Source organism: Oncorhynchus tshawytscha, linkage group LG18 (assembly GCF_018296145.1).
Source record: "Oncorhynchus tshawytscha isolate Ot180627B linkage group LG18, Otsh_v2.0, whole genome shotgun sequence".
Lineage (NCBI taxonomy): Eukaryota > Metazoa > Chordata > Actinopteri > Salmoniformes > Salmonidae > Oncorhynchus > Oncorhynchus tshawytscha.
The window spans coordinates 10,856,153-10,958,619 of record NC_056446.1 but is presented as its reverse complement, the minus strand read 5'-3'; the positions used below and the strand labels follow the sequence as shown (position 1 = coordinate 10,958,619).

Here is a 102,467-nt window from a genome sequence, read left to right as displayed (position 1 = left end):
TATAAACAGCATCAAAGAGAACAATTATGCCCCAATTTCAGGGTGTTAACTGCCTTGTTCAGGGAGAGAGCAATCGATTTTTACCTTGTCAGCTCAGGATTTCGGTTGCTGGTCCAACGCTCTAACCACTAGGCTACCTGACTACACTTTCCCCACTGCACAGTTTGGCTGGTTTAAAGCCAGTCTAAGATTACTAGGCTACATTTGGCCAAGAGCAGTCTTAAATGTATTCATCATGATACATTGTAAAGAAATTAGTATATCTACAGTCAGTAAATGATGCTCCTTTTTCTTAAATGTCCCTTGAGCTCTAGCCTGTAGAAATCAAGACTATATCATGGTTAAATGTCAAGAGATGCAATATGCTGTATATTTAAAAAATGGTGATGGGCTATGCGTGCACGTTACGAAGTTGAGTAGCAGAAAGTGTTTTTATCAGACCTTTAACTCATGAAATGTAATGTTTTTTTAATGAACTTATTTGCCCAAGGAACCAGTACTGCAGGAATTTTCTTTTGCATGAGCATTTTGCCTCTTGAGTCACTAGAGGGCTATGTCTTCAAGGGAATGGATTGGGTCTCACATTATGATCGGTCTATGGTCAGGTAACTGAATTCTGTCATTATAAAATAGTTTAAACGTGACTATCTCTTTTCATTCCATTAACATGTCAATTATCAACAATGTTCATTTGGAAAAGTTACTCTTCCAAATGATCTGTAGGGCTATAATCTGTATTTCATAAATGAGGGTTTATTAGACTACTCCAATAGCCTATTTTTGATAGGCAGGACAAAGGGTTTGTTTTATCTTGGCCTAGGCCTTAATTCAGTTAGGCCTATCAATTCACTTTTTTCACAGAGAAGGAACCAGGACAGAAAGCATCACCCTTTCCCCGTGCCTTGCCTGTATAATTCTGATTGGACTGTTAAGAATTTATTGACATTTTCTGAGTTGAATCCAAAGACCTATTAAATACTTCAATAACATAATACGTTTATAAATATTTATCTACTGACATAAAGCACATTAAATTAAAAGGACATGGTTACTGACTCTTAAACTTGGTCACTTAATAAATGCTATTGGGCTGTTGAGGATTTTTCCATTGTTCCATTGTCAAACAAAAATAACGGCTTAACGGCTGCCAGTAAAACATCTCCCGGTTTCCAAACGCAGATGCGTATCCCTTTAATTTGCAGTGGACTTGTGGATACAGCACATAGAGGGGCATCATTGCAAAGGAATGCAGAAAACTATGCAAAGTTTCCAAAAGTAATCCCCACACTTTGAGAGGCTGCACATGTCAATCCATGGCAGGGTTCCATGCTTGCTGGCTGTCGTAAGAGCCTACGATGTAAAAGGGAGAGTTGGGAACAGCCCCCTATTAAGTAGCAGATTGTGTAGAGTCTTCCCACTTGGAAAAAGGCTTCTTATCTGGGACCTCCGCAAGAGGAGCACTGAGTTTTCGTCTGTGCTTAGGCTACTTGATTCTCCTCAAGTTAAGCTTTTATCCATCATTAGGCAGAAGAGGCATATCCAAAGAGGCTTTACTTTTTCATATTCTGAGACGAGAGACAACACAATTTCCACAGGTCAGTATTGAATTAATTGAGTATGGAATGGACTATTGCTTAGGCTCTCTGAGAGGAAGATGGGGAGCGTGAGGTGAGTTGTGGTCATCCGGAGACCAGGGAAGTAGGCTAGGCTATCCCAAGATTGGCCTCTGGGCAAGTATTTTAGCATTTGCATATTGTTCATTTGCCTTATCATCACGGTGTCATGTTGGTTTGAAATTAAATATAGCCCATAATTATAGCCCAACAACCATGACGTAAATGCCGTGCGTGTTGGAATATTTGACTGCTTCTTCGTGTAATAGTGTATGTGATGTAAAGTAGAATTTAACTTGAGAAGAAACAACATATTGATTACTTGTTAGCGTATTCAGTGTTCGCTATAACACTTAACATCAACATGCAATGCAATGCTGGATAAAGATAGTCAAGTTTTTTTTAATCGTTTGCATCTGGCGCACCTGCATTCTGGCGCCTTTGAACCTTCTATTTGGATTTTGTGTTGGGAGACCACGGAATGCTATGCATTGTGTTTTCATAGGGTTTGTACAAGTTTGTGAAAGTTATGGTTTTTGTGTCTTGCTAGTGAGGCACAGCATTTCCATCTCCATCAATTATAATGTATTCCTCAAGGCACGTTTTGATTTAGTAGGGACAGCCTTTTTGATCAGATACTACAGCAGGCTCACTTATCCCATAAAAAAGTGTAGACCTACCAGGGACTATTTTCCATTGGTAGCTGTGAATTTAAACCGCATTGAAAGTTAATTGTGTGTTTTTGAGGATAATTTTAATGCTATTTAAGATGGAACAGTATGTTAATTTATAAAGCCAATGCAGTTGGACGTTCAATGGTCTTGCCATTTGTCTTTTATATTAACTACCCACTCTCAAAGAGTGTCATATCCTAAGTATCCCCTCCCTTGGACTTTTTTTTACATTCTGTTGCTGTACAAAGTGGCATTGAAATGTATTTATTGAGATTTTTTTTCCATTGATCTACACAAAATACTCCATAATGTCAAAGTGAAAATAAAAATTCAATACTAAAAAAAGGAATTAAAAATGAAACACCTGGATAGTGCAATATATGCCCAGTGTTCTTTTCAAAATTCTTCAAGCTCTGTCAAAGTGTTTAGGGATCATAGATTTTCAAGCAGATTGAAACATTATTTCACCAGAGTGAGTCCATGTAATTTATGTGATTTGCTAAGCCAAATTTGACTCCTGAACTAATTTAGGCTCGCCTAAAAAAAGGGTGAATACATTTGCAAAATTTTAGTTATTAAATCTTTATTAATTTGTTAACATTTGTATAATTTTCCTTTCACTTTGACATTATGGGGTATTTTGTTTAGATCAATGACAAAAAAATCACAACTAAATTTTTGTCAAACCCACTTTGTCACACAACAAAAAATCCAAGGGGGGTGAAAACTCATGATATAATACCCACTGTATGTATAAGAGTAGGCTAATGGATGATAGGACATCTGCGAAAAGGTACGAAAATGTATACACTCACTACCGTAAGTCGCTCTGGATAAGAGCGTCTGCTAAATGTCTAAAATGTCAAATTTTGCTTGTGGTCATTAAAGGTAGACTGTGTGTTGAAGGATGGCGCATTGCTGAGATCCGTGTGTAATTGCCCGTGCCTTTTGTAGCCTCATTCATGTTCTGCTGAGCCAGAGAGAAAGAGCGAGTCGAAATGAAGATAAGGCTGTCTCTGGCAGCGGCTGCCTTCCTTGCAGTGCTACTATCCTCCGTCGAGGCTCAAGGTAAAGTTACCCCTCACCCGCTGTCCTGTCCTCCCTCCCCCTCCAATGTTCCTACTATTAATTAAACACATCTGATCCGAATGAAAATTGTGCAGCCCCCCCCATCTCTGTAGCTAGTTGTATCCGTTTTTTAACTCCTTAAGGTGAAATTACAATACTTTCACCAATGCATTTTTATTTTATGAATAAATGTTTGCTGAAATAAAATGTCTACAGTATTTGTATCTCATGTAGGACTTTGCCTATGGGCCTATTTCATCGGTATGGATTCTTGTATTTTTGTTGTTTGAATAGGTTGGCTATTTCATTTGTCTTTTGATCCAATTTTCTCTGCCTATTCATTGTGACAGGTTGAATCAACTCAAACAAGTAGCCTAGGGTAGGTAGGCTAACCTTTTACTTAGTTGTCACTAGTTACCACAAACACAAAGTCTTACTTCTCACTAAAACCTTGCCTATTTCTAAAATGTATATTCTTAAAATCTAGTTTGAAACCTAACCATAACCACACTGATAACCGTATGCCTAACTCTAACCTTAAATTAAGACCAAAAAGCAAATATTTGTTGTCATGAATTTTTACAATAGCCCATTCAGACTTTGTGGCTGTGGTAACTAGTGACAACCCCTACACTTCCAAACATCACACTTTAAACTTTTGAGTACAGTTTATGGAATGCACAATTATATTTTTTAATCTAAAACTGGTTCAAATTGATTTTAAAATCTAAAAGTTCAAAGTGGAATACACTTTTAGAAAAAAGGGTTCCTAAAGGGTTTTGCGACTGTCCCCATAGGATAACCCTTTTTTGGTTCCAGGTAGGACTTTTTGGGGTTCCATGTAGAACCCTCTGTAGAGGGTTCTACATTGAACCTAAAAGGGTTCTAGCTGGAACCAAAAGTGGTTCTTCAATCGGTTCTCCTATGGGGACAGCCGAATAACCCTTTTTGGTTCGAGATAGCACCTTTTCTTCTAATGGTGTAGTAGGCTAGTCTGGAAATTAGTGAAGGGGCAACTCCCTAAGCATGATAGTTGCAGTGAAGTCTTTCTTGCGCTAGGAGGGGCACTTGCTTGACATTTTCTTTTATAGGACTTTGTCATCAGTACCTAGTTCCTCGAGCAGGCCCAACTCTCTGGTGGAGGGAAGAAATCTGTTTTTAAAAAAGTTAAGTAATGATAAGGAGCCAGATAATGATAAGGAGCCAGATAATGATAAGGAGCCAGATAATGATAAGGAGCCAGATAATGATAAGGAGCCAGATAATGATAAAGGAGCTAGGTAATGATGAAGGAACAATTTAATGATAAAGTAACAAGTTAATGATAAAGGAGCTAGGTAATGATAAAGGCGCTAGGTACTGATAAAGGCGCTAGGTACTGATAAGGGAGTTAGGTAATGATGAAGGAACTAGGTAATGATAAAGGAACTAGGTAATGATGAAGGAACTAGGTAATGATAATGGAACTAGGTAATGATGAAGGAACTAGGTAATGATGGAGGAACTAGGAAATGATGAAGGAACTAGGTAATGATGAAGGAACTAGGTAATGATGAAGGAACTAGATAATGATAAAAGAGCTAGGTAATGATAAAGGAGCTAGGTAATGATAAAGGAGCTAGGTCAGCATGTTAAATGTGCAACCAGAAGGAAAACAATTCTAGACCACCTTTACTCCACACACAGAGACGCGTACAAAGCTCTCCCTTGCCCTCCATTTGGCAAATCTGACCATAACTCTATCATGATAAAGGAGCTAGGTAATGATAAAGAGGCTACAGTAGGTAATGATAAAGGAACTATGTAATGATAATGGAAGGTACAGTAGATAATGATAAAGCAGCTAGGTAATGATAAAGCAGCTAGGTAATGATAAAGGAGCTAGGTAATGATGAAGGAACCATTTAATGATAAAGTAACAAGTTAATGATAAAGGAGCTAGGTAATGATAAAGGCACTAGGTACTGATAAGGGAGTTAGGTAATGATGAAGGAACTAGGTAATGATAAAGCAGCTAGGTAATGATAAAGTAACTAGGTAATGATAAAGTAACTAGGTAATGATAAAGGAACTAGGTAATGATAAAGGAACTAGGTAATGATAAAGGAACTAGGTAATGATAAAGGAACTAGGTAATGATAAATGAGATGGGTAATGATAAAGGAGCTACAGTAGGTAATGATAAAGGAGCTACAGTAGGTAATGATAAAGGAGCTACAGTAGGCAATGATAGAGGAACTAGGTAATGATAAAGGAGCTAGGTAATGATGAAGGAACTAGGAAATTATGAAGGAACTAGCTAATGATGAAGGAACTAGCTCATGATGAAGGAACTAGGTAATGATGAACTAGATAATGATAAAGGAGCTAGGTAATGATAAAGGAGCTAGTTAATGATAAAGGTGCCACGTAATGATAAAGAGGCTTGGTAATGATAAAGAAGCTTTGTAATGATAAAGGAACTAGATAATGGTAAAGTAACTAGGTAATGATAAAGGAGCTAGGTAATCAAATCAAATTTTATTTGTAAGAAAACGCTCAGCGCCTGAGGCGGCCTCCTAGTGGCCGGGGATTTTAATGTAAGGAAACTTAAATCAGTTTTACCTCATTTCTATCAGCATGTTAAATGTGCAACCAGAGGGAAAAAAACTCTAGACCACCTTTACTCCACACACAGAGACGTGTACAAAGCTCTCCCTCGCCCTCCATTTGGCAAATCTGACCATAACTCTATCATGATGAAGGAGCTAGGTAATGATAAAGAAGCTACAGTAGGTAATGATAAAGGAACTAGGTAATGATAATGGAAGGTACAGTAGATAATGATAAAGGAGCTAGATAATGATAAAGGAGATAGGTAATAATAATGGAGCTAGGTAATGATAAAGGAACTAGGTAATGATAAAGGAACGAGGTAATGATAATGGAAGGTACAGTAGGTAATGATAAAGGAGCTAGGTAATGATAAAGGAGCGAGGTAATGATAAAGGAGCGAGGTAATGATAAAGGAGCGAGGTAATGATAAAGGAGCTAGGTAATGATAAAGGAGCTAGGTAATGATAAAGGAGCTAGGTAATGATAAAGCAGCTAGGTAATGATAAAGGAGCTAGGTAATGATGAAGGAACCATTTAATGATAAAGTAACAAGTTAATGATAAAGGAGCTAGGTAATGATAAAGGCACTAGGTACTGATAAGGGAGTTAGGTAATGATGAAGGAACTAGGTAATGATAAAGGAACTAGGTAATGATGAAGGAACTAGGTAATGATGAAGGAACTAGGTAATGATAATGGAACTAGGTAATGATGAAGGAACTAGGTAATGATGGAGGAACTAGGAAATGATGAAGGAACTAGGTAATGATGAAGGAACTAGCTAATGATGAAGGAACTAGATAATGATAAAAGAGCTAGGTAATGATAAAGGAGCTAGGTAATGATAAAGGAGCTAGGTCAGCATGTTAAATGTGCAACCAGAAGGAAAACAATTCTAGACCACCTTTACTCCACACACAGAGACGCGTACAAAGCTCTCCCTCGCCCTCCATTTGGCAAATCTGACCATAATTCTATCATGATAAAGGATCTAGGTAATGATAAAGAGGCTACAGTAGGTAATGATAAAGGAACTATGTAATGATAATGGAAGGTACAGTAGATAATGATAAAGCAGCTAGGTAATGATAAAGCAGCTAGGTAATGATAAAGTAACTAGGTAATGATAAAGTAACTAGGTAATGATAAAGGAACTAGGTAATGATAAAGGAACTAGGTAATGATAAAGGAACTAGGTAATGATAAATGAGATGGGTAATGATAAAGGAGCTACAGTAGGTAATGATAAAGGAGCTACAGTAGGTAATGATAAAGGAGCTACAGTAGGCAATGATAGAGGAACTAGGTAATGATAAAGGAGCTAGGTAATGATGAAGGAACTAGGAAATTATGAAGGAACTAGCTAATGATGAAGGAACTAGCTCATGATGAAGGAACTAGGTAATGATGAACTAGATAATGATAAAGGAGCTAGGTAATGATAAAGGAGCTAGTTAATGATAAAGGTGCCACGTAATGATAAAGAGGCTTGGTAATGATAAAGAAGCTTTGTAATGATAAAGGAACTAGATAATGGTAAAGTAACTAGGTAATGATAAAGGAGCTAGGTAATCAAATCAAATTTTATTTGTAAGAAAACGCTCAGCGCCTGAGGCGGCCTCCTAGTGGCCGGGGATTTTAATGTAAGGAAACTTAAATCAGTTTTACCTCATTTCTATCAGCATGTTAAATGTGCAACCAGAGGGAAAAAAACTCTAGACCACCTTTATTCCACACACAGAGACGTGTACAAAGCTCTCCCTCGCCCTCCATTTGGCAAATCTGACCATAACTCTATCATGATGAAGGAGCTAGGTAATGATAAAGAAGCTACAGTAGGTAATGATAAAGGAACTAGGTAATGATAATGGAATGTACAGTAGATAATGATAAAGGAGCTAGATAATGATAAAGGAGATAGGTAATAATAATGGAGCTAGGTAATGATAAAGGAACTAGGTAATGATAAAGGAACGAGGTAATGATAATGGAAGGTACAGTAGGTAATGATAAAGGAGCTAGGTAATGATAAAGGAGCGAGGTAATGATAAAGGAGCGAGGTAATGATAAAGGAGCGAGGTAATGATAAAGGAGCGAGGTAATGATAAAGGAGCTAGGTAATGATAAAGGAGCTAGGTAATGATAAAGGAGCTAGGTAATGATAAAGGAGCTAGGTAATGATAAAGGAGCTAGGTAATGATAAAGGAGCTAGGTAATGATAAAGGAGCTAGGTAATGATAAAGGAGCTAGGTAATGATAAAGGAGCTAGGTAATGATAAAGGAGCTAGGTAATGATACAGGAGCTAGGTAATGATACAGGAGCTAGGTAATGATGGTAATGATAGGAGCTAGGTAATGATACAGGAGCTAGGTAATGATACAGGAGCTAGGTAATGATACAGGAGCTAGGTAATGATACAGGAGCTAGGTAATGATACAGGAGCTAGGTAATGATACAGGAGCTAGGTAATGGTACAGGCGCTAGGTAATGGTACAGGAGCTAGGTAATGATACAGGAGCTAGGTAATGATACAGGAGCTAGGTAATGATACAGGAGCTAGGTAATGATACAGGAGCTAGGTAATGATACAGGAGCTAGGTAATGATACAGGAGCTAGGTAATGATAAAGAGGCTTGGTAATGATAAATAACTAGGTAATGATAAAGGAACTAGGTAATGATAAAGAAGCTGGGTAATCAAATCAAATTTTATTTGTAAGGAAAACGCTAATCCTGAGGCGGCCCTCCTCGTGGCCAGGGACTTGAATGTAGGGAAACTTAAATCAGTTTTACCTGATTTCTATCAGCAGTGCAACCAGAGGGAAAACGATTCTAGACCACCTTTACTCCACACACAGAGACGATTACACAGCTCTCCTCTCCCCCTCCATTTGGCAAATCTGAGCATAACTTTATCATGATATAGGAGCTAGGTCATGATAAAGCAGCTAGGTCATGATAAAGGAGCTAGGTCATGATAAAGGAGCTAGGTCATGATAAAGGAGCTAGGTCATGATAAAGGAGCTAGGTAATGATAAAGGAACTACGGTAGGTAATGATAAAGGAGCTAGGTAATTATAAAGGAGTTAGGTAATGATAAAGGAGTTAGGTAATGATAAAGGAGTTAGGTAATTATAAAGGAGTTAGGCAATGATAAAGGAGCTAGGTACTGATAAAGGAACTGCGGTAGGTAATGCTAAAGGAGCTAGGTAATGATAATGGAAGGTACAGTAGATAATGATAAAGGAACTAGATAATGATAAAGGAGCTAAGTGAGGCAGCACAAAGTACCGGCTGCCACAAAGCACGGGTACAAAACAAAACCCGGCGTACACCAGCTGGAAGCGTACCAACCTGACAATAAACAATTTCACACAACAGAGGGTTATATACACGATAAGTAATGAGGAAATGTAAACAAGACAAAACAAATGGAAAATGAAAGGTGGATCGGCGATGACCGGTGACAACGACCGCCGAACGCCGCCCGAACAAGGAGAGGAACCGACTTCGGCGGAAGTCGTGACAGTGTAGTAGATAATGATAAAGGAACTAGATAATGATAAAGGAACTAGGAAATCATACAAGAACTAGGTAATGATAAAGGAGCTAGGTAAAACAATTAAGTGAAGGAAGTAACACATGTTTTGCCTGTAAGGGATGTAATAGAGTAAAAATGCTAATACAGTACTAAGTAAAAATGAACCGAGAACTCAATTGTCTCCTCTATCATTTGGAGAAAAAGGGGACTTGATTTTCCTTCTTGTCTGATGGAACAGAAAGACAAAATATGAGTGTCCCTAAAATTATTTACCAAAAACTGAGAAAAACATTCTTCAGAAGCTTCCATGACCATTCATATAAATTACAGATTACAGCACTGCCTTCTCATTAAATCAGGCTATAATCAGGCTATAATATTCTGTTAGCATATCATATAGACCCCGTATTTTTTAAGAGAAGGCCTCTCTTTTTAGGAGACTGTAGCCTACACACTCCGACCTTGATGACCAGAACTAGAGGTCAAAAACAGAATTCATAGTAGCACCCACCCCCCACATTGGTAGGTTCCTTGTTGAATGGCTTGACATGTTGAGACCAGGATGCTCACTGACCAAATCTTGAACTACTTGAAAAAACCAGAAACAAAGAGAAAGAGTCATAACTCCAACAAAACTTTTTGGCCCATCATTGAGGTTTGTGTGTTTGTGTGTTTGCGTGTGTTTGCGTGTGCATGCCTTTGTGGACTGTGTGTACATGCGCGTATGCCTGTGCTTGCTTGTGGTGTGTGTGCTTTAATTAAGAGCTTCGTAACAAAGAAAATGTGGGTAGTACTGTATGGTTTTGATGGGTCCATTTGGAAACAGAGAAGGAGCAGACCATGGCCCTTGAGTTGATCTGCCAGGTTGGTGGTTCTCATTTTTGATATCCTGTACTGGACAAGCTTCGCTCAGGTCATTTGCTGTGCAAATTTGCATTCAATTTGTCCTGAGTCATGGCTTTTCAACAATATTTTAGAATGATATTCTTGATCTCCACAAGCTTCCCTTTATTTAGAAAACCCTTATTTAGACTAGAACCCCATACGTACACTGCTATGCACCACTGCACTATCCACTGACACATTATCTTGTTATAGTTAATCAACAAGCAGATTAATCTTAAACCACTACTCATACTTATCATTTACTGTATTTGTCATTTTAGACATCTTTAGACATTCTGTCATTCCTATATAGGCTATTTAAAAGGATACTCATGGATACCATTTTTATGTCTCTGCATCCAGTATGAAGGAAGTTAGAGGTAGTTTCTCAAGCCAATGCTAACTAGCGTTAGCGCAATGACTGGCTACTAGCATGCTAGCAGTTACCATAGACTTACAGTCATTGCGCTAATGCTAGTTAGCAATTGCACTGATGCTAGTTAGCAACTTCCTTCAAACTGCCCGTGGAGACATACAAATGGTATCCATGGGTTCATCTGACTCTGGGGAAGTAGATAACGGCCTTCACTGCCAAAGGCATCCCTTTAATACTTTACTCTTGTTAATGCTGTTTTCTCTTAATAGCCTAACTTACTTAAACCCATCCCCCAACAGACGAATATCATTTTAAAATATTTCTAAAATATGTTCTCTGGTCCGTCTTGTACATGGAAACTTTTGTCCGGTTCCTTAAGTTGTTATAAACAACTTTTCATGTACATGTGCATGATCTTCAGACAGTCCATTCACTGTGACCAATCACATTTATGGTTTGTTTTGCTTTTCTATTTGATTTGTGTTTTCCTAATATATTTTTTTCATTGTGGATTCTCACTACTTAGCGCTAGAGGGGTTGGAAAAGATGTACCCAATGGTCTTAAATGGCGTTGTGTATTCTTTTAAGAGGTTTGCAATGGATGGGAGTCATACACATGGGTCAATCAAAGCAACAATGTACTGAAGGCTATGTATGACTGCATGTCGGCCTTTACACAACCATGGTATATGAGGTATGAGAAGACTCCATTGTAAAATCCATTTCCACAAGTTTTATGAAAGGCATATGTTTTTGTCAGGTGACTCAGTTTAGGCATGACCTTATCAGCATGCAAAATGTTAGTTAGTCAATGTAAACAAAAGTCATTGTGCCCGTGGATATTTTTTTGCCACCCTTTGTTATTCTCCTCACTATATTGTATGTGCTTGAGTTGTTGACTGTGGTCGGACAGCTCAAACGAATGTCATTTTTCTCCAAAATGGCTGCTCGCATCTCAAATGTTATGTTGCCTTGTCACCTCTTGCTGTTTGCCCCAACAATGAATCGGATAACTTCAACCTTGAAGTGTTGATTGTTGGGATATGTGTTACCTACACCTTATGTTTAATCATAAATACATTTATTTTTGCAAAAGCTGGAGTTAACATTTGCAACTTTTTTTTCACAGTTGAACCACCTTCAGACTTGAGATTTAAGATTTTAAATGAGAACACAGTACAAATGACATGGAATGTTCCACTAACACGGATAGAGGGATTCAAGATACAAGTGGCCTCAGACACAGGTGGGTGGTCTGTTTTTCTGCAGGCCATCTCTCTCAACTTCACTGCAACATTACCTGTGTAGCAAGCAATCACTGCCATTGACATGACAAAACACCTAGATTTCCTGTTTTCACCAATTCATTATGGGATCCACATATTAAACATTTCATGCACTGAACTCCTAAGATTGTTAAGGCATAAATTGCTTGATTTTGAGATTCAGAATTGTTAATTTCCTTAACCCTTAACTTTGAACTTTGAACTGTATTATTTCCATAGACGAACCAACAAAACATGTATCCCTCCCTGCCACTGCCACTAAGACCTCCATCACAGATCTGACACCAGACAAGGACTATGTAGTAACAATCATTGCATACTCTGGGTCAGAGGAAAGTTTGCCCATCTCAGGACAGCTCACAAGTGAGTCGTTTACTTTCACATCTTATGTAGACTATACTGATGAATGAAGTGAGTCACTTACGGTCACAGACATTTGTTTAGTCTACTGGTGATTGATTCAGACTAGAGAGAGGAATGACACTGAATTACTGCATGGCCTTTATCACAGAGACTGCATCCCAAATGACACCCTATTCCGTATGCAGTGCACAATTTTTTTGGGACCAGAGCCCTATGGGCCCTGATCAAAAGTAGTGCATTTTATATGAAATATGGTGCCTTTTGGGACACATCCCGCCCCCCGCCTCTTATTTCAAATCAAATTGTATTTGTCCCATACCGTGATATGTTTACTTAAGAGCCCCTTCCCAACAATGCAGTTTAAAAGTAAGAAGATTATCAAATAGATAAAAAGAAAAGAGTAACATAATAATATAACAATAACGAGGATATATACAGCCTATATACTAGGAGTACCAGTACCATGATAGTGTACTGGGATACAAGGTAGTTGGGGTGATTGATTGACATGTAAGTAAGGGGTAAAAAGCAGAAAGTCCAGGTAGATATTTAATGAACTGTTCAGCAATTTTATGGCTTTGAGGTAGAAGCTGTTCAGGAGCCTTTTGGTCCCAGACGTGGCACTCTGCTGCCACTTGCCGTGTGTTCGCAGAGGGAACAGACCATGACTTGGTTGGCTGGAGTCTTTGACAATTTTTAGGGCCTTCTTCTGACACCGCCTGGTATAGAAGTCCTGGATGGCAGGGAGCTCGGCACCAGTGATGTACTGGGCCATACACGCTACCGCCTGTAGTGCCTTGCGGTCGGATGCCAAGCACTTGCCGTATCAAGCGGTGATGCAGCCAGTCAAGATGCTCTCAATGGTGCAATTGTATAACTTTTTTGAGGATTTAGTCTACTGGTGAATGATTCCAAATGTATAGAAAGAGGAAGGACAATCCATGGCCCTAACACAGAGGCAACCCCTCTCCCAAGTCTAACAGTGATTAAAGTATGCTGTAATGTAATATGAACTGCTTGGTGGGGAAGCCTCTTTGGCACCGGTCCTTAGTTCTGATGCTAGAGTCCTAAGCAGCCCAGTCCGGGTCTTTAGAGATTACTGAGAAAACTGCCGTAACTAATTGCATCAGTCCATTATAATTTGGGAGCTGGCTTCGCCTGCCTGCTCGTTGTGACCCCTAATGGATTTTATTTTATTAGAGACAACCTCATCAAATGTATACACAAAGTATATCTTTATGTATAAATTTGAGAAAACATCCCCCCCCCCCATGCTACTAGTTGACTCTTTCACATTAAGGTGTTGTGGGTAAGGTTAAATATATTTATTTGTTGTTTTTTTTACTCACATTGTTCTTTGTCTCATTGCTTGTGTTTCAGTCCAATCAAGTGGCACAGCACAAGGAGGTCCCAGGAAACCACAGGTCACAGACTCAGTCAGTAAGTCCATTGCGTCATTGTCCTTTTCTTTTTCTGACACTTCACAGTTAACAACATTTTCCAGTTTGTTCATAGGCTTTTTAAAATTGATCTTATTGTGCCTGTTCTCTTTCCGTTGGTGTGTGGTCGACAGCACAGTAGAGGGAGTTTCCACACATTATTCTATTCAATGCCCCATTGTATAGCCAAATCTGTTTTTTTACGATATAAATCTCGAAAATATAGATCATGACGTTGCTGCCTATCATAGTCAGGCTGTCAATCATGCTAAGTGAAGGAGTTTGCACATGCTCAGTGTGGGGGTCAGTGGTGTGGAGCTAACACCTGTGTCAGGGGGCAGGACCTGGAAGAGAACACAGCCAGGTTGAGAAAAGTGGAAACCGTTATGGATACAGCTCTTTACAAGAGCTCTGTGGCCTCCCCCAGCATGCTTACTGCTACTTGGAGAAAACCTCTCTCTCAGACGTTATTTCTATCCTGAAGGCATACCTTGAAAATACCCTCCAGGTAACCCCCTATTCACCCACTGTACCTTCACTGCACCTTTCGTAGTGTTCCCAAAGACTGTACCCGCTATGAGGGCTTACATCTCAAAGTATCACCCTAATAGTTTATATAACCATTTGAGCTGGATGGTGGCTGCTGGGCTTCTATCAATCAGATTATTCTTGACTGCACTGTTGATGCCACTATCCCTAACCCAGTATCTGGTCTCGTGAGGATGGTGAATGACCACCGGCCCGTCAAATAAAAGTCTGATGAAGAGCCTGATGAATACAGTGCTGGTTTTGGTAGTGGCAATGGTATTCTGTCAAAAGGGATGGCTATAACATCAACATTTTTATTGCATTCTTTCTTTGTCACCTTAGGGTCCTATCTGAGCATTTGCATTTGCCAATAAGAAATATTAATTGATTTTCCATAGTTCCTGTCTAGTATATGAGTGTTAAGAGGGTAGTTGTCCTTGTTTTCTTCATACAATAATGTTAAAACGCCTGGACCAAAGTTTGCACCTGGAGGCTACTTTCATTGTTCACTGTATATATTTGCCCAGCAGCACTCTTCACATTGTTTTCTTTGGTCAATGATACAGCTATCGGGGACTTGTAAAGCTACGGAAACAGGACATGCTTCTCCTCAGCTCAAATAATTTGCCTCTCCCATTTTTTCCAGTCTATGCTACTTTTTTTCATTTTCCTTCTTCTCTCCTTCTCTCTACCACTCCTTCTCTCCCAGAGTGCTCATTCAGTGCTGTCACAGATTTGGTGTTCCTCGTTGATGGTTCATGGAGCGCTGGAAGAGACTTTAAATACATCCGTAACTTCATCTCCGCCATGGCGGGTGCCTTTGAGATTGGGGAGGACAAGACCAGGGTGGGCGTGGTCCAGTACAGCACTGATACCAAGACAGAGTTTAACCTCAACCAGCATGTGAAATGGGGCGAACTCCTCAGAGCCATCAACACACTGCCTTACAAGGGTGGCAACACCATGACAGGTACTTACCCATCCCATGTACAGTACCTGGTTATACAATACACAATCATAACATAATACTAACTGACAAAGCCGTTCGTCATTAACAACTCTCTGAGGTTGGTAGAGTGAATCAAATGAACAATGTTATAACCAAAAGGGACGTCATGCCACTTTGTTACAGGTGAGGCCATGGACTATTTGCTGAAAAACGCATTTACTGAGGCAAACGGTGCCAGGAAAGGCTTACCGAAGGTGGCCATGATTATCACAGATGGGAAGTCTCAAGACCCTGTGGAGAACATCGCCAAGAAACTTAAGAACATGGGGGTGGAGATCTTCACCTTGGGTATGTGACTACAGGCTACCTTTCTGTCATCTAACCCTGTTTATGTCTTACTGATACTGCTAATCCTGTCTATATATATTCTACAGTCATGAGAGTAAATTGACGTATTCATATCACAACGTAAAGGATCCTGAAACCTACAAGTTAGAATGGTATGAAATGTGTTTCACACATTTTGACCATGTTGTCATTCTTTCCAACTGAAGTTATGACATGGCCTGTTGAAAAATGTATATATTCCATAGTGAATCCAGCTGGTTGTTCTTAAAAGTGGAAAAGAAGGAAAGACCTCTTGCTTCATTTCATATCTTTATAGATCACTTGTTTTATTCAGTATAATAAGAACCTGAGAAACTATGCCTCAATTAATTCCTACATTCGGAATCATTTTCATGTGCCGCCATTGACTTTAACAAGGAGTGTTTGGACTTTATTGGTTTTAACTATGAATGAGTAAACCTTCTGAAACTGTCGGGAGATCAGAATTACAATGGTGATATGGAACATTTTCCCCAGTTTTTATAAGAGACCATATACATTTTACACCACTTTTTTGTTCTTTGTCCAATTTAGGGATCAAAGGAGCAGATGAGGACGAGCTAAAACAAATGGCTTCAACCCCCTACAGGACCCATGTCTATAATATTCTCAACTTTGACCTTATCAAAAATGTGCAGAAAGAGCTCATTACCCATGTGTGCTCGGGGGTGGACGATCAACTCAACTCGCTCGTCAGCGGAGAGGAAGGTAAAATGCAGTTTGACGACTCAAATGTTGGAAGTGGTTTTGGCGTGGATAAACTTTGAAGAAATTATTAGAGATGAAGGAATTAATGGGGGTGGATCAAAACTTTTCCAGCTAGGGAGAGGAAGATCACTTCCTAACAAATTCCCCTCGTGATTTCTTTGTTGTGATTGTTCATTTACAGTTATTGAACCAGCATCAAACCTCAGAGTCATGGAGATGGCCTCCAAGTCTATGAGGGTGACATGGGACATTTCCTTTGGAGATGTCTCGGGTTACAAGCTCCAGCTGATCCCCATGATGGCCGGCAGCAAGCGCCAGGAGCTGTACGTAGGCGCCAGCCAGACCTCAGTGATGGTTACGGGCCTGTCTCCAGACACAGAGTACCAGATCAGCCTGTTTGCCCTCAAGGGCCTGACCCCCAGTGAGCCCATCATAACCATGGAGAAGACTGAGCCAGTCAAAGTGTCCCTTGGTGAGTATACTCTACAACAATATCTTAAACGCATGCTGTATGTCAGTCATTGTTGTAGTTATTCAGTGTCTGATTTTGTCATGACATGACAGATATGTTTGTGTCCTCTTCTAGAATGTTCTCTTGGAGTAGACGTGCAAGCTGACGTTGTCATTCTGGTCGACGGCTCGTACAGTATCGGACTGTCCAACTTCGCTAAAGTCAGAGCTTTCCTGGAGGTGCTGGTGAACTCCTTTGACATCGGACAGGACAAGATTCAGATCAGCTTGGTTCAGTACAGCAGGGACGCTCACACTGAGTTCTACCTGAACACCCACCACGACATGAGCGCTGTGGTCAACGCCGTCCGGACGTTCCCCTACCGTGGCGGTTCCACCAACACCGGAAGGGCCATGACCTATGTCAGGGAGAAGATCTTCTTGACCAACCGAGGATCGCGGCCAAACGTCCCCCGCGTCACTATCCTCATCACAGACGGGAAGTCGTCCGACTCCTTCAAGGACCCGGCCACCAAGCTGAAGAAAGCAGACGTGGAGATCTTTGCCGTGGGCGTGAAGGACGCTGTGAGGTCTGAACTGGAAGCCATTGCTACCGAGCCTGTGGAGACCCATGTGTACACCGTGGAGGACTTTGACGCCTTCCAGAGGATCTCCAAAGAGCTCACCCAGGCCATCTGCCTGAGGATTGAGCAGGAGCTCCTCAATATCAAGAAGAAAAGTGAGTAGGACCCTCTCTATATCTGCATGATGTAGTTATTTCTGTTAGTCAGTAAACCCATGCCAACTGTACTCAAGTGAAGATAATGGTTAACAATAATAGTAATTAGGTGGGTTTTTGGCATATCCCACTCCCCCTGAGACCCCCTCGGAGAGTGGGGTCAAAGCCAGCGATCAGCCATTATTGATAGCGATCCTGGAGCAGTTAGGATTAAGTGCCTTGCTCAAGTGCACATCGACATATTTTTCACCTCGTTGGCTCTGGGATTTGACCCAGTGACCTTTTGCTTACTGGCCCAACTCTCCAAACCGCTAGGCTACAGTAAGTAAAGGAATTTCTGAGCTAAATAGAATTTCTTGCAAACAAGAAATATGGGGGACATTTGTGTATGCCATATATTCTCAATGGAGATAACGGCCCAGCACCCAGTATTTCTAAAGTCTAAGATGTTAATGGAAGTGTCTTAGATACAGTATGTTTGCAATACAAAAATAAATGCTAGCATTCTTTGAATTACATAGTAAAAGTAAATCCGGGGCACTTCAATTAATATGATATGTTACTTTTCGTATGGTATGTATTCATTTGTGGAAGGCCATCATCCATGTGACAAATTACAATTCGTATGATATGTTATGAATTGCAGTTCATACAATATTTTACGAATTGCAATTCATACAATAAGTTATGAATCAAAACGTATGATATGTTACGAATTCCAATTTTTTTGCTTGGCTAGGTATTAGGGTAAAGGGTTAAGGGTAGTGTTAAGGTTAGGTTAGCTAGCATGCTAAGTAGTTGCAAAGTAGCTCAAATGCTAAAGTTGTTTGTGATGAGATTCGAACAGTGTGTAAAGTGTGAAGATAGCATCTGGCACAGACAGTATCATACACAGCGCCATATGGCAGCAAGCAAGTAGCACAGATTTCCGATGTATAACTTACATCCGAAACATTAGTCGCTTTTTACGTTTTTGATTTCTTGATTTTGAGCAAATAACCATGTTTTGAAATACTATACATGAGTAATTTGATGAATTGGATGAATTGTGGCAAAAATGTTCACCTTTTTAAATCTTTTTTTTTTACACTTTACTAATCAATGTAGTTTTGATCAACTGCTTCTATTTGGACAATTCGGAAAGAATAACTCTTGAAAATGACTCCACTCTACCTTGGTCTTGTTGGTCCATGACCTGAGAAGTAGAAGAGAAAATTGTATACAACATATGCTTGCAATTACATCTGTCACAATACTCTTTTCCAAAGTTATCATCTTCTGTTTAGCAATGTGTTACACACATGTAAAAACTCTTGCCCTCTCAGGGCAGTAAAGATGACTTGCATGTGGAAATATAATACCAAATATTAGTCGCTCTGCATTACATGGCCAGTGTATTGCGTAACTCACACAAGGTTTGGTTACCCATGATATATTCCTTACATAATAATCTATTATGACAACATAAATAACTGTACACATAGAAAACAATACACTAATGGAATAGAGATGTTTGAGTGTTATTGAGGCTCCATCCCAAATGGCACTTGAGTCCCTATACAGTGCACTACTTTTGACCAGAGCCCTATGGGAGGCTGGGAATAAGGTGCCTTTTGGGACGCATCCTGAGTGTTGTGACCTAACGTGTAGTCATCTACCATCTCCTCCAGGCTTACTCCCACCGAGGTTGTTAACTTTCTCTGAGGTTGCCGCCAGGAGCTTCAGAGCCACTTGGGAGACCGATGCCCTCAATGTCCTGTCCTACCTGATCCAGTTCAGACCTGCTGCTGACGTCAACGGGGACTTTGTGTCCATGTCCTTGCCCGGGGACATGCTCACCACTCTGCTGCCTCACCTCACGCCCCTCACCCACTACGAGGTCAACGTCTTTGCCCAGTACACCGAAGGAGACAGCTTCCCTCTGAATGGATTCGAGACCACACTAGATGGTCAGCACCGTCAGACCAACAGATAAAGAATTTGATGCCAATGCCTTAACTTCTGTTCTAATATTTGTATAACCTCTAAATTCCTTATAACCTCTAATCCCACCGTCTTTGTTGCAGAACAAGGACCAGTGCGTAACCTGAGGGTTTCAGAGGAAACGACAGACAGTTTCCGGGTGTCGTGGGCAGCAGCGCCAGGGGCGGTGGTACGGTACCGTCTAACCTACGTACCAGTCAGGGGTGACAGCACAAGACTAGAGACAGCCACCGTCGGCGATGAGACCACCATCGTGCTGCCAGAGCTCTTCCCATTGACAACATACCGCGTGATGGTGGCTGCAGAGTACCAGTCGGGCACTGGTGCTGAGATGAAGATCGATGGCACCACCAAAGAAGGTGACTAGATCTCTGCTTATGTAACAGGCATCTCTGTGCTTGCTTAATAGTATAGCTTTACATCGCAGTCCCTCACTGTGCTCAGACTAGGGCTCCTCTGCCTTGCAACGTCTTAGCCAATTATGTTATAGAAAAGCTATTTGAGACCTTTCATGCTGGGGACTGAGGCTAGGAATCCTACTCCCTTATACCATCCCTCCTGGGGTGTGAACTGAACATGCCTGCCTTTTGTTTCCGACAAAGTGTTCATTTTTTTCAACTTCGTGTTCTACTGAGCTAATTTTCCACCCCAAATTACTGTGTCATTAGATTTTTGGCAGAAAGGCATCACAAAGTTGTTGCAATCTAAGGGGGGATTTTTTTCGATGCACGGAGGTGTGTTTGTGTGTGTGTGTCCAGTAATGCTGTGGTTTACAGCGTTGGAGCCAAAGGAGCAAGGGGAAATAAACAAAAATGTACTCTTATTCACCACGGCAGCCACATTCTTCTGAGTGATTATCAGCTCTCAGAACAGTTAGTGCCCATGGATGTTCCAGCTCCTTTAAATAAGGCAGCTGTTTACTTCCAGAGCCTTTGAAAGGGTAGAATGTATCCCAGCCTGTGCCTCTTTGGCATTCACCACCCAGCTGTTTCAGAGATGGATTTGTGTTTTTACCTCAATCTTCTTCACAATGTTGCCCTTATTGTGCTATCCACTGCGTACCTTTCCAAAAATCTAAAGGTTTCTGTAATTATATGACTTAAGATTTGCATTAATGAAGACTTGTGGTCTTTACAATCTGTCTTGTCTCACAACAGACTATAATCAGGCTATACTGGACACCTCAGCTAATTGGTCATATGCCATAGCCTACACACAACAACTTCAACTTTGATTGGCTCCTCATTGACAGTGTGGCTTTTCCCGCCTCTTCTCTCCCAGCGCTGGGATCTCCTCGTGACCTACAGGTCTTTGACCAGACCGTGTCCACCATGAGGCTTTCGTGGGCGGCGGCACCGGGCCGCGTCCTCCAGTACCGTATCATTTTCAGTCCGTCGGCGGGTGGCGAGAAGAAGGAGGTGTCGGTGAAGGGAGGGAACACCAACACCCTTCTGAAGGACCTGCTGCCTGGCACGGAGTACGATCTGGCGGTCAGCGCACGCTACTCCTCTGGCCTAGGAGACCCTCTGGAGGGGAAAGGAACCACACTGGAAGGTAAAGCAGAGAGTTGTTTCATTGGAGTGCAGCTAGAGTGGTGTTTGTGAGACAAGGGCGGATCCCGAAAAACAGTTATTCTCACAAAAACGTGTGTATAGTCTGAACGGTTTGAACTACAAGCTATTATGACCCCACTATGATGAGCTGTGACTTTCACGAACACGCTCTGCTTTGCTATATAATGTTCACAAGCCACACAAAAATCGTTAGAAGGTAAGGGGTTAGTCTACATAGAAGATCATAGGAAATCTGAGGACATAATGTCTATAATACTGTAATAAGCTCACATACACTACCAGTCAAAAGTTTTAGAACACCTACTCATTCAAGGGTTTTTCTTTATTTTTTCCTGTTTTCTACATTGTAGAATAATAGTGAAGACATCAAAACTATGAAATAGCACATATGGAATCATGAAGTAACCAAAAATGTCTTAAGCAAATCAAAATATATTTTATATTTGAGATTCTTCAAATTGCCACCCTTTGCCTTGATGACAGCTTTGCATACTCTTGGCACTCTCTCAACCAGCTTCACCTGGAATGCTTTGCCAACAGTCTTGAAGAAGTTCCCAAATATGCTGAGCACTTGTTGGCTGCTTTTCCTTCACTCTGCGGTCCGACTCATCTCAAACCATCTCAATTTGGTTGAGGTCGGGGGGGTTGTGGAGGCCAGGTCATCTGATGCAGCACTCCATCACTTTCCTTCTTGGTAAAATAGCGCTTACACAGCCTAGAGGTATGTTGGGTTATTGTCCTGTTGAAAAACAAATCATAATCCCACTAAGCCCAAACCAGATGGGATGGCGTATCACTACAGAATGCTGTGGTAGCCATGCTGGTTGAGTGTGTGTTGAATTCTAAATACATCACAGACGGTGTCACCAGCAAAGCACCATCACACCACCTCCTTCATGCTTTACCGTGGAAAATACACAGGCGGAGATCATCCGTTCAACCACACCACGTCTCACAAAGACACGGCGGTTGGAACCAAAAATCTCCAATTTGGAATCCAGACCAAAGGACAAATTTCCACCTGTCTAATGTCCATTGCAACTTTTTTTGTTACTTTATGATTGCATATGTGTTATTTCATAGTTTTGATGTCTTCACTATCATTCTACATTGTAGAAAATAGTACAAATCAGGAAAAACCCTTGAATGAGTGGGTGTTCTAAAACTTTTGACCGGTAGTGTAGCTGATGTCACAAACGCCACATAGTTGTTACTGACTAGCTGGATATTTAATTCCAACTGAGATTTTTTTCCCTCTACTTTTAGTATTCGTATAAATTTGTATCATGTTTTTGCTTGGCAGACCTTATTGTTCATTGACATTTGTCAATAAAACTCATGAATGCAACTGTTTATGCCAAATGTTGTGTTCTACTTGTAGCCCTGGTTGTCCTGAAAATAACATGGTATACAACTTCAATGTGAGGCTAAATCTAAGGGCAGAGCAAGCAGATGAATGAAGTAGCGAATTTCAGCTTTTTCACTGTGCGAATGCCTGGGACCAATTGGGTTGGAGAGGGAGAGGGAGAGAGAGAGTCAGCGAGTCAGCCATCTGGTTTTCCTATAGCTGTTTTAGTCAGCTCAGCTCCATCCCTCTGGAGGCTGGAGATCATGTTGTGTGCTTGTGTTTTGGCTGGCGGTCAAGCTGGTTGCCCCAGATCGCTGCCACAATAACACAGCTACTGTATCACACCCAGTGGTGCTCACCTAGTTCTTTACCTGCCACTGTGGCCCATTTTCAATGGAATGGACTTTGAAGTAGCATCAGAGCTGACATAAAGCAGAACCACTAGGCGATATTAGACTGTTTTGGCAACAGTCACACTTGCAATGCAGTAGGAAGGAGCAAAAGAGGAGTCTTAAACGGAGAACATCTCATCCCTTTTGCCTTTTCCACTGAATCCTTCCCTTTTACATTCATCAAAAAAATGCCAAGAGCTTGACGTTAGCCAGCCTTCCGTCTCCAGGCTTTGCACAATGGTGCATATTTGACTGGACCTTGACTTGGTGTGACTGGGAATGGGCCATGGTCCTTGAACGTGTCTGAGCTTGTCATGGATGCCGGGGCGACTGGGGGAGGCCCCGGGCCCCCTGCTGGCAGAGTTTCTTCTCTCCTGAGTGACGTGGAGGAGTCGCAGAGTCTCTGAGTTAGTTAGTTTTCTGACACAGCATCTAGGACTCTCTCTGCTTTCGCTCACGCCGCCAAGCCGACACACACTGATCACTTTGTGCTAGGCTCCACTTGAAGGCTAGGGACTCAACCACTGGGAAGAACCTATGGTATGTTTCCATTCCCAACTGAAAACAGTGGAATTACTGGATTTGGTGTGTTGCAATTTCTCCCACTGTAACAATGTTGCGTGAATTCCTAAAACAAAACTGAACCGTAGTGATATATTGTAGAAGGCATGTACTTTAATGATGAATATGTACAGTATCTAGCTGCAAGTCCTTATAAACAGAGCAAAATCCAATAATGTTGGCCCCAGTGAGGTAGTGGGGATTTGGAGTAAATTTGACCAGGAGAGTCCATGTTGTGATTATTTGTCAGGCCCTATGCCTGGACACACTTAAGGGGTAGTGGACCCTCGCCCTGCGGCCTGCGTCCCAAATGGCACCCTTGTGCACTGTATAGGAAGTAGGGTGTAATTTTGGCCGTACCCTAGGCCTGCCTATGGGGGTGACCGTTTCTGTGGAGCGTCCAGTTTGACCCGCAACACACTGCAGCACAGCTCCAGTCCCTATTGGGGGAAAAGGATGACTTCTGACTTGGAGTTCACATTCCTTTTTAAATCGACGGAGCACACTGTATATTTTCCCCCTACTAATTTAATATTTCGATGTGGTAGGAGGAGGACAGAATAATTGTAAGAAAACAAATGAAAAAGGAAAAGTGGTGAGATAATGAATGTTAAAGACAGAGGCGGCGTATGGAAAGTGTTACCTGGGAAAATAATTCAAAGCTGTGCAAACGCTGGCCGCCTCCATACTGAGCACTCACCATCCACTTTCATCAGGGAGTGGTGATGACGAGGAGCCCAGACTGCCGGGAATCAAAAAGAACCAAAGCGAGGCATGGAAATTGAATCAACAACGAGCATAAAGGAGGTTGCAGGCCTAGTCAAGAGGTGGTTTACTCTTACTGGGACTCTGGTTCTGTAGCTATATACTGTAGTTGTCTTCCTTTAGGATAGATAGCACCTTAGAATCCACCCTCGCAGTGAGCTGAACGTTTCCTCCCTCCCCTATCTGGCATTTGTCAGAGTTTATAAAGGATTCAAGCTGCTGTTGACTGATCCTCAGGGATGCCGTGAAGACAAACATGTAGTGGGCAGACTGCACTTCAGGACAAGCACTCTCCCTTCTATTGGACCAGGGTCTAAAGAATATGAAAGCAAGGTTCAAACCTCAAACATTAAAGCTCCAGCTTGTTTTGACTGTGGTACTGAACTTTTAGGCTCTTTTGGCGTAATATCAGTGGTGGATACAAATGCACAGCAGATTTCTCCGACGGTTAGAGTTTTGTCTTGAGTCTTGAGGAGATTGCAACGTGCTTGATATGTCAATTCTATTTAGAATGTCAAAGGCCTGAACAAAATCAATGCCGCCTGGTGTTGGAAGGCTACAGTGAGTGCAGATAAAATAGAACAGAACAATAGTGTATATATTTTGTTACATTTCAACAATTGACTCATTTGATTGGCTTAACATTGTTATTCAATGTTATGCAGGCAGCCGTAAAATCACATGGTTGTTTATTCAGAAAATATTCCAAGCCAAAATAGTGGATTGTTTTTTTTGAGAGAAATGGTAAGTGTAGTGTTTAAAAGAAAGTGAGTTGAATTTACTGTGGTTTTGTTCAGTTTTGCCTTATAATAGGGTTGAGTGGGTTTCAGGCCGGGCCGCCGAGCGCCAGATTCCCTGCGAGAGCAGCCTGTGGCTTGATATTTAGAAAACCTCCAGACTCCCTCCCAGACATTGAAAGTGAGAGCCAATGGCAGTGGCTGCTGCTGTGCCTCTGTGGTGGAGACGGAGAGCCTGCCCATGTGGACTGAGGCAGTACATGTCCAGTAAAATGAAGGAAATTAGATTTCAGCCGGGACTGGAATGGGTTGCTTCAGATTATATTATGTTTGATAGATTCTTTTTGGCGTGGCAGTTGGAAAGACTTTTCCTGAAATCAGACGCAGCTTACTTGTTGATCTATAAAATTAAACACATGCTTAAAGTTAACATCTCTCCCTGTACAATTCTTTGTCAGGAAAAAAAACAAATCTTTCTTTCCCCCCTGAGGTATAACAGTACTTCCATATGTTTGTTTTTCAATATGAAAGAGGACACATGTTCACATGTTGATTTGATGGGGCACCGGACGTTTGCGTTTATCAGTTAGCTTGTTTGGCTTCAGTGGTAAGATGAGAAAACGACAAAGGGTAATGGTTTAAGTCAGAATCTGCTCGATGTGCTCGTGGTGGCATGGTTAGATTGGTCACGTGTCTTACCAGTAAATATCCACCAGTAGTCCTGCTCTGGGCTATCCTAAAACGATTAAGAGATTCTGTCTCGGATCCACCACACTATGAACCGAACACAGGTTTTGATGATTCATGAAAATGTAATCTTGTATCCGGAGAGTAATACTGGCTGTGGTCCACTATAATCGGTTGACTGTGCAGTGCACTATCCATTACAATCCCAATATGTCCATTGGCAGAAAGTGAAGTGTTGTATGTCTAATGGCTACTCTCTGTTACATTGTAGTTACATTGTTTAGTTAGATCACTCGACCAGACATGTTTCATTATTATCAAAAACAGACAGAGTTTGGACTACTATGCAATGTTTTACCTCTATTCAACTCATGACCAATGTGGTGAGTTTGTTTTGCATCGCTCGGTTCCCAGGGTCGGTGAGCTATCGCCCTTTAGGAGCAAACTCCGCCCGGCAGTGGCACAGAGTGATGCAAAACGAATGCGCCCAATGTAGCATATACAATGGCGATGCAGATAGTCACCGCCATTCACAAACCCCAGTCATGTCTTTAGTCCCTATAGACTGCTGGCTCTGTGCAGCATAAGCTCCACGTGTCTCTTTGCAGTAACATGAGCCATATGTTAATGAAACACATCTATATGTGAAGGCAAACAGGCTTCCCTTGTCTGCTTTATCAGTTAGGAACAGTGGTGAGAACCCACAACATGACCACGCTCTCGCATAGACACATAGCTCCTGTCAGTGTCCTCCCTCCCTCCATCCATCTCTCCATCCATCCAGTATATGAAGCAGATGTGCACTGTTGACCTTTAGTTTATTGGGAGTCTCCTATAAGTCAGCCCATATGTCACAGGTCCAGTCGGAGTGCGAGGCATGTTTGTCATCCGAGGTAGATATGTGGTATCTCTGCTGCCCTTTTGCCTTTATAGATGTGACTAGCTGTTTAACTATGCTGTCCTCTGGACACGGGTTTCAATGCTTTCCATTTTGAGTAGTGCCATTGGCCAGATGCAGTCAGTCAAAATGGATGCTTAGATACAGCTGGGCTGTGGGGATTTGTCAAAGGCACTGAATTTCTATGTTGTTTGCAAAAGTGCATATTGTTTACGGTTCTAAGCACCCTTTTTACTTGTTTATGCAAGATGATTTAGAGTTGAGCATTTTCTCTTCCTTTACTAAGAAGTGCATAAGGGCCTCTCCGGATAGTGTGGTGGAACGTTCATTGACTCTCATTAACCAACCATTGTATCCCGTATCCTCTCCCAAATCCTCACCCAGAAATCTGATCTTTTTTTCCCCTTTGTGTTTGTTTCAGAACTGGGCTCCCCCAAGGACCTTGTCACCAGCGACGTAACGGACACCAGCTTTGCTGCGTCTTGGACGGCTGCCCCTGGAAACGTGAAGATGTACAGGATCCGCTGGAAGTCTTTGTACAGTGACGAGTCAGGGGAGAAGACGGTCCCTGGAGATGTCACCAACACTGTCCTGGATGGTCTGACACCTGAGACCCTCTACCAGGTGTCTGTCGTGGCATCCTACGGCAGAGGAGACGGGGACCCACTGACTGGACAGGAGACCACCGATGGTAAGACTTATTACACATCATCCTCCGTTCATTCTGTCTGTGGCCAGGGAAGGCTCTCAGTGTTGGACGTCAGAGGTGGACACAGTGGCAGCATCCCAAACTGCAACCTATTCCCCATATAGTGGAACACTTTTGACCAAGGCCCATATGGTCCTGGTCCAAAGTAGTGCACTAAGTAAGGAATAGGGTGTCATTTGGGACACAATCAATGTCTCATCACTGCTAGGGATTACCAAAGTAATGAGTCACTGAAGTGGTGCTAGTTGTGGCGGTTTGGATGTATCCATGAAGCATTTTGTAGATCTGTCGAACGGTTTGAAACTCTCCTTGGGCCATCACATATATTTTCATACAATAGCACTATGCCAGTGCCAAGATTGAGATTTTTTTTAAAACAAATTGATAAAATATGAAAATATTCCATTCCAGTGCTCATCATCCTCACTCTCTGGAACTATTTTGTCTTGGTGTCGGGTATTTTGGAAAAAGGTCATTTCTAAGACTCCCTTTTAAGCTGTGGTTTGCAGTGGAAAGCCGAGGTGGTGACAGTTATTATGCATTATGTGTTCTAGAATCTAAGATAACCTTACTTTTGTGGAGGGGATTTTAAACATTTTAATTATGCATTTGTTGGCACATGGTGTAATGTGTCCTGTATACTGCTGTTAGGGTGCGTGGTAGCAGTATTTAGACACACTATCAAAACCAACACACATCACTCTATCCTACACATGGGAAATCACATTGATGGAAATGTCCTCAAACACTTGAGGAACCAGTGAGATGGTTTGATTAGACATTTGTAGATATGGAACGTAATTTAGTTTATTGACTCTGGCAAGCCAAGTCAAGCATATTTTGAACAGTAAATAACCTTGAGACATTCTCAGGAGACCTCACCTTTCATATCTGTGCTTACCTCATTACGTTCGCACAGCGGAACCAATGGATCTCCGGTAACAGGGTTTACAGGTTCATTCAGGTCAATCAACACATTGAGAAGTTGGAGGTCATGTTTTTTTCCGCCAATAACAATCCTCCTACTGAACGAATGAAGACTAGTGGTCTGACTTTTTTTCCTGGGATGATTAACTGTTTGGAAGGATTGCCTTTGGTTTGACTATTCTAATGGTGGAACAAATGCACCTTATTACATGGTCTATGGAGCTTAGCTTCATTCACAATAGGGAAAAGGCAAAGTTAAAGGTCCAATGCAGCTGTTTTTAAAAAATTAAAATATCAATCCATTTCTGGTTAACACTTAAGTACTTTACTGTGATTGTTTTAAATTAAAATGGCAAAAAAAGAAACAAAAATAGCTTCTTAGCGAAGAGCAATTTCTCAAGACAGAATTTTGCTAGGACTGTCTGGTCGCGGTCTGAGTGAAGGGTCCTAATTGGATTAGCCTAATGGGAGGGATATGTTACCTGAAAACTAGCTGTTATTGGCAGCTATTATTGGTCTATTGACTTATACCGCCTGGTGATGTCACCAAGCTGGCCAAAACTCCATACCACCAAAATAGGCTGAAATTTCTGGCGGCCTTTTCAAACAGCTCTTACACTAAAAGGGCATTATCATAATTTTAAAAATGTTATATTATTATTCCAACCTCATAGTGTGCAAATATACAGTTGAAGTCGGAAGTTTACATACACCTTAGCCAAATACATTTAAACTCAGTTTTTCACAATTCCTGACATTTAATCCTAGTAAAAATTCCCTGTCTTAGGTCAGTTAGGATCACCGCTTTATTTTAAGAATGTGAAATGTCAGAATAATAGTAGAGAGAATGATTTATTTCTGCTTTTATTTATTTCATCACATTCCTAGTGGGTCAGAAGTTTACATACAATCAATTAGTATTTGGTAGCATTGCCTTTTAATTGTTTCATTTGGGTCAAACATTTCGGGTAGCCTTCCACAAGCTTCCCACAATAAGTTGGGTGAATTTTGGCCCATTCCTCCTGACAGATCTGGTGTAACTGAATCAGTTTGTAGGCCTCCTTGCTCGCACATGCTTTTTCAGTTCTGCCCACAAATTATCTATAGGATTGAGGTCAGGGCTATGTGATGGCCACTTCAGTACCTTGACTTTGTTGTCCTTAAGCCATTTTGCCACAACTTTGGAAGTATGCTTGGGGTTATTGTCTATTTGGAAGACCCATTTGCGACCAAGCTTTCGCTTCCTGACTGGTGTCTTGAGATGTTGCTTCAAAATATCCACATCATTTCCTCCCTCATGATGCCATCTATTTTGTGAAGTGCACCAGTTCCTCCTGCAGCAAAGCACCCCCCACAACATGATGCTGCCACCCTCGTACTTCACGGTTGGGATGGTGTTCTTCTGCTTGCAAACCTCCCCCTCTTTCCTCCAAACATAATTATGGTCATTATGGCCAAACAGTTCTATTTTTGTTTCATCAGACCAGAGGACATTTCTCGAAAAAGTATGATCTTTGTCCCCATGTGCAGCTGCAAACCATAGTCTGGATTTTTTTATGGCAGTTTTGGAGCAGTGGCTTCTTCCTTGCTGAGTGGCCTTTCAGGTTATGTCGATATAGGACTCGTTTTACTGTGGATATAGATACTTTTGTACCTGGTTCCTCCAGCATCTTCACAAGGGCTTTTGCTGCTGTTCTGGGATTGATTTGCACTTTTCACACCAAAGTACGTTCATCTCTAGGAGACAGAATGCGTCTCCTTCCTGAGCGGTATGACGGCTGCGTGGTCCCATGGTGTTTATACTTGCGTACTATTGTTTGTACAGATGAACGTGGTACCTTCAGGCATTTGGTACCTTCATTGCTCCCAAGGATGAGCCAGACTTGTGGAGGTCTATAATTTTTTTTCTGAGGTCTTGGCTGATTTCTTTTGATTTTCCCATGATGTCAAGCAAAGAGGCACTGAGTTTGAAGGTGGGCCTTGAAATACATCCACAGGTACACCTCCAATTGACTCAAATTATGTAAATTAGCCTATCAGAAGCTTCTAAAGCCATGACATCATTTTCTGCCATTTTCAAAGCTGTTTAAAGGCACAGTCAACTTAGTATATGTAAACTTCTGATCCACGGGAATTGTGATACTGTGAATTATAAATGAAATAATCTGTATGTAAACCATTGTTGTGAAAATGACTTGGTTCATGCAGAAAGTAGATGTCCTGACCGACTTGCCAAAACTATAGTTTGTTAAACTTCTTAGGGCTGCAATCCCGTTAACGGGATGATATGACAACAGCCAGTGAAAGTGCAGGGCGCCAAATTCAAAACAAAAGAAATCTCATAATTAAAATTCCTCAAACATACATTTATATTATACCGTTTTAAAGGTAATCTTGTTGTTAATCCCACCACAGTGTCCGATTTCAAATATGCCTTACAGCGAAAGCACCACAAACGAGTGTTAGGTCACCACCAAGCCACAGAAAAACACAGCCATTTTTCCAGCCAAAGAGAGGAGTCACAAAAATTACAAATAGAGATACAAATTAATCACTAACCTTTGATGATCTTCATCAGATGACACTCATAGGACTTCATGTTACACAATACATGTATGTTTTGTTTGATAAAGTTCATATTTAATTTAAAAAAATCTGAGTTTACATTGGCGCGTTACGTTCACTAGTTCCAAAAACATCTTGTGATTTTGCATAGCCACATCGATTCAACAGAAATACTCATCATAAATGTAGATGATAATACAAGTTATACACATGGAATTATAGATATACCTCTCCTTAAATCTGTGTCAGATTTCAAAAAAACTTTACGGAAAAAGCAAACCATGCAATAATCTGAGACGGCGCTCAGAAAATTAATCAAATTAGCTGCCATGTTGGAGTCAACAGAAACCCGTAAATTACATGATAAATATTCCCTTACCTTTGATGATCTTCATCAGAATGCACTCCCAGGAATCGCAGTTCCAAAATAAATGCTTGATTTGTTCGATAATGTCCGTTATTTATGCCCAAGTAGCTACTTTTGTTAGCATTAGGTACACAAAAACTTCGGACAAAAACTTTAAAAAGTTATATTACAGGTCGGAGAAACATTTCAAACTAAGTATAGAATCAATCATTAGGATTTTTAAAATCATAAATCTTCAATGAAGTTCCAACCGGAGTATTCCTTTGTGTCTACAGGAGCAACGGAACGCAGGGCGATATCATGCGGAATGAGCTTGACCAGGAAATGGCTCTCTGCCAGTAAACTGACTCATTCAGCTTTTATTCAGTCCCACAACACAGTAGAATCCTCATTCAAGTTTCTAAAGATGGTTGACATCTAGTGGAAGCCCTAGGAAGTGCTACTTCATTCATATCCCAATGTGAATTCAATAGGGCCTGAGTAGAAAATCGACCAACCTCAGATTTCTCACTTCCTGTTTGGATTTCTTCTCAGGTTTTTGCCTGAGATATGAGTTCTGTTATACTCACAGACATCATTCAAACAGTTTTAGAAACTTCAGAGTGTTTCTATACTAATAATAATATGCATATATTAGCAACTGAGACTGAGGAGACTGAGGAGCAGGCCATTTACTCTGGGCACCTTTCATCCAAGCTACTCAATACTGCTCCTGCAGCCATAAGAAATTAACAAGACATTTGTGGAATGGTTGAAAAATGAGTTTTAATGACTCCAACCTAATTGCATGTAAACTTCCGACTTCAACTGTATCTAAAACACAGAAAAATCTAGTTTTTGACTTCACTGGGCCTTTAAGATAAACAGATTTGGGGATATGAGTCAAACTCTCGTTTTGATAATTTTTCTCAACATCCTCGCTACGAATCGAACATTCTCCTCCTCTCTGTCCTCAGTGTCTGCTGCTGCGAAGGCTCTGACTGTGTCCGATGAGACTGAGCGAAGCATGAAGATAACGTGGATGGCGGCACCGGGGAAAGTCATCAACTACCGAGTGACATACGTACCCACCGATGGCGGCAAAGAGATGTTCGCCAAGGTTCCTGGCACCTCCACCTCCACTGTGCTGAAGCGACTGACGCCCATGACCACTTATGACATCACGGTGCACCCCATCTACAAGCGGGGAGAAGGAAAAGCAAGGCAAGGAGTAGGAACGACACGTACGTTGGTCCATAATTCAACCCCAATGAGATGAGAGACAGTAGGGTGCAGTGGGAAACACTGTGGGAGTGGGACAGGTATCTTTCACTAAGGACACCTCAGAGACTTGGTTAATACACACATATATTTAACACAAAATTAAATAAAGGTATAAAATAATATACATATATATGAGAGAGAGAGAGAGAGAGAGAGAGAGAGAGAGAGAGAGAGAGAGAGAGAGAGAGAGAGAGAGAGAGAGAGAGAGAGAGAGAGAGAGAGAGAGAGAGAGAGAGAGAGAGAGAGAGAGAGAGAGAGAGAGAGAGAGAGAGAGAGAGAGAGAGAGAGAGAGAGAGAGAGAGAGAGAGATCTTACCACTTACTAATACATGGAATGACATTGGGTTCTTAGACGCCGGAATGGCACCATATTCCCTTTGTAGTGCACTACTGTTGATGTGCATATGGTTCTGGTTAAAAGTAGTACGCTCTATAGGGCATAGGATGCCATTTGGGACCCATGCTGGGACTCAAGACTTGTATTATGGACTAATGAGAAACTGACTGGAATGTGGGTTGGCTGATCTCTTTGAAAAATGGCTAGCTTTGCCAAAGATGAAGTTACGATCTTTCTTCATGAGTTTGAACTGATATGTTTGCTCTGTTTGTCCCCTTGTAGTGTCACCTTACAAAGCTCCCAGAAACCTGAAGACCTCGGACCCTGGCAAGACCAGCTTCAGAGTCTCCTGGGACGCAGCCCCTGGAGATGTGCGTGGCTACAAGGTCACATTCCACCCCAGTGGCAATGATATCGACCTGGGAGAGCTGCTGGTTGGGCCCTATGACAACACTGTGGTATTAGAGGAGCTCAGGTGAGAGACAGGAAGTTATAACCCCAGACAGGAAGTCTTCTGCCTTGTGACATTTTCTGCATCCCAAATAGCACCCTATTCCATATAGTGCACTACTATTGACTATAGTCATTTGAATCTCATCTCTCCATCTCATCAGGGCCGGAACCAAGTACTCTGTAGCAGTGTTTGGAATGTTTGATGGAGGCCATTCTGCTGCACTGGCTGGAGAGGAGAAGACTACCCTCTCCGATGCACCCGAAGTCCCATTGGAACCTTGGAACGGTAAAACCTTACAATACCATAACGTAACCGACTACAGATAAACAGACATTTGTTGCATCCTAAAGGGCACCTCATTTCCTAGCTTTGACCAGAGCAGTGCACTATATAGGGAATAGGGCGCCGTATTGGAGGCAGCCACAGAACAACCACTCAGATAGACACACAGACCAAACCACAGACACACAGTGTCCCAGCCACAGCCCATCTCTGTTCCCATCCGTTAGTAGAGCAGAGGACTGGCTTTTCCACTGCGAGTTAGAGTATGACGCTAATCATCCCATTACAGGGAATTATGTGTCTGTCTAAACTAATCCACATCACAAACTCATTGGAATAAAGCACCACATCACACTGCCATCAATTCTAATCACTTATAGCTGTTTGGCTTCAATGGCCTTTTTTCTGCCTCATATCATGTTAAAAGCACTTTCAAAAATCCCTGGAGCATTTGGTACCCTGATCACGCTTTAAAGCATGTGTGAAATGCAATCGAACACTGGCTGAAACTAATTCTGGACCTGCGTGAGTAGCGGGTCCAAGATCCAGGACCAGAGTACCAGGTACTGTGACGTGACAGCGCGAGTCGGGTGAAACTTTTTGGCCTGTTATAAACAAGCTAGCTCGCTAACGTCATGGAGAATGTGCGTCTTGCTAATCGCACGAGAAACAATTATTTTTCTGGTCTTGTGAAAGCAAAACTTATTCTGTAGAATTCTCACAAACGCTCCAGGAAACTGAACCAGGGTACCAAATTTCATATGGTGCATATGATACTTATCACAGCATGGTGATAAGCAAGACATTATGCTATTTGTAGGATGAATTAATTATGGGTGATATGTCTTGACCTCCTTTTTCTTGCAGTGCCACTGTGTGATGACTTACACTCCCCCACAACTCTAAACGTTCAGCGTGCCAAACATGTTTGTGTATCTTTTGCCACAAACAAATATTTCTCATCACTGTGCCCATTTGACCCAGCAGCCATATTGTTTCTTCCTTAATCCTTCCTGACATGCAAAAGTTAATATTTCTCATTTTTACTTCGCAAAAAAAAAGTTAGTTATGGGGGGAAAAAAACGTTTCTCTGCTTTTAATTAGAGATGTTTTACAACCAGGAGAGTATGCAGTGCACCCGAGCTGCCGCGGAGCAGAGCTCTATGCGGCTAGGAAAATGTTTCTCATAAAAGACCCTAAGAGAGCTGCTGACCTTGGCCCGGAATTCCTCTCAGTAACGGGGAGCAGACACACAGTGACACACTGCCCACCGCACCGATCAGAGCAGAGCTAGGGACGTTCCAGTCCATCATGACCAGACTTAAGTCGTTAAGACTCCTCTACAGTGTCTTACTGTCTCAGTTGATGACAGGTGGTTTTGTTGGGGAATGTCTCATAGACTTACATTGAGCTTACAAGCGTTTTGTTTACCCCGCGTTGTGTAACTCAAACAAACTGCTTCCATATATAACCAGATACACATTTTACGAGGGGCTATCCCCCACACATCGTCAAGCTCCTGTTTCTCCATGCTGCAGTAAAGAAAGTGGGTAAATGTTTGTTTTCTCCTCTAACCTGTTTTCAATTGCAGATAGTGTGGGCAGATTGCATAGCTCCGTGTCTGAACGACTCTGGGTCCTATGGCTCGGCTGCAGGACGAGCGAGCAACCACACTTTCACCCCCACAGGTGTTGAGGAGCGAGCACAGCAGGAATGTGCAATAACTCGGGGAGAGGAGTCGCTCGTATATCGTCTGTGAGCTGGTTGCTTTTGTTGTTCAGAGGCAGGGGGCAAACCCAACGACAGAAACCCCACAAGCATCCCGAAGAGCCGCAGGCCACAAAAAGCTTTTTGGATATACACAGAAAAAAAAGAAGATGGACCCCCAGGGGAAAGAAAATAGTTGACCCCCCCCCGCAAGATAAAAATACTGCTGCAAAACATGTTGAAGCAAAAGATAGTTTATTGTAGAAACATTATTGTATAGTACGTATAGTTTTTTTAGTATAGTTATTGTGATATTTGTAATGCCTTTCTGCCTCCTGCTTGTTGATGTCTGTATTTGGTGTGTGTATTTTGCCTGTGCATGTCTGTCTGAAACTGTTTTTTTTTATTATTCTATTGTTCTTTGGCACCCCTCTCCTCGTCCCTTCCTACACACATCCTCTCTACTGTCACATTACATGGACTGTACTAAGTGGTCACATCCGAAGGGTGTCCATGGTATCAGGCCTCCCTTTCACGGCCCTCTCCTCCACCCCTTACAGAAGCCAAGTGTAAGAGCCAGGCCAAGGCTGACATCATCCTGCTGGTCGATGGCTCATGGAGTATTGGCCGTCTGAACTTCAAAACCATCCGCGCCTTCATCGCTCGCATCGTTGGTGTCTTTGACATCCACCCTGATAGAGTCATGATCGGTAATCTTTCTTTTGATCAAATCCCATTAGCAATGTGTACGATGGCATAGGTTCATCACCCAACTCAATTGAGTTTGATCTGGAGTTGATGCCATAATTGAAAATCAATGTTATATTCTGAACAATCACTTTGATTGGAGGTAGGTATAGTCTCATGCTGTGTTGTGTGTGTCTCCAGGTATGGTTCAGTACAGTGGAGACCCCAAGACTGAGTGGCATCTGAATGCCCACCCAACCCGTGACGGGCTTCTCAAAGCTGTGGCTGACCTGCCCTACAAAGGGGGAAACACCATGACAGGTGACGTATCATCAAATGAAGGGATAACTCCGAGCTGTCATCTGTTTTTAAAAAACCTAAGCTAACTTAACTTACTTTAACTTAAAATAACTTCACTTAACTTAATCAGGATAAAAGTCCAAGCAGATGTTTTTTTTTTATCTCAATATCAAATAATTTCAGGCTAACAATTAAGTACCCAGTGTGATTGTTTTAAATGAAAATGGTAAAAAAATATTTAAAAATTGCTTCTTAGCAAAGAGCAATTTCTCAACCAAGAATTTTTCTAGGACTGTCTGGGAGTGGTCTGAGTGGGGAGGGGAAAACTGAAAAATAACTGTAATTGGCAGAGAGGTTTGGAACTCTCTTTCCTATTGGTCTATTAACTAATTTACCGCCTGATGATGTCACCAGGAAGGCCAAAACTCCATCCCACCAAAACAGTCTTTTCAAACAGCTCTTACACTGAAATGGCATGATCATAATTTTCATAATTTCACAGTATTATTCCAACTTGTGGAAATGATATAAAATAATATACTGCACTGGGCCTCTAAACAATCTCTCGAATGTCTCTCTGTAGGTATGGCCTTGAACTATATCCTCACAAACAACTTCAAGACCAACGTGGGACTGCGTAAGGACTCGCGCAAGATCGGTGTGCTCATTACTGACGGCAAGTCGCAGGACGAGATCATCACCAACTCCCAGGTGCTGAGGGATGAGAACATCGAGCTCTACGCCATCGGTGAGTGACCCTCCTAGTGTATAACTCAAAATCTGTCATGGTTCAGCTAATCATCAGGTCGTGACCATGTCAAGTGAAAACAGACATTTTACAATGAGAAGGTTTTCAACGCTTGGACTGTATGAAAAAGACGGATGAAAAGACAATATTTTTGTCCAGACCCCACATAAGTAAATATTGTGCTGTTGTGTGACTTTTAGGTGTGAAGAACGCTGATGAGAATGAGTTGAGAGCCATTGCCTCAGACCCAGATGAGATTCACATGTACAATGTGAATGATTTCTCCTTCCTGCTAGACATAGTGGATGAGCTCACCATCAACCTCTGTAACAGTGTGAAGGGTCCAGGTACTGTAAGGCCATCTCTCTCTCTCTCTTTCTCTCTCTCTCCCTCTCTAATTCTCTCTCTAATTCTCTCTCTTTCTCGCTCTCGCTCTCTCATTATCTAACTCCTTCCCAATCACTGAGAGAAACATGGATTTGTGAAGCAATGCTCAACTTGAAGTTTTGCTATTGTAAAATGATTCTCCTGAGTCAAGCTGTGTATTATACTTGGTACAGCGGTTAGGGGTCTTTCTAATCTAAGATGCCAAAAGCAGCACAGATGGCAGAGAGCAGGCATTAGAAAGTAATTTAATCTGTCACCCAGAACAAGCTGTACTGATCTCTCCCATCAGTTGCATAAATGGATTAGCATAGAAGGCAGAGAATAGCAATAAGAGCAGCGTGATTGATGAGACGAGCCAATGAAAAGACAGATTGAACGCCAAACACTTGGATTTTGTCTCGAAGGTTGCCTCACACACTTGATAAATTGAGTTTCTTCACTTATGTTACATAAGGTCCACCCATTTGATGGAAACTTTTGATTTTTGGACACACTCCTGTCCTTAAATCAAATTTAGGAGGAAACACAATGATGATTTACTACACGGGGAGGGAAACTATTTCCTCAAGAAGACTTTGGTCTGATATATAGAAACAGCTCCAACAGCCCTGTGTCAACGAGGCTAAGGTGTTCGGGACAGATTTGTGAGAGTGTTCAGGTCATGAAATATTTGACGTGTTTGCTCACATTCTCGCCGCTTCTCGTGCAGGGGGTCTAGACCCGCCCACTAACCTGGTAACCTCCGAGGTAACCCACCACTCATTCCGTGCTACCTGGACCGGTCCTGAAGGTCCTGTGGAAAAGTTCCGCGTCGACTACATGCCCGTGGTGGGAGGAATCACCGAACAGGTAAGCCTATAGCCTACGGTACTGTACCTCACTTAGCTGACCTCTCCAAGCTCAGCACATCTCTCCACGTTTACTGCATTTGAACTGAAGAGCGTCAGCTCTCACACCAGGTTTAGATACAGTACACCCAAAATCGAATCAAATCCAAGTTTATTGGTCGCATACACAGGTTAGCAGATGTAGCGGGTGCAGCGAAATGCATATGTTACTAGTGCTAACAATGCAGTAAAATGTCAAACAGTACACAATAATAATAATAATAATACAAATTGAATGAATAAATCAAGAAATGTTGGAACGAATCCAATTAATATCCAAATAGCACTGTAACAGTAATCCAAATGCAATCTATGTGTAAATACACCGGATGAATTTACACTATATACTAAGACTGTTATGTACAGCGTTAGATACTGTATATTAGAGTGATCTATGTAAAGAATCCAGTGTATAAACAATTGAACTAAAATGCAATGTACAGTAGTAGAAATAATAGAATGAGCTATGTGGAGAATGCAGTGTATGTAAGAGGGTACTGGCGGCAGAGAGGTCAGACGCAGGAGAGAGAACTGTGTTTCCAACGGCGCAGTTTATTAAACAAAAACTCACCGGGAAACATAACAAATATAACAAATGGGTACAATGCCCTACGCACCCCAGGACAAACGTGCACAAACACTTAGAAATAACAAAGACAATAAGGGGAAACAGAGGGTTAAATACACAACATGTAATTGATGGGATTGGAACCAGGGGCGATTCAAGACAAGACTAAAGCAAAGGAAAATGAAAAGAGGATCAGCGATGGCTAGAAGGTCGGTGACTTCGACCGCCGAACGCCGCCCCGAACAAGTACAAAACCCCACGTCAAGGGTAGCAGGTAGCCTAGTGGTTAGAGCGTTGGACTAGTAACCGGTTGCAAGTTCAAATCCCCGAGCTGACAAGGTACAAATCTGTCGTTCTGCCCCTGAACAAGGCAGTTAACCCACTGTTCCTAGGCCGTCATTGAAAATAAGAATTTGTTCTTAACTGACTTGCCTAGTTAAATAAAGGTAAAATTAAAAAAATTAAAAAATGGATAGAATTGCAGGAAATTAGCTTCAAATGTTGTACTGCCTGAGCTCCTGCTGCTCCTATAAAATATTAGCTCAAAAGTATTGTTGCACTCCTCCACCTAAATATAAACAGTACCAAACATGAGTACCGGCACCTATTTCAGAATACAGTATATACATATGAAGTCTATCAGTGAAGTGAGAATGTTATAGAGGAGTAAATATCATACCCCCCCCCCCAAATATATTCTAACCTCCCCTTTTATTGGTAATGGTGAGAAGTTAGCATGTCTTGGTTGGTATGAGTCTTTGTGCCTCTGTAACGTACCATTATTCACGATTCATTCATCATTATCCATGATCATGGTAGCATCCACATTAATGTAGAAGTATTCAGAAACATATTATATTGTTATTTACAATACAAGTTTCTCCAAAATGACACAATTCATTGTTTACCATACATTTTTATTTGGGCACAACATAATGTGGAACATAACCAAAACAAACTGCAAATGCATCCAACAAATTTGTAGAGTCACAAGCTGGATGTAGTCATTGCGCGCTAGGAATATGGGAACAAATGCTAAACCTTTGACTATTTGAATACACATGTAAGTAAATTTGTCCAAATACTTATTACCCCATGAAATAGAGGGACTAGATACATAAAGTGCTTTAATTACTAAACATTAAAACAGACATGTTTGAAAATACCCTCAAATTAAAGGTGACTATCTGTACTGTCGCCTAATATGAAACATTTGATTGAAATCCAAAATGCTGGAGTGTAGAGCCAAATTAAATGTGTTGCTTCACTGTCCAAATAAATATGCAGACGAGTGTGTAACAGAGAATTGGCTCTATTATTCCTTTTGTTCTGAATTCCTCTCTCAGACCTCTATGGTTCATCTTGCCAGAGGTGATCAGGGTCACTTTGGCAACGGCCTCATTTCACTCTGTTTATCCAGGAGTTTCTGAAGGAGGAACTGCCTTCTATGCTGCCTAACGGGAGATGTCATGGTTATCAAGTGTTATCCACAGTGAATTGTTTGCTTAAATCCACCTAGTTGTCATCATCGATCCGTTTCATCAAGTTGATCAGATTCATTTGGCTCTCTTCTCACCCTTGAGAAGTGGACAACAGTGGCTGAGACAGACCTGCATTCAGTTTCACATTTATGTCCTTAGGAATACAGGAATGGATCTATTCCATGCTTTGCTTTCATTGGCCCTCGTCAGGGTTTGGGTGGTTCTAGTGAGCCCTGTCTGAAAGCGAGACTAAATAGTTTCCACTAGGCCTCAACCTAAGACCAGACCCAGTCAGTTTAATAATACATAGTATTTTAAGCACTTTTCTCGACTCCCAAAGACACTTTTCATACACAATAAAATCAGCAGGATAAAAAGCAAGAAGTATATAAAATTACACTAAACGTGAGGACAGACTAACCATGGAGTACACTAAACATGATAACAGATTAACCAGGCAAGTGAACTAGACAGAGGATAAAAGCTAAGACAACAGAGAATGCGGGTAAGCCTGTGTGAAGAGGTGTGTCTTTAGTGTGGAATTGAATGTGTATGGGTTGGAGGTTCTGACATGGAGAGGGAGGGGGTTCCAGTTTTGGGGGGCTGAACTGCTTAAGCCCGGTCTCACATGGAGCAGAGCCTGGTGCGAGGGATGGTGAGGATGGTCATCCAAGTTTTCAATTCACGGAGACAGTCTACAACAGAGGGGGGTGACATCGTGGAGTTGGGGTTTGTGTGGATGTGGATTCGTGTGTCATCTGCATAACAGTGAAATATGAGTACAAATTGAGAGGATTTGGCCAAGGGATAGCATGTAAATACTAAACAGCAATGGACGTAACACTGGGCCTTGTGGGACACCTTGTGATGCTGGGGCAGACCTGCAGTTGCCAATGTAGACAAACTGTTGTCTATCAGAAATATAGGAGTGGAACTAGGCAAGGAGTGTTCCGGAAACTCCAAGAAGCCTCTCCATACGGTCAGTTAAAATATAATGGCAGACAGTATCAAATACTGCAGACAGGCCTAGGAGGATAGGGATGAAAATGTTGACAGCATCAGCAGCACAGAGGAGGTTGTTCACTACCTTTACCAAGGCAGTTTCAGTGCAATGCATAGCCCGGAAGCCTGACTGAAAGGGTTCGGAAAGTTCATGAGAGGCCATGTTTTGAAGGGGAGGTTTGAGATAGGCCTGTAGTTTAGACTTGTTACAAAACTTCTCCTGCTAGAAACGGATTCTTGGCTTATCCACCCATACTCACCTCATTTCAAATGCTTGCGTTGGACCCCAAAAAGCTTCTTCACACAAGTAAATCAGATTTGACATTGAATTTGATATATGTGCTCTGTTATTTTGGATAGCCCTCTGACATTTTGAAGAGAGAGTAGTATGTGTGCGAGAAGATTAGTTTTGTTAGTTTTGTTTTGGGGTTTCCTAAATGTGTGCCGTATTAGTTGGGACATTTGCCTTTGACCTGCTGTAATTCCAATATAATCCCATGACGAATCTGCGGTTGCTGTTTATTTTCTGCTCAGCTTTTTGGACCATCCTCCTGTTGTACTTGGATTTTGAGGCAGGGTTTCCTGCATAACGACCGTGTTCCTTTGCACTCCTCAGATGATTGTCGATGGGGCGGTCACCACTGTGGTCCTGACCAAGCTGACCCCTCTGACGGAGTATGTGATCAACGTCTTCTCTGTGACCGGAGGGGAGACCAGCGAAGAGCCACTGAAGGGCACTGAAACCACCTGTAAGTGTTGCAGCCGTGCTGCTCCCTCTCCTCTCTGTCTTGTATTCCTCTTCCGCCGTTTCCTCACACAACCTCGTCCCAATTACCCAGAGTAAACCTTGTAATCACTTCCTAGAAAGGTGGCCCGGTTCAGCCAATCCAATAGCCTTATTTGGAAGTTGAATGACTCAGCAGAGCTGCAGATGAGATGAGTTTCGCAAAGACGTCTGTCGGTTGCCCTCAGGGATGATTAAAAGTGAACTTTAATGTAGGGATAGCAACACCGCTCCAATGAGTTCCACTGGTGTAGGAGCTCATTTGTTTCATTACGGTATACGATGCTGAAATTAACTACATCCCCATGCCCTCCATGCTTATTAGGCTGTTTTTAAATGGGTTGAACATGGGATGGAACTTTATGTTGCTCTTGGAGGCGTATTAAACAGGGTTGTTTACACCACCAGGGTTATATTGGGTGTATATCTGATTGGTGGCAGTAAAGTGTTAAACAACAAGTTCCCTTAAGGTTTCCCTTCTCATGAGGAGAATAACCATTGTTCTCTCATTTCTGGGCCTCATTAAAAGTGTCTTAAGAAAACGGACATCATTTCACATGATGGTTAAATACACTGACCACTTTCATTGTTCCATTTGTACTTAATAGTGGACGTTGTTACTTTTTGAAATGTGTCCCTTTGATTTACATGGTGGATGTGCTAAGATATTTCTCACTCCCATAAAGCATGGTTATTGTTTTGTCGCCCGCCACTTGGACAGCGTAATAGTAGGGTGAGATCACCGTAGTTTCCTTTATTTGTCGGTTTAAGCTAAGACGTTGATCAGTGGTGGAAAAACGATTCAATTGTCATACTTGAGTAAAAGTACAGATACCTTAATAGAAAATGAATCAAAATTCTACTTGAGTAAAAGTTTTAAAGTATTTTGTTTTAAATATACTTAAGTGTCAAAAGTAAATGGAATTGCCAAAATATACTTAGGTATCAAAAGTCAAAGTATAAATCATTTCAAATTTCTAATATTCATTTATTACATTTTTATTTACAGATAGCCAGGGGCACATTCCAACGCAATTTACAAACAAAGCATTTGTGTTTAGTGAGTCCGCCAGATCAGAGGCAGTAGGGATGACCATGGATGTTTGTTACGGTTTTCTTGCGGTGAAGGAGAGTCGGACCAAAATGCGGCGTGGTTATTTAGATACATCTTTAATGAAGATGAAACATGATCCATACAAAAACAATAAACGTAAAGTGAAAACCGAAACAGCCTAAACTGGTGCAAACTAACACAGAGACAGGAACAATCACCCACCAAAACACTCAAAGAATATGGCTGCCTAAATATGGTTCCCAATCAGAGACAACGATAAACACCTGCCTCTGATTGAGAACCACTCCAGACAGCCATAGACTATACTAGATAAACCCACTAAGCCACAATCCCAATACCTACAAAAACCCCAAGACAAAACACACCACATAATAAACCCATGTCACACCCTGGCCTGACCAAAATAATAAAGAAAACACAAAATACTTAGACCAGGGCGTGACAATGTTCTTTTAATAAGTGTGTGAATTGGACCATTTTCCTGTCAAAATGTAACGAGTACTTTTCAGTTCCAGGGAAAATGTATGGAATAAAAAGTACGTTATTTCTTCAGGAATGTGGAATGAAGTAGAAGTTGGCAAAAGTATTAGTAAAGTACAGATACTCCAAAAAAAACTACTTAAACTACTCGTACTTCAAAGTATTTTTACTTAAGTACTTTTCACCACTGACGTTTGCAACCCAAGTGGCACACTATTCCCTATAATAGTGCACTATTCTTGACCAGGGCCCTCCTGTGTAATCTGTTAGTGTGGCTCAGCCGTAAACACAGAGATGTGGGTGGCTGGGTTGTGTTGTGGATGTCAATAGACTAGAGTTAGGTGGGTAGCTGTGGTTGTAGGTTTTCCAACATTTCCAGAAGATGGGCAGGGAATCTGCTCTCCTGATGTTAGGGTGGAGCTTGTTCCACTATTGGGGTGCCAGGATAGAGGAGAGCTTCGACTGGTGGTGACTAACTGTGGGTTTCCTACCTGCTCTCTCCGCAGTGCCACTACCCGGGGTGATCAAGTTGACTGTGTACGACGAGACCATGACCACCTTTAAGGTGAGGTGGGAGAAGGCTGAAGGGGCGACAGGATATATGCTGCTCTACCGTGCCATCAATGCCACTGTGCCCACTGTGGAGAAAGAGGTGAGTAGGAGAACAAACACACATGCACACACACACACACACACACACACACACACACACACATATCCTGGTGGAGGACGCGTTGGATAGGAGCTCCATGTGCATGATCAGCATATCCCCATCCAGTTTATAACTCCTTGAAGCCAAGGCCTCTGCTAGCGGGGCCTTACTCATTCCAGATGGCAATATGATGATCTCTGCACAGAGCAGGAAGTGGACGTTTACAGTGGTGTTCAGGCAAGGCCTACAAAAAAACAGACCCTTTGGACCCATAGGGTAATGGGAAGGACTAGCTCATGCTGACCCTGTGCAGATGATTTTTTCACCAGTGAAGTCATTGAGATGATATTAACCAAAGAAAATCTTAACAAATGCGGTATATTTTGAACTGCAGGCTTCTGTAAGGGCTGGCAAGACATAGTGTACCCTTTAGAGGGATTTCACTATGGACTGAAGGCAGCAAGGCAGGCATACCAGTTAGCGCTGTGAACCAGGTGTTCAAAAAGTGTCCTTTTGACAAGTCCTGTCTTGTTGTTTTGTTCCTCTTTGTTGTCCGGCCTGCTCTAACACTCTCTTTCTCTCCCTCCTCTCCTTCTCTCCCTCTCCCCTTCCCCCCCTCTCCTTCTCTCCCTCTCCCCTTCCCCCCTCTCCTGCCTCCCCTGCCGTGCAGGTACGAGTTGGGGCAGATGTGAATGATGTTCAGCTGAAGGATCTTATCACCGACACAGCGTATACACTCACCCTGTTCGCCCTACATGGAGTGGCAGCCAGCAACCCCCTCATAGACCAAGGAGTCACCTGTATGTTCCTCTTATCTCTGTCTCTCTTTGTCTCTCCCTTTCTCTCTCGTCTCTCTCTCTCTTTCTCTCTCTTTTTGTCTCTCTCGTCTCTCTCTCTTTCTCTCTATCGCTCTCTCTTTCTCCCTCTTTCTCTCTCTTTCTCTCTCTTTTTGTCTCTCTCTCACTCAATTTCAATTAAATTTAAGGGGCTTTATTGGCATGGGAAACATATGTCTACATTGCCAAAGCAAGTCAAATAAATAAAACACACAAGTTAAATAAACAATAAAAAATTAACAGTAAACATCACACTCACAAAAGTTCCAAAAGAATAAAGACATTTCAAATGCCATATTATGTCTATATACAGTGTTGTGACGATGTGCAAATAGTTAAAGTACAAAAGGGGAACATAAGCAAACATAAATATGGGTTGTATTTACAATGGTGTTTGTTCTTCACTGGTTGCCCTTGTTGCTGTGATGCCACACGGGTATTTCACCCAATAGATATGGGAGTGTATCAACATCTCTTTCCCCCACCATGACCCTATAGAGCTGTGTACTACCTTACAATATATAGATGGGTCTAAGACTCACTAACTTTCACTCCCGTGCCCCCTCTACCACACGCTCTCTTTTCTCCCTCTCTATCCCTTTCTCTGTCATTTCTCTTACCCAGTGCCCTTGCCACCATCGGGTAATCTGATGATCACTGATGTCACCCATAGCGCCATGAAGCTCAGATGGGACGCATCCCCGGGGAAAGTCCTCAAGTACATCATCACCTACAAGCCAGAGGAAGGAGAGCTCAAAGAGGTGACACGAGCACCACACATTTAAACAGGCCTGTCGCTAATATAGAATTTTCCTTTCAATCTGAAAGGTTTTGAAACACAATCTCTAGCTACAGCAATAAATAACATGTATGGTTAAGCCCTATGGACCCTGGTCAAAAGTAGTACACTATGTAGGGAATGGGGTGTCATTTAGGACACACGAATACTGTCCTCAAGGTTCTACAGTGGTGCCATGAGGTCATGGGAAAAGGGTTAGTGAGGAACTCAACGTTCTCTATGATCGCTTAGCTGTTTAGGGAAGGCCACTGAAGTCAGGGGGTTATAATAGCAGCCCTTTCAGTAGACTGGGATCTTGACTCCATGGGCAGGCCAGCACACGTCGATGTGGGGAAAGAAGCCTACTGGCAGTCAGAGAAGACCCTGGCCCCAGCACCCAGCCACAGGCTCAGAGATATATCACTGGCGTCACTCGTCATCATTTCTCACTTACATTTAAGAGACCGCCAAGCTGTGAAGAAAGCTCAAAATTGATGTTGAAGGAGGTGTCTCTTTGGACACCCCTGAAAGAACCTCCAGAAATGACTGATGGATGAGCTATGGGCCTCCACTGGATACATCCAACCGGCTCCTCTCATGGATAACATCTGAAGGCTGCTGTCTCCAAAGTAGCCTCTCTCTGTGGATTTATGTTCTGAGGTCTGCCCTGTCGGTTGCCACAGATTTTTCCTCCACGTTACAATTGGAGGACTGTCGCTGTTATGGACACCTTTTTCTTGATTTTCTTTCTCGAAGTTTGAAGTGGAAACTGAATTGAAAGAGACATTTATCCGCATTCCTGCTGGAAGCTTTTTGACTTCAAGGGTTTTTCCTACCATTAAACATCCTCTGGAATTACCAATATAGCCGTAGGACTTTTCTAAGGACACGTACTATTATTCATGAGGCTTTTCTCAAATGTGCTGATGACGTTTAGAAATGACAAGGAAAGAAATTGGAGAGAGGAAAGAGGGGGATTTCACTTCGAGAACATTGTATTGGTTAACATCAATGTTCAAAATGGGACAATCTGAGTTTATGTTAATGTTAGTAGTGGGAGTTCATGCTAGTTGTACAGCAAAAATACGGTTGTTAATTGTTTTGTTGATCCTATAATCTTAATACCCCTTTTATGCCAGGTTGAAGTCAATGGTGATATAACATTCCTGCCTCTTACCAACCTCATCTCTCAATCTGAGTACGACGTTGCTGTCACCCCAGTTTACGACGAAGGCGTTGGAAACTCTATGCTTGGACAAGCCATTACAGGTACACAATCGTTTGTCTGATTTATTGTTTGGCTGACGAGCAGTAGATTATAGATTAGTTTGTCTGTATGGTTAGAATTGAGTCTGCAGATCCCCCTTGGATTCAGCCTCTCGTCTTTCTAGATGAAGCCCAAACATGAAGCCACTGTTCCCCGAGGGGGAGGGGTGTGTGTGTGTGTGTGTGTCTAGTTAATTGTGTGTTTGTGTGTGTCTGCTGTCACTCACTGCATGGGGCCTTCTTCATCATTAATCACAGATGATTTGAGGACATTTTGTTTTCCACACACTCACACACAAAAACCCATTTGTCGACGATTGTTCCACAAAATGGACTCGCAGCAAAAATGTTCCTCACATGGTTCGCAGCCCTTCTGATGAAATGGCTTTGCCTCATCTCTCAGGACTTCCTCATAATAATCACGTCTCCCTCTCTCACGTCTCTGTCCATGTGTACAGATGTTGTTCCTGCCCCGCAGAATCTGAAGTTGTCTGAGGTGACCCAGACCTCGTTCAGGGCCACCTGGGAACACGGGGCCCCTGACGTGGCCCTCTACCGAATTGGCTGGACCAAGAAGGGAGAGAACAACTTCCAATATGTACGTTGATCAAGTGGCTAGCCGACGGTGATTGTTGACTGGACTATCTACTGCTATAGAGCAGACAGGATTGAATGGAGTGGTGAAATGTGACTGTTTATGCTTTGTCACTCACTCTCTCTTTCCCTCTCCCTTTCTCACTCCCCCCCCCCACCCTCCCCTCTCCAGTCTATCCTGAACAGTGATGAAACGTCCCATAATCTGGAGAACCTGGATCCGGACACCCTGTATGATGTCACCGTCACGGCCATCTACCCAGACGAGTCAGAGAGCGAGGACCTGATTGGCAGCCAGCGCACATGTAGGTTGACCCTTCTCTTCTTCTCCTCTGTCATCCTCCTATCAATTCCATTCATGTTTTCCAGTTAGACCACAGATGTGGTCCACAGCGTATTGAAATAACCTGTTGTTCTCATGACGTTCTCTTTTCCCAGTGTTAAAGATGACCACACCTGGTATGTTATTTGAAACGGAGAAGGACATTCTCATTGTAATATTCATGACTATAATTATTATGGTAATGCGAACGATAATGACAGTGTTGTTGATGGAAAACACACTTAAAAAAATAAATAATAATCTGCATGTGCATTGATGTGCCTTTAAAGAGCTGCAAATGCAAAAGTGTGACTACTGACCCCGCAGGGACCGGACATTCCACCACAGACACCTCATTGTCAACCATTCGTCATAATATCATTTCTCATGTCATTTAATGTCGTTTTTCATGCCGTAATGTTGTCCTTCCTCATGTCTTTAATGTCAAGCCTCATCATGTCACAATGTCTTCCTTATCAATGTCCCCATCATTAGAAATGCATGTGCCATATTTAATGGTAACCTTACCGGCTGCTTCACTCTCCCTTTGTGTCGCTTATGTGTACTTCATCACCAAATCATGTGTTCTCGTCACCAAATCACGTGTTCCCATCATCTCACCCCCCCCATCATTACCGTCATTGCTTCATCCAGCTTCATGACCCCCAAGTGATCATTGGGAATTGGTAAAGGCTGTGTCATGTGCCCTGCAGCCATTTTGTATACATTACCACTGTCTTGGGTCAGTGTATTGATTTGTAATGTGTTCCTAGCTCCCACTGGACCTCCGCAGAACTTGCAGGTGTTCAACGCGACCACGGTCACTCTGACAGTGAAGTGGGACCACGCCCCAGGTCCCGTACAGAACTACAAGATCTCCTTCCAACCTGTGGCAGGAGGCAAAGCTCTCTCAGTAAGTCACACACCCTCCAGTAGTTTCTTGAAACATTTGAATAATTCTAACTAATTGTGTATTTTGAGCAACTGATACGCTTTGGCCGCCCATGACGTCCTGACTACTAAATCCTTTAACTTGATGAATTATGCCTTCTGGGTATGATATCTCTCAGTTTACTCACCTATAATTTAGAGTAGGTTGTTCTTACTTTCTGGTCTGTAAGTGAGCGGTGATGTTGGTTGTTATCAGTGTAATTTCTCCAATGTGCCTGAAGTAGTTTAACCCCAATGATGAAAATGGGAAAATCTGTGCATCAGTACTTCTTAAGGCCAACAGATAAACAGCCCAAAACCTTAAAGGGATAGTTCACCCAAATTACAAAATAAAAGATTGGTTTTCTTAACCTGTAAGCAATCTATGGACAAGGTATGACAGCAATCCATGCGTTGGTTTAGTTTCCCTGGCACTGTTTCCACATGCTAACGTTTGAGCATTTATGGCACAAATCTCATTCAAATCATGGGACCGGTGTTAGCATTTTTTTGCACATCATGTTAAAATCATCTGTAAGTGACTTTCAGCAATACATTTGAGATACTTTTGGATGATTTGGACATGACGTGCAAAAAAGGCTAATATCGGTCCCATGACATCAATGGGATTTGTGCCACAAATGCTACAACGTTAGCATGTGGAAATAGTGCCAGGAAAACTAAACCAAAGAATGGATTGCTGTCATACATTTTCCGGAGACTGCTTACAGGGTAACGAAACCAATATGCCATTTTGTAACTCGGCCAAAACTATGCCTTTAAAGTCAAAGGGCTAAATCCGTGTGCATAGAAGTACTGAAGCATTTCTGAATTGGTTCATTGTAACATGAAATCCCTTGCCTCTTGGGACCCACTAGTGGTCCCCCCCCCCCCCGACAAGGGTAGTAAGTAGTAGTCCCGTGTGGCTCAGTTGGCACAGCATGGCGCTTGCAATGCCAGGTCTGTGGGTTCAATTCCCACAGGGGACCAGAACTAAAACGTGTCAAATGTAAATGTATTAACAACAGGCTCTTTTGTCTTCCTGCACATCGTTAGTTTGACATTTGATCATGACATTGTCTTCCTATCCAGTCTGTTTGTGTACTTACTGTATCTGGCAGCCAAGCCCACATTCCTAACTGATAACTTAATTGTGAGCAGCGACGGAAATTGCATGGGAATTCCTTTCGGGAACTTTTTTAGGGGGTCTTTTTCGGTTGACAATGCGCTAATATGAAAAGAATTTGGTTAGTTAAACAATTTTCCTAAGTGTCTCTGAGAAGTTATGACAGGGCACCCCAAACAAGGTGTCAGTTCTCTAAACCGTGATCTCAACATGACACCATTGGGACAGAGCTGTTGCATGTACATCTGATCCCGTCATAGCACATTATTGCTATTATAGTACTGTGTCTCTGTACACTTAAAACAGTATGGAGACATCTGCTGCTGTGGGTCTGAAGACTTGTTGATTTAACATAAGGCATATAAGCCAGGCATGACGTTCACACTTGAGTGATATGAGGATCCTCAAGTGCCTTTCTCTGATATGATGGTTTAGGGATGTCAAAGCACAAACAGTGGATGTGTTGCTTAGGTGAGCTGCGAAGTAGATATGTCAGATATAAGCAAATGCAAAGGAAATGGCATCGTATGTATTTCCGCTCAATGGCTTTAGCGCTTCCTGCTGTCAATAGTTGTTGCTTACTGTAGTGCCCATTAATCGGCATGATGTTGCATTGTTTTCTCCTAAGGTGTTTGAATGAGCAACTCTGTTCACACAAATGGCATCAGGTAAATAAATGATTCATGTATTGGTTGATTATAGAGAAACTCAATTGCTGCTTTGATAGAGTTGGAGTTTACATTGGTCACGTTTGGATGGCTTCCCCGGGACAGTGTCGAAGAACTCTGCTTGGCCTCAACTGCCGAGGTAGCTAGCTAGTGAGCTTCAGGGCATTTTGTCTCAGAGTCGAGGAAAAGCGCTAACCATTGAAACAGTGTTACTTGTCATCCATCTATCAGCCCCTTTATAATGTATTGCTCTTTAAACTTTGAAGTGAGATGTTCTATCCTCCCAGAGACATAGAAAAGACTCTGACTGTTGACATGTTGTCTCCCAAACAGACCCAGGTAGGAGGGAAGAAGAACAGTGTCATCCTCCAGAAGCTAACGCCTGACACTCCCTACTCTGTCACCGTGGCTGCCATTTACCCCAGCGGAGAGGCCAAAGACATCTCAGGCCGAGGAAAGACCAGTAAGTGGACCTGACGACAGGATCTCTCGAACCCGTATAAAAGGCCAGAGAACACCCACAACATTCCCCCAATAGATGTATAATTTTAGAGTACAATCAATAGAGAAGATAAGACGATTTTGTACAGGATTTTGACGTCAGTTCAACCAATATAATAACAAGAACACACAGTCATATGTTTGAAACCCCATATTAAAGCCATTTGGTTTTTACGCAGAGCCTCTTGGTGGAGTAAAGAACCTGCAGGTGATCAACCCCACCATGACCACCCTGAACGTGAAATGGGAGGCGGCTGACGGGAAAGTGAAAGAATACAAAGTCATCTATGTACCTGCTAACGGTGGAGCTGAGAGCATGGTAGGCATGGTAGGACCGGTAGGAAGTCTCTCAGCTTACAGTTGGCTGACTGTAGAAAATACTCCCAACAATTCACATCCAAAAATAAGAATTAGCATATCACTGTATTGTTTGATATTGTTTGTTTTATGAATCACAAAATATGGTAAACAGCTACAGTATCTTCAGTCAAACAGGGTTGCATAGGCATGTTGGCCGTCGTTAATAGTTGGGTTGTGTTTGTGTAATGTAAAGGAGACTGTGGATGCCACTTCCACCACCACGGTTCTGAAAGGCCTCCTGCCAGACACCCTCTACACCGTCTCACTGGTGCCTGTCTATGAAGTGGGAGATGGACAGAAACAGTCTGAGAACGAAAAGACAAGTAAGACGGGCTGATCTAAGTCTAAAGATCGTTAAAGATCTTCTAAAGATCACTTATTCAGTGATCTTTTCAGGGACTGATAATGGCCTTCTTAAAAGCCGATTTATGGAGTGAATCCATAAATAACCACCAATGCGGAGGATAACTCTACATTGAGTCTGTATTTTAACTTTATACAGACTCCTGCAATACCAAGTTCAATCAGTAGAATGTTTCAGGGACTGCCTAATGGCCATAAAACCCATTAGTATCATCAATGAAGAGGATAACTCTTCATTGCTGGATTTGAACTTCATACGAACTTGATAAGATAGTACTTTATTAAGTTCTATCAATCAATATAATGTGATATTATTAAAGCCTCTTTTGGCGTATCCAGGGCCCCTGGGTGGAGTGAGAAACTTGCAGGTGACCAATCCCACCATGACCACTTTGAATGTGAAATGGGAGCCAGCCGATGGGAAGGTCAAGGAGTACAACGTCTTCTATGTACCTGCTGCTGGTGGAGCTGCTGAGGCCATGGTAGGACGAGTGCTGTAGCTGATAGTGTAGAAATGGTTGTTTCCCCATTGCTTGTGTCGTGGAAATTCTACAGAGGAACACTCAAAGTCAAATTTAATGAATAATTGTTTTTGTACGTTAGCTGGAGAGGTTCCTACAAACTTGATGCAACATAGTACACGTCTGTCAGGAGCTCCACGGGGGCTGTCCGTTAGTCCTCTAATGTACTGCGTACACAGACAGTTATATTTGCATGATTCAGTTTATTCATTATTCGCAATTAATTCATCATTCATGTTTGGTTCATGCATGTGACCGACAAATACTGGTTCATGAATGTGACAGACCAATACCTCACAAGGCTTCTTCTCTCCAAGCTATAACCTTGAAACTGAGATATTCTTTCGTTCTCAAAACAAGGTTCTGGGCATACTGCCAAATTGCAGATGCTGATAGTGAGGATTCATTCAGTCAGTCCCTTGCATGAACACAGAAATTGGTTATTAGAAAAGCACAAACATAACATTTTCCATTCAACTTGCCATATAAAACATGTATAGTTGGCATGTTGGTAGTGGGCAGTCATTAATAGTTGGGTTGTGTTTGTTTAATGTAAAGGAGACTGTGGCTGCCACTGCCACCACCACAATTCTGAAAGGCCTCCTGCCAGACACCCTCTACACCGTTTCACTGGTGCCTGTCTACGAAGTGGGAGATGGACAGAAACAGTCTGAGAACGAAAAGACAAGTAAGACGGGCTGACATCTAAGTCTAAAGATCGTTAAAGATCTTCTAAAGATCACTTATTCAGTGATCTTTTCAGGGACTGATAATGGCCTTCTTAAAAGCCAATTTATGGAGTGAATCCATAAATAACCACCAATGCGGAGGATAACTCTACATTGAGTCTGTATTTTAACTTTATACAGACTCCTGCAATACCAAGTTCAATCAGTAGAATGTTTCAGGGACTGCCTAATGGCCTTAAAACCCATTAGTATCATCAATGGAGAGGATAACTCTTCATTGCTGGATTTTATCTTCATACAAACTTGATAAGATAGTACTTTATTAAGTTCTATCAATCAATATAATGTGATATTATTAAAGCCTTTTTTGGCGTATCCAGGGCCCCTGGGTGGAGTGAGAAACTTGCAGATCACCAATCCTACCATGACCACCCTGAACGTGAAATGGGAGCCAGCTGAGGGGAAAGTCAAAGAATACAAAGTCTTATATGTACCTGCTGCTGGTGGTGGTGCTGAGGCCATGGTAGGTAGGGCTGGGAATTGCCAGGGATCTCACAATACAAAATCACAATACTTAGCTGCCAAAAACAATGTATATTGCAATTCTCACGAGAGAGAATTGCAGAGAGACAAGAGAAAACTGGTTTTGATCAGTCAGGGAAATAAATGTGCTAAACGCATGTTGGCTCACTATTTAAAATAAGATAGAAAACAAGCTATAGGATGAAACATACTGGAATTCTGGAGCAGGTACAGCTAACTACAGTAGCAAAAACATACATACAGTGCTTTCGGAAAGAATTCAGACTGTTTACGTTTTCCACATGTTGTTACGTTACAGCCTTATTCTAAAATAGTTTTTTTTTAAAATCCTCAGCAATCTACACACAATACCCCATAATGACAAAGTGAAAACAGGTTTTTAGACATTTTTGCAAATGTATTAAAAATTGAAAACTGAAATACCTTATTTACGTAAGTATTCAGACCCTTTGCCATGAGACTTGCAATTGAGCTCAGGTGCATCCCGTTTCCATTGAGCATCCTTGAGATGTTTCTACAACTTGATTGGAGTCCACCTGTGGTAAATTAAATTGATTGGACATGATTTGGAAAGGCACACACCTGTCTATATAAGACACCACAGTTGACAGTGCATGTCAGAGCAAAAACCAAGCTATGAGGTCAAAGGAATTGTCCGTAAAGCACCAAGACAGGATTGTGTCGAGACACAGATCTGGTCGGAAGTTATCAAAACATTTCTGCAGCATTGAAGGTCCCCAAGAACACAGTGGCCTCCATCATTCTTAAATGGAAGCACCAAGACTCTTCCTAGAGGTGGCCAAACTGAGCAATCAGAGAGCGGGGCCATGGTCAAGGGGGTGACCAAGAACCAGATGGTCACTCTGACTGCGCTCTAGAGTTCCTCTGTGGAGATGGGAGAACCTCCCAGAAGGACAACCATCTCTGCAGCACTCCACCAATCAGGCCTTTATGGTAGAGTGGCCAGACGGAAGCCACTCCTCAGTAAAAGGTGCATGACAGCCCGCTTGGAGTTTGCCAAAAGGCACCTAAAGACTCTCAGACTATGAGCAACAAAATTCTCTGGTCTGATGAAACCAAGATTGAACTCTTTGATCTGAATGCCAAGCGTCACGTCTGGAGAAAACCTGGTACCATCCCTACAGTGAGGCATGGTGGTGGCAGCATCATGCTGTGGGGATGTTTTTCAGCGGCAGGGACTGGGAGTCAAGTCAGGATCGAGGAAAAGATGAATAGAGCAAAGTTAGGAGAGATCCTTAATGAAAGCCTGCTCCAGAGTGCTCAAGAACTCAGACTGGGGCGAAGGTTCACCTTCCAACAGGACAACGACCCTAAGCACACAGCCAAGACACTCGCAGGAGTGGCTTTGGGATAAGTCTCTGAATGGCCTTGAGCGGCCCTGCCAGAGCACAGACTTGAACCCGATCGAACATCTCTGGAGAGAACTGAAAATATATGTGCAGCAACGCTCCCCATACATCCTGACAGAGCTTGAGAGGATCTGCAGAGAAGAATGGGAGAAACCCCCCAAATACAGGTGTGCCAAGCTTGTAGCGTCATACCCAAATCGACTCGAGGCTGTAATCGCTGCCAAAGGTGCTTCAACAAAGTACTAAGTAAAGGGTCTGAATACTTATGTAAATGTGATATTTCTGTTTTTTATTTGTAATAAATTAGCAAAAAATTCTAAAAAGCAGTTTATGCTTTGTCGTTATGGGTGTAGACAATTTAATCAATTTTAGAATAAGGCTGTAACATAACAAAATCTGTAAAAAGTCAAGGGGTCTGAGTACTTTCCGAAGGCACTTGGGTACAAGCTTGGCACACCTGTAGTGGGCAAGTTTTTCCCATTCTTCTCTACAGATCCTCTCAAGCTCTGACAGTAACAGTCAAATGTTTGGACACAGCTACTCATTCAAGGGTTTATCTTTATTTTTACTATTTTCTACATTGTAGAATAATAGTGAAGACATCAACACTATGAAATAACATGTATGCAATCACGTAGTAACCAAAGAAGTGTTAAACAAATCAAAATATGTTATATTTTATATTCTTCAAAGTAGCCACCCTTTGCCTTGATGACAGCTTTGCACATTCTTGGCATTCTCCCAACCAGCTTCATGATGTAGTCACCTGGTATGCATTTAAATTAACAGGTGTGCCATGTTAAAAGTTCATTTGTAGAATTTATTTCCTTCTTAATGCGTTTGAGCCAGTTTTGTTGTGACAAGGTAGCTGTCATCAAGGCAAAGGGGGTCTACATTGAAGAATCTCAACTATAAAATATATTTAGATTTTTTTAACACTTCTTTTGGTTACTCCATGTTTCCATATGTGTAATTTAATAGTTTTTATGTCTTCACCATTATTATTCTACAATGTAGAAAATAGTAAAAATAAAGAGAACCCCTGGAAGGAATGGGTGTGTCCAAACTTTTGGTGGTACTGTATATATATATATATATATATATATATATATATATATATATATATATATATATATATATTTATTTGGTAACTTTTTTACAAAACGAGCCAAATATCAACATATTATCTCTCTCAAATTATTTTGCGATTATATAAATAGCGATTTTTTTTTTCTCCCCCTCATCACTAATTACGACTAGTACTCTAGCTGGCAGTGTTGTTAGAAATGGTTGTTTTCATGCCATTCAAAACATGTATTGTTGGCATGTTGGTAGTGGGCAGTCGTTAATAGTTGGGTTGTGTTTGTGTAATGTAAAGGAGACTGTGGGTGCCACTTCCACCACCACAATTCTGAAAGGCCTCCTGCCAGACACCCTCTACACCGTCTCACTGGTGCCTGTCTACGAAGTGGGAGATGGACAGAAACAGTCTGAGAACGAAAAGACAAGTAAGACGGGCTGACATCTACGTCTAAAGATCGTTAAAGATCTTCTAAAGATCACTTATTCAGTGATCTTTTCAGGGACTGATAATGGCCTTCTTAAAAGCTGATTTATGGAGTGAATCCATAAATATCCACCAATGCGGAGGATAACTCTCCATTGAGTCTGTATTTGAACTTTATACAGACTCCTGCAATACCAAATGTAATCAGTATAATGTTTCAGAGACTGCCCAATGGCCTTGAAACCCATTAGTATCATCAATGGAGAGGTTAACTCTTTTTTTGCTGGATTTTAACTACATGCCAACTCCATAAGATACGATGGTACTGTAATAAGTACTATCAATCAGTATCAAGTTATATTATTAAAGCCCTGGTTGGTGTGTCCAGAGCCTCTTGGTGGAGTGAAGAACCTGCAGGTGACCAACCCCACCATGGTCACATTGAACGTGAAATGGGATGCGGCCGAGGGGAATGTCAAAGAGTACAAAGTCATCTATGCACCTGCTGCCGGTGGAGCTGAAAGCATGGTAGGACTGGTAACTGACAGTGTAGAAAGTGTGGTTACTGTCAAGGGTATGAGTACTCATAATCCTTATACACTCCTGTTTGACTGAATATAGTTGCTTGTCATATTTTGTGATTTATATAACCTTAGTTATTGTTATGTTGGGAGTGGGCAAACGTTAATACTTGTATTGTGTTTGCATAATGTAAAGGAGACTGTGGCTGGAACCAACACAGTCCTGAAGGGCCTCACATCAGACACCATTTACACCGTTTCAGTCGTGCCGGTCTACGAAGTGGGAGATGGCAAGAAGATGTCGGAGAATGGAAAGACAAGTAAGCCTGGCTGACATCGGAAGAGGGATGGAGATAATGATCCTTTCAGAGTATCATAAGTAGAGGGTAGCTCTTCATTGCTGGATTTTAACTTTAACTTTGGTGTGTCCAAGGGCCCCTGGGTGGAGTGAAGAACTTGCAGGTGATCAACCCCACAATGACCACCCTGAACGTGCGCTGGGAGCCAGCCGATGGGAAGGTCAAGGAGTACAAAGTCTTCTATGTACCTGCTGCTGGTGGAGCTGCTGAGGCCATGGTAGGACGAGTGCTGTAGCTGATAGTGTAGAAATGGTTGTTTCCCCATTGCTTGCCATATAATAACACATGTATGTTGGGATGGGTAGAGGCTAATAGTTGGGTTGTGTTTGTGTCATCTTTAGGAAACTGTGGCTGCTACTGCCACAAGCACTGTCTTGAGAGGCCTCCAACCAGACACCCTCTACACTGTCTCACTGGTGCCTGTCTTCACCGAGACAGAGGGCAGAAGGCAGTCTGAGAACGGAAAGACAAGTAAGACTGGCTGACATCCAAGCAATCTTTCGCCATGCGTGAACCTTGATTGCAACCAAGACACGCCTCCACCTTTTCAGAACAACTCAGATGCCAGGGCATGCATACATCTCATTAATTGTCATTAGTACCCACTGTATGCTGTATTATTTGTATTCACTTTTTATATTTTCCTTTTACGGTATGGAGGTACAGAACCTCATTGCTGCCTGAAAGAGAACTATTTTCTTTGTCTGGCCATTTCTTTCTTTTTTTTGGCAGCAATAAGCTTCCGTAAACTGTGAGTTTTCAATGTAATATGATTATTAATGAGATAAGAGGGATATAATGGATGAGGGCCAGGTTTTCTATAGTTTTGGTTCTAATGTTGTTTTCCTCACCAGGACCGTTGGGGGGAGTGAAGAACCTGAAGGTGACTGAACCCACCATGACCTCTCTGAAGGTGGACTGGGACCCAGCAGACGGAGCCGTGCGCCAGTACAAGATCTTCTTCGTTCCTGTGGCTGGAGGAACACCAGAGGAAATGGTGGGTCTCTTTCACCTTATGACCTCATAAATAGCGTTTAGGAAATTAAACTGCGATAAAGCATTTCATCTGCAATCACCTTTTTCTCTTGTGTAAATAGGAGCAAGTACCTGGAAGCACCACCGCCATTGTTCTGAGAAACCTCAACCCTGACACACCTTACACAATATCAGTGTTGCCTATCTACCCTGTCAGGGATGGGAAACGCCAGTCGGAGAATGGAAAGACACGTGAGTAGAAACATCAAATGAACTGGTAGCCTATACAGCCTATTTTGCAAAGTGATTTGGGAATATTGGAAATGTGAAATATGGTTTACTTGATTTTCTCCGATAATCACAGAATCATATAATAATCATAATACCACACTTATATCTCTATTCCCAGTGCCTTTGGGTGGAGTGACCAATCTCCAGGTCACCAACCCTACCCACACCACCCTCACCACCAGCTGGGACGCAGCTGACGGCAATGTGCAGGGCTACAAAGTAATCTACACTCCCGTCGCAGGAGGCCTTGAGATTGTTGTGAGTATTCTACTGTACTCCGATCCACACTGCCTATCTCCATAAGCCTATAACTCATCACTGATACGGTGATGTTACATTTGTTGACAGTGTAATCCCCCTGAGCTCAGCCTAACACAATGGTTTCCAATCCTGTGGGAGGGAAGAATCCAGCTTCCTTGCACGGCATACTTTGTGGAGTGGGCATTTCGTCAGCCCAGCATGAGGAGTAGTGTTGAGGAGTTAGCATTGAGGACTTAGCGTTAGCAGTTCGCCTGCTGTGTTAAGCATGACGAGAGGCCGCAGCAGAGTAGTAACGCCGTTGTAGCCTAGCGAGGATGGAGTTCAGGCTGCATAGGAGCTAACAGAGTGTGAACAGCTCTGTGATCACAACTCTAATGTAATGGACTTTTTGGTTTGGTTTGGCTTATATTGAACAAGATACTCTAAAGCAGGTATTCCCAAAGTGGGGTATGCGTGTTTTTAACCATCTAGTGTTCAGCAAAAATAACAACACAATGTCAAATACAGGTGGCCTAGTCAAATAATGAACATCCAATCACATTAACTGTTACTCTCTCGCGGGAATTCCACTAACGGTCCATATGTAGCCAATCATAGCGGCTGCTCATTCCGTTTGCTCGAAAATTGATTAATGTTTAAAAAAAATGTAAGGCCCTAGATTCTACTACCAGCAGTACTACACCTGCACCTGTCGACGACACAAGTTGTTCTGCTTCCACGAGCACATCCAGTGCTAGCATCAGTAATTCTACATATGTCGTTAGCCCAGCTAGCATGGACACTGACAGCTGTGAATCTGATGCAGCCGAAGAGCTACTGCTCTCTTACCCGGAAAAGCACCGAACAACAGACAGGGACGTTGGACCATCGAAGAGGTGCAAATATGATGAGAACTACATTGATTTGGGGTTCACTTATATTGGGAGTAATGCCTTTCCTCAGCCACAGTGTGTTGTATGTGCAAAAGTTCTATCTAACAACTCGATGAAACCTTCACTCTTGCGCAGACATTAAGAAACAAAACATGCCAATTTGAAAGTTAAGCCACAGGAATTTTTTGAGGGAGAATTAAGACGACTTTCGAGTAGTAAGATATGTATAAAAGCAGCAGATACCATTAATAAGAAGGGGCAAGAAACGTCTTATATGGTGAGCTACAGTAGCTAGGACAGGCAAGCCCCATACTATTGTGGAGGACTTCATTCTTCCTGCTGCCGCGGATATGGCTGGGACAATGCTGGGGGAAAAGGCCATAAAATCTATGCAGACAATGACTTCATCAAACAACACTGTTTCACGACACACCAGTGACATGGCAAGAGATGTTTTGAAACAATTACTGCTTTGCATACAAGCCAGTGAATTCTATGCGTTACAGCTGGAGGAGTCAACAGATGTGGCGGGTCTGGCACTGCTCCTGGTCTGTTACGTTTATGGGGGGTCAATTAAGGACGACATCCTCTTCTGCAAACCACTGGAAACCAGGACAACAGGAGAGGATGTTTTTAAAGTACTGGACAGCTTTGTGACATCAAATAGACTTGGTGGTCAAGATGTGTTGGTATCTGTACTGATGGCACAAAAGCCATGACAGGGAGACATAGTGGAGTGGTAACGCGCGTGCAAGCAGTTGCTCCCGACGCTACTTGGGTACGAGAGGCTCTTGCTGCCAAGGGAATGCCTGACAGCTAGCAATATGTTTTGGACAATACAGTGAAAATGGTTAACTTTGTTAAAGCAAGGCCCCTGAACTCTCGTGTATTTTCTGCATTATGCAGTGACATGGGCAGCGAACATGTAATGCTTTTACAACATACAGAAGTGCGCTGGTTATCAGGGGTCAAAGTATTGACATGTTTTTTTTTTAGTTGAGAGACGAGCTTAAAGTTTTCTTAACTGACCATAATTTTCACTTGTCCGACCACTTGCATGATGACGAGTTTCTCACACGACTGGCCTATCTGGGTGATGTTTTGCTCACCTGAATCATCTGGATCTAGGATTACAGGAACCCTCCGCAACTATATCCAATATGCGGGACAAAATTGAGACTGATTAAGAAGTTGGCGCTCTTCTCTGTCTGCATTAACAAGGGACAACACACAGGTCTTTTCATTATTGTATGATTTTTTTGGGTGCAAATGAACTCAAGCTTACGGATGATGTCAAATGTGATATAGGGAAGCACCTGAGTGAGTTGGGTGCACAATTACACAGGTACTTTCCCGAAACGGATGACACAAACAACTGGATTTATTATCCCTTTCATGCCCTGCCTCCAGTCCACTTACTGACATCTGAACAAGAGTGCCTCATCAAAATTGCAACAAGCGGTTCTGTGAAAATTTTATTTAATCAGAAGCTACTGACAGGTTTCTGGATTGGGCTGTGCTCAGAGTATCCTGCCTTGGCAAATCGCGCTAAGACACTGATGCCCTTTGCAACCACGTACCTATGTGAGATTGGATTCTCGGCCCTCACTAACATGAAAACGAAATACAGGCACAGACTGTGTGTGGAAAATGATTGAAGACTGAGACTCTCTCCAATACAACCAAACACTGCAGAGTTACGTGCATCCTATCAAACACACACTTCTCATTAACCTGTGGTGAGGTATTCACAATATTCTATGAACAAATAAGGTTTTATATGTAAGATGGTTTAATAAAGAGCTAAATTATTGATAATTATATTATTATTCATATATTATATATTATTATTATGGTCCTATAAGAGCTCTTTGTCACTTCCCATGAGCCGGGTTGTGACAAAAACGAATTCTTATGTTTAATAAATGTATCGTATAGTGTGTGTGTGGCATGCTTACAATGATGGCAAAAAACAACATTTGAGAGTGCGCTGACCCTGGTGCTAGAGGGGTTACGGAGCTGGAGGTTGAATGCTTGAAGGGGTACGGGACTAAAAAAAGTTTGGGAACCACTGCTCTAAAGCATTGTTTGGTTTATCTGTTTAGAATTGGCCTGAACAGTGTGGCGCATAGCTTTCGCTCAAAATCAAACCTGTCAAAATAAACTCCACAGAAGGTTGAGAGAAACTAGAGCAGGACATGTAGTTTTACAGATCACAGAACAGTGGTGGTACATGGGCCTTCTCGTGTGGATCTGGTGTATGAGATATATCTGCGTCCTAAATGGTGACCTATTCCCAATATAGTGCACTACTTTTGACCAGGGCCCAAAGGGCTCAGGTCAAAAGTTGTGCACTATGCATGGGAATAGGGCGTCTTTTGGGATGCAGCCATAGTGTTCCAGTATGTCTGTTGGAGCTTCTGTTGGTGTGACACCATCGATTTTTTTCCTTTGTAGGAGGAAGTCTCAGAAAGCACAACCACCACAGTTCTGAAGAGCCTCTCTCCCAACACACAGTACAGAGTCACTGTGCTGCCAGTGTACCCGGAAGGAGATGGTCAGACCCAGACCAAGGATGGAACAACAAGTGAGTAACGACAACTTATTGCACGATGCTCTCAGTGACTGGTGATAGTTACGGGCAAATTCTACAGTGAAAGACATGAATTACTTAAGCAATAAGGCCTGATGGGGTGTGGTATATGGCCAATATACCACGGCTAAGGGCTGTTCTTATGCACAGCGCAAAGCGGAGTGCATGCATATATAGCCGTGGTATATTGGCAATATACCACAAACCCCTGGTTACCAATGTAATTAGCGCAGTAAAAATATATATTTTTGTCATACCTGTGGTATACGGTCTGAAATACCACGGCTTTCAGCCAATCAGCATTCAGGGCTCCAACCACCCAGTTCATAATGTGTATTAGCTCATCTGCAGACATAATCAATAGGCATATAGTAGTAGTAAAACATAGTTGTGCAACAGGTGTATCATTGTTTTCAAATGGACGTGATGGTTAAGCTGCCCTGTTTCCTCTTGGTGCTCAGAGCCCCTGGGCTTCGTGAAGAACCTGCAGGTCATTGAGCCCACCACCAGCACCCTGAACGTGCGCTGGGACGCAGCTGAGGGGAACGTGCGCGAGTACATCATCGTCTACATCCCAACTGCAGGCGGGGAGCAGGAAGTGGTACGTCCGGATCACCTCACCAACACAACACCCCTACTAACGCACTAAAAATGGTGTATTCCATTGGAGACTGGTGGAGGGTGAAATCCATTACAATCAGCCCATCCTTCCATTTAAAGTGTCATAAGCCTATGGTGTATTCCCCTATAGCTAGTCAACATGGCTCAGGTGTAAGTAAGCCCCGTTTCTGACTGATATTCTCCCTTCTTCTTTCTTGAACAGGACCAGGTGTCTGGAACAACGACCACCACTGTTCTGAAGGAACTGAATCCAGACACGGAATACACTGTGACAGTTGTGCCTGTTTACCATGAAATGGAGGGTCTCTCTAGGTCTCAGAATGGAAAGACAAGTGAGTTGAACTGAACGGGGTGAAATTATTCAAAGACCATCTAAGCAACAGATCATTTTCAAAATGTCTGCTACTTGTTCAACTTGTACAGTAAGTGTGATGCTATAACATTGTCTCTTATGCCTCAGATCCTTTGGGTGGAGTGAAGAACATGAAGGTCATCGACCCCACCATCAACAGTTTGTCTGTTCGCTGGGACCCGGCTGTCGGCAACGTGCGCAACTACAAGGTCTTCTACGTGGCCCAGCCAGATGGGAAGGAGCAAATGGCACGTCTCTTATTCATCTCTCCAGCCATTTTTACGGTCAACTTAGCCATGTTTACACTATAAGTAGATTATGGAATTGTTATACAGTACTAACATTGATCTGCACTTGCCCTGAACAGGAGCAAGTCTCTGGAGGCACCAACAACCTTATCCTGCGTAATCTGGAGTCCGATACCCAATACAACGTCTCTGTTGTCCCAGTCTACCCAGACGTGGACGGCATAATGCAGTCTGAGATGGGAAAAACAAGTGAGTGAAGCATTTCAATGCTTTTTTTAAACTCAGAAACCACATGCTATAACACTAGTGAAGAATGTAACTGTCAACTATCTAAAAATGATTGACACATGAAAAGATGAGCAAAAATACAATGATATTTTTTTTATACTAATACGATTGCTCAGAGAAAGAGATTTTGTTTAACGAGTAATATTTATTTTTCTCAAAAAGTTAGAATTTAAAATGATTGCCACCCCTGTTTTCAATACCAATAAATGCTTCAGCTTGCGAGGATAACGGCAACTTTTACTCAAATGTTTTTTTTGGGAAAACACATTGGGAGGGATCCTAGACCATTCCTCCATAAAGAACCCTTCCAGATCCTTCATCTGCGGTTATAGACTGCCCTTTTCAATTCAAACCACAGATTTTCAGTTTGGAGACTGAGATGGCCATTGCAAAATAATGATTTTGTGGCCAATTAACCATTTGTTTGTGGATTTTGATGTGAGCTTGGGGTTATTGTCTTGCTGGAAGTTTCAACTTCTTGGCAGAGGCAACCAGGTTTTTGGCTCAAATATTCTGGTAATGGGTAAAGTTCAAGATGCTGTTGACCTTAACAAGGGCATGAAAATAGAGGTATTTGGAAATGCACACCAGTGGTGGGTTTGTCATTGAAATGACAATGCAGAAGCAGAAAATAACCCCATACCTACTATAGAATATGGTGGTAGATCTTGGATGTTATGGGGCTATTTTGCTTCCACTGGTCCTTGGGCCCTTGCTCAACAACAGTATCCCTTGCTCAACAACAGTATCATGAAATTGATCCAGTACCAGGATATTTTAGCCAAGCACGTGGTTGCCTCTGCCAGGAAGCTGAAACTTGGCGGCAAGTGAATCTTCCAGCAAGAACATTACCCCAAATAAAAAGAAATGATTAATTGGTAACAACATCAATATTTTCCAATGGCCATCTCAATCTTTTGAAACTCATTGAAAAACATTGAAACCCATTGAAAACCTGTGGTTTGAATTGAAGAGAGCAGTCCATAAGCGCAGATGAAGGATATCAAGGATCTGGAAGGATTCTCTATGGAGGAATGGTCTAATATGTTGTCCAACTAGAAAAACATTTAGAAAAAGGCTCAGTCCCATTATCCTCGCAAGAGGAGGTATTGAAAGGTATTGAAAACAGAGGTGTCACGAATTCCGACTTCCACATTTTTGTATTACTATAAAATAATATAGTTTCCCAATGTCTTTGGAGCATAGTTCAGTGTTTAAATGATTTATTTTACACTGTCATTTTTGCTCATCTTTATCAAGGGTATTAATCATTTCAGACCCCACTGTATATGCTTCCATATCAGACTCAGTAACAGCTTGAGCATCTTGGCGCCATTTACTTACAGGGATGTTGTTGTGTTATTTCTTCTTCAGAGCCTCTGGGTGGAGTGAAGAACCTGAAGGTGACTGACCCCACCACCAACTCCTTGAGGGTACGCTGGGAGCCAGCTGAGGGGGATGTGCGCCAGTACACTGTCATCTACGCCCCGCTAGCAGGAGGGCCTGAACTCACGGTACAAAGTCAACACTTCCTTTCATAGTGCATCAAAGCGATATCTGCACACTCACTAACTTGCACGGTGAATAATTGAATATGCTATGCCTTTAGTAGTGTGGTTTTACTTTACATTCTTGTTAATCCGATAACTCTTTTTTCAGACCACAGTTTCTGGGATGTCAACCAACACCGTTCTCAGGAACCTTGTGCCAGACACAGAGTACAAAGTGACATTGGTGCCTATGTATGGCGATATTGAAGGGAAGAGAACTTCTGAAAATGGAAAGACAAGTAAGTCATGACTGAACAAACTACACAATACAGGTACAATACAGTGAGAAAAATACAAATGTGCAGCAAAATCGAAAAAGTGATTTGATGCTCAACTCGTTGTTTGGTGACTTGTCAGAGGCATTGGGTGGGGTGAAGAACCTGCAGGTCATAGACCCGACTACTAGCTCCTTGAAGGTGCGCTGGGAGCCAGCGGAGGGCAACGTGCGCCAGTACCGTCTCTTCTACGTCCCTGCCTCTGGCGGAGCCGAGGACATGGTAAGACCACCAACTATCTGTGCCTTAACATCTGATACTGTACAGGGTATCTCTTGACCAATCAGAATTGAGTCGAGTACGGCATCCATATTAGGAATTTGTTTACTTCCTAATACGGATGCTGCAGCATTCAACCAATCAATGGTATAAACATTGATAATGCATCTCAAACACCTCTCTGTGAACAGGAGCAAGTGTCTGGTGGCACCACCTCTACCGTCCTGAGGAACCTTCTCTCAGACACGCCCTACACCATCACAGTGGTCCCCGTCTACCCCGAGGGAGAGGGCCTGCGCCAGTCTGAGACTGGAAAGACACGTAAGTTATCAACTGAGTGACCTCAAGTATTCCATTTTGTTCTTATTGGGACAAAGATGTGCTTTATTTAGTTATTTTGATTCAGTAGCATCTTTTATCTGAAGCCTGTTTGGTTTTTCCAGAATTTGCCCTCATAGGGAATTTGTTATTCAGGTCAACGTCTAACAGTTGGGTTGCCCTGCCTGTGTCTGTGTAGTTTTTGCACCAGGTTGTGTGCATCGGTTTTGTTTCTGCTCAAATGGCTTGCCATGCTGAGTCAGCAGAAATCCATCCCAGAGAAGTTAATTGGAAAGCTGTGATACCAGCAGAGCATATCAGTATTACAGAGCTGATGGTGCGTGATGGTTCCACGGGAGGTTCCAGAGACTCCGTTTGTGCAAGGCTAATATGAAGACGTCCAATGGAAGTCAAGCATTTTATTTGATCTCGCTATGTCCTTGTCAGTTTCAAGTCTTGAGATGGACACAGATTTATGATCATTGATTCACATCTGATGTGCTCTGATCCTCGGCCAAATGTGAAGAGATGTTTGACAGAGTAATCTTCCTAAAGACACCATATGCATGTGCACTTGTACACGTGTTCAGTATAGAATGAAGCTCACTGTTGGACAAATAGGTTCTACTTTGCTTCTCAATAAGGTGGCTGGGTCTGTCTAACTACTACATCTAGCTTTATTGGGCTAAAGTGCGGAATGCCAGAGGAATATGAACATCTGTTTTAGTTTAAACGGGAAGTTCAGAGTTTTTTTCATAAACCCAAACTGTGTTGCTTCTCTCTATGTGCTGTCTACATAGACACTATAAAATCACTTGGAGACTGGAGAGTTTGCACCCCTCAGCATTTTTTATATTTTTATTAAATATTTTTTTACTGAGCTACGTCCTCTTTGAAACTTAGTAGTCAAATAATTGTAACATTTTCTTGTGGTATCTTTACTTAATTCCTAGAGAGTCAAATCAAAGTTGTTGTTGGTTTGGGTTGTTAAGATAGCTAAACTTGTTAGGGGAAGTCAATCTAGCAGTTGCCCTCTCCCCTTTTGATTTTCTATGACCCTCTGTGACCCCCAGTTCCACGCACCCCTCCTAAGAACGTCCAGGTGTACAACCCTACCACCAACAGCCTGAACGTGCGCTGGGCGCCAGCCTCTGGCCAGGTGCAGCAGTACCGTGTTATCTACACACCTCTGTCCGGAGAAAGACCTGCAGAGACGGTAAGTTCAATGGATGCATCTCAAATAGCACCCTATTCCCTATGTAGTGCCCTATATAGGGAATAGGGTGCCATTTGGGACATACTAGCTATCTCTCTCCAATGTGGTGTGGTGGGAAGTATGTTCACGCTCCCGTTCACTCTCCCTCTCTGCTCAGACCACTCTGAAGGAAAGGGAACGTAAGCAATGAAATAGTAGAAAATGGCTGCTGGGCTCCACGTTTAGCAACGATATCGAAAAGCCTCTGGGAGAGTGTTGTAGGAAGTCTGTTTAGAAGCCGACACAGATGGTATTCCCTTTGTAATGAGGTTAGTGTTTATTATCATTAATGCGGAAATCCAGACTATTTGGCTTTTAATTATCTGAATATCAGGATTGGTTTCATGCACCGATGTACATATCTTGGATTACAGGTGAAAGATGGAGCTAATTGCCCAACAAACAGCTTTTACTGTATCACTAGGAGTTTGGATAATGTGGATGTGCACATACGCGAGAGATCTGCAAATTCTTACATTTGAAGAATTGGAGGACATATACTGTGATATATACAGTTATATACAGAGATGTTCTGCTGAATCCCCTGATAAGCTGTAGACGAGGGTAGACCACTTTAAAGAGCAGCTGTGTTTAGCATGATGTAATAGCATTCCCTCGGACATGCTAATGGATAATGGGCTGCGTCGTGATAGTGATTACCCTGATGAGATGACGAGTCTAGGCTCCACTGTTGTTAGAAACAGGGGTGAGATACACGTTGAGGCCTGTTCAATGACAGAGCGCCGGTCTCTTGCTGTTGGTTGCGTCGTCTTCATTTGCCTTCCATAACACTAACTGTTTATCAGTCACTTTTAAGCAAAATGAATGCATTTGTTTATCTTTTTAAACCTCTTCAGGGCGTTGTTAGTACTTCCCGCTAGCCTTTGCACTAGGCTCCTTCCAAGGAAACACTAGCAGGGATTCACAGTGAGCTCATTATGTCCGTGTCTAGTGCCAGAGTAGTATGGTGGAAGAAGCTCATTTGAGTGTGCATCTACGGGCCCTGGTCAAAAGTAGTGCTCTAAATAGGGAACAGGGGGCCATTTGGGACACGAAACCAAGATTCCTCTCTTGTAAGCCATCATTGTGATCTATGTCCTGTGACCTCCCCAAAGGTCTTGGTCCCGGGGAACATCAACAACGCGTTCTTGGATTCGCTCATTCCCGACACACCGTACTCGGTCAGCGTCCTGGCTCTGTACGCCGACGGGGAGGGACCACCGGTGAAGGGAGACGGCAAAACATGTGAGACTTGAATCCAATCAATCTGACTTTGTTGTATACATTGGTACTACTGACTCATGCGACTTTTGTTTACATTGATACTACCGGCTCATGATCGTGTTACTCACGCTTCCAGGCATACTTGCTTATACTCTAGTCTACATTCAAGCACGTCCGCACACACATACACGTAGCTATATACAACAAACACACGGTGTAGCGGTGGTTGCTAGGTGCATGTGTGTGAGTGTAACCCAGTGTTGTTGCAGTGCCCCGTGCTGGACCTCGGAACCTGCGGGTGTTTGATGCCACCACCAACACTCTGACCATCGGCTGGGACCACGCTGAGGGAACCGTGCAGCAGTACAAGATAGCCTACGCCCCCACCACAGGAGACCCCATCACTGAGTTTGTGAGTTCAAAGTCATTCTCAACAAACTTTCATGTAGCAACAGGACTTAGAGTTTGACTCGAGGGATGAGTTGAGTTTATGGCCTAAATATGTCTCGTTTTATATGTAGCTGAGTGGCAAATCAAATACACATCCCATACACTAGCATTAACCCTTCTGTTCAACGTGATAATGTTACTACTGCCAAAGCACTGAAGGCATACAAGGCATATCACTCGCAACAGTTAATTGCTGATTAGTAAGATGAATTAAATGCTCGGTAAGATCAACATTATCACTGGAAACATTACGTTACCTTACAGTCTATTATTAATGACTTAAACATTTTGTGCTAACAAACTCTACTTAACTAGAGAAAAATGTAAGGAGTCTTTTAGCATGCTGAATTTGAAATGAAAGGTTACTTGAGCTAAATCGTCCAATGTTTTTTTTTTTTAAGAGGACAGGAAACTTTCATTATTAGCCTCCTGGTTACCCCCGTTTTCTCTATGCTGCAGTGACGTAGGAGCCAGGCTAGCAGCGACACATAGCTTCCATTAGCAATTGCATTCTTTTGTGTGTTGAGGCGCTTTGCTCCGCTAGGAGCTGAAAGGACTATGTCAAGTGTGTTGAGAAGCTGTTTTTGAAGGAACTGACAGTTCTTTCTGGTGTTTTTCCTTACAGACCGTTGTCCCTGGCAACAGAAACAATGCCATCCTGCAGAACCTGCTTCCTGACACTCCCTACAACATCACTGTGGAAGCCATCTATGCTGATGGAGCAGGGGGATCGCTGAACGGGCCCGGACGCACAGGTAAGGCGGTTAGAAAAGTGGTCAGGAAGTGTTCAGCCTGGTATACTGAACACCTAATGGTCTAGCTAGTTGTACATAATTTCCAAGCCTGATGAGCTGGGAGTGAGACCTGTGCACAGGAGTGGAAAATACTTTAAAGAGCCATACAAAATAGCCAACCGATTCCAACATGTTTCAGTTTGAAGAGTTCGGAGGATTGGGGAATTCACAGTAGAGCAACTGGGAAAGCTCAACGACTGGCGAACATTAGTCCCGAGTTACACAAACAATAGAAACTTTATGTCTTGGCTTGGACCGAGGCACCACTGTGCCAGCTAGGCAGTTTGGATGGGCCTCGCTCCAATGAGGAGCTTACGCCGCACCCGACTACCCACCCATCCACTGCCCAGCTCCCTCAGCAAGACCATGGAAAAATCTATCCAATCTAAACACATGTATTACTCATAATAGTCTTCATAAACACAGGAGGAGGAAAAACAGCAGTAGTCTAGCAGCAGGCCGGGCTGTGTGCTATGGTAATGTGGTGGCTTACTGCACTGAGGGTTAGCAAGACTGGAAATGGTGTCATGGCCCTACTTGCTGTTGAGGGTAATTGCTGTGACTGATTGAATGTTGACATGTTTCTGCTCACTCTGTTGCTCTGCCTTGGTTACAGTTGGCCTGCTGGAGCCCAGGAACCTGCGTGTTTCGGATGAGTGGTACACTCGCTTCCGTGTTGCCTGGGACCCTTCGACGTCTCCGGTGCTTGGATACAAGCTGGTCTACACGCCTGCGGGTGAGATGACGTCCGACTCTGTGCATGCAATCATGAGCAGGGACCTATAACACGCTCGGAAATAAAAGTTACAGCACTTCACAATGTCACGTTTTGTCATACCGTGTTTTACTCGTCAAAGGTCGCAGTGCAAAGCCAAAGTTTGACAGCAATGACTTAGTAAGGATCCAGAATAATTTGCATGAAATCTAAGGGCCATCTTTACATTTCAAATGAGATGACTTCAGGTTTAGATAGGTCTGCTCTTCTCCTTATCCTCATGAGTAAAGTTGAGATTGTGTTGTAGTGTAGCTGTTATTAAAGTAGAGATTGTGTTGTAGTGTAGCTGTTATTAAAGTAGAGATTGTGTTGTAGTGTAGCTGTTATTAAAGTAGAGATTGTGTTGTAGTGTAGCTGTTATTAAAGTAGAGATTGTGTTGTAGTGTAGCTGTTATTAAAGTAGAGATTGTGTTGTAGTGTAGCTGTTATTAAAGTAGAGATTGTGTTGTAGTGTAGCTGTTATTAATGTAGAGATTGTGTTGTACTGTTGCTGTTATTAAGGTAGAGATTGTGTTGTAGTGTAGCTGTTATTAAGGTAGAGATTGTGTTGTAGTGTAGCTGTTATTAAGGAAGAGATTGTGTTGTAGTGTAGCTGTTATTAATGTAGAGGTTGTGTTTTTTTTGCCTTCAGAAGAAGATCAGAGTAAGAGCTTGGACGTGTTTGTGGGTGATGTGACGTCATACACCCTCCAGAACCTCCTCCCTGGCACCACCTACGATGTCAAAGTGTTTGCCCAGTATGATGCTGGCATGAGCGGGGCCCTCGAAGGACAAGGAACAACACGTATGTATCTGATCTACACAAATATCATCTTTCTGAATCATCAATGTCAACCATCCCCAAATGGCTCCCTATATAGTGGATTACTTTTGACCGGAGCCCTATGTGCCCTGGTCAGTAGTAGTGCACTATGTAGGGAATAGGGTGCAAATTTGGGACTCGGTCTTGAAGTCAGTCTGAGAAATGTCTTCTTGTGTTCTGCTCCAGTCTACCTGAACGTCACCAACCTCGAGACCTACAACGTTGGCTTCGACAAGTTCTGCGTCAAGTGGAGTCCTCACAGGGCTGCCACCTCCTACAGGATCAAGCTCAACCCTCTGGACCGTAAGTCTCAGCCAAACGTTCATTTCAGATCGCACCTTTTAAGCTTGGCTACACGAGAGACTCTTTTTCTACCCTGAAGAATTGCTCCATTATAATTGAGTTTATGCTTCTTCCTATGTCTGAAGCCATAAAGGAGACTTCAGAAGGAGCATCAACACATCCTGTAGTTGGTGTTAGTCAGTCACTAGTCAGAGATGGTATAGATCCCCACTGATCAGAGCCACACCCTCCTCTGTGTCCAGAACATTGGAATGGTACAGTGCTGGCTGTTGAGATTGGGTCTAGACATTCACACGACTGTTTATCCTCAGTCCGCCCCTGTGTTTATCTCTTGAAGGAGAATGCATGAATGTGGCGTGTTCCGAAAGCATCCGACCACCAAGTGTTAGTTGTCTCTGTCTGAAAAGATGACATCCTTTTTATTACTGTCGGCCTTTGAATCCATCTGTATTAATGTTCACATGTAGACCTAGGGCTGTGACTGTCATGACATTGTGTCAGATGGCGACTGTCATGACATTGTGTCGGATGGCGACTGTCATGACATTGTGTCAGATGGGGACTGTCATGCAAATAACTGCTGTTCTCATGGTAATTGACCGTTAATTAACGTAAACATGTTTAGCATCTCCATGCCTCCGCGCATACAAGCTGCTGATTTGGAACATCTACATTTTTCCAAAGTCTAATAAATCCACCATCACAATACGCCCATTATTTATTTTAGGCAGGTCTAAAGAAACATTATGATATGGAAAAAATGTATTTCAGAAGAGCAGAATATGAGTTGGCCCTACTGTATGTTATCTGGCTAGGTGCCATGCCAATGGGAGCATAGGCTGTAGGCTAGTTCATTTAATAGACAAGATATGCTCATAAATTCTGTGCCATTATTTTTTATTATATGATTTTATAGTAAACCTTTACCATTCCCGAGCGAGTGCGCATATGAGCTATGTTGAGCGTGAAAGTGACCATTTGAAACAGGTCCTACAGTGCTAGATTTAGAGTTATTTGGCAACTTTAGTTGTGAATGACACAAAACTTCAGAATGTCTTATAAATCCAAACATGTATGGGCTGCTCTATGCAACTATATTGGTGATTTGTAAAAAGTCACAAACAAAAAGCTTGCGCTCTGTTGCACTGGCTGTTCCCTCATCAAGTGAAAATATTCAAACTCATTAGACTATTCTCAATGTAATCTTGTCTTTATTAATGTGCTGCATTTGTTTTGATTTAGAATGGGCCATTATCATCCGTCTGCACTCGAATAGCGAATGGAGGCTGCGCTTTCCCGTTGTCCCTTTTTCAATCATTCTGATAGACTACTCCGATTTCACAGCAGAGAAATGTGCTTAAACTGTTTTACATGTTCAACTTCAAATTCATCCTCTCCAGCACCATCCCAACATCAACATATGTGAATATGTCACATTTCTGTGTTTTGTTGAAAGAAAGGTAGAAGATAAATGTTTCCAATGACATAATCAGTGTCCATCATGTGCTTTCACCAATGATGAGGAGGCATTGCCTACTAATTGTCTAGTAATTGGTTGATGATGTCATTGGAAACATTTATCTTCCTCTATCTTTTTGACTTACAAAACATAGAAAAGTGCTATTTCCACATACAGTGCATTTGGAAAGTATTCAGACCCATTGACTTTTTCCTCATTTTGTTACGCTACAGCCTTTTACATAAGTATTCAGACCCTTTACTCAGTACTTTGTGGAAGCACCTTTGGCAGCGATTACAGCCTCGAGTCTTCTTGGGTATGACGCTACAAGCTTGGCACACCAGTATTTGGGGAGTTTCTCCCATTCTTCTCTGCAGATCCTCTCAAGCTCTGTCAGGTTGGATGGGGAGCGTCGCTGCAAGGCTATTTTCAGGTCTCTCCAGAGATGTTTGATCAGGGTCAAGTGCGGGCTCTGGCTGGGCCGCTCAAGGACATTCAGAGACTTGTCCCGAAGCCGCTCCTGCGTTGTCTTGGCTGTGTGCTTAGGGTCGTTGTGCTGTTGGATGGTGAAAATATCGCCCCAGTCTGACGTCCTGCGCGCTCTGGAGAAGGTTTTCCTCAGGGATCTCTCTGTACTTTGCTCCATTCATCCTTCCCTCGATCCTGACTAGTCTCCCAGTTCCTGCCACTGATGGAGGCCACTGTGTTCTTGGAGAACTTTAATGATGCTGACATTTTTGGTACCCTTCCCCGGAACTGTGCCTCGACACAATCCTCCTCGGAACTCTACGGACAATTCAGTTTTCATTTTGGAGGATCCAATAGGTTAGACCAATTATTATACATATTAAATCGTAAAAAATAACATTATTAATTCTGCCGTGCGTAATACGCGGTAGACTATTAGGCTATGTATTGTATAACAACTATCATTATTTTGTTTCCCGATTTTTTTTTTTTCAGTAGAGGAATAAACTGTTAATAACAAGAGGCAGTATCTCAAGGATTTAAATATGAACATGGTAATCACTACCCAAACTTAAGCAGGCTTTGCTTGTGTCAGAAAGACAACTGTGGTAGAGAATAGAGAACACTCACCGAAAGTAAACAGTCCCCAAGGTTTGAAAAGCTAGCGACCTTTTTAAAGATGCTTCCCAGACAGACTGAGCTTCCAAGTCAGTATTGGAATGCCAAGTGTTTGTTACTGAAGTGGAATGTGGTTGAGGAATGAGGATCATAGCATACATCTCTGCACAATTATCTTGGTCTTCTACCTTGAGCAGCAAGGGGTCAGCCCAGGAGAAGTGATTGAGGGGATATTTGCCCTTATAAGGCCATTGTCTTGGTCTCATGGTTCATTTGACCAAAAATACCACATTTTGGAAAACGTTCTCCATTTTCCCCAAAACAATTCATATTGAATTACATATGTAGCGTGACAACACCGATATTACATCTATTTGCCTTACCGCAGCCCTGTCATAGCCCCAGCTGAATGGCATTAACTCTGCTTTTTGTACTCAGAGAAGACCCGTGATTTTTACGAGGAGCAACGTTTCAGGCAGCAGCCTCGGCAGTCAACACATGTCAACATGTTTCTCTTCTCAACATATGTCAACATGTCTCACATTTCTCCTTGTTTTATCTGTGTGTAGCCTCCAGTAAAGGTCAGCAGGAGATCACCATTACTGCAGCTCAGAGCCAGTACTGCTTCAAGGGGCTCTCCCCTGACGCTCTTTATAGCGCCACCGTGTTCGTTCAGACCCCTAACCTCGAGGGCCCTGGAGTCAGCGCCAAAGAGAGAACATGTGAGTATTTACATTTGAGTAATTTAGCACACACTCTTATCCAGAGTGACTTACAGTCAGTACAGTTACCTCAGTAGTCTTCACCTTTTTACACAAGTGGTGCCAATGTGCTATCTGAATTTGTAATTTCTTTGTTGATGTTCACTGACACTTTGTTGTCTCTTTCTCAAAGTGGTCAAACCTACTGAAGCCCCAACGCCACCCCCCACTCCTCCACCACCACCTACCATTCCTCCTGCATGGGCAGGTAAGAACCAATGGCGCTATGATGACTACGACATACAGTATCCATCACCTCCATATTGCCAAAGCACCAAACGGCACCACATTCACCAATGCTATATAGAACATTTGAAGCCTTCCTTGGAGCCCAAACAAGGTGTCAACTGCAAAGTCATCGACATTTGAATTTGAGTGTGTTTTAGTGCGATTAGTTGCGAGTCATAAAAAGCCAGGTTCAGAAAACATGCAATGCCATCAAAATCTCACTATTTGGCAGAAGCAGAGACCTGCAGAGATATTTCCTCTGGATCACAGTGGTGCCAGTGTTAAAGTAATGGCCGCCACATGCTCCACACAGACCCTCCAGGGTTTTCAATGGGAACTCACCCATTGACTAATGACTGACCTAGGTGTTGAGAAAGTCCAAAGAAGCTGTTTGTTTGATAAGGTATGGTGTAAAACTTGTTTATGGATTCTGACTGGGATTGCGAGAGATACAAAAATAAAGTGCTCTATCACATCAGGCAGACATTATCTTGAAGCCTTTATAGTAACCAAATGTTCCTAGTTTTTTTTCATTTTCTTCAGGAAAGTGTGATCAATTAAACCAATAATTGCCATGTATAGCTTCATTATGTAATTTCTTTCTCTCAATGATTTTGTTTGTGAGATTCATGCAGGCTTTTTTTTGTTTTTGAGGTTGCCGACTCTCATTATCATGCCTTTCTCTGTTATCGGGCCTGGTGTTCCAGGCAGCCCAGAATCTGGTGCCTGCCATGGAATCTTTTAAGTGCAGTTCACTGAGTTCTTTTTCTTTTGCCTCAGTGTGCAAAGGTGCCAAGGCAGATGTGGTCTTCCTTATTGATGGCTCGTGGAGTATTGGAGAAGACAGTTTCCGGAAAGTGGTGCAGTTCGTCTTCAGCATGATTGGAGCCTTCGACGTCATCGGATCGACAGGAATGCAGGTGTGTAGTGCTATAAATAGAGGGATAGCACATTGTAATAGTGGAAAAAGTAAGTTGTAATTGTTAGTCAACTTGGCGAACTGTTTAGAATAATAGGTGCGGTATGAAATCGTACTATAACTCCTTGTAATGCTTTCTACTTTGGAAACAGGTGTCGTTCGTGCAGTACAGCGACGAAGCAAAGACAGAGTTCAGGCTGAACTCTTACTCGGACAAGGGCAACGCTCTCGCTGCTCTACAGCTGATCCAGTACCGAGGAGGAAACACTAAGACCGGTGAGGCTCCCCAAACCCAGCTTCCATCATCTAGGCTGTCTCCCAAATGCCCCCCTATTCCCTATATAGTGCACTTCTTTTGCCCAGGGCCTTATGTAAAAGTGACTTTGCAATGGACACCAACATGTTTCATCGGAGCCAGGCATATATCCACCCTTTGAGTATACATTGTTGTCTATCACCTTAATTAATCTACCTTTCTTTGTTCTTGATCAGGCGCTGCTTTGATGCATGTCAAGGAGAAGGTGTTCGCCCCAGAAAATGGAATGAGGAGGAATGTCCCCAAGGTTGTGGTAGCTGTCACAGACGGTCGCTCTCAGGATGAGGTGAAGAAAAACGCTGCCACGCTGCAGCATGCTGGTAAGGGTTACTCAATTTGCTGCACAGCAATCTTCAAGTCAACCCATTGTCAGTCATATCCCATAATGCTTGTAAATGTTGTCATTGAGGTATTAGCAATCTGTAGCATTTTAGCATCACCCCATGCACATAGTGCAGTTGGTTTTCTGAGAATGCATGTGCTCCTTCTCCAGGTTACAGTGTGTTTGTGGTTGGTGTTGCCGATGTGGATTTTGCTGAGCTGCAGAACATTGGCAGCAAGCCAAGTGACAGACACATCTTTGTTGTGGACGACTTTGACGCCTTTGCAACTATCCAAGACAACCTTGTGACCTTCATTTGCGAAACAGCAACGTCATGTAAGCTGTTTTGTTGTTTGTTATTTTGGATACCACTTATGGTATTTAGCTGTAAGCGATTTCATTTATCACCCAAGATAAAATTCTAGAAACAAATTGAACTGTTGCTAATCTTTGATATTATCTTCACAGCTTGTCCCCTGATCTACCTGAATGGATTCACATCGCCTGGTAAAAATGCTCAGATTATTATTTATGTACATCCCAAATTAGAACCGTCTGCAGAAACCGCATGCATCATTCCCTCATTGGTTTGAGAAGTTCTAGAACTTAAAATGAGTTATTCACCTTGTGCTGTAGGCTTCAGGATGCTGGAGGCGTTCAACCTGACAGAGACGACCTATGGCTATATCAAGGGAGTGTCTATGGAACCTGGTTCCTTCAACAGCTACACAGCCTACAGACTCCATAAGAACTCCTTCCTGACCCAGCCCACCACGTGAGTCGGCGATACCATTGTCTTGGATTACAAAATCACCAGGTTTTTCTGAAGTCCTGTTTGTAAATTTTACATGCTATCATTGTCTTTGGCTTTGAATGGTCAATTCTTGTGGTTGTACACTGCATAGCCAAATGTACGTGGACACCTGCTCGTCGAACATCTCAATCCAAAATCATGGGCATTAATATGGAGTTGGTCCCCCATTTGCTGCTATAACAGCCTCCACTCTTCTAGGAAGGCTTTCACTAGATGTTGGAACATTGCTGCGGGGACTTCCATTCAACCACAAGAGCATTGTTGAGGTCGGGCACTGATGTTGGGTGATTAGGCCTGGCTCGCAGTCGGCGTTCCAATTCATCCCAAAGGTGTTTGATGCGGTTGAGATCAGGGATCTATGCAGGCCAGTCAAGTTCTTCCACACCGATCCTGACAAACCATTTCTGTATGGACCAAAGCTTTGTGCACATGGGTATTGTCATGCTGAAACAGGAACGGGCCTTCCCCAAACTGTTGCCACAAAGTTGGAAGCACAGAATCATCTATAATGTCATTGTATGCTGTAGCTTTGAGATTTCCCTTCACTGGAACTAGTCCGAGCCATGAAAAGCAGCCCCAGACCATTATTCCTCATCCACCAAACTTTACAGTTGGCACTATGCATTCGGGTAGGTAGCGTTCTCCTGGCATCTGCCAAACCCAGGTTTGTCAGTCGGATTGCCAGATGGTGAAGCGTGATTCATCACTTCAGAGAACGAGTCCAATGGTGGCGAGCTTTACAACACTCCAGCTGACGCTTGGCATTGTGCATGGTGTTCTTAGGCTTGTGTGTGGCTGCTCAGCCATGGAAACCCATTTCATGAAGCTCCCGACGAACAGCTATTGTGCTGATGTTGCTTCCAGAGGCAGTTTGGAACTCTGTAGTGAGGGGTCCCGTTCTGTGAGCTTGTGTGGCCTACCACTTCGAGGCTGAGCCATTGTTGCTCCTAAACGTTGCAACTTCACAATAACAGCACTTACAGTTGACCGGAGCAGCTCTAGCAGGGCAGAAATTTGACAAACTTGACTTGTTGGAAAGGTGGCATCCTATGACTGTGCCACGTTAAAAGTCACTGATCTCTTCAATTACGTGTCATTCTACTGTCAATGTCTGTTTGTGACATCGGCTGATGTAAAAAGGGCTTTATAAATACATGTGATTGATTGATTGATCTATGGAGATTGCATGGCTGTGTGCTTGATTTTATACACCTGGCAGCAATGGGTGTGGCTGAAATAGCCGAATCCACTCATTTGCAGTGTATTTCTGCACTGCTTTTGTGAGCTAATGGATTTAAGGGATAATTGAGATGCAGCACATTATAATGATAGTCTCAGACTCTGAAAGCTTGTCTCTGCTCGAATCCAGGAAGACTGAGGAGATGTAGGTCAATGCAGGGAGTGCAGGTGTTAAGAAATGACTTGTTTAAACATTACCTTTTTGTGGGCCTTTCCCATGCAGTAAAAACTGTATTAATGTTGGTTTGGCACTTGGAGATGACACGTCATACTCAACTATGTTCAGACAAAATGTTAGACCCCATTCCCCTCTAAACTAGGTCAATTAATGTACGATGTCCTGCTTATTCGCTTGTAATTGGCTGACCCAACAGGTCCCAACATGTCAGAATATGGACTGCCCTATAGCAGTGTTCTAGCTCAATCTGAAGTTCTGGCGTGCTGCTGGGTTCACTCATCCCACGTAGCTCCGAGACATCCAACTACACTGGCTATCTCCTACACCGTACATCTCTAAGCGTTTTATCAGCCACACGCACAGTAGGCCTATCAAATACTGTATATCTCCAGTCAGCTTAACCTTCTGCCACAGAGTTTTACCTCTGCTTGCGACTCTATGGAAAAACATCAGCCACATCACGGTGGTTCATAGGCATAGAGTAATACTGTACACATGTATATTAATGGTGAATTGATTATTGTGTATTTTGTCTTTTTTTTTAATGGTCAGTCTTATTGTTGGGGTTGTGTGGGGGTTTGAACAGGGAGATCCACCCAGACGGACTACCTCACTCCTACACCATCATCATGATGTTCCGTCTCCTCCCGGACACACCCAACGAGGCCTTTGACATCTGGCAGGTGTCCACCAAGGACGACAAGCCTGAAGTCGGGGTCACCATTGATCGTAAGGCTCTGTAGCTCTGGGAATTTGAAGGGGTCGAGTACATAGGGTTTTACAATGAGGGCTACAAGATGTTACTGGTGCTGCATCCCAAAATGACCCCCTACTCCCTACATAGTGCACTACTTTTGACCGGAGCCATATGTACCCTGGTCAAAAAAAGTAGTACACTTCATGGGGAATAGGGTGCCATTTGTGACACAGCCATCGAGGAAGGAGGAAGTAGTGTTGTGTGAGGAGGCGATATCATATCCAGCAGCTGTAGATAGATTTATGTTGTTCTGTCTGATGTTCTCTCATGGGAACAGTGAAGGGATCGTAATGGGCTCCAGAGCCCAGGGCTGCTTTGGTCTCCCTCAGTAACCACACTCACCCTCCTCCGGTTCCAACATCCTGTATAAGCTATCTTCAGCTGGCCTTTATAAAGCCCCGGCCATGTTGTTTGTGATGCAGCTTTGACAAAGCATATCTGCCTTATGATACACTGCCCGTTGATGACAATGGTATTGGAGTCCTGTTTCTAGTTTAGGAGCTTTGCATGACACCAAGTCCTAATGCGACGTTGGAGAGCTATCTGTAACCTCTTTCTCTTCTCTCCTCAAACTCGTTTTTCTCTATTCAGCTTCCAGCCAAACAATTTCGTATTATAACAAGGATACGAGGGGGGAGATCCAGAGGGTCACATTCGACAATGATCAAGTGAAGAGAATCTTCCATGGAAGCTTCCACAAGGTAAACCCTGACTTGCCTGTCTGCGTGACTGTTGTGATTGGAGGAATATACTGGGTGTAGTGACGTTAATGGCCAGATTATGGAACATTCAAGGGGCCTGGCGACTGGACTTGAGGTATGGCACGTCAATCACACTTGTCTCCTTTCTTCTTGCCGTCAGCTTGCATGTCCTGAGGATACACAGATAATGAGAAGGGATACCTGGCATTCCTAATACATTGTATATTACAGGAGGTGTACCTCCCGGTACAGCTACAGACATGTGTTCTGCAGAACTGTCTGCTCATGCAAACAGATGGTCTTTGGCTGTAAGTTGTATAAACCCCAATGTTACATGAAGCATAGATTGACGTTATTGATGGTAATCAAAGCCTCTCAAAATAATCAAGCGATAGAAGAGGCCATTGATCTTTTACCCGTTTGTTTGGACTTTGAAGCCAATCAAATGACTGGTTCATGCTAAGCTGAAGTGGTCATGTTTGGTCCAGCTCCAACTCCACATTGGGCTCTAATTCGATGGCTGTTGGTTTCCCGGGAGAAACTGGACTAAGTGGGGCAGAGAAATCAGACTCTGTTGGCATATTTGATCTCTTGGATCTCTTGGATTAGCGTATTAAGTTGTAGCCTGAGGGAGGGAGACCATTAAAGATTAACCATAGGCAGTCTGTGTATACTCTGTGCATTAAGAGCTATATGGAAGCACTTCCCGTTGTTACTTACTGGAGTTTCCATTTACCATAAGGTCAGAGCCGTGTGCTCATAGGGGCTGTGGACATAGTCATTTAACAACGCTATCACAAACGTTCACTAGAATCTATAAGTCCTCTTGCGGAGACCATTAAAATGTACTGCTAGTCGCTGCTTGGCGTGCTAGTCTGGAAAATATTGGGTCACTGCTATAACTATTAAATAATTACATCAGAGAGGCAGTGGAATGCCAGGCTGGGGGGAGGTTTTTCTGCCTGCCTTTCTCTCGCTCGCTCTCTCTTTCTCTCTCTTTCTCTCGCTCGCTCTCTCTTTCTCTATCGCTATCCCATTTTTGGCTCTGCTGCCTTTTCTCTGCCTGGATGTTGGATGCAAGCCTTGCCTCTGTTGCCTCTGGTAGCCGACCGCAGGGGAATTCTCGCCGTTGCTGTAGGGGCGGCGACTCTGTTCTGCGGTTTACCTCCCAGCATGGTTATGTATGCTGTATCTGTCCCAGTCATCCAGCATGGTTATGTATGCTGTATCTGTCCCAGTCATCCAGCATGGTTATGTATGCTGTATCTGTCCCAGTCATCCAGCATGGTTATGTATGCACTATCTCTCCAAGTGTTGTCCAGCTGGGCTCAAAAGTAGTGCTCTAAGAATTTGTTCTTTACTGACTTGCCTAGTTAAATAAATAAAAATGTAAATAAAGTGTAAGGAATAGGGTGCAATTTGGAAACCAAGCTAGGAAATTTCCAGCTCCCACTTGGGGACAGGACCTCAACCACACTTCTTACAGTGACAGACTCACAGACAGACAGTAATGAGTAGGGTAAGTGCTTTTCACTTGTCATTTCCCTCAGTCAGTGTAGCGGTTGAAATTTTCCTTTGAAGGATGCATTATGTATTTTTAAGAAGTAGATGACCGTGTCAGTTACAGAACTGGTGACTTATAGAACCCACTCTTCTCGCCCTGCCGCCAGAATATGCAGCATAAACAAACACAATTTAGACGGGTTAGCTTGAACCCAGACTCTCACTCCCTTATTTGATTGATGTCCTGGTTTGTTTTCTTAGCCAACTCTGGCAGGTTTAGGATAGTGTTGTGTGGTGAGGAGGGCTATGGGCTTTTAAACAGCCGGGTTGCACTGCTTCACCGCAAGGCTGATTTACCTCGACCTAAGCAGTCAGGAAATTGCTAATTCAGCGTTTGAAAGGTCTTAGTTACCGCCGATGATACAAAATTCCCTAAAATAGGTTTAACAGATGTGCTCCACTGAAGGAATTGGGAGCCTCCTGTGTGTATATTGGGTCAAAATACAATTCCATTATATCAGTCAGTAAAAAAAATCCTCACTGCTACTATTGTATAAGCCACTTGTTTTCAAACTTTTCTTACCCAGGGACCCCTGCCTAGGCAAACCGGCAACCCAGGAACCCCCATCATATCTTAGTAAAAAATACAATCACATTGTGTCTTATTATCAGGTGAATGATAATGGCAAATAAAAGTAATCAACATTTTAGAATGAACAGATTTGGTAGACAGTTTCATTATTTTGACCTCCCCACAGTTCATTGGAAGAGGAAGTGTAAACTCAAACATAGTCTATTAGCTAGATAGATAAAGGTATCTTGGCGGTTTAGAGAAAATTGTACTGAAATTCACACAAAAAAAATCCTCAAACATTAGAACAAAGTCAATAGCCATATGCCCTGAATGCATTTAAAAATATATATATATTCTCCCTTGACTGTCTAGCTTTTATTTGATTGTTAGTTTTCAAAGATGGTATTCTAAAAATATATACATAGTTTAATATATTTTATGGGTCGGTAGTGGGGGCAGCTTTAATAAATCCTCTTAAGGATCAGCCCCTTTTTCAAAATGACAAACCCAAATCTAACTGCCTGTAGCTCAGGACCTGAAACAAGGATATGCATATTCTTGATACCATTTGAAAGGAAACACTTTGAAATTTGTGGAAATGTGAAATTAATGTAGGAGAATATAACACATTAGATCTGGTAAAAGATAATACTTTTTTAAAAAGTGTTTTTTTTTGTACCATCTTTGAAATGCTAGAGAAATGCCATAATGAATCATTCTAGCCCAGGAGCAATATAGACTTTGACCACTAGATGGCAGCAGTGTATGTGAAAAGTTTTAGACTGATCCAATGAACTACTGCATATCTATTTAAAATGTTGTATCAAGACTGCCCAAATGTGCCTAATTGGTTTATTCACACATTTTCAAGTTCATAATTGTGCATTCTCCTCAAACAATAGCATGGTATTATTTCACTGTAATAGCTACTGTAAATTGGACAGTGCAGTTAGATTAACAATCTTTCTGCCCATATCAGATATGTCTATGTCCTGGGCTTTTTTGGGGTTTCTTACAACCTCATGCTAATGAGGTGAGCACGAGGACGGGTCACCGATTCTGTATTAAACTTACTCTTGAAAGTTGTAGTAGTAGAATGCACAAGGGGCAATTTCGAAATTGGGTAGTACATCATCAGTTCCTCTTGTCATGTTAGTCATTGTATACCTTAGAGAGCTATTTATAATTTGTCAGAAGAGTCCAGATCTAGAAATCGTTTTTTTATTTAGTTTTGTTAGCCCATAGATATTGTTGTAATTTTTAGTCACTCAAATATATCATGAATACACATGTGAGAAAATTTGCTTTAAAATAGAAACATTTTCTTTGCACTCCATGACAAAATGTGTAGAATTGCTGGAAATAAGCCTAAGATTTTTCTATACAAAAAAAATATGTAATTTGCTCCAATTACTGTAATTGTCTCCATATTAAAGGGGTAGTTCGAAATTTTGGCATTGAAGCCTTCTATCTACTTCCCCAGAGTCAGATGAACAGGAACAGCCAGCATGCTAACTGTTCCTGTAGACTTCCAGTCATTGCGCTAAAGCTAGCTAGAAACTACCTCTAACTTCCTTCATATTGGATGCAGAGAAATAAAAATGTTATCCATGGTGTTATGTTGCAGCTAGCAAAAAAAATCTAAATTGCGGACCCCGTTCAGTACCCATTTAGTGCAATATGCAGACAGTCTGCAACCCAGTTTGAAGACCCCTGGTATAAACCATCTCTATTTGCCTGTTTCTGATGACAGTTTGAATGCTTTGTTCTCTCGCCAGTAACCCTTTCTTTCAACTAAGATTACGGTAAGCATATAGTAGGTTTAGCAGACCCTCAGGAATCAAACCCTAAAGCAGTTTCTTGAACCATGATTAATAGCCGTTTTGGAGTTTGTTTAAATATCCACAAAGATGATAAATGAGTGTTGACATACCCTGACAGTATGGACTCTGCTTTTCATCATGCTGAAAGTATCAAACATTTAATTCGTTATCAAAAACCACTGTCTTGTGTTTGGATAATACAATAACAACCTAATGCATATTGTACCAAATACTCAAATAAAGGCATATGGATTTCATGGAAGCTTGAGTCAGTGAGCAAAACGCAAACCATATGTAGACCAAATGGATAGAGAACACCCAAGACTTGTGAATGAAAAGGCTAATACATGTTAGGAGATGGTCATGTCAGAGAGAGAGAGAGAGAGAGAGAGGATATGGTCATATGATGGTAGAAGCTCTGGGAGGAGCTGTATAATCTGTCCCAGTCACTGACGAGAGGTCAAGGGAAACTCCGACGTCTGTAACTTGGATGTCACATCAGTGAGCTCACCGGGAATGGCATCTTTACGGTCCTGCCTGCTGCACACAACATTTTTTGGGGTTACGATAGCATCTTAGTATCCCTTTTCTTAGAGTTAAAGGTTTTGTGTGTTTGATTCTTGATGGGCGACAAGGTGAGATTTGTTGTATTGCTGTTTCTGAATGGCTCAGCCCAAGGTCTTAAACTGGAGACAGTCTGAGGCTGTGTAGAGCATTCCTAGAGGTGCTGCATTTCTTCTTCACGCTAGAGCGCTGATGATGATGTCATTTCCTTGAGCCGAGTTGCTTTCTCACAGTACCGTTGCCTTATTTACCCTCTTGCTGTCCAAAATAGACTCACAGTTTCCATAAATTACGGAGCGTGCTCCGCTGTCTGTCTGCATGCTCTCCGAGAAGAATCCTGAGATACGAGTTTCCTCTGCTCGTGGTCGGCTAAACATAGCTGTACATTTGTCGACCACAATGAATTAAACAGTGTGTGGTTGTCAAACCTCTGGGGCTGACTCCATGGCTCGGTACTGTACAGTATCATTTTGCATGCTCAGTAAGAATGTGGTTACTGGGCTACAGCTGAACTCCCCAGAACAGCAGCTAGCCTCTCAAAGCTTGGCAATATAGGGAAAGGGTGAAAAGGGAGCACTTCTTATGCCGCGCCACAAAACAACATCATCAGAAAATGTGGTGAGGTCGATCTGAGTCAGGACTAGCAGCGCAGTGTGTACATTGACTCTGTGAAACACAGTGGTGGAAACACTCATCCTTGGTGTGCACCACATCACTTTAAACCCATCACCGCAAAGTAAACGAGACAGATGATTGGATGGCGGTGCTCTGTAAATCAGTAGGCAAGCAAAACAGCTGATCCGGCATTGCCTACTGTGTTCTACCACACTTGCTCAATCTTACTGATGATATGACATGCTATATGACTAATGTTATGTATTTAACAGTGAATGGAGATGCCATCGATGGAATTTTGGTGATTATCTTATCCTGAGCGTATCCTACCCTGTGTGCACTTTTAGGATACTCTACATCATCGGAACACATTGAAATCATGTTTGTGTGCTGCTCTTGTTATTGTACTCTGGCCTATCTCTTTTGGAGAGATTCAAGGCACAACACATCAAGGAGAGGAAATAACACATCCAAATACACCCTGTGTCTCTCTGTGCTCTGTTGCCAACCCCAGATAACCCAATGATTTGCAGAGTTTTAGGATAGACAGCAGACGTTCCTAGACGAAAGTATGTCCTGGACGAAGAATGTAACAACACTCAATCTTTTCTGTCTGCAGCTCCACATCCTTGTTTCCCCCACCAATGTCAAGCTGAACCTCGACTGCCAAGAGGTGGCGGACAAGGAGATTAAGGAAGCTGGAAACACGTCCACGGATGGCTATCAAGTTCTGGGCAAAATGTCCAAGTCCATTGGCTCCAAGGGTGAATCTGCAACTGTAAGTGAACTGTCATACAACATCAAAGGATATGGACCTACAAGCCTACTAGCATGACGGTTTTAGTGCTCCTGTGTATCTGAGTGCTGTTATGACAGGAGGAAGCCTTGAAGCTCACTCCCTCCAACACAGTGCATCCCAAGTGGAATGTGCCTGTTATCCTTATCTGATGCTCTGCGGGCTCTCTGTCTCCACATTCTCCTTGTTTTCTTATTTTATATTTTGGGATGCGGAGGAAGTATGTAAAGTTTCCTTTTTTTTCCCCGTGTTCCACAGTTCCAGCTCCAGATGTTCGATATAGTGTGCACCCTGGGCTGGACGAGCAGAGACAGATGCTGTGACCTTCCATCTATGGTGAGTAAAGAGGAGCCTCAGTGGACCTCCGCTGAAATTTCCCCAAGGTACATATCTAGGATCAGCTTCCTCTCCCCCCAATCCTAACCATCAGTGGGGAAAAATGCCGATCAGTGACTAGGGGCAACTTCACCCTACACTTGGACCAGGGGAGAGGCGGGACAACTTAACAGGCTGCAAAAAAAAAAGTTCTTGAGCAGTCTGTAAGCATCTTCACTGACCCAAATCCATAGTCCTCTTGACACCTGTTGAGCCTCTGAGTGTGTGTGTGTGCCTTCGGCCTGGCATGAGTGTCCGTGACTGAGATCAAGTCCAGTTGTGTGTGTGTGTGTGTGTGTGTGTGTGTGTGTGTGTGCATGCGTGTGAACATGTGCGTATTAGACAATGCATCTTGCTTGTCTCACCTTTTAACACGGCAGCAAACAGACGCATATCCATCGGACATCTCTGCTTTAGGACATGCTTACCTCATCCTGAACACGTGAAGAGGAACAATGGAAAAACAAGCCTGTATTTTCTGAGCCGTGTCTTGGATTCTAATGCTGTCCTGATAACTTGTATAACAGATGCAGTAAGAGTGAAACAGCATCCCTACAAATCCGATTCCAAATGGTCAAATCATGTGCAGACAGAAAGCTTCGTATATTTCACTCAACCTAAGTGAATGGCGAGCTGCTACGTATGGCATGATTAGCACTTGACTAACCACCCCTAGGCAGTTGTTCTCTCTAATATGTCAAAGTCGAAGCTGAATGAAAAAGTGCCTCATTACAGAGCACATTTTGGCAGCAGAAAAAGAACGTTCATCAGTTAGAACAGGAAATCTCTTATTTTTTCTTCTTAAATTATTCAAACTCTTGGAAGATGGATGTTTCAATGGATGTTTGTGAGGCACATTCATTTTACAATCCTAGTTGGCCATTCTATAATTATGGTCTCCTGTCCTGACCGTTAAAGAACCATGACTGTGTTTAAATGGCCCAGCTGCAGCTTCAAACACCTTTTGTCAAGGAGAGAGTGTTGCTGATTTGCAGATACGCTGTCCCAGAGCCCGGCCGGTAGGCGGAGAAGCAACGCCTGTCGACTGTAAAGGCATCACAACTTTGAACGGCCTTCAACAATACGTACATCCAACAGAAAACAAAGCCAAACTGTCAAGACAATGCCCCTGTTTGATCTGGACTTTCTCGCTTTTGTTCCGCCAGAGATATCCAAGAACACGCCCCTGTTTCAACAAATCAGAGCTGCACAATCACTGTCGGTTGGACACCCAGAATGTGTTTTAATGTGTTTCATGTCTTGTGGGTAGGGCTTACAACAATGGACTTCCTGGAAACTCAGGCTGTATAGGGTTGCATGCCAACACATCTGCCTGATTAGAGTTGTTCTATAAAATATTGCTCTTATCTAGTGAGCATGTACTTCATCAGTTTGTCTTCCTTGAGATATACCGTACTGCTGGTACAAACTTAATAACATTTAATCAATCAAAATAAGCCGTATTATCCTGTAACCTCCTGACCCTTCCTCTGCTTACATTTCAGTCATTTAGCAGACACTTTTATCTGGAGAGACAGTCAGTAATGGGTCTGTGTTTTAGCCCAACTCCTTCTAGTTATCGCAGCTCAACACTTCTCTTTGTCTGTTCCCTCCCCTGTATCAGAGAGAAGAGTCCAAGTGCCCGTCCCTCCCCAATGCCTGCACATGTACCTCGGAAAGCACAGGACCCCAGGGAACACAGGGGGCAGTGGTAAGCACCAGATACACCCACTACACTCTCTATTTGTCTCCAAATAGCACTCTGTTCCCTATTTAGTGCACTACTTCTGATCAGGGCCCATAAGGCACTACATAGGTAATAGGGTGGCATTTAGGACTTGTTTTCCTTCCATCTCTATGCTGCAGGCCAGGGTTTCCAGTGAACTCATTGATCTGCCGATCGAAAAGTATCTTTTTGACACATTTTGATTTATGTACTGTACAGTTGCCTCTGACATACATGCATTCATTATGTAGGACTGACTGTACAAATGCACACAAAAAGTTGGCTTGTATTTCATTTTAAAAGGGCAAGCCAGAAAGAAACTACAGTGATGATTATGAAGCACCCAGGGAGGGAGTATCCATCATGAGTATGGGTCTGAGCTTCTGGACACCCGGTGCTAACTTGACAAATGATCTTCCTTCACCAGGGCGCACCCGGTAGCAAAGGTCCCCGGGGTGAAAGAGGAGAGACTGGCCCGGCTGTAAGTACCTCACTAACCTCACCTCTCAGATTCCCTCTTTAGGACTGCAGGGCTATAACCGATGGCAGGCAAGTCATAAAGTGGTCAAGGCATTTGACACAGTTTGGAGAATGTGGGATATTGGAGACTCCTTAAAGCTTTTTCTGCTCTTGATGAAAACTGAGAACTGTTTACAGTTTCATGGCTTTGAAGAGGAAGGAACACATCTGAATTCACTTATTAGGAGTATGTCAGTCTTCTCGAAATTTCAGGGTGGCTTGGTTTGACAGTGTAGGCATTCCACGGTTTCCTGTGCCTTCTTCCAGAGATTGCAACAGTAGCGTGTTTGACCGCACTGCTATTTTCAGTCTGGAGATCTCAATAGCAACATTCTTTCCAGGTCTAATTGATTCTTATCTCTTGTCTTTGTTCCTCTGATAGGGTCCAATTGGACCGCGTGGCGATACAGGATTGCCAGGACCTATGGGTCTGCCTGGCCCTCAAGGATCTAGCGGGCTGTCTATTCCAGGAGAAGCTGTGAGTCTCACTCTTACACTGAACACTCCACACTCACACATTCCACACGCCACATACCCTCCCCTCTCCCCAGCCACGGGCGTTGCTGCTGCGCACGGCTCGTTTCCAGCAGTTACACGCAAATCCCACGATGCCGCCACACACCGAATAAGAATCATTTTGTCCGTTCATTATGTAAGGAAATCACAAGCTGCAGAGTAATTGTGGCAGAGCCCTGTTGAGCCTGCATTTCTTCATGTCTAGGGATATGTTAAGCCAGCCTAATCTCAATGCATCTCAATGCAGCTCAGTGCGACATTAATCACCACTGGGATTTCCTTCGCTGAAAAGCACCCAAACTCAAGACGAATGTTTATCCACTTCTTCACCAAAAAAAAAGGAATTTGCCATTAGACTGTTCAGACATCACCAATACACTTCCACACATCTCGCACAGATCTCTCATCACAACGTGTTTATCTTGGGTTCAAGACAGATTGGCACAACACATTTTCTTAGATCTGTCACCTGAAGGTTAGTGAGTGTTGAGTTTGGAGGAAGTATTATGTTGTTATCCACTGAGTGAAAATGTGTTTCTCCCTCCGCTGTTTCAGGGCCGCCAAGGACCGAAGGGAGAAGCTGGTGATTCTGGGCTACCTGGACAGAAAGTGAGTGCTGCTTTGGCTCACCGGCCTGGCTGTGGTTTAGAACAGTAAATCGGGGATAATTCACAGGGTACAGATATTCTGCTTCTCTGGCCTCTCTTCATGTGGCAAGCCACAGACAATATTTCATATGAGGAGAACTCACAAAGAGGCAGGTTGAGATTCCCAAATTTGTATTGAATCTTTCTTGAAGTTAAGAATAACTGAGTAGAAAACAAATCACCTTGATATACAACGCTTCTTAACCAGGGGCTTCTGGTTAGGCTGTGCACATTAGGCCTTCCTCTTTGTGTCAGTTGTACTGTGGTCCATACAAAGCGGATGCGGTGATATAGAATGGAATAATGGAAAATCCAGTTTCATGAACACCCGTCTTTTTTCTTTAACATACCAAACCTCTATGATAGATGGCATCGCTACACAGAACATAATGGTAAACGAGCTTTACTCTGCTCCCATAACATAGCTGGCTCTTCTACTTCATCAATATTGACAACATTATGCGAGCCCATCAATGATTTCCAGGCCTCGCCTGTGACGTTTTACAGAGCAACAATGCACTTCCATGTGTCGTCATACGTCTGCATTTTAGAGATCCTCTGAGATGGTTTCCATGAAACTCACAATGTCATAAACAAATAGCCCCCTCCAGCCCTCATACATGAAATGGCATCTTTGTATTTCTAGAAAAAGCCTGCCCCTTTTATTTACGGATTTAAAAGGAGAAGCCCCCTGTGTGTCTACCAGTAAACTCAGAGTACTTCTATGCAGAGGAGTCAATTGGGAACAAAGTCTTCCCCCTCCCTACATTTTCGTTTTATCTCAGTTTAGAATTCATGCCGGTTTGTTGATGCCACAAGACACTGGAGAATGAATTACCAAGTGTAAAATAATGATCAATTCCAAGATAAAAGCCTTGGTGAACCCATCGCTTAAATAGATTGTGGGTAGTGTTTGCAGGTGAGCATGATAGAACAGATGATATAGCAACATGCATTTAACGACTTGCAGAGTATGCAGTCCTGATTTATAATGGCCAATAAAATCGGATCTGGAATATATTATGTTCCCTGTACATTTTATGCGAAGCATCAAAGGCCAGAGAGGATTTGACAATACAAAAGTGAGCAGAGTTTCAGAGGAAATTTGAAATAAATGGGAAATGTGCTGTTTGACACACAGGAAACTGGTGGTTAAATAAACAGGTTTGAGTTGGTTGGTCCAAAGGTAGGTGTCCTGTGTTAATGTGAGCTGTGAGAATGAATTGAAGAAAGTCCAGCTCTCACGTGGGTTGTGTTTCCGCCTTTTTTCCCAGGGTCCACCTGGGATAGCTGGGACCATCGGCCCAATCGGACCTGCTGGACCGAGGGTAAGTAAAATCAATGGGCCTTTGTCTAATGATCATGCAATGTCGTCTGTCAAATGAACTTCATCCCATCAGCTCAACTTGTTTAACTCTATTGTCTGTGTGTTGTGAATGCAGGGACCCCAAGGAAAGGAAGGACAGGCTGGATCCAGAGGTCCAACAGGCCCAATGGTATGCTCAGACAAAGTAAAGTCAGGGAGATAAAGACATTTAAGAACTGTCAAACTCAGCCTCCTAAACTATAGTAAAGACAGACCAGAAGTTTCTTGAGCGTAATCTGAGTGGTTATTTTGTTTGTGTCACTGTATCTGATTGGTTCTTTTGTTTGTGTCACTGTATCTGAATGGTTATTTTGTTTGTGTCACTGTATCTGAATGGTTATTTTGTTTGTGTCACTGTATCTGAATGGTTATTTTGTTTGTGTCACTGTATCTGAATGGTACTTTTGTTTGCGTCACTGTTTCTGATTTGTTCCGTCCGTTGTTTGTGTCACTGGATTGATTGATTGTTTAATTTGCAAGTTTAAAAAAATACATACTTTAAAAAAAATGTAAATTCAATTTTAAAACTTGACAGGGATAACAACAAAGTCTATGACTTCCCATTGTGGTTCCTTGAAGTGCATGGTGCAATACATGTATTTGATTGGTTGTTTTTGGTCTTGTCACTATTCAGGGACCTCCTGGATCTCCTGGAATGCCTGGGGTTTCAGGAAAACCAGGAAAGCCTGGTGACACAGGTGTTTCGGTAAGCATCCACCTCACCAAATCTCATAATACAGTTCTGCATGTCATGCAAACCACTGAAAGGCAACGTTTTTGTGTCATACAGTACATACATCTGTATGCAGTGAGATGTAACGGCCTTGTACTTTCATTTCATTTCAGGGAGCCAATGGTATTAAAGGGGACAGAGGAGAGAGGGTGAGTAACATCTCCAGGGTTCTAGCTCCAAGTTGTGAACCACAGTAAATCTCAGTAAGTCATGTATATTCATCACCAAGCCTTCCTCTCTGTTTGTTTCTAGGGCGACTTTGCTCCTCAGAACATGATGCGATCCATTGCCAGACAAGTGTGTGAGCAGATAGTAAATGGTGAGTGGGCCTTTTTTTTCAGCACTACATTTGTAAGTACTTCTTTCACCAGAGAGAAATCAAAATGTCTGTTGCCTTCTCAGTGTTTATGTTTATCATTGTTTTTTCAGGACAAATGAGTAGAGTCAATTCCATGCTGAACCAGATTCCCAGCGGTTACCGTAGTAGCAACAACCCAGGTCCCCCCGGACCCGCTGGGCCCAGCGGTAACCAGGGTCCCCGTGGAGAGCCTGGACAGGCAGGCAGGAATGGATTCCCAGGAAGTTCAGGACAACCTGGCCAGCAAGGAGAGAGAGGTACGTCGTCAGGATGTCCATGACTGTCAGGAACCCAAGATTTCCCCTATGTTAACTGATAAAGCTGTTTATCAATAGGTTTAGCTCTAGGGTGTCAAACTCAATTCCTGGATGGCAGTATGTCTGCGGATTTTCTCTCCTCCCATGTACATGGTTGACCAATTAAGGTAATTGATTATTTAGAAATTCCCCTCACCTAGTTGTCGAGGTCTTACTACAAATTGAAAGGAAGTAACAAAAACCAACAGAGACATGGGCCTCCAGGAATTGACACCCCTGTCCCAGCTGTTCAGTATCAGTAGGCTTAACTAGAGTGTCTTGCTGTGTGGTATTGTCACGGTTGGAACGAAGATGGGACATTTTTCCATAGACATACCAATTCCGTCTTAGAATTGCTGCGATAGCGATGGAATGAAGCCTTCACCGACTTTTCCAAAGTCTCATCTTCACAACATATTCCATTCATTTCAGTGGTTATGTCTGTATTTTTGTGTGTTTCCATAGGCCTGTCTCAGACTGTTTTCAGTGGCTCAGGAAATGTCTACCCCCCCTCCCCGCAACTTCATGAAAATGTCAATTCCTGTGCGCTCATAGTGGTTGCATTAGGATTTACTCTTTGAGTGTGTGTTCTTGTCTTTGTCGGCTGTGAGTGATTTTCTATTTGTTTCCCAGGCCCTGCAGGAGAGAAGGGTGATCGAGGGACAGCAGCAGTCGGACAGCGAGGACAAAGAGGACTACCTGGTTAGTTTCACATTTTTGCTCCAGATCCATAACAATCCAGTCTTTGTCTTTTGTCCTGCATTGCGTCACATCTGTCTTAATGGCAATACTTCTCATTCATTAAGCTTAATCTCTACGAGTGATTCGCATGGCGTCATATTCTTTGGTAGAATCAGGGGAAATCAATCATTACTTTGCTCTAGCTGCGGTAATGGGGGTCATTCTGGCCACATCTCTCATTTTAAGCTGGATGTGTCACTATGAATTGAACCATTTCTCCCAGTTTAAATCTCCTTAGCTATAACTAAAGGCTGCTTAACCAAGCGTTGCTAAGCTCAGAGGTGTTGCCTGAAGCAGTGCTGGGGCAGCTGTGTTTAATAAATGACCAATGCTGCCGTTCAGCATTTTCCCAGTTAAACACTCTGCCTTCTAGGGGATTTATGTTGTCTTTGTGTGTGAGGTGCTCGTACGCACAGATGTTGAAATACATTTTCTATTCACAGGTAAAATGTAAACAAAAATGTAGTATTTAAAATGATTTTTTACTTAAGTACTTTACACCACTGGGTTTATGTACATCACAGATTTAATGTACCAAACAGATCAGCAGCATCAAACTTGATATGGATAGTAACCAGAGTTGGTCCATTTCAGATGATGTGCTCGCCTTAGTCTTCATCCATTCTAACGTCTTGAGCAGTACCACAGTCATTACAAGCTGTCGCTGATCTACGATCTCTGTCGGCACACTGGACCAGTGCGCTGACAGAGATCATAGATTGAGTTCTGAAACCAGAGATCAGACAGTGTGAACCCTGTAATGGAGCTACAGGAACAGATTCCAGCCAAACTGCCTACCAGGCCATCCAACAATAATATGAGCTTGTCTTGCCAGGGGCCATAGAGTTGCAATACAGCTAATACAGACATCCGTTCCCACTGTAATTCAGCACGCTTCACTATAGCCACCCACTCCCTCTGAAATTCAGCACGCTTGAGTAAAGTCACCCACTCCCACTGAAATGCAGCACGCGTAACTATACAGCATTGGGCTTCAAGGTCAAGACTTGGGAAGTGGTCTTGAATCAGGGAAAGGGAAATGCCCAGATTACAGGGGAAGATAGCTGATGGTGAGTCATTGTTCAGGGGCCAATCAGATGTATTTACTGAGGTCTTTCTCTCATGGTCACATAAACAACACATGTTTAAAGGACTTAGAGGACCATGGATGAGAGACTGAGGGAAACATTCCAAGCTTAGCTTTTCTAAACGTCTAGACGAAACAGAGGGGGAAAAAGGATCAACGAATGAATCCAGGGTTTTCCTTCTTCAGTAAAAAAAAGAAAAGAACAAATATTTTCCAAACCGTTGTGGCAGAAACAGTTACTACACTTATAGCTCCCACTGATGTCACGGTGATGACATGCCGATGCCTTCTAATTGGTCGATTGTGATTTCTCTCTCCACAGGCCCAACAGGCGAAGCTCGGACCGGCCCTCCAGGCCCCGCAGGCTCCTCCGGGCCCCGCGGTCCTCCTGGCCGCCAAGGGTTCACAGGTATTAGGGGTCAACCTGGCACTCCTGGCTACTGTGACTCTTCCCAGTGCGTCAGCATTCCGTACAATGGACAAGGATACAGAGGTACATAACTGGAAAGGTCGATGGGCATGACATCCTCAATGACTGCATGTCACCGAAGCATGAAACATGAGTGAAACGCATGTGTAGTTACTACATAGTTATTACGTAACATAAGTGAGTACAGTATAGGCTGACAAAATGGATATATTCCAGAAACTACTATATATAAATTGTGATTAGTTCATTTGTTAACATTTGGAGAGAAAGTAAATATTCCCATACCAACTGAAGACTAACACCTCGTTTGACCTATTTCAGGTTCACCATAGTAAACTTTCTAAATCGCCTGTGCTGCTTTCACTTTGAATTCCTGAGAAAAAAAAGGCCTGCTTGCTCACGCGCTCTAGAGCTGTTTGAGGATAAGCCACCAAAGGATAAGATTAACAAGCTATGTTGAGAAAGACAAGAACAACGAGGACCGGTACTAACAACATTGTAGAGCAACTAGATCAAAAAAGCACCGGTGATGACAACAACATAGTTGCCTGTTTGCATCTTGAAGCCAGAGAACGAGCAGACAAAGACCTTCTATCAGGTGGAGAAGCATGTGCAAACAAACAAACAAACAAACAAACAAACACCAAATACTTCAACAACAACATTAACATGGTTACTCTTGAGGTGAAATCTGTAAATAAACTAATGATGCCTTGTAAATGATGTTTAAATCGCATCCACTCAATGTGGTTTTTAACACCTGTAGTTATGCTTTTGCCTTGTAACCTGCTGCTTGGTGAATGCCAACATGAATGCTTCTTTTTCTGCCACGTCCCAACAAGGGATGTTTCTGTAGCATAAACACACGCAGACTGCTCAGGGCCATATTGAACCACGTGCCTTTTGTGCCGATGTGACCTTGAAGGTTTAGCTTTTCTACCTATGTACACGGCAGTAGCATTCTGAGAATCGTCATTCATTATGCTGTAGCATGCATTGATTCCAGTACCAGCTGGTTACCTCTGTTATGTTATGAGGAATGACCTCCCAATTCCAAAATGTATAAATAGGCTGGTGGTAGAACTCTTACTTGATCTTTTGATATTTTGTGTTGATATTTTATAAATGAATGAGTTGCAGCAAATGGCAATGATGATTCTGTTCAATGATTAAACCCACCCGCCACTCAAACTGTACTAACATCACACAGCTATAGAAAATGCACTGAACGATTGAACCCACCCACCACTCAAACTGTATTGACATTGTATTATTCACATCACACAGACATAGAAAATGCACTGAACGATTGAACCCACTCACCACTCAAACTGTGTTAACATGGTGTAATACTAACATCACACAGATATATAAAACGCATGGAATTGTTTACTTTCTATCAGTGCCTTTTGAAAATAACATATGGAGGGATATGACCACGTCCACTCAATTGTCATTTCACCAGTATACTGTATGTCCAAGCCTGAAAAGAAAACCTAACACAGCAATTCATTTTTGTGCATGTTGAGCCTGACATAATCTGCAAATTACACTCATGTTCAATTGGCATAAAACACTATTTCCAAGCAGACCCATATCCACCTGAGCCTGAAACCTACGTAGTCCCAATACCTGAAGAAGAAGACGACTCACAAAACGAGCGTCGAAAGAGGTCACTATCAAGAATGGAATCCAAAAGCATAGGTTCATAAAAAGAGGATGTCCTTCTTTTTTTGTTGTTGCTGTGTTCACATATGGTGTCATTAAGGGCTATGCACATTCCACTAAAAAGGGGTTTGATACCTCTATATTTGGAAGTACCTTAAATCATATGTTGGGGGAGGGGGAAGCAAAAACATGACAAATCTGTAAGCTTGCTGTCTTCCCTATTGTGTATTTTGCTTGTAACATATCTGCATTTAAGTGTTATGGAATTGCAGTGTTGGACAATGCACTCTTCATGACAAAACCATCATTCAAAGGTATTAAAGGAAAGCAAATGTTTGTTCACACAGTGTTGGGGCATCCAACAAAAAAAAACGCCTCTTTTACAGTTCATCCAAAATGGCTGATTATCAAAATGTTGTTTTATTCCTATTTTATACTTTTGCCTTTTTTCTCACTTGAAAGATGGCCATTTGTTCACCATCTACCTACAGTTTTCATCTTCAGTACTGCAGTTAAACATGGCTTCCATTTTGTAACTTTAGACAAAATATTTATCCGTTTTCTTATATCAACTCACAGCTGATTTGACCAAAAGGTGGAATTGCATGTCTGTGGTGTATATTTAGTATGGTTTGTTAATCAGAATATAGTTGTTGTCATTTGTTGTTTTATTAATATCGAATGCAGTTGGAATTTGTGTGCAAGACTATGGATATGGTATTGCTGCTTCATGTTTTAACTGCAAATTGTGAATTCCACTGCCTTATTTTCTTATTTATTTCTGAAACACAAGAGGCATTTTTCAATAAAACTACTGAAAATGTACTGTCGTGTCAATCATTATATCACACCAGCTAAATAGATGATTTAAAGATGGATTGTTTTCAGGGATATGTATTAAAACATCTACCACAATCAAATCTAGTCAACTATAATAACATTTACTTTGTTCTGGGACAAATCTGCCTATGAGGACAGGATGTCAACTAATTTTGATTGGACGCCCTGAAGGCAGAACTATTTTGTTTGGTCCTAGAGACAAAGGTCAAGAGAGGTGTGGTTTAGTTTGAACAAAGAAAAAGTCAAGTGGCGAGAGAGAAAATGGCAGCAAGATTCAAAGTCCAGTTAATGTCTAAATTGTTAAACCATTATGCATTTCTAACCATGTTTTTTTCTGACAAATTATCAGAGTAGAAGTGTCTGACAGGAATTTGTAACGTGAGGACAAGTTTAGCAAATTGAGCTAGTTCTTTGCCATGAGAATGAAATATGGAAGGAATGAGGGGACTAGGAACGATGAATTTGGAAAGGTACTTAACTTAGTATAGTGTAGTCAAGAGAAAATGAGCATGCTACTCTGAGCATTTTCTTTTATATGCCACTTACAGTGCCTTCGGAAAGCATTCACACCCCACTTTTTCCACATTTTGTTACCTTACAGCTTTATTTTAAAATTTATTAAATTGTTTTTTTCCCTCATCAACCTACACACACTACACCATAATGATGAGGCAAAAAAAAGGTTTTTAGAAATGTTTGCTCTTTTATAAAATAAAATAAACTGATTTCACATTTACATAAGTATTCAGACCCTTTACTCAGTACATTGGCAGCGATTACAGCCTCGAGTCTTCTTGGGTATGACGCTACAAGCTTGGCACACCTGTATTTGGGGAGTTTCTCCCATTCTTCTCTGGAGATCCTTGCAAGCTCTGTCAGGTTGGACGGGGAGCGTTGCTGCACAGCTATTTTCAGTTCTCTCCAGAGATGTTCAATCATGTTCAAGTCCGGGCACGGACTGGGCCACTCAAGGACATTCAGGGACTTGTCCCAAAGCCACTCCTGCATTGTCTTGGCTGTGTGCTTAGGGTCATTGCCCTGTTAGAAAGTGAACCTTCGCCCCAGTCTGAGCTCCTGAGCGCTCTGAAGCAGGTTTTCATCAAGGATCTCTCTGTACTTTGCTCCGTTCATCTTTGCCTCGATCCTGACTAGTCTCCCAGTCTCTGCTGCTGAAAAACATCCCCACAGCATGATGCTGCCACCACCATGCTTCACCGTAGGGATGGTGCCAGGTTTTCTCCAGACATGACGCTTGGCATTCAAGCCAAAGAGTTCAATGTTGGTTTCATCAGACCAGAGAATCTTGTTTTTCGAGGTCTGAGAGTCTTTAGGTGCCTTTTGGCAAACTCAAAGCTGACTGTCATGTTCCTTTTACTCAGGAGTGGCTTCCGTCTGGCCACTCTAGCATAAAGGCCTGATTGGTGGAGTGCTGCAGAGATGGTTTTCCTTCTGGAAGGTTCTCCCATCTCCACAGAGGAACTCGAGAGCTCTGTCAGAGTGACCATCAGGTTCTTGGTCACCTCCCTGACCAAGGTCCTTCTCTCCCGATTGCTCAGTTTGGCCGGGCGGCCAGCTCAGGGAAGAGTCTTGGTGGTTTCAAACTTCTTCCATTTAAGAATGATGGAGGCCACTGTGTTCTTGGGGGACCTTCAATGCTGCAGAAATGTTTTGGTACACTTCCCTAGATCTGTGCCTCGACACAATTCTGTCTTGAAGCTCTATTGACAATTTCTTCGACCTCATGGCTTGGTTTTTGCTCTGATATGCACTGTCAACTAAGGGACCTTATATAGACAGGTGTGTGCCTTTTCAAATCATGTCCAATCAATTGAATTTACCACCGTTGGACTCCTATCAAGTTGTAGAAACATCTCAAGGATGATCAATAGAAACAGGACACACTTGAGTTCAATTTCAAGTCTCATAGCAAAGGGTCTGAATATTTATGTAAATAAGGTATTTCTGTTTTTTTTGTAATCATTTAGCAAACATTTCTAAAAACCTGTCATTATGGGGTATTGTGTGTAGATTGCTGAGGATTTTTATTTATTTTATTCGTTTTAGATTACAGCTGTAACGTAACAAAATGTGGAAAAAGTCAGGGGGTCTGAATACTTTCCGAAGGCACTAATTAATTTCATCTGACCAATTTGCGCACCACTTTTCCTCATCAGATATTTTCCTTCTGAATCATTTGCCTGAGCCCCGAACATAAATCGTAATGGCTAAGTACACAAGTCAGGCTCACAACTTTGTATTTGTTACAATCATCAGGTCAGAACCTATTAGCTACATGGAAACACCTCATCAGCTCTGGCTTAACTGCTTTGGAGTTTATTTCCTTTTTGTTTTAAGGGTACGTTTAGCATGGTCTGAATCACACAAGCTACTTGTTGCTATGAACTTAGATACATCCATGTAGGCAACTGGAAGCCGGGAAAATATAGATGATATTTTTCAACTGGATGCCATGTGTCCCAGTTATATCTGATGGTTAGATGACATGGATGTGCACTGCACCATTCCATTAGATGTAGTTCAAACATTTGGACTGAAAGCGCTTTCCTAAGGATACAACTGAAAATATTTAAGGAAGTTCACTACGTCTATATGCAGCTCTGGCATTTTTCATCAGCACAGTTCTGGTACTTTACTTAAAAGGGATGAGCAGGGAGGGAAGAGGAGTGGGCTTGCTGCTTTCGCACCACTCGTATCAATAATGAGCCTTTGATGTGAATCCCTGACTTAGACTGTTGCTAGAGAGGTATGCAGATTAAGATGCTGCTCTTTGATGCTGGTACATTTCTCAACAGAATCCCTGCAGAAATAGTTTCAAGTCACCATTTTCTCTGATGATATAGCCAAGGTCAGTGAGAATAAAAGCAATATCATGTGCCCTCTCCTTGAACCTGTCCACCAAAAAGCTAATCAAAGGGATGACTCGAATTCACATCCAATTGTTTAAACAGCATCCTTGGTCCTTGAAGTATTCATGATTTATGGCTGACCTACATTGTAAGCACTACATGGTAGGAAAAGAGTATGTCATCATCGTCGTGTTATGGATGCATAATATTACTGACTCTATAAAAAGTAATCCACCTCTCAAAAGCCAGGCGTGACTCACCTTTTTGGGGTCAGAGACGATACTATTGGCACAGGTGCTCTGACTTTGAGTGCAGCACGTTGTCTCACAGACGCCAGGCCAGATGAAGGAGAAGCCGTTTGCACATTTGCAAACCATTCCCGATGCAGTTGGGTGCGTCCCAAATCAAATCAAATCCAATTTTATTTGTCACATACACATGGTTAGCAGATGTTAATGCGAGTGTAGCGAAATGCTTGTGCTTCTAGTTCCGACAATGCAGTAATAACCAACAAGTAATCTAGCTAACAATTCCAAAACTACTACCTTATAGACACAAGTGTAAGGGGATAAAGAATATGTACATAAATATATGAGTGAGTGATGGTACAGAGCGGCATAGGCAAGATACAGTAGATGGTATTGAGTGCAGTATATACATATGAGATGAGTATGTAAACAAAGTGGCATAGTTAAAGTGGCTAGTGATACATGTATTACATAAAGATGCAGTAGATGATATAGAGTACAGTATATACATATGTGTCGTCCGCAAACTTGATGATTGAGTTGGAGGCGTGCGTGGCCACGCAGTCGTGGGTGAACTGGGAGTACAGGAGAGGGCTCAGAACGCACCCTTGTGGGGCCCCAGTGTTGAGGATCAGCGGGGTGGAAATGTTGTTGCCTACCCTCACCACCTGGCGGTGGCCCGTCAGGAAGTCCAGTACCCAGTTGCACAGGGCGGGGTCGAGACCCAGGGTCTCGAGCTTGATGACGAGCTTGGAGGGCACTATGGTGTTAAATGCCGAGCTGTAGTCGATGAACAGCATTCTCACATAGGTATTCCTCTTGTCCAGATGGGTTAGGGCAGTGTGCAGTGTGGTTGAGATTGCATCGTCTGTGGACCTATTTGGGCGGTAAGCAAATTGGAGTGGGTCTAGGGTGTCAGGTAGGGTGGAGGTGATATGGTCCTTGACTAGTCTTTCTATTTCCTTTATAGTGCACTCCCTTTGACCAGGGGCCATAGGGCTAAAAGTAGTGCACCATATAAGGAATAGGGTGTCATTTGGGAAGCATTCCCGTGTCTGGTGGACTGTGGGGTCTGCCACTGGGGCTCACGTTTGAGCTGGTGCTCAAACCTCTCACATCTGCAGAATATAATCAAACACTTGACGCCTCATTTGTCAGTGCGGACTTCTCTGATTAATGGAACTCGGGTACTGTAGTGTTGCATACACACAGGGCTCGAGCACTTAAATCTGTTTGAAAGTGATTAATACCGTAGTGTCACAATGACTCGAGTGTGGATGGAGAAATGAACAAAAGTATAAAGTTACCACGCTTCACCTGGTCATGTGTGAAAAACAATATTGAATCCATACGATTGGACCCTGTTGCTTTTAGCAAAGACGTTAACGTTTCAAAGCATTCAGTCACAGGAGAGCAGCTTTCAACACAATGTAGAGACTCTTGTTTTATATGTCGCTGTGACGTGCAA

The 102,467-nt window shown here is 42.5% G+C and overlaps 1 protein-coding gene across 8 annotated transcripts; it reads left to right on the top strand.

Moving 5' to 3' along the window:
• Positions 1–1,403: 1,403 nt before the first annotated feature.
• Positions 1,404–97,869, top strand: col12a1b (collagen, type XII, alpha 1b). 8 transcript variants are annotated; one of them, XM_042300640.1, is made up of 86 exons: positions 1,404–1,595; positions 3,242–3,355; positions 11,882–11,998; positions 12,258–12,401; positions 13,782–13,841; positions 15,078–15,338; positions 15,501–15,665; positions 16,239–16,412; positions 16,594–16,884; positions 16,999–17,601; positions 19,272–19,550; positions 19,668–19,943; positions 20,866–21,138; positions 26,968–27,237; positions 32,071–32,337; positions 32,996–33,188; positions 33,328–33,452; positions 35,717–35,866; positions 36,045–36,164; positions 36,727–36,891; positions 37,092–37,238; positions 37,988–38,127; positions 41,833–41,965; positions 44,062–44,207; positions 44,878–45,007; positions 45,668–45,804; positions 46,961–47,090; positions 47,546–47,685; positions 47,854–47,986; positions 48,120–48,140; positions 48,777–48,916; positions 51,061–51,190; positions 51,408–51,547; positions 51,782–51,911; positions 52,291–52,433; positions 53,031–53,160; positions 53,542–53,684; positions 56,453–56,582; positions 56,970–57,109; positions 57,299–57,422; positions 57,536–57,678; positions 57,803–57,932; positions 58,316–58,458; positions 58,559–58,688; positions 58,846–58,985; positions 62,318–62,447; positions 62,915–63,054; positions 63,277–63,406; positions 63,535–63,674; positions 63,794–63,923; positions 65,337–65,476; positions 65,622–65,751; positions 65,870–66,009; positions 66,198–66,327; positions 67,398–67,540; positions 68,695–68,824; positions 69,073–69,215; positions 69,879–70,008; positions 70,664–70,783; positions 71,454–71,606; positions 71,811–71,927; positions 75,042–75,194; positions 75,367–75,441; positions 76,242–76,381; positions 76,533–76,656; positions 76,873–77,016; positions 77,190–77,354; positions 77,487–77,525; positions 77,655–77,793; positions 79,836–79,978; positions 80,598–80,707; positions 86,406–86,564; positions 86,841–86,918; positions 88,582–88,668; positions 89,111–89,164; positions 89,585–89,680; positions 90,274–90,327; positions 91,640–91,693; positions 91,808–91,861; positions 92,366–92,437; positions 92,578–92,613; positions 92,717–92,783; positions 92,894–93,079; positions 93,752–93,820; positions 95,269–95,439; positions 96,967–97,869. In XM_042300640.1, the coding sequence occupies exons 2-86, from the start codon at positions 3,286–3,288 to the stop codon at positions 97,086–97,088; spliced, it is 12,033 nt and encodes a 4,010-aa protein (XP_042156574.1). In that variant the 5' UTR covers positions 1,404–1,595; positions 3,242–3,285; the 3' UTR covers positions 97,089–97,869. The 8 variants fall into 8 exon arrangements, with proteins under 8 accessions (XP_042156574.1, XP_042156576.1, XP_042156575.1 ...); XM_042300642.1 differs by having other exon boundaries at positions 95,698–97,869; XM_042300641.1 differs by lacking the exon at positions 48,120–48,140.
• Positions 97,870–102,467: the final 4,598 nt, after the last annotated feature.

Coding starts and splice junctions, on each gene's coding strand:
- col12a1b (XM_042300640.1), top strand. CDS start 3,286: ATGAAGATAAGGCTGTCTCTGGCAGCGGCTGCCTTCCTTGCAGTGCTA. Junction 51,548..51,781: donor ACGGTGGAGCTGAGAGCATG/GTAGGCATGGTA, acceptor TGTAATGTAAAG/GAGACTGTGGATGCCACTTC. Junction 69,216..69,878: donor GAGACCCCATCACTGAGTTT/GTGAGTTCAAAG, acceptor TTTTCCTTACAG/ACCGTTGTCCCTGGCAACAG.